At 31.7% G+C, this 127086-nt stretch overlaps 5 protein-coding genes, 2 long non-coding RNA genes and 1 pseudogene across 10 annotated transcripts; 4 read left to right on the top strand and 4 right to left on the bottom strand.

Moving 5' to 3' along the window:
* The first annotated feature begins 179 nt into the window (after nt 1-179).
* Nucleotides 180-2230, top strand: LOC133318839 (uncharacterized). Its single transcript, XR_009752581.1, has 3 exons — nt 180-301; nt 912-1217; nt 1320-2230. It is a non-coding gene; the product is annotated as an uncharacterized LOC133318839 (long non-coding RNA).
* An 872-nt stretch (nt 2231-3102) lies between these two features.
* LOC133318734 (transmembrane protein 70 homolog, mitochondrial-like) lies at nt 3103-4099 on the bottom strand. Its single transcript, XM_061521116.1, has 2 exons — nt 3563-4099; nt 3103-3414 (listed from the first exon to the last, which is right to left on the bottom strand). The coding sequence occupies exons 1-2, from the start codon at nt 4010-4012 to the stop codon at nt 3217-3219; spliced, it is 648 nt and encodes a 215-aa protein (XP_061377100.1). The 5' UTR covers nt 4013-4099; the 3' UTR covers nt 3103-3216.
* A 7686-nt stretch (nt 4100-11785) lies between these two features.
* LOC133318838 (meteorin-like) lies at nt 11786-32359 on the top strand (annotated as a pseudogene).
* A 1882-nt stretch (nt 32360-34241) lies between these two features.
* Nucleotides 34242-51238, bottom strand: LOC116773347 (testis-expressed protein 2). Of its 2 annotated transcripts, XM_061521110.1 has the most exons (21): nt 51036-51238; nt 50257-50700; nt 50079-50185; nt 49095-49239; nt 48236-48732; nt 48071-48158; nt 47349-47502; nt 45895-46095; nt 45316-45386; nt 41350-41537; nt 40894-41015; nt 40206-40344; nt 39844-39963; nt 39224-39328; nt 38572-38724; nt 38053-38242; nt 37392-37486; nt 37057-37178; nt 36746-36830; nt 35818-35957; nt 34242-35533 (listed from the first exon to the last, which is right to left on the bottom strand). In XM_061521110.1, the coding sequence occupies exons 1-21, from the start codon at nt 51052-51054 to the stop codon at nt 35344-35346; spliced, it is 3375 nt and encodes a 1124-aa protein (XP_061377094.1). In that variant the 5' UTR covers nt 51055-51238; the 3' UTR covers nt 34242-35343. The 2 variants fall into 2 exon arrangements, with proteins under 2 accessions (XP_061377094.1, XP_061377095.1); XM_061521111.1 differs by lacking the exon at nt 39224-39328 and having other exon boundaries at nt 34243-35533; nt 51036-51237.
* A 293-nt stretch (nt 51239-51531) lies between these two features.
* LOC133318712 (serine/threonine-protein kinase/endoribonuclease IRE1-like) lies at nt 51532-62551 on the top strand. Of its 2 annotated transcripts, XM_061521112.1 has the most exons (14): nt 51532-51752; nt 51831-51948; nt 54114-54365; nt 55859-56050; nt 56233-56473; nt 56552-57119; nt 57632-57798; nt 58172-58321; nt 58477-58616; nt 59088-59278; nt 60096-60229; nt 60587-60734; nt 61295-61480; nt 61661-62551. In XM_061521112.1, the coding sequence occupies exons 1-14, from the start codon at nt 51663-51665 to the stop codon at nt 62129-62131; spliced, it is 3048 nt and encodes a 1015-aa protein (XP_061377096.1). In that variant the 5' UTR covers nt 51532-51662; the 3' UTR covers nt 62132-62551. The 2 variants fall into 2 exon arrangements, with proteins under 2 accessions (XP_061377096.1, XP_061377097.1); XM_061521113.1 differs by lacking the exons at nt 51532-51752; nt 51831-51948 and having other exon boundaries at nt 54227-54365; nt 55811-56050.
* A 621-nt stretch (nt 62552-63172) lies between these two features.
* Nucleotides 63173-66288, bottom strand: LOC116774421 (ankyrin repeat domain-containing protein 27-like). The gene has a single exon (XM_032667152.2). It carries the CDS (start codon nt 66032-66034, stop codon nt 63272-63274), a length of 2763 nt encoding a protein of 920 aa, XP_032523043.2. The 5' UTR covers nt 66035-66288; the 3' UTR covers nt 63173-63271.
* A 445-nt stretch (nt 66289-66733) lies between these two features.
* On the bottom strand, nt 66734-67698 carry LOC116774260 (nucleolin-like). Its single transcript, XM_032666924.2, has 3 exons — nt 67586-67698; nt 67234-67408; nt 66734-67060 (listed from the first exon to the last, which is right to left on the bottom strand). The coding sequence occupies exons 1-3, from the start codon at nt 67595-67597 to the stop codon at nt 66819-66821; spliced, it is 429 nt and encodes a 142-aa protein (XP_032522815.2). The 5' UTR covers nt 67598-67698; the 3' UTR covers nt 66734-66818.
* Nucleotides 67699-67747: 49 nt separating this feature from the next.
* LOC133318841 (uncharacterized) lies at nt 67748-90130 on the top strand. Of its 2 annotated transcripts, none has more exons than XR_009752584.1 (3): nt 67748-67917; nt 78521-78609; nt 89947-90130. It is a non-coding gene; the product is annotated as an uncharacterized LOC133318841 (long non-coding RNA). The 2 variants fall into 2 exon arrangements; XR_009752583.1 differs by lacking the exon at nt 89947-90130 and adding an exon at nt 82861-83298.
* The last annotated feature ends 36956 nt before the right edge of the window (nt 90131-127086 follow it).

The raw sequence follows: 127086 nt of genomic DNA, 5'->3' as shown, positions 1-127086 counted from the left end.
CTGTACCGGCGACATGATGTTACTGAGCGCGGCTTTATATACACAGGTCACTATTTAATTACTACATATTTTATTATTATTATAGTCTATCAAACTGTAAGTAGTACTTCCAGACACACACATATATATATATATGTCTGTAAATCTACATTCCGGTGAATTCCTTTATATTCCAGGTGTGGAGCTGTCATTCTTCAGCGGTGTATACAGTCCGAGTATCGGGCTCACCCTCGCCATGGGTGAGACGCCAAGCAGCTGGTGGGACTGTCAGGAGTCTTCATAGGACTTGGAGAGGTTCTAGGTACGAGAGACATATTGTACGAATAGATATGCACACATATCAAAATTATATGTTCCGTATGTTCCTCTAAAACTGAAAAATCAACCAAAAAAATACATACACACACACACACACACGAACAAACGCACACATACATACATGTGTGTAAAATAAAATGGGACCACTTGATATGACTATTCGTGTATTTCTGCCCTTGTTTGTCAAGTAACTCTCGATTATATTTGAGAGGTGCTCCACAAAATGTATTGTTTGTATAGTTCTAAACATATTATCTCTATCTGATGACCTATAAAGTGTTTGACGACTTGCGTCAGGATCGCGCTAAGCGACATCAGATGTATCTTAAATGTTATTGCAATCCAATAATTTAATTGAATTCATCGACTTTCTTTCTTCTTTCTTTCTTTCACATAGTGCTTTGATTTAATACAGATGATAGTCTAAATTTTTTTTTCGTCATCAATTGCCCTAAATAAAAATCAATTAAAATAAAAAAAAACTTCAATTTATGGCCTTTGTACATGCACAAAACATTCTGCCAACGACACGTTTATAGACAAGAATATATAATATGAATAACATTTTGTAAAAACTGACATTTAAATGACAGGAGGAGCATTGTTCGGTATCCTGGGCAGTAAGACGACTCGTTGGGGTCGTGACCCCATCGTCATAATGGGCTACCTCATCCACATGACGAGCTTCTTCCTCATCTTCATCAATCTGCCGAACCTGGCGCCGTTCGGAGACACCACCGACACCTCCTACATCACTCCCTCGCCGTACCTGGCGATGCTCTGCAGTTTCCTCCTAGGATTCGGCGACGCCTGTTACAAACACTCAGATATACTCCATCCTGGGCGGGAAGTACGCTGATAACAGTACCTCCGCCTTCGCTCTCTTCAAATTCACACAGGTCGGTATTATCTTTGTAATTTTCTTTATTACAAATTTAAGTATTCAAAATAATTAAACGATATCTATAATCATATATAAAATAATTTTAATCATTCAACAGTCCCTGGCCGCTGCCGCGTGCTTCTTCTATTCATCCCGAGCGCCGCTGTCAGTTCAACTCGGAGTCCTGGCGGTGTTGGGTACAGCTGGTACAGCAGCCTTCTGCCGCGTGGAGTGGGCAGCACGCTCCGTGGCACGCGCGGCCGCTCGAGCCGCCCTCGCGCCATTGGCGCCCGGAGAGAAGCCCGCATCCAGGGACGTCGAGGATGCGCTACACTATGACTAAGTAGTGGGGGGGTGTGACGTCATCGCTTTAAGTCACCAAACGAAATGTTTAGATCAACCTAGTAGTATAATGGCACATGATGACGTCACAAACTTCAGTCTTTTCGACCCCACTTGCCTTGGGTTAAGTAGTTTCTAGTAAGGATCTATCGTGACAAATCCGATACCTTGAAAGCACAGTTTATTTTATATTTAAGCTCAACACTCTGTTAATTTTCCATTCCAGAGCATTCCATATAGACATGTTCAATGAATAAATCCTTCGCTTTTAAACTTGATGTCTGAGATGGCATTTAGCATATACATAATGCCAGTAAGTTGATATTGTATTGCATATAAAAATATCCTATAACTTGAATCAATTGTATGTGAGTGACGGTTTCTTTGTTATTCATCATTAAAATAACATAATGCTGACGTCACAGAAGGTTTTAATTGTTTACTACAAAGATAAATACACTAATTCCAACATATCATTCCATATAACTATGAACAAAATTATGTAAATTAGTAAGAAATATATATATTTTTATAATAATGTAAAGAAAATTGTAAGAATGTGATGGGATGAGGTTCGAATTTACTAGTATTATTGAAGCGAGGAGTCCTTAACTGTAAAAAATTAATTTTACATAACAACTAGGGGCCGTTCATAAAATACGTTCGCATATAAGGGGGGGGGGTCTGGCTGAGTGTGAGGGGGGCGGAGGAGGGGGGGTTTACGGCAACCTGACGTTCGCCGCTCCTTATATTTATATGTTCGTTATGAAAGATATTTATTAATTTATTTAAATTTCACTATAATAACTATATATATATTTTTAATTTTCAGAATTTGTGTACTATCATTTACAATTTATGATACTCAGAAGGGAAGGGGTTTGTTTTTTTTTGTGACGAAATATTTCTAGGGGGTGTCACAGAAAGTGTGTCAATAGGGGGTAAAAAAAAACTGATTTTAGTCTGACGTATGTTATGAACGGCCTTATATTAGAATAGTCGGATAGTTTTCAAATTATCACTGTAGATATTTGTTTTGCAACATCTTGTAAAGATTATAAATTATATCCAAATAACAAACGAATTTGTAAAGAGATTTATTTATTTTTTTTACTGTACATTCATGCTAAGATCGCAAATCAATTTCTTTAATAAAATTTTATATCTTGTTTTGTAATTAATGTAAAAAAAAATCATCGTTAGCTATTATTAATGTTTAAGAGTAACACTATTATTTATTACTGTAGCTTGACTCGGATGTCGTTGCCACTTGTACTGTATATGATAGACGATGTCTATTTAAATTAGTATTGTTTGCTTTATACGACTTAAATGTGTATCAATTCCTAACATTCCTTGTACTAATAAGAATATATTTCAAAATGTATGTATATCTTAAAAGCCTGTACATGTTGTTATATGAGAAGAACATTACTTCATACATTTTAAGCTTTGAGAAATTTTAATTTTGCAATATTATCTAGTCAGTTTATTCTTTTACATGTTATCAGTTTGGTAACCTGATGGAGGGCTGTTTGAATGATATAAAATACATCACATACGGCTGAAATTATATATTTTATGAATAAAATTTGTTTAATGTATTTGAAACTTAATAAAGAATTATATAAATCTAACTTCTAATACTTAAGGAAATCGAAATAAATCGACATTTAACTAGTTTTGTTTTCATTGTCTTGCGGTTCCCCAAGTTTGAAGTCTAATGGTTTGTCGTATCCCATGATCTTAGCGTAATACAGCGGGTCGGAAAAATGTCTGGCTTCAATGAATAAGGGTTTCCCTTTAGCTATCATGGTGGTGAACATGCCAGGGATATCAGGCACTACAACATCATCGGCCTTGAAATGATGCTGCAATTAGAAAAATTACACTTACATAATGCCTGTAGAAGCATTACTGTATAGAATTATGGAGTAAGATAATTCTATTGTATTACATACAGTTTGAGCTTACAGAATTTAGTTTTAATAAGTTATATATTATACAAGAAACACTTACATGAACTGGTGCAATGAAGAAATTTAATGTTGTAGCCCTGTATGTTTCTGTTTCAGGGTTATAGTGCATTTCTGTTACATACTTTTTAGTTATAATATGTAATAATATTGGCGTCACAAACGTAAAGAAACCAACAACGGAACATAGCGCTACTATTAATGAAGTGCTTCCAATGGATGAGGCTTCCCTAATAATTATTGGTTGTGCAGCTAAGCCGGCTGCGCTGGATGATACGGAAAATATCTTAACAGCTCGTATCTGTGGTGTCAGAGGACCATAGTATATTCGTTCCAATTTTTCTTCTTCTTTTTGTTTGCTAGCAAAATGCCTAACCAAGTTACGATGGCTTAAATTTATCTTAGCATTTGAGAAAACATCATGAACAAAAGCCTTATTTATCAGGCATTTTCCATGTGAAAATAGGAAATTTCTTTGGTTCAAGCGAATCATTTTACAATAAAGCTTTTAGATCGTGTTTATTAATTTTTAAGATCTGAGGTTACATGTCACTTTGTGACAATTCGTGACAGTGACAATTTGATACTGTAACGAATGACATTTATGAATATGGCTATAAGACATAGTTGTAATTAGGTACGTAACATAATAGTTACTTATGAATAAGTTTTGTTTTTATTTCTTTAATGTTTCGTAAAAAATAAGCAAATATATATTATTTAATGCACTTTAAAAAAATCTCCAATAGTTGTTTTAAAAAACTTCTAACACTAGGAGTTTTATCTTATCTACTTTGATGCAGAAAGTGGGGTACAATTATCATATGAACGTTATTAAAAGCAAAAAATCTACTTTCCTCTATAGATACAATTTTTATTGCCTACTTTGCCGGTTGCCTAGCTTACTTGTCCTATTTGAAAAAGAAGGAATACCTGATATAAAACTGAAATATAAAGTAAATATAAAGCTTTGTTTGATGAAATGACAATTTTGATTCAAAATAACATATAAATATTTGCAATAAAATTTACTTCTATAAATAAGTGGGTTTGCTTATAACGTTAACAAGATAAGTATGTAACTAATGCTACAGTATAAATCTTAAATTATAAAGGAGGTCAGATTGTGAAAGCAACTAAGTGTAAGTGTTTATTTTATGAATGGAATTATTGTCACATCTTTTTGATTGTTTGTTGAAGGTATTTAAATTACGGAGGTCATAAAGAAAGAGTATTTTAAAGGTCTATAGTAACAACTGTTAAATATTAGTTAATATTTTCTGACTTTCCAAGGTTTACATTAAGTTGGTTATTTTTTTTGTTATTTACGCGATTTGAATTTTCGTGTTTAGGTTTCAGATAAGTAGTTGTTTTATGTAATATATATAGTTTTGCCAAAGGAATAAACCACATATATAAAACCCAATATTGTCAAAAATAAAAAAAATATTCAAATTCTTTTACATTTCATGTTTCATTGGACAATTGTCGACTTCGTAACAGAAGCCAGTCTCAGTGTCCATGACTGTCGTTCCAGGACAGTCACACCTAGAAAAGCCACAAACTGTTCCTACAAGAGTTATCTCGGGGTCTTTGCAAGTTCTTTGCGCTAGCCAATAGGATTGGTTGCAATTGCTTTCTGTTATTACTAAATTATCTGGGCATTTATCAACACCTGGAATAAAAAATGGAGTACAATCAAGTTTTGCCTACGGATGAAACAAAACTGAACAGTTATTTTAAATACCATGAAATTGAAATTAAAGGACTGATATAAAATATAATTTTTATTAGTTTTTTGAGTAGGTAGTTTCGTCCAAAAGGCTGCTAATGAAATATCTAATGCAACGAGACTAGGTTTAACTTATTATACAAGTACTTTTACTCTTTAGATCTTAAAATGTTTTAAATTAATTAGAAATAACACAAGTTTCAGTTTAAGTACTACCGAGTTAATGTAGCATTGTGTTATTTTTTAATTATGCTATCAGCTATGGTTTCATTCATACACATTTACTTGTATTCTTTGTATTTACCCCTCCCCAAAAACCCACTGACATTTCGTTTGTACAAATCAATGGACAAATTTTACTATACGTATGTGTTTATGTTGATAACAAAATCTCTACTAAACTATATGTAAACAATATATTAATATTTAAAAATCAAGGCCGAGCCCTTATGAAAGACGAAACAAAACGTATATGATGTTATGTACGAGAGCTTTGATTTACTTGTCATCTTTCGTCGTTGACAAAGAAAAAGGAAGTCTTAATAAGAATTCCTAGGTTTATATTTGGTTTATTCAAGAAATAAAAACGATATAAGAGGAGACTTACATGAATCTATATGCCATAGACATGAAGATGTCGTCGATTCTGTATACGGCAATGGACACACAATATACAGCGGTAACATGACCAATGCGAACACAAACATCCTCTGTATTTTAGTGATCGGATTAAATCTAACTGAGTAAGAGACATCTTATATAGTGAACCCAATTGCTACCAATAGTGATGTCTACTAGATATTATGATTTAAATCCAATACACAATGCTATTGTCTAATTTTTAAACTAAATATACAAGCGTTCTATCTTTATGCGTCACAAACGTCATGATTTCATATTCAATGTCTGTGGAGATGTTTATAAAAGACGAGAATCATTCCTACATGGAATGATCATTGACTATAAATATTGTTCCTGATTCCTGATAGTTCAAATAAAATCATTTTTTTTTTAATTTCAACGTAGATATGTTTAGGTAAGAAATATTTTTTATTGTTATGTTTGACATCCATCTATATTTTCAATTATCCAGGTAACACTGACAAAGGTTACTAAAATAAAAAACGGCTTAATGTAGAAAGTTGCAAATACTTTTATTGTTTTTCAAAGTAACCTCCGTTTTCATCTACACTTCGTCGCATTCGACGGAAACACTGAGAAAATCAATGGACCCAATCTTCCTCAGGGGTCTCTTCTATGGCATTTTCGCACGCTTTCTCCGCATCTTCAAGGCTCGTAAGCCGAATACCTAAAATCTTCAGTTCTACGGAATAAATAAAAGTCTCAGGGCTTGACACCAGCCACAGTCAAATATTTAACAGTCCGTTTTGCGGAGTGTGCTGAGGCATTGTTGTGGCGAAGGAGGAACCTGCTTCGAGGGCGCTGCTGTCGATTTTTTTTAAAACAAAAGGCAAACAGCGATTGACATACCAGTCTGCAGCAACTGTCCATCCATCTTCTAGCACAACTGTCGCGAAATGACCTTTCCGACCAAAGAATGGGGTGATCATCTTTTTTCCTTGACTTCTTCGTTTATTTACCTTCGTTGGCCGATTCTCGAAAGGAAATAACCATTGAGATCATTGTATTTTGGTTTCGGGTTCGTAGCAATATAACCTTTCATCACCTGTGACGATGTCAAATACAACATTTCAGTTAACGCCGTTGAACGTTTCTGGTCAACGGTCAAAGTATGGGGAATTCATGTTACAAAGCTTTCTGACGCCTAAATGTTCGTATAATATGTTTTCAACTTGATTCATACCAATGTCTAGTATTGCCCATATTTGCTGATAGGTCAGTCTCTTATCTTCCTCTATCATGCGTCGCTTTCAGTAGTCGTTGTTAAAGTACGTCCAAGCTTAAACTCGTTAAACCAATCGTAAATAGTGACACGAGATGGGGCTTCATTAAGAAATGCTAATCGCAGCCTATCATAGTTTTGGGGTTCAGTAAGCCCATAACGAAGGACATAATAAAACATTGACCGAAAATTTTCTTGCGTTAGGTTCATTTTGAATTGTAACAATAATTTTAGCTTTGCTGCCAATTCACAAAAACAAATGGCAAATGTAACCATGTAAAAAGGTAACCAAAGAATTCGAAAATGAAATTAAAGAAAGTTTTACTAGCAATGTTTCTGACTGGCCAGTTCTAAACATTTTCAGTGTCACCCACATATTCAATAATTTCATATTTTTCTTCTGATTTATAGTGGGGTAAATTAAATCTTCTAAATAAAATGTCTAATAAAAAGTAAGACAAATCGATTAAAACGAATCCTATGATATCAAATGAGAACGTTGAATACTTTTGTGCAAAAACTGAAACTAATAGGCTTTTAAAAGATATTGGCTTTCCCAAAATACCTTCAAATCCCGCGGAAGTCATCATAACAGTTATTATAAGTATGCTGGACGAAGTCACTTGATACAAACGACAGATGTCGCTACCACTTGGTTAACAAAACTATTTAAGCAAACATTATTAATTTCTCTCTGAACCCAATTCCGAAATCAACAAGCACGAAGTCGCAAAAAATGCTAGGCTAGGTACAGATATTAGAAGTGTTATTTGGCCAGTTTCCTTATAAGTGTAGCTTATTTTAAAAAAGTTTCTATTTTGCAACACAGAACACTGTAGTCACTCTATTAATCACATATACAAAAGAAACTACGATACATTTTTATGTTCTTCCGTCTGATATTTATATATGAGGCTGTTGGACAAAAGCTGAAAAAGATATTATAAGAAATTAGCGAAAAAATATTTGATATTTCATTCGTATATTTGAACATTTTTAATTGAACTTTTACATTAACAATTTTGTTTCACACACATTATACTCGCACGCTTGAAGCACTTAATCAAGTAGTCATAACTCAAAGATGCCTGACATCGATTTGGAAAAGAGCTAAATAATAATATTGTATTGGTTTAAAAACATGTTATATTTATTTTTCGACATGCTCATTATGTACAAAAATTATAGAATACAGACTATGTACAAAATTTGTTACGTTAGTGGAAAGTGGCTTCTGTGCTCTGTACGTTAGTCAAAATGTTGTACCAGGCCAATGCCATACATTTGAATGTCCTTATAATAAACATATCACCCATACATAGTTAAGAACCAGCGCGAAGAAACATAACTACAAATGAAAAAAACCGCATCAAAATCGGTCTATTTCTTGGAGAGCTACGATGCTACATAGTGCCCACAACGCAAATACTAATATACACACTCATCACTCAGACACTTAAATCAAATCAAAGTTAAACACTGATCTTTTTTCATCCGGCATTAAAATTATAATTTGCCATACAATACACTAGAAGTAAATATATTAATTTGGGCAAATGACAACCGCTACTGGTTATAAAAGGTATAAAAATGGAATTTTACTTAATACTGCAAAAGAAATTACACTTTTCATCAATATATTCTTTTCCTAATCAATCGTTTATACTCATTATCAATAAAGGCCATATTTCTTTAAACAAATTTTTATGAAAACTTAGGTACACTTTACACCAATATGACCAGATAAATAAAAACCGAATTCAAACAGATATTTTTTATAAATGAGTAGTATAAAGTTTTTTTCACACTATTTTAATTGGTTCGTTGTTAATCCTTAATGTGTTCAGTATGTTTATCACAAGTTCGGTTGCTGACACTAAAACCAGCGTACCGCTCTCAATAACCTACGCTAATATTATAATGAGCGAAGTTTTGTATATAAGAAAACAGGCATCGGGCATATTAAATACGTTTAAAAGGATGCTCATTGATAAGTATTGGATATAGAAATACTATTAAGAAGATTCTCATGTAACGAACAGCCGAATTTCTTTGCTATTTGCTGAAGTTTGATTACATGCATAGTTTATCAGTCATAATTAACTTAAATACGTTTTTATGATATTTTATTTATGACGAGACGGATTGTTATTTTGACGAACTATTCATATTAATTTTCTTATCTCTCTTTTAAATATGATTCTAAGTCCTATTCTAAGTCCTAGTTGTCTTCTTTTGACTTTCAAAACGAATCTAGATCAGAATAACAAAATACATATTACCATTTAACAATTACGACATAATAAAAGCGAAATTATGTAAGACCCTCTGAATCGGTGTACGAATATTTTGTTGCTTATTTTTTAAATTTCGGAACCGATTTAATAAAACCTTCTTGTAATGTAGTTTAGATAACAGAATATTATATACACTATATATTTCACGGCATAACGACTGTATTTTGTATGAAGTTACGTGACACTTGTCGTACATAGCGGTGCTAGTATGTAGCCATGCCTATTATTATTTGTTACAATATGTGAAGTGACACTTCTAATGCGATTTCAACAAGGTTGCGTTAAACGTTCAACGCTCCTAGGGAGGGGGAAAGGAATGAGACGGAGCGAGAGTGAACGGGTGGCTCAATTGTGAGTTGTAATCAACGTTTATAAAGTTTGTCTTAAAAAAAACAATATGAGTTCACTAAAAAGTGATTTCCACCCCTTCCTATTCTCATTTCTACATTACCAAGTTCTCTTCTTCCGCGCGGAGGGACTCCGCGCACTATTTTTTTTATGACTATTTCTTACTGAATTCCATTCAATATCCACACGGAAGAGGGGGAGGGGGGGTAAAGGAGGTAATATTTTTATAAATTTTAATTAAAATAACTAAAAATTAATAAATTAAAAATAACAAAGAGATTAATCTCAAAATTTAAATGTACAAAACATGAAACAACTCAAAATATGTACTATTTTAAATAAAATAAGGTATTCTGTCAAAAATAAATTTAATCAGACTGTCTTTAAGAACTTAATATCTAAAAAATACTCTGTTGTCATTAAGTATAAAATATAGACAGTCTCAGTATAGAAAAAATAGACGTAACTAGGTAGGTATGAAATAAAATATATATTTTTTAATGGTTTATTCTTTAGCAGTTAAACAGTTGGTTGATTTATTTATTTTTCTTTAAATACTCTTTAAAGACGCTGATTGTATCTAAATAATGTTGATATGTACATAATATTCACTGATAAGTCATGAAACAGCATATATTATATGTGTAAAACATTTTATAAGTTTTTAAATATAAGGTTTTATAGTACAGAGTAAACTATCAATGGGGTCGGGACGATTTTCTAAATATTTACATCACTAACTTATATATGTATAAACATTCACACGGTGGTTTTACGTAAGAAATAAGGGGTTTATAGTGAAACAGTTCATGTGGCTTTGTTTCACTCACAAAAAATACTGTTAGCAGTGTACTAATAAAATATTAAAAACTGTAAAATCTAGTTGTTGTGATCTAGATTAGTTTTGAAAGTCAATATTAAAGACAAATAGAAGTTAGAAATCATATTTAAAAGAGAGATAAGAAAATGAATCACATTCAACCAGCACGAGTTAGTGACAAAGCGGCTATCAAGCACAAACATCGACTATTGATTCTAGTTTATCTAATACAAACATAACATAAAGCAAAAGTTCCAATAGTACTGTATTATTATTACTCATTTCGAATATCGTATGAGGACATACTGAAAAAATAAATCGAAAATAATACCGTGCTATTTAAGCCATTAGTTGGCAGCAAAAACTACATTTTTCAACCCATAATTACCTTCTAATATTAGTGAGCATCATCTTTGGCCTGTCTGTCAAATTAAAAAAAAAAAACAACAATGTGCTAAGTCATTTAAAAAAAAAGAAGGGATGGTGCCGGTATACGCCTCGAATTTTTGCTAATATGTGCCTAAATACTAACGTGATAAAGGTTATTATTAGCTGTGCATGCAAAATATAAACTCATCAATCATGACATATAATACAGTGCACAATTTTGCAATATAAATAAATCATTTGTAATTATATACAATTTTATAATTATTTGTAACTCTCTTAAAGGCAATAACATATTATAACTACATTTTATTTTAATTACAAAGTACAAAAATAGAATTATTTGGATGTAAATTAAACTAGAATGTTATATTTAGTAATTATTCCCCACTCTTTTCTTAAGAACACTGCTTCTTTAGTCTTTATTTTATTGCATACAATAATATTAACAAATATCATATATAAATAATAAACAATGTTTTATTAAAGTTGTGAAAAAATTACTGGGTTATTGAGTTACTTTCAGCAAACTTTAGTTATAATAACGGTCAAAGTTTTATGAAAACGTCTAAAAACAAGCGTTTCCCGCCAATGTTCCAGCCTTGACAAGTCGAGTGCAATCTCTGTTTTATTTTCAACCCTCTCGACAATAAAATACACTGTGTATTTCCTTGCTAAGCATGACAAGGAAAGCAATATCGTGTCATCTTCTCAGTATTATTGTTATATCTATCTCATTCTTTCCTCGATAATATAAAAGAGATGGTGAACAGGCTACTTGAAACCGTCTCTATCAACTTGAAAGTCTACTATTGCGTTAGTAAAGTTGTGAACGTGACGGGGGATTGTTGTCAATTTCGATACAATCACATCTGATTTGTTTGAAAACATTTTACGGCATCAGACTTAAATTATGATGGACGTTACATTATGAACCGTTAGTGATGTGTGTAGATTGAGTGTTAAAGACTTGTAAATACATATATCACAATGGGTTACGAGTCGGTGTTTTTAAGTATTGTTTTGGGTCTGATATGCCTTGCGGAGGCGGGAATGATTGGTGACCAGTGCGACTGGACCGGCAGGTATGTATTTACTATTTATTATTGTTTAAAATTAGAATACACAACTGAAATAAAAGTTAAAGCTTCGAAACGTCAATGTAAAACTTAATTCTTTTTGTATATGTTTTGCGTAGACTCAATTGAGATGTTTATAAAAAGTAATATTATAAAATTAAAGGATGGCAATAAATTTGCATTAAGCTTTTAGCTACTGTGTTTTTTAATTGGAAAAATAGACCTTATACGATCCAAAGCTTGTTGATCTGGTTTTTATGGCTCAAGTTTATTGAGTTTATTTTTTATATCGAGATGCGTAAATTATCAGATTTAAGAAGACTGTTGCCGGTCCGACATACAAACGACATGCATACTGGAATTTATTCTACAAGATATATGTTTAAAACATTGATATACCATTAAAACATCGCCTCAGGCATCTGAAACAGAATTTTTAATACAACATATTTAAAGTATTTGAATTTTAAAATAGGAACAGAAAAGTCACGGAATCACAGTAAAATGCTTGTAGCTGTTAAATTTGAATAATTCTGATGTATGTAATAATCAGTTCGATTTGAGTAAACGATCAAACCACAGCGAGAACAAGATAAAAAATGTTGAAAATTTCAAAACACACGATATCTGTTGTTTATGCAAATCGATTTTGGATTTATGAGAGTTATTTTCGGCGAAATGTATTGTGTTTAAATGATTTATAAATTTCGTGAATTCCATTATAAAATTCCTGTTAGATATAACAATCTCGTTTCTCGCTCGAGGCGAGTCCGTTTTGCAAGCGGTTTGTTAATATCGGTCTTCTCCACTGGCCTGAATCATTAATTTCAAATTGCTTTTGATTTATAACATTTTTTGCCGTTGAAATTCATTGCATATAGAATACAATTTTTTTTAAATAATAACTTCGTTAGCTCTAACGTCAGATTTAATTTGATTATTTATATAGATGTTATAAATGTAATGTTATTCTAATTATTGGAATATTTAAAATTAATTTTATTGACACTTAATAAAAATAATTGTGTATATAATATAAAATAAAAGTAATATTTTTCGGATTAGAGTACGCGGATTTTTTATTATTTTAATGACATAATCCGGACGTTTCGGTTACTTTTCAGCAAACGTGATCACGGACAGACGAGATCACGGGATTATTTAGTTTTAGTTGACATAATAAAAAATTCGCGTACTAATTTCGAAAAAAATAGTTTTATTAAAATGAATACTCGCGAAAGTCTTAGATCTCACTAAGTGTGTAAATAATTGATATTTTAATGCGATCCGGAAATGATAGGGTGATTACGGAACAAACCATTCGAGTAGGGTTTCCCCATTGATTCTCATTGGTTTTGGGGTGGCGTGGGAAGTCCATGTGAAAATAGTTCCCGCCAACCCCTTGTTTGAGGACACGTGACCCTATCGTTTGACTGGTCTTAATTACAATTGATAATAATATATGTATGACAAATCCGTAATGACCTTCACAAGTGAATGCCGAAATACATAATATTAAATAAACCTAACACTACATTGCTTAAACAACCTCGACCAGCATTCAGCCACGTGCAAACAGACAATTAACAAAAAGCTCTAATCACAATATTTCTAAAAGATAAAGCTAAGAGCATATCGATGAAAAGCGAATCTGGTGAGAATGTACCAGCATGATGTTGGCTCAAGTTCATGCGGAGTCCATACATTAATATTTATTAGGACGGAGGGGAGAGTGTTATTATAATATCCTCTATTAAGACCGCTTCGCACGATACACCACTGATTGATAAGTGACTTCCAATAGTTTTACTGCGTTTTTATTGTTCAATATAACACATCCTTTACGAACGTTGCTATAAAACTGGCTATACACGACCAACGATAATTAACATTCGTATAATAAAAATAGTAATGAAATCTCTAACGAAGCTTATTTTAGACATATATTTACATATACGTTGTTATATGTAATATGTAATTCTATTAAAGAGGAATTTCCATTGAAATATGTCTTATTAAATTGCCGATGCACTCATATTGTATCCCAGGATACAGCGGATGTGCGTAATGTCATTGCTTGTGTCATGCGAACAAAAAAAAAAAAAATCATTAAAGAGCTAATCAATTTAATGGACAAAACATTTCTTCGTCAGAATTTCACTGACAAAAGCGGCTTAATTTATAGACGTCCACAGAGCGTCGGTCGTGACAAATAAGATTTTTTTGTTGTCAGCCTAAATGTTACAGCCACGTACCATTCCGGCTTAAAATTAAGTGACTCAAAGATTTTTATCTAAACGATCGTACGCTTTTGTTAATGGAACAATAAGAATAGTTTGCTATTTCATTAAAAATATATTAACCGTACAGTCATCAACACGGATATGTTAATAGAAAACGCGTAAGTAACGTGTTCCTAACATGTGGGAACGCAATCTATGCTGACTTCACTCGCTTCTGGAATCATGTACAGTTAAAAAAAATATATTGATAAATCTGGTGATGTGAACATATTTTTGCGGTTCCACTTCCCGGTGACCCACATTGAACATGACCGCTGGACGGATATTGCTATCTGCTTACTTTAAACATCACATGCTACAAGATTCCATATGGCCTTTGGAAGGCTGCACCTCGATTCACTTCATCTGCTAATCAACCAGGAAATTTCCTAAATCAATGCGAGTAACTTTCAACTTTGGAGTCCTGATGTATTCGTCATGGGATCGTTCCTACAGGACTCTTCACATAATATAAGCATGGGAACTAACTGAGCGCTCCACTAACAGTACATCCATCACGTGTTGTATGAAATCACTGTTATTTTTAAGCGACGATTGTTTTTATTCGCTCGCCAATTGGGGGCAATCAAAGACACGTGTTCCGTCCGACGATTCCCTTAAGGCCTCTATTCAGCTCAATGAAATCCAACTGATATCGAATTCTATCGAACTAAATGTATTGTAAACTATAATTACGTCAGTATTTATATGATATTAAGCTTTGTTACGATTTAAATCTTAGTCTTAATAACCGTCCGATAAAAGACAGTAAGTATTTAATGTTGGCTTGTAAGTAATAGCGTAAGTTCCCAAGGCACTTGATATACGCGGCCATAACGTTCTGTCTATCACATATATATTTTTATGATGTACTTGAAGTCCAATACCGGAGATAACACGTTTCGGTAAAACGTAATATAATCCAACGGGCCATATGTCCTCACACTTCAGACAGATTTACCATGTGTAGGAACTCATGATGTACGGACATTATAAACGATAAAAAAATGTTTTATATAAAGCAATAATCAATCAAGTCATTTGTAATTTATAACAATATCGGAACGTGCATTAGAAAGCTAGTTCTTCTTGATCAATAATAACCATCATGACCCAGTTTAAATTAAACAAATTACAACACACACGTCTCGTTTATATGAATTAATGGCTCGCTAGGTTTCATTCTTAAAGAAATACACGAAAATAATTACAAATATATTTTTTATTGTATATGTAAATCTATATACATTTAAGTCATGACCGAAGGTTACGCAAGTAATGTCAAATCATTTAAAATTAATTGTTGGCAGCCCGTGAACGGTTGTTTTGTGTTGTGAATCTGAATATCAGACTGGCCATTGTCTACCAAACAGACTCAACCGCTTCAATATCTCGATATAGCTCGATCTCATATATTAAACAAATTTTGGTTGAACTAAGAATTCTATGAATGAGACTAAATCAATTAACGCCCTGCTATTGTCGGACGTAGGTCAAATGAAGGCGTCCCTTGTACACTTGTTTGTACATTCATAAAGCGTACTCTGCTAATTGCACGGAGCAGCTAGCAACACATCTTGGAATCGAAATCACAGATAATTTTGAAATTACTAATATTACGCACTGTATATCATACATCATATCGTATTTTTCATGATAATGATACGCTGACAATAATTTTATGACGTCATATTATATGGCGTGTTGTGAATAATTCATGAGATATCTGATCGCTTATTAGAGGATGTGGGGTCGTGAGCACGAGCTGCATTTTTAATGTCTCAAATCATCTCCGAGCATTTTTTTTTAAATTTATTATTCTATATATAGCCTTATCCCTTTTGACATAGAACTTATGTATGTTAAAAAAAAATATGAAAAAATGAATCTATTTTTTTAAATATAAAAATTGCGAGTAGTTACGGTGGACTGTAATATGAAATACGTACGTGATAAGTTTGAACAACATAAAAAAATATATCGACTTTTTTCTCAGTATAGAAACATAGCTTGGACTGTTGTCCGATAGTTTAATAAATTTTTTCTTGTTATTATTTTTATTATCCCAGCTTGTCGAATTACTTTTTTGACATTAATGTAATGTTGGACTCATATTGAAATTAAAATTTAATTCAGATAAAAAGCAACTAGAAGGTTGCAGGTTCGAGTTTGCCCATATTTAGCGTTTTTTGATTATATTTGTCTAATTTCAATAAAAAAATTGCCATTTTTTTTAATAACACGCCGAAGTTAATTATTATGCTCATTAAAGATATTATTTCAAACTTCCTTGACAGCGGAAGATGTCTATGGGAGCTATTGTTTCTGATCACGTATCACGATATCCTGAGAGCGGTTTAAGTTAAAATCTATTGTCAGGACGCCATTAAATAATACATATAAATTATTCGTTACGCATCTCGGTGGTTGCTTCATTGGTTACTGAGAACCCGTCCTGGTGCACATACTATTTTTACAAGCTGTAACCTGACACCAAGCTATCCTCTACCTCTGGTGATCCATCATAAATCTTACACTCACTTGGCAGATAACGTGAGCCTGTTAAATGATTACAAACATACCCACAAAGTGATTTTGAACGTAATGCAACTTGTATAATAGGTATTTTATGTCCATAGCCTTTTACAATCTGAATAGTCTAAAAAGAGGATCTCGGCGACGGTTGGTAATTTAAAAAAGAGGTCCGCGGTCATTCCATAACCGATTGCAAATGGCAGTCGCCCCGGGCTCCGCACCGCCGTTTATGGCCCTTTGAAATCTCGAACGTAAAAAATAAGTATGCAATGATTTCTTTAGCGATCGATTCCCTAGCTATAGTAATAAAAGTAAGCAAAGCAGACGCGACTCTTATAGATGCTTAAATTAGTATCACAAAAAAATTACAAACGCTGGCTCCATAGGAATGTCAGAGTATAACGTGGGATAGCTTTTTGTGTCATCGGTGAAAGTTTGATTCCTATATAAGTCATCCCTATTGATTTAATACTTTAGATACTACCGTTTCTTGTTTCCGATGGCTTTGTATTTGAATATAAGTAGTTAAGTGTTCTTGACTATAAAAATCTCGTATTCAGGTAAAATATTAGTACTGTCAGTATTTTACCTCTGGTTTTGTTTTTAATGAAGTCTTGACGTCTTGTATCCTCAATGATCTTAACAGTTCGAGATGAAACGGAACGAGTAACGACGAGGTAATAATACTAATATTACCTGGCTTTGTTTACGTTCAACGAAAATGACCATAGACAATAATAAACAATGGCGTTAGGTTTATCGGCGGGTTCGCTAGATTTGTTAAGATAAAAGCGACTCGCATTGTCTCTGGTTTGTTCTGATCTCGCTGACAATGGCGAAGGGCTTAACAGTACTCAAGTGGCACTTTTAGATAATATGCGGGTTATTTTATGAAATTGCTTCAATTTAGGCGAAAGAATATTCGAAAGAATTTAAGAGTCTTAAAGGTCGTACGACAAATATTTTTTCGTTTTAAAACAATATAAGTCAAATATTTATTATTTTCGATAGTACCTAATTAAATTCATTATCGTTTAAGTATTCGTGTTCCCTTTTTCCTTCACAGATGAATAATCTTCGCTTCCTTTCATCACGGAACATGTAATTGGTTTTCATGTTAAAACACTTAGTTCCAGTCGACCAGACGTTATACGATAGGACACGCCAGGCGACATTTGATACTGGGGAGCAATCAGTTTGGATGCTTTATCCATTTTAATATGGCATGCTAAGCATTTTTATTACACATTAAAAATAAAAATATCCGGCCTCGTATATTGTTACGGGAACTCGAACCTCTCGTTGCGATTAACAAACGGTTAATTAAATAACAATGTTATATGTAAACCATTCGCTAAATTAAAGTTTCCTGTTCAATTGATACATTTTCTATAGTGATTTAGATAATTTATGTGGACTATAAGTAGGAAGTAGGTTCGATAAAATAACTTATTGGGATTTAATTGCTACGGTTAACTTAAATTTCAGTTTTGGATGTTAGATTGGAAACGTCTGGATGATGGTCAGTTTTAAAGCAAATGGTGTTGATATTATTATTTTAATTGCCTCGGAGATAAAACTTGTTTTCAAGATAATTGCGATGTTCTAATGGACGGAGAAAAAAAAACAAAGATATTTCTGAATAAATATGATTTACACTTAAGCTTCAGACAGACTCATAGATCACGTAACGAACTGGTAGCGGTCACTGGATTTATTGGAGCGGTCGCTTTTAAAATAAGAAAGCCACGATCATGCTTTTCACACCTCCGTATTTGATGTGCGTTTTAGCGATCACGCCCAGTGTGTACCCACCCTTAAAGTTCGCACCTCAAAACATATCGCCTCAGCGCTATGTAACTATTGGTGATGTTTGTAAAGGTGCTGTGCCGTGAACAAACATAAAGTATAGAAAGCTTTTTATTTACAGGCAGCTTAATATTGGAATATACAGACATACACATATATATCTTATACGTAATACAAGGTCCATTGTAATTGTCTTCAGGCCCGATCTGTTAGTCGTGATTCAACTCGGCATTGTTCGAGTGAAAGTGTGTGAGTTACAAGCGCGTTACGAAAAACCTATCGGTTATTGAGGACAGTTTTTTCGCCATACATGTAATAAAACGTCTCGTTATTTATCGATCGCAAATCATCGCACTATACAACAGTTTAAAATTATATATCTATATCATTTTAATGGACGCAAGTATAATATTAACAAAAAATATAGGTATATGTCGTTGATAATTTTTATTTTTCTTGTACAATAAATTTTACGTAAAACTTATATAAAGGTACATCGTCTATAGAATCAGTCACTTATGTTTCGGTATCCGAAGTTCACAATTATCAGATAAGCGTGTAAGCACGTAACAATGTCGTTGTAATGCAATCCACGTCATAAAATAATGTCTCCATTACGTCGACGGTGGAGCGAATCAAAATTGCATTACAAATGACTTTCGGTCACGGGTACAGGGATGCGAGGAAAAAAGATCACAATACCGAAGTACATACTCCGTGATTGATGACGCTTGGACTTCTCGGTTCTTACACGTCATTCATCAAATAAGATATATACGTACATCTTCATACGGAGTTCGGTAGAGTAAGTCGGTTTATTGCTGTTAGAATCCGCTAGAGTTAGTTGAACAGTTCGATGTCTGCTAGAGTACGTAAAATTAAGTTAGTTTATCGATGTGTTAAAGTGGGAGAGTAAGTGGGTTATGTAGTAGTCTGTTAGAGTAAGAAAGAGTGAGGCCGTTTTTCTTTGTATGTCTGTATGTAATGAGTAATGGCCAATGGTTTGCGTGCGGTGTAGGCGGGCTCCGACGGTCAGCTAACGAGATCTGTAAACAGTCTTCAGTACTGACACCAGATCTGTGTAAGCTGCGAACTTTATATACACAGTGAATTCCCAGTACGTTTCATTATCGGCTCCGTTGAGGCGTCATGTTTATATTCTGTAAGGTCTGACTTCTTCATATAACTGATACGGCTAACATAAAGTACTATCGTTTTTGATATATATATAAATTTGTTTGAGTGTATCATCTACAAGGTACGTATATAAAAATAAGCGATACGTTTTTTGTTTCTTGAAATTTACAATTAAATGAAGACGATCATAAAATTATTTTATTAGTGTTGTACAAAACATTATTTCTGATTTATCGATAAAGTTGATAATCATGTTAACTATTCCCTCTAATTTACGCGGAGTCAATCACGCCTCACCATAAGCAGGTCTTACATAAACACGCCATAAGTTAGTTTATATGGATACACAAAAACTATTTCTGTGTTGAATAATATCTGACTATAAGAAAAATAAACATGACTGTTTGAATAGGATCGTCGTTGTGGGCGCGAATTTTTATTATTTTATTTTGATCTCACAACAATAGCCTGTTGCGGTGCCCATTGTTGCGGCTTGGCGGTCTCTAAACAAGTCCACGTACGAACGCCTCGATAAAACATAGGTTCAGATTTTATACGATATAAATATTTATACATCTACAAGATTCGTAACGGTCCCTCTCAATGATAATAAGAAATATATAATAATTTATTCTCTTTTAATTTGTATAGCTGAATTGTATAAAATATAAGCGAAGAAAGATTCTTATGTTGCAGTCTTCATTAAACATTTCTTCACAAAACTAGAAATTCAACATTTGCCTGTTAATGTTTTGAACTGCAACGTGTAATAGGATATTGTTTGGAGAGCACTCCGTCCGCGGCGTCCAGAAACGCTTCCAGTTATTTCAACTTAACATTTATAATAGATAATATTTTTATTCGTCGGCGCCATAGCATATTCACGTGTGATTTGTTAATTTCTTTAATAGTTTGATGATTCGAAAGCATTGATGTGATGGACGTCGCATAAATTAAACCCGTTATGATAATAGCTTCACGGATTTTATATATATATATTTTTTTAATTTGTTTAACAAAATGAACGGAGATTTAAACGTTTTAAGTTATTTTTATAATCTGTTCTGATCAACAACTAGAATATGTATCGATCTTAATTGTTTTTGTTGATTGAACGTTCCAATTTCCTAATTGGAGGCTAATCAAAGTATATATGGGCATGTCTTATATGTTATCCTAATTACTGGCACACTAATTATACTTAATTATTACGCTATTATTGATTTTAAACGGATAAAATGCCGCTCTAACGTATTATTGTTCCGTCGCGTCGGACAAAAACCAGGTTAGTCTCGGACATTTTCTTGTCCCTGGATGTTCGTCTCGTCTGTTTTAAGGACATCGGTATTCGTAACACCCTAATTGGACCTTCGGTTTCGTTTGAATATATTCAAATGGTACAATCATTAAAATTCTAATCATAAGTCCAAAAAAAAAATGTTGTTCTTATACGAAAATAAACAATGCTTGCTTATTAGATTGTATTTAAACCGATGCAATCTACAAAACACGTGCAAGACTTACATAAACCAAGTATAAAAGCTATAAATAATCAATATCTCTTGATAAACTCAGGGGATATATCAGTTCAAAGCGCTTTAATCCTTTCGAATTGCAACAAGGTCCCCATTCTAAATACAGTGAAATATACAGACTCATTTATATGAAAGTAACTGTACAGACTCGGTATATATTACTACGATTGTTATTTAAAGCAGGCGTTCAGCGAGAGAATTAGATGTAATGATTCCGCTAAGCCGAATGCTGCAGTGCGGTTGGCGCGTGCCACAAGGTCGGTCAACCAGCTACGTCGGCTGTACTCGCTCGAGACTCGCTCTATAAGGAACTAAGCTTACATAGTTATAAATCTATAACGCGGTCCGTCTCGTCATCATTACTCGATAATCGATAGCTCGCCGTATTTCAATCAATCTGAACATTCCTATAATATCATTGAAATTGCAGCTACAAAAACTAACTTCATCTTATACGGTTTGTAATTTAAATGTATTTGATTACGACAGAATGAATGCAACTCAAAACAGTCACATTCAAATATGGATTAAACTAATGGTGTACGTTCAAATTATTTATTCGCCTCCTTTCCATATTAGTTTTTCTTAGTATCGAGATGTTTTGCGTCGAGGTATTCGGGGTATTGGCGAGAGCCCGGGGCGGCGTCTGTCTCAGAGGTCCGCTAAATAATAACAAGCATGTATCTACATGTGGTCCCAGAGAGCATAAATCGTCCGCAGCCGCCGGGCACGAGGCACGCAATCTCAATACGGAAAATGTATAGTTATAAGACTAGACCCGCTCTACTTATAAGAATATGCCCGCTATTGTTACTATACAGCTTACCAAGACCTGTACATTATATGCATTAATACGCTTTTGATATCTCCTAACACACACATACTGACTAATGAATTAAATTTATTTAACTTACTCAAAGTTCTTCATTATTGTAATAGTAACTGACTGGTTTTATTTTAATTCCAATATAAGACTGAAGCGGAAACACTTTTTTAATGTATCGTGTAATAAGGTTAATAATATGCGAGTTTGAAGATGAGCTATATAATGTCTTATAACAACTAACTGATGATGCTAAAGACATTACTTTGATATACTAAAATATAAGTAGAAACAAAAAAAATAGGTAATACATTGTTTTATACGAAATGTAATTTGGTCACGACTGTACCATTATTGGAGACAGTTTTTCTAAATAATAGGCGGGCGTTGCATCACGAGCTATCTCCTCTCGGTTTATTTAATTGGAAAAGAAACGTTTGTAACGCAACACAAGATAATATCAATGAGACTTGATTTATTATATTAAATGATTATAGTTCAATGTTTTATTTAAATACGACGATAATAGTTAGCTAGTGTTCCGCACATTATGTTCTCACACGATCTACTCATGTGAACAATTGATGCGGGTTATAGTCCTTTGTTGTATGTACAAACGAGTATATAGCTGATTTATATGATAATATTTTATAAGAATTAACGTCTCAAATTATAAAAAATTATTATAATCATTTCCATTATGAATGAGTACGATCAATACTCTATGAGTTATGAGTTCTCGATAAAAATTTCAATTAATTAGAGGAAAAATAGTATGTCAATTGTTTTACGATAGAATACTAATGAATTTGTAATACGTAAGCACTAATAGTTTCTCGTGACACGAGTTATAATGACAGTGAACTATCTATATATGTACGAATTTTTCTCAGCGACTGTTTACTTTCTATAGATATGTTTTGGGAATGTAAATATTTATAGATACGTCCATCTAAACTGATATAACCATCTTGATAGCATACAATTCATCGGATTATTTACAGAATGTCATTTATCTGTCATTATATAGAACGTGTGATAGATTGATATACGTTTAGTACAGATTGGGAAAACCACTCCAAGGTACATGTGTACCTTCCCTTATAAAATGTCCAGTGTTTGAAATTTGAGTATATTATTGATATATAAGGAAATATTAATTTTCTAATAATTGATTCATTAATATAAGTAACTCGCTCCAGAATTTTTATTGAAATAAAGCGTAGATAATGAATATGATATCAAATTTTTATGGGTTCGTAGTGTGTAGGTAATTTGTTATACCCTCTAGCGACACGTGAGAGATTTCTATATTTTCGCGAATATCTAAAACGTCTTATCTATTTTTTTCCCATGACACTTGAACAGGATTGAGTTTAAATATTTGTTCGTGTAATAAACTTACCTGCTGATATTATAAATGAGAAAGTTTATGAAAATGCTCTCACGTTTTTAGCTCATTCACGCTAAAACTGCCGCCCGTATTTTAATTACAGTCCACAATAATGTATCTTATATATCAGCTATTATTTATCCTGGAATTCTGCGTAGTTCAACCGGGATTAAGGCACAAATTGTATTGTATTGTCATGTGGCACAGAGTATACACGTAACTGACAGTTAGTTATCATATCTATTATTTTAAAACACTTTATAAACGCCTCTTAAAGCCCGATGTCCCCGCGGACGGAGTCGCGCGCAAAAACTAGTGTCCATAGAATTGTATACATTTAATGCGGTAAATAGCTTCATAATAACATACATAACAGCCACTGAAATTATATCTAAGTGTCTTCCGCGAACCGCTTAACGACGCTCGATGCTTATTTTGTTAAAGCTCATGAATTCCGACATAATAAAAGTGACGTTTATATGAAAGAGTATTTTTTAATCTGTCCGCAATCAACGCGGAACGTACTAATTGAACTGTTTTTGTTCATAACTCCTTAGATCCGTGAGGTTAGTGCTGCATACTTGGCTTTAACGTTATTAAATGAAAGCAACGTTAATTTCAGCGGCAGCCAGTGCGGTGTCTCCGGCTAATGGCGTATATTTTTTTATTCCCTCACCTCGCCTCATTGGCGGGCTTATTTTGTTAAATATTATTTATTTATTTCTGTCAACACGCTACATGTGTGGGTGGCGCCGCTCAATTCTCCGCATATGTTCAAAGAATTATATATAAAAAAAATATATTCCTCGACATCACCGAATACAAAAAGTAATTTATTGTATGTCGAATTAAATTATTTTAGAATGGGACGTTTTAAGTGGGCTGTGTGTGTGTGTGTGGTATGTGTGTGTGTGTGTGTGGATTCTTTTCATATATTATAAGTGTCAGTAAAAGAATTATTCCGAAGTACGGGAATACTGAAATTGGGCGCGAAAATATATTTCTACTAATATAAATACATACATGGTTTCATAACTCATAACTGGGATGCATCTAGTATGACTGGTGAGTAATTTTATAACGAATTTAACTGATTGTTGATTAATAAGGAGTTAGTAATTCACTGCTTTATAAGACGCTGAGTGTTGCAGGTGTTTAAAACGATTGATAATTTCGTCACCAGTAAAAATGCGATGGGAATAAGTAAACAATGACGTGGGATATAGTAAGTAAGTATACAGAGCCTTGTTATTATAGAGAAATTTTTTTTTATTGCGAGATATTCCGCATATAAAATGTATTTGTACTGTGAGGTGTTATATTGTGATGTAGTATTCGCTGGCCGCTGACAGAGGGTCGCCCACGAGAGCACGGGCCGCTTCCATTATGCAATCAGGACGAATCATCACTTACAATTACAGACCACACAAGTACACACTACACACCCATACACAACATATAATATATATAAACTAAACGTTGTCATTATATATGCATGAATTTTTTTTTTGTTTAAATATGAAAAATAACCAGTTTTATAAACATACAAAAGATACATCACGGTTTATACCTACGTGTATATTAATACATTGAATATATTTTTATACAGAAGTAAATTATAGAACATTGAAATGTTTTATAGTACCTAGCATCTGATTAAGGTATTGTGGCGGACAAGCGACGCACGTGCGCCGATAGGACTTGCCACCAAGATACCAAGGTCCACCTCCACAAGGCTAGAACTACAAACATTGTCTCTCAATAAACTGGCCGTTCTCATGTTGATCGCTCTAAATGTGCCCTAAATGAGTCACTGACCTAACTTATACATTTTATAATCGCTATATATTTCTTATAAATTAGAATATAGTTACGACTCACAAATCTTTACTTAAAATTAAATGAGTGTAAACTAATCGTCTCTATGAAAAAGCAAACTTCCCTCAAAAAATCCTCTGAATTATTACGTCATTAAACTATAACAAAAAAAAAACTCATTATATTAAACAAGAGTAACAAATATATAGCGTGGTTATGTATAATAAACAGTCCGAGCTTTTTGTGTGGTGGGGACTCAAGTATCGATAAATCACTGGGCGAGGTTCTGTAAGGGACACGATACTTGAAAGTGTAACACTCACAATACACTGCTGAACAAAACGTAGGTACATACACGATACGACTTGTACCGCTCTTAAAGTTTGCAATAGATTTATCGAACCAGCGCGGTTTGCTCTCGTTTAGACCGTTGCGTTCATATATTATCATTTGGATTATTCAAACAGGTTCTAGCTTAGGAAGCTGAGTCGGAGCAGAAAGTTCTATGTGTAGGTACAAACGTTCTGTTCTAGGAAGTAATTTAGTGAATTACACAAGATTCGAAGTTTAAATTAGGTTTCCGCTAGCACCGATGTCTTATATGATTTTGAGAAGTCAGTTAACTATATAGGTGTTTTAAAATTGATATTTTCAATAGCATAAGGACATTAAGAGCAGTGAAATGTAACAAAGCGGGTATAGATGATATCGGCTGTAAAATGGCTACTGCGTGGCGCGTGGGCATAGCGGGCGTGGTTCACGTGCTATACTCAGGGCTGACAACTGACGTGCATACATACACGACATTGACTTACGTTACCAATATTATATGTATAATAAAAAAAAAATAAATTTATGACAAGAATATTTTTTGTAAACATTTTTTAGTAATATCACAGTTTATTGCAAAATTTAATTGATTTCTTCGATAACTTTTTTTTTTCGATCTGCAAGTCCTCTCGATTATTCCGTTTTTATTTTAAACGTTTTTAGTAAAATAATATATGTGCCTGTAAAATTTCGTAAACGTTGAAGGGATAAGTACATGAAAATCATAACATAAACAGTAAAGGTATTCTATTTAAATATAAATATATAAGTAAGTAAGTTATGTTTAATTTATAACATTGAGTTAATTATTCAGAGGGACATCCTGTTTTAGATCTCGGTTGAATGTACGACTTATTGTTATCTCACTTCAGTTTTGACAAGAATCGTGTTCCTAGAAGACGTCGAGTTCCTAGAAGTCGTACGATGATAAAATTATGACACCCCAAGAACATCACTGTCTCACAATTAACCGATCGCTCGTTTAAATATATATATCGATATTATAACCGATGTAGCTTCTAGTTATCGAATTAACATAGCCGTATCGATTATAATGAATTGAACGAATAAATTTCAAATAACAAAAGAATGGTCGCAAATACTTAAAAATATTATTAATTAATTTAAAAATGGAATTTTTTTTTGATCGCTCTTTGTTACGTTAACGGCTGTTTTTTTTCCTTTTTATATTCTATACTCTATGACAATACATTTAGAGTTCATTTTATTAATGATATTCTCGTTCCTTTTCGAAATAACAAAAGTATTGTAAAAACCCAGACGTTGTAAAACTGTAGTTTATATATATGATTGTGTTTCAATTTTTAGTTTTTTTTTATTATTATGTTCGAACAAGATTTTAATGTACATTTTTTTTCAAATCAACGTCCCGGAGGCAGCAACGTATTCAGACTTAGTGTGCTATCAAGCCATTTTTGTGTAACAGCAGCGCGGTATTGTCTTTCGTTTTACGGCGACGTCAAGGCGACATACATTATAAGAAACATTATTGTACCGTGTATAAATTTTTTTTAGTTCTTTAGTTTATAGAAGTTCGATGTTTCGTTTTTCTATGTTCTTTCTTTGTTTCTATCTTATGAATATGTTTATGCTGTTTGTTGTCGCAGATATTTATTGTTCCACGAGCTCGTCCCAGCCTCGATGTTGGCTGTTTTCAGATGCTTTAGTCATTTAGCATCACGCTGCACGTTCAGTATTCAGCGCTCGTTGTGTTGGTTACAACAAAAAATTAAAATATTTCTAACACGGAGCGACGTGGCATCGACACCCTCATATTTCGTTTGACAAAAAATGTCCTGTGTTTTATATTTTTTTTGTGTGTGTTAGTTTTTCTCTTATTTGTTTAGCACGTAGATAGCGCTCTCGACTGTGCCAGGGTTAGACATTCATTCATTCAAATTAACTTCTATTGTTATAACCAAGTATTAATGTTAAGAGTTTTGATACAATAAAATCATAATATAAATAACTTTATGTGGGTATGTGACAAATTCGAAGCTGATTTAGGAATCTTCGGGCCTCATTAACGGACGCGACATCAGAATTCATAAAACCTTTTTTGTATATTTGAATATGTAATGAGCGCTACATCAATGCCGTTCCGAGAACAATCAATATCAAACCGTCGACCGTACATTATTATTAAAATAATCGCTCGCTAAAACTAGATAAAATGTACATAAAAACTACTTCATTACTGTATAAGGCGGTATGCATCTGAGTACGTATTACACAACCATCGAGGATGCTGGAGAGGTTGACAACCCGAGGCAACCCTTGTTCACGTGTGCTTCACAAACCATAGAAAGATAAAAACCAAAAATATTATATTACCAGAATATTTTGCTCATGTACAATTTATATAATTATGAATTGGAACTATAGCATAGTGAGTGAATTGAAACAAACTGTATAATTCATAATGATAAATTTATTAAAAAAAATCTCAATATTCCGGTAATAAAACCGTCATTAGCTTGATCGTTGAAAAAAAGCACGAAGAGCTTTATCCTACGGCGACCAGTTTTTGTTGGGGACCATAGCATTATAAGTGTGCGTATATCACGAGATTCAGTCCATTAGGGTGGATTAAGGAAGCCCTCGATGACGTACAAGTTGTGAGGATGTGACGCTCGCATTATAAAAATACTCGGAGACGGCATGATTATTATTTATGATAATAAACGATCTTTAATGTGTTTTATTTGTTACTTCTCAACTCCTTTATTCGACGCTTTAAAGTCAAAGATGTAAAATTAAAAAGGGACGAGATGCGTTTTTATTTTGAAGCCACGAAAAAAACTGTTAATTAATTATGTTTGGTCTCAAAGAAGGTAATATTAAATATATGCAAACAGCCGGTGCACTGAACGACTCACAATCGCGTCCCTTAGTGAATCTGGACAACATCCTGCTCTGCCTTTCTTTGTAAATTGAATATTCTCCATACTTATACATTTACAATGCCATATAAATCGAAGCGACCGAGCCTGTACATGACCAATAAAGAGGCGTGAGGTCCCAACAATGCACTTTACATAAAAGCTTGGTTTTTTTTATTTCCGTCGCGTCAATGCATGTCGAAGTGTGCGCGTTATCTGTTATGGTCGCTGCAAGTCGTATATCAGCTTTGTTTCTAAGACCGTGGGCAGGTCTGGGCGCTACTCCAAATGTTAGCCCACGTGGCCAGATATTAGATAGTTCGAAATTGGCTCGGAACTGGTTTAAGGAGCAGACAGAGATTGCAACAACGCCGTGTCGCGTGCCGTTATTTGAGCTCGCGGCGAACTTTCCTCCTTATCTTAAATCTCGTCATGATTTACTCTGCGATGAGTTTGTGTTTCTATATTTGTAAACAGGTTCTACGTTAGTGTCGCCCGGCGACCGCTCTTGTGGCGTATATTTTTCTCGCTTCACAGCTTTTTTTTTATTTTTCGTCTCTAAAGGATCTTGATTATTCTGGAAATTCTATGTTTTAATAACAACAGATTCGTGTTATATGACCATAAATTTAATTTTTTAAAAAGCAATCGTTTATAAAAGTCACGTATTGTCTGTAGCGGGTTTTCATCGAGCGACGAGCGGGGCGTCACGCCGGTATACCTGAGGTGTCGGGAGGGGTCTGTGTCGTGGCTGTACCCGCGTGGAGCTCTCAGACTGCTCTTCAAGCCGCCGCTACCTACTGGAGAGAAAGACTTCAAAGTCTGCGTCCGAGTGATCCGCAGACCAGACCATCTGTATCTGTTAATCGCTTAATCACAATAATACAGGTATGAACTTTTATGTTTTATTTTATGTTTAATTTATGTTATAATATATTACGTTTACTTCATAGAAGTCGCTGAACGTTTCCCGGCACGTATCTTCGTGGAAGGTGTCCGCCGTCTAGTTCCTCTCTACGCGCGCCTGATGACGGTGATGTACGGGAACTGAGATGTTTCCGCAGCAGACACGGCAGGCTATTATACTGGAAGCTGAACCCGAGGAAGGACCAAGAAGAAGGGTTGCCACATTCAGATACGAGGCCAGATCGTTGGAAAGGCGGCACTACGACCCCGCCGCCGCGGACTGCCGGCCCTGTTCAGAAGCTGAGCTAGAACTGGCCTTCTGCACCAGCGATCTCGGTGAGTACACATCACAAGCAAATGTCTGTTTACTTAGTACGAGTAAAAACCATCAATGATGAGCCGCTAATGACATGAGAGTTAATGTGGACCCCAACTTGTTTCTTCGCTCCATAACTTCTTGTGTTCGTCAGGTTGTAATGATTGTAACGGTTACAAGAGCTGGCTCCAGTTCGTAATCACGATGGACGTCTATCCATCATTTTAGCAACAATTGTCGAGAGAACAAACAAAATTGTAACTAACAACGTGCATGTGAAATTCAACCAACTATGACCGGTTATTATTGTGACGGAATTGTAAATGATATAGAATTTAAACATTAACGCTGAGTTCGTAACGTCTTAGGTTTAAGGAAGTTGTTGCGCGTGTACGATAGATTGATAGGAATCGATTTAGCCATACCGAGGAGGCCGTATGAGGAGTTGGCACCGTATAGAGCACGCGACTCCGCGGGATATGGCATACATGTTTTTATCATCGACGCATTATCCACAGCGGTGGTCGCGTTTATTGAAATTCAAAAGATTTAAATTGCAATTCAAAATGTATGTCTGTTCGTAATTTTTTATATTTTGTTAAATTTATTCTAATACAAAGTTAACTCTTTATGTTACTGTATTAGGGTTCACAAACGTTTATTCTTATTGGACAGTATTTTTATTATTCCAGCTAGACCAAATTAAATGTTTTAAAATTATATTTAATATCATATTAAAAATTTACAAACGTTTCGCAATACCTCGAAATACGTTTTTAGAGAGACTTGAATAAGGTATTATAAATTTTTCTCGTTATTCAGAGTGAAGTGAAGCCAAGCCCGTGTAATTACCTCTCGGGGCGGGGTCGACGACCTTATTCACTTATCTATTAACAAAAATGTTGTAAAAGGTGTAGGTGTCTCAGCGGCAGAGAGCTCTTGTAAGAGAGATAACACAAGATAAAAATATTCCGCGTAAACGACGCTCGATATCTCGCGATCAATTAATACGGTCATCGTGGAGATCGCGCCCAATACCAATTAATCGCTTCATCGCTTGCAAATGAAATTTTTAATATATTTTTTTGTATTTTAATTATTTTATCGGCCGCGATGACGTCTGCGCTTTATGGATGTGTAATTTCAGAATTGCGTTTTTAGTGTTCATATAAAAACTAAATTTTTTATTATTTCTAACGATGTTGTTGTGGCCGCCGTTTATTAGTAGTTTTGTATCATGTTTCTCATTGCGTTAACTTTTTCTTTGTACTTTTAAATTACATACTATAGTATAAATTATGTTATATAATTATTCATATTTACTGTGTTTTTTCATACAACTGTATATTGTTGTAGTATCTCGCGCTGTGATGGTTGGCAGTGAGCGTGTCTCGTTTCTGGATTCAACACAACTCACTTGGCGTCTCACGAAGCTGGTGCGGGCGACCGCCCCCGACATACGAACGGACGCACAAACAGATGACCTCAATGACTACTATAGGTGAGAGGCTTTAGCTATGTGAGGCTATTAATAAAAATACGTTATAGATCAATACTGGATACTTTATATTTATTCGTTTCCCGCATCTGACACTTGTCATTATGAACAGTGATGACGTTGATGTAATTTGATGATCAGAAATGCAGATTGCTGAACCTGCGTCAATAAAATATATTTATTATATATTATGATTTCACCGTCCCCAGTGTTTAATAACTTTATCTGTTTTTATTCTACTTTAAAATATACAAAATTAGTTAATAAATTATAAGTGAATATAAAATTTTACAACTTGATTTCTTTGTCCATAGATATGATATAGACAATGTCGAAAACAGTATTGAACAACACGAACACGCACCCGTCGGCGAGCACGCACTCGCGGACGCGTCCGCACGAGCGCGCACACACACACGCACGCACACACGCAGGTGCCGGACGCGTGTGGTGCGGCCACGGGGAGGGGGAGTTCGTCGTGATGGCGAGGAGGCGACTCGGGCGACTCACGCTCGTGTGCGCGCCGAGACTGGAACAGTGGATGAAACTCGTACGCGACAGGAGAAAGGACGGAACCTCGCACTGCTCCTTGAAATATTGACGGACGCTACAAATGACACGGCTGTTCGGGTTCTAGACGTGTTAATATACACTGGTGCAGAACTAACCCTGTAAAGATCACCTCTTCATATTGCAACTTCGACTCATATGAAGCTGATATTTATTAGTATTTTTAATATATGGCTTAAATCATTCTATCTGAGGAAAATACTGTCAATGTCAACTATTAGGATTTCTATTGTGTCAATGTCAACGCTTCTTTGATTGTTTTAGTTGTCAATGTACATTTGACATTTGACATACGTCATCAATGTCAAATTTGCTATTGTTTTTTTTTAATTCTATGTCTTCATTCGCACTGGGATAGTTGAATATTTTGCCAATGTCAATGGATTAAGAAAATTATTTTTGATTATTGTGTACAGCTGACGTCACTTCTACAATTCCCTGACAGCCTGATGAAGTGTAATAAAGTAAGAACCATAGTTTCTCTTGTATATTGTAAGCTTGCCATATAGTGTGTAAAGATAATGTAATATAAAGGTTTATATATTTATATAAATACAATATTAATAGGTAAATGTTAGTGTATAGAAAAATGTGGTCCGGAGTGCCAAAATCTTTAAGATCTTTTATATTAGGTCGTAAGGTTGATCTCAACTGTGTACATACATAATGTTTAATGCCATATATAACTGTCTCATAGCTACGTCGAGTTCAGAAGCGTTCCAGTATTCGCGTCTTCCTTAGATTGTAAATATAAAAAAAAAATTATACGTAAAAAAAATAAAAGAATATATCTTTATTATATCCGAATGCTTGATCTTCCGTAAATAATATGTTATATGTAAAAAGCCCTATATACAGATGAAAATTACAAGTAATATATTATATGATTGTTTAATATTTAGTGAATAATTTTATATGTAATATATATAAGATCTTTATTGTCGATATGTGATATAGATTAACAACGAGAGTAGCCACGATGTATATACGAATGTTAAATGAATTTTAGTTTAGAGTGGAGATAACAGAACTGTGGAAAGAAATAAAACAACTACAAAACATTGAAGGTATTTTATATGAAGACCCGTTTTTGATTAAGTTGCATAAGATGAGTACGAGAGGTGAAATGAAAAACTCCCGATTGAATGTAGTAACATTTTTTTATTGACAAAAATCACAACTGATACCACATAGAAAAACTACTCGGCACGGTTTAATCCTTAACTATATAATAATATCACATAGACACTTTATAATTTGATAATCTATATACAGACAACGATTTAGTAATCATTTGGTACGATAAGATACGGGAGACGCAATCACAGCGGACATTAACGGGAATAGTTAAAACATAACTAAATACGTAACGTGCTGAGCGAGCGACGCCATGTTTAAAAAATAATAGAAACACTTATAGTAAATAATTCCACTAATATTCATTATATTTTAGGCGAAAAAAAAAAATTAATACACGGAAAATATCAAATACCCGTAACTAACAGCTGCGGCGGCTCCGAGTGAGATGTACTGACATTCTCGTTTGAAGATCGGAGCCGACATTCATAACAGTTCAGAAAACATTCTCACCGACTTACATTACTATGAAATTTTAATAGTTTCTTTAATTTATTTTTATAAATTTATTTTTATTATATCTTTTAAAAAAATCAATATACCTTAAGGTTACTTCAGTAACGTATTTGACCTAATTTAATTAGATTTCTATAGACGTTCAGATTCTCAACCAAGTATATATAACTCCTCTGTACATAAGCCGACGTATTGTAAGCAGTCTTAGTGTTTGACTTCGATATTTTATACAATTTATTTAATCTCCTGTCTGCCGCCTGACATCGCGCAGGAGCTCCTCGCTACATAACAAACACACCATTTAAACAATCGCGCCAAAAAGTCGTATTATAAAATTTATCTCTTCATAACATTTGAAAGCCCATCAACGCTCCATCAATAGTAACGAATTATTATAAAAGCAAACATAAAAAAAATATACAAATATTCAACTAAAATTAAATTCATATATTTTCTAATAATAAAACAACTGAACGCTGTAGCCCAAGACAAGAGACAACGAAAAACAAATTAGTATGGTCTCGATATGTAGATATACGCTAGGTTACGATCCAAACGAGCAAAGCGTCTGCGACGACACCACGATACACTATTGAAATATGCAATTTGTTAAATACATAAAGATTGTATAAGAATTTCATAAAAAGATCGTATAAGAATATTACAGAAGAGAATTTTTTCAAAAAAAAAAATATAGAAATTTCATTAAGAAAAATATATTCCAAACGGGGGAGCATGTGAGGACACGTGCCGCGTATCGTGAGCAAGGATTCAGCCTTATACCGACAGGAGCACGCACACAGACCTCCCCACGCCGTGTAGAGGCGTGCTTGTGCGATCATTTAGATTGAACAATATTTATATATTTTTAATGTGAAAAATAGTTCGCTTACCTCGCCGCTAGCTTACAAATTATTTAATATTTATATAGCGCCTGAAAATTATTTATAGACAAGTTTAAAAAAAAAATGTTCTGCTTCTGGCAGTGTCAGCTACAGGGAGTTCACTTTGTCTGTGTACAGTCATTAAATATATGAATATTACTATGAGGACTGTTCCGTGCTTAAAGGTTTCAAGAATAAGAATTATTGTCATATCAGTGTACAAGGAAGCTCACAGACTGCACGCAGCGCCCGACCGAGCTGGGACACTCACAACACCCTACCGAACAACAATACAAACCGCTACACGTTCATATACCACTCTCTGTATACTGTAACATGTGCGGAACAGTTTTATATATATATAAATCTTTTATAATTTCAATATTTACAATAATCTTCTCTATATCTACCGACGCTCAGCGCTGTCTGTCCGTTACTTATTATAAAACACTCTATATAACGTGTCACGTGTGACACGCTCGGTGACAGCTCGTCTCCGTGACGAGCTCATATTGTTTGTGTTATAGAACAGTTTCCTATAGTTTAATCAGCTCTTACCACAAGTTTAAACCGTCACACTACAAACGGAGAGTATAATTCTTCATTTTTGAAGTGGATCTCCTTATGCCAGTTGCAACGAGGTTGCGTTAAACGTTCAACGCTCCGGGGAGGGGGATAGAGAGAGACGGAGCGAGAGTGAGCGGGTGGCTCAATTGTGAGTTGTAAGCAACGTTCATAAAGTTTGTCTTATAGGAACAATATGAGTTCACCAAAAGTGATTTCCACCCCTTCCTACTTTCATTTATACATCACGAAGCTTCGCTTCTTCAACGCGCAGGGACTCCACGCAATATTTTTTTATTCTGCGGATATACATGTAAGATGAACAGGAAATGCTAAATCAGTGCGAGTCCACGTCAAGCCCCGATGTACAGATGTAAATCCGGTATTGGTACGCTGATGTCCTACTCGAACTCTATGGGCGTGGGTGACATGACGTCTATGATGAAGTCCTCCATGTTGGGCAGCACGAGGACCTTCTCGAACTCCTTGGTGAGCTTCTGCTCTATCCAGTTGGAGATGTGAGCGAACCGAAGCGCCCGCGCGCCGACCGCCGGCCGCGCCTTCAGCACCAGCTGCGGGTTGGTGGAGAACCTGAAAATGTCACATGGAGTTAAGTAACAAGTCGATGTGTCCAAATGTCCGAGACAGCTGGGGCGTGCTGCGGCTGTTATAGTATGGGAATGTTCATTAAAGTTAAAATATATAACCCGACACACATACATTCATAATAAGTCATTCTCTATAGTCACGGTGTGCACTACTCGTGTACACCAGTCAGCGCTGATCAGGAATATTTAAGGTACAAATTAATATTCACTTTGATTTCATATGTGTATTATTTATCGTGCGTGTGTGTGCGTGTGTATATTCCTCACCCTATCCACAGTCGGTCGTGCGGCGGCGGCGGCAGGTTGATGGCGAGCCTCCCCTCCAGGCCGTTCACCTCCAGCTGCAGCTTGATGTCCGTGTTGCTGAGACCTTCCATGGCACGCTTCACGTACTTGTAGTCGGTTACCTGATCATGTTTTCTTTATAAATGTGTCTTAGCGAATGTAGTGCAATATCCTCGACATTGAGGCGGCAGTGCCATCTCGTGACGAAAGGACGGAATATTAGCTATACTTCTAGAACATTCCTTTTGTTAATGTTTGTAAACAAGTAGAAATATAAACGAGAATGTTTTGGAATGTTCTAGTAATCGGATTGTATACAAAAGCGACGCCAAGTCAGTTTCGAGTCAGTCTCTTATAAAGAGATACAAGCGATATCCCCTGCGGTTATAATAGAGTAAATATTAGTGTTTTCTGTTAAATCCCATGTTCATCGCTAACCAAAACCTAACAGGACAAATATATTAATATACAACGAGCTACGAAGTACAGTTTTATTTTGCTAGTTACTTGTTCATTTTGTTTAGTTTATATTATTGAAGATTAACTGAAACCTTCATTAGTTTTGTTCACCTGCTTAATGTTTTTAACACGAGTGTATAGTTCGTAAGCTTTGACAGGACTTCCAATGGCTGTCTAGCTTTTTAAAAGTGTTATCTTCAGTCTAAATCATTTCTTCCTACATATAAAGTTGTTTAAGAAAAACGTCGTTTGCTTTAAATTTAGTTTAGTTCCTGGTAACGTTGTTTCTATATTTGCTATTGTATTATATTAAGAATATTGATTTAAAACACGTGAAAGATATCTTTTGTATCCGGTCTAAGATTTTTCTAGAATAAAAATTATACAATTATAATAACAAGGTCAGGAACTCTCACGCGACAATGTTTCCTAACACACGAGGTGTTGTTACCTGCTGGAAGTACTTGTTGGTGGCTATCTTGTCTACCATACGGAGGAACTTCTTCTTGGACGAGCCGCCTTCGTTTGTTGACGATCTACAACAGAACATTTTTTCTTCAGAGTCAACAGATTTCATCGTCAACTTTATATATTTAATTCATCTCTATGGAATGTGCTGACACGGAAATGCTTTAATATCTCAGATATCTAAATTGTTGTGTGGTGTGTACAAGTTGTATGAATTCTGTTTGTTTGTGTGTGTATGTACAAACGTCTTTCTCTTTTCTGTGCGCGCGCGTGTGTGCGTGCGTGTGTACTCACACAGAGTCCGCGGCCAATACATTCTCTGTGCTGTCGACGGGCTGCACGGGCGGGCTCTCGTCGTCGCTGCTGGACTCCGCCGAATCCTCCACCTCCGAGTCGTAGATCGCCGGTTTGCGTTTCTGTAGTCCCCGTCAACCGATATAAGAGCAGGTTAAACTTATTGTCAGTCAATATCAATTCCCGTACACATTTTTTTTTCAGGTACTATTAAAACATTTTATGCCATGTGTACATATATTTTTTAGGTGCCGAAGTGTTTTTTTAGGTGCGAGACCAACTGTGTAAGCACGTCCACAGCGTATAGCCTCGTTAGTATATTGTTTATCCCTCACCTTGTCTGTGAGCAGCGTGCTCGGTATAGAGCAGCTAGCATCGCTCTCGACTGTATTTTCGGCTGCCGCTAGTAGTTGATCTTCTAAGGTGAGATCTGAAACAAATATCTCATAAAATATAAGGCATCCATCCTTATAGACGGTCTATCGATTTGTTATTAATGTCATTTATCCTTACAGAGTTGTTTGTATTTGTATGCAGTGAAGCTCTTAGGTATGTATAAATTTGAATATTTAATTTAAATTTTATGTCATTATGAAATCGAAATTACAGAGAAGTAAATAGTTATCGGTATTGTTGAATTTTGTTGTAAGCACAATATTTTTATTTTTTTTAGTATTTAAATATTATACAAGATATTAAATACAATAAGGACAACAACATAATGTCCAGTCGACGAACCTTTTGGTCCCTACAATGTATAAATTGATTTCTATTAAAAACATATTTAGTTTGCATACCTTTCCTGAACTCATCTGGCGGCCGAAGCAGTGACAATAATAATATTAAAATGAAGAATTGTGCAAAATCTTTCTTTCGAGTTATTTGAGTAGTAAAAGAACTTATTAGAGGAAAATGTTAATATAAACAATGTCCTAAAGAGTTAAGGGGAAGGTAATACTTTCGTTTATTATATAAAGAGTATAATAGATGACTGACTCTTCTCCTTAAGCTTGAGCAGGTTGATCTGTGTGAGGATGGTGATGGTGGCGCCGCCGTCGTAGCGCAGCAGGGCGTGCAGCCACAGGCCGCGCGCGTCCAGCGAGGGCGAGCCCACCCCGCACACGGCTGGGCACGAGCCCGCCAGCACCAGCTCCGTCACCACCAGCGGAGACATGAACGACGGCAGCTGACGGACACACGAGCATTCATCGTTACTTGTTAGCTTTTACTGTCAGGGTCCGTGTGTAAGTCACAGATAATCTATATTTTTATCATTATTTCAACAGATTATTTCTGTGAATTCCTAAGAACAAAAATATAGACAGATAGCACAGTGATGTAAAGGTCGATAGCCACCCATATTTTTCTATTATAACATAAAACCCCACTATTGGTGACTCGGGGTCGAGTTTCTTAACATTCCATATTCTTTGTATGAGATGGCTGTCCAAATAACTACTATAATAGGAACACTCGCACATACTATTCATATACAGGCTGCTCCGTATACGTTACCTTGAGCGTGTTAAGCTTCCTCTGTATCCTGTTCTGGACGCGGGCCACCATGGCGGGGTCCCTCATGACGTCATACATGAGCCTCGCCAGCACGGTGTTCACCCACGACACCTCCGCCGGCAACACGCGACACGTGCACTCCGCGCCCTGGGACTGGAGTCGCGGGTGATATCTTATTAATAGACTATTTGTAGACCAATACCAATGCTGTCTCTATATGTAATATCTACTACAACTTCTTCGTAACTAGAAATCGAACCAGTAGGCCACATCTATTGTGACCACTGATTAATAAGGATGGCAGTGTACTATTATTTTTATTCTTTATATAAATCAACTAACATAAGTAAAATAATCCCTTTAAATAAACACGGAGTCGGCTATATACAGGATGTTAGTAGTTTTGTTATCAAGATTATAATTACAGTTAAATTTTATTTAGGTATATATTAAAAAAAGTATCAAATAAACGCTAATTTGTAAATAATTACATATATATATATATATATATATATTGTCGAAAGAGATTTTGTCATAACAACACACTGTCCCTACAATCTACATTAATACTACTATTTGCCACTCTACTTCACGGCGCTTCACCGCATCAGTGACTGCCAGTGATCATAGTATATCTATGAGACATAGTTACAGCTGTCTTTTTCTTCTTTTTACTCTTACTCCTGTCGGGCGGCGTGGGCTCTATCTGACACATGACGCCCGCGTCCGTCGTCTGTTTAGAGGACGTCTCGTGGTTCTATGCGGTGACGGTGTTAGTAACTTTATATTGTGATTATCGAGGAAAACTTAACATAGGCACTTGTGTGAGATTAAAACTAAGCTTTAAGATGATTGTGAATCGCTTTAAACATTTATATGATCTATTAATAGAGGCATGCGCGTGCGTTGATTGTTGGTGCTAAGTCGAACAAGGCCTCAATCTATGAAAAATATTGCGAAACTGTAAATCAATTCACTATTTCTTATTTTCTATTTAGTTATATGTTATTTATGTTTTTTTTTTAAATATAGTAACATTGAAATACTTCTGTACACGAATACTTTTAACTACTTGCTACCTATATCATGATATAGGACCTAGGACTTTCACTTGATGTTCTAAACGCTAACGGTGTGATGTGTTTTATGCAGTTTTTAAATAAATCAACTTCGTCAAGAACAAAGTCGCGGGCATAGACTAGTATAGAATATATGTTATATAGAAAAAATTGTAAAATATTTGTTAGTGATATCGAATATATGATCATATACCTGTATAATCTTCAGTAGGTAGGGCCAAAACGACTTCTCGTATAGGTCAAAGTTAGACGGCAGCGGCTGCGCCGTACTGCTGATAGTCACCCCCTCAGACACCTGCTCGTTGGACTTGGACTGGAAATTGAACAATAAAATATTATTTACAGGAACACATATAATTAATTATAACTCTAATGCCACATTGGCAAGAACATATGACGTAAAGAAATTTATTTTAATTTCTATATAGACTATATCAATATAAAACGTGTATGCATTACTAAATCCTTGTTAATAGTGACTGTGAACCAAGTTTAGTTTAGTTAAGTCGGCCTGTGTTTGGTGAGTGGTCCTTAGTGTGTAATAAGCCTTATAACCTTAGCGAAGGCGACAGTATCCTTCTCAGTGAGCTTGTATACAGCGAGCTCGATGGGGTCCTTGTCGTCCGTGTGTCGTTCGTCCTCAACGGGAGAGTCGGAACGGGCCTCTGACACGGCTACCAGGAGGCGGCGGTACCTGGAATAAGAAGGAATACGAAGATCATTACATTTGATATGATTAATTGGTTTTATCTGGATATGAATAACCGGTTTGGACTGGTTTCGGCTGGATGTAATTGAGTGGTTTGAACTGGATTTGGCTGGATTTGATTAACTAGTTTAAGCTGGATTGGACTAATGATTATACATTCGTTAGCCTACTTACTTTATTTTATTTATGAACTAGGATATCTTTGTAATAATAATGGGGATAACAAAAATTATTACTTATTGATTGTTGCTAAAGACGCCCCTTTGTGAGTGTGCTATACCTTATGCAATATAATTGGGGGCGTCATGGGCGAATGAATATTTCATTGTTAGTGATAATTTTTAGTCACAATGTCCCTTTATAAGTCCCCGACATTTTCAAAGCTATTAGCGACATGGTAACATTACTAAGGTATTCAAGGAAAAATATTCGTTTTGAATATGAGAACATGGACATGGAACTAAATTAACCAGAAAATTATATATATATGTGTGTGTATGTGAGTGAGTGTGTGTGTGTGTGTTTGTGTTATACCATTCGAGTTTATCTCTTCCGGTCCTTGCGAAGAGATACAATCTAGAATGCTTATCTCTTGAGTGTTTGACGTGGACGCTCCACTCCCCCTCGGCCGCACCATCCGATCCCGTCTCCAACTCCTACATCATTAGATAAAAAATGATGACTATAATATATTTTGCCTATATATTTTCCTAATTTAATATGTTTATTGGACTATGATTATTTCATCATAAAATTTAGTAACAATAAAAGGAGTGTCTTTGATTAATCGACGGATCGATATTAACTAAGTTGCGTAGTTTAATTAATGCCAAGTCAGTAGTAGATAGTCTAGATTTAATTCTAATCCTTCGCGTTAGCGGAAAGACGAGATGAAAGCGTCTGTATGATGAGGATTACGATAGAAATATACGTATATTATATGTATTGTCTGACTGCGTTTTATTTCTTTTCCTAGTAGATCTTACTCACAGTTTCCTCTAGACACTCTTTGATCTTGGTTAGCTCGCTCTCATCGAGCTCCACGTCCTCATCTTTGCTATTGGCCGTCTTGGTCAGTTCTATTTCCGTTTCCGCCGCTTCATATTCAAGTTGTGTGTTCTTATCTGAATGACTCGTCTCGGGTTCGGTGCACTGTGAGGTGTTGTCGATCTTTTTGTCTGAGGAATAAAGTTATATGAGATTAGTGACAGTTATGAAAAAGGAATATAGCATGATTTTTTTATTTATTTACAAACAAAAGATAAAATATAATTAAATCTATATTGAGGTCACAACAGATGGACTTCTCTTGAAGAGATTTTTTCCAGGTCACTATTAAAATAAAAAATAAATAAAATAAAATTTCGTTATATAAAGTTCCTATGAAGTGGGTAACCTACTTATTAAGTGGGTACCTATTAAGTGGGTAACCGATATCTTATTCGTATCTTTTATTATGACTATTTAATTTATAATTTAATTTTATAAATAAATAAAAATCGTCATTAATATTATCATGATATTGTTATACTATTGAGTCGCGTTTTGTTGTCCGTGTGTCCGTGTGTGTGTGGTAGTACAGACTATCCCGAGTACACCCAATCTATATATCCAAACTGTGATTACTCTGTTTTATTATTCTATGTATTAGTGGTCGTGCATAAAATACTTCCGCGTACAGGGGCTAGGAAGGAAGGGGTTTAGCTGAGTGTGACATGACATGTAGGCCGGGGGTCTATTGAAACGTAATATTCGCCGTTCGTTAATATTTCTCTCGACTTTTTCTGTTTCGATTTTCAATATGATAGATGTCATAATAAATAAATCAACTTTCAAACTACATAGTCTTATAAATTGTTACTTTATGTATTCTGGAACTCGGTTAAGTGGGGCCTGGATAAATGAGAAACCACCATAACTTGAACCCATGCTCCCGTCCCAACACTTTAGCACTGAATTATCTCTGTTAGTGGGATAAAGGAAATCTCTACGCCTGGGTTTGTTCTTCCTAATTTATTATCGTAGTTACCTCTATAACCGAGATAGCGAGTGACTTTAACATATTCTGATTGTTTACTAACTTTTATTATTCTATCGTAAATTCCTTGTTAACTACGTGATGGGCTTTGAGTCTCAAATATCTTCAGTTTTAGTTTTGCTACACTAAAGGCATTACGGAAGGTATATGAAAAATGAAGAAATGAAGCCTCAAATTGTTATCCGAAACTGAAAAAATGAAGTTTATATCCGTTTGTAAAGTAGGGACACATGCGTTTTAGCTTGTGTCGAATTTAATCTGCCAAAATCTACTCTTTGTAGAATAATTCAGAATAAACATAAGATTCAATCACAATGTTCTAATGTTCACAGAAAACTAAACTTTTTACGTTTAACTGAATATCCCGAATTTAAACATTGACTGCTATCACCGGTCTTGAAGTTTCGTAATAAAAAATGTTCCGCTTATTGGAACGATGATCAAAGAAAAGACTCTAGGTTTTGCGCGAATGTTTGGTATTTATAATTTTTGTAGCAGCAATGGTTGGTTGAAATGGTTAGCGGTGAAGGGTTGACGCTGATAACGGTAACAAATATAGCCAAATTCTTTTACGCCATTATTCCGCTGATGATATTTTTATCGCAAATGAACCGGCACTATTTTATAAGTGTCTACCCGATATAACTTTCATGATAAAAGGTAGGTCCTATCGTGCCGGAACACTTAGTAAACATCGCCTTACAATGCTTCTGCGCGCTAACATGTTAGGAACTGAAAAGCCGTCTATTCTGATCATCGGAAAAACTAAAACTCTATAATATTTCAAAGGCGTTAAAACTTTGTTTGTGAATAACCAAAATAATAAAAAAGCGTGAATGACACCTACTGCTTTTTCCGATTATGCCAGCCTGCCAGCCTGCGAATACCAGTAAATTACTACCAACGGATCAAGGCGTCATCATTATGGGAAAGAAGTTGTTCAACATGTTATTAAATGTATAGAAGAAAATTAGCGTTCATGAATCAAAGTTCTTCAGGCAAGGATTTTGTTAGGAAAGCTTAGTTTTGTGTGACCAAAACTGTTATAGCAAACAAGCTTTGGAAATTTAGATTCGAATATAAACTAACTGTAACGAAAGCTTACTAGAGAACGAAAACTTAGAAATTGACCCTATGATTAGTACCTAGGAATCAGCAATGACGATAACAAAGAGGCCGCAGTCTAAGATGTTATAAACGTCGACAGTTACTTAAAAGATACTCTTCGGATAACTTACTGAAAGCGACATTGTTTACGCCTTTACATAACTACGGCATATAAAATAGGCTCTGAAGTAAGTTTAGTTTTACGTAAGAACTTTTTATTTAGTTTCGTTGACTGTCTGCACTGGATATATATACATATTACTATTAAAACAAAATTACGTATATTAATCGCATCTCTGACAATGAAAACCTGTTCTCTGACATCTATTAACGGAAACTTCTGTAAATGAGACATATGTTTATACCAGATATACTGAGACACTGGGAAAGTGGAATACCTGCCTCTACAAGTGAAACAAATTCACTCACTTAACCAGATTTCACTGTATTAGGTAACAATTTTTATTTACTTTTTCATGAGCGCTAGCTCTGACGAGGTTCTCGCTTTTTGACATTTATTGAGGCGTTCTTTTTCCAATACTTGAGAGAGCAGCATTTCCAAGTAGGTAGGTACTCTATGCTCTCAGCGCGGTAACAAATAAAATTATGTCCCCGATGTATTTAATAATTATTTTATTCCTTCATTCGTTATTTACCATTGAACTTATACAGATGATTTTACATATTACTATTTAATATTTTAAATTTAATTACTTTGTATACATTGAAATTTTTACTATATTATTGTGGGGGGGGGGGGTTAACTTAGTGTTTTGACAATATACTTCTAGGGGGAGTCACCAAAGCAACAATAGGGGAAAGGGGTCAAAAATGACAATTCTAGCGTGACGTATTTTATATACTTAAATTATGTATGAAATGTAAAACATATACAGTGAATTTTATAGCTTGGAATAAACAGTCATCTAAGCACGCGTATATTTTAATCCATTCACCATAAAGTTCATTAACCTGCACGCCTTATAATATCAAGGAGATCAAATAAAAAAAATGAAATATTCCCATTGTTATGTAAAAAGGAGAAATAGTTACCAACTCCTCATGAGTAATGAGAGTGTGACAATGAAGGTTTTAATACAAGTCGAATTTAAAGAATCAACGAATATCAATATGGGTTGCAAGAAAAAAAAAACATTTATATCTCCTTAAAGTAAAATTATTCGCAATGTTTAATTCTAAAAATAGATATAAACATGTTTTAGTCAAATAGACTATAGAGACGAACTAGTCCCTCGTTAGTTTAATTATGTAAAATAGATACTTTGAGGATATGTTAATTTCGTAGTTTTAATAAATAATTGAAAAGTCAAATCTGAAATTTATATATATATAATTAAACATTTTTCTGTACATCATTTTATTAAATAAATTCAATTGAAATGTGAGATAGTTTCAATTTTATTATTCTTTGAGACGAATACTTTTAAAAAGCGCTTAGAACCGGGATTTATCACCTCGCTGAATTTTAAAATTGTTATAAAGATGTCAATTAATTTATGTCATTTGTCACGAATATCTATATATTAACGTTGCAATTAGTTTTAAGAGGTGTCTCATAAAAAAAATCGTGACATGAATTATAACAAAATGAGGACTGATAGAATAAAGAGGTAATGTTTTACTAATTTGCTATATATTAAATAATCAACACACACACACACACACACATACACACACACAAACACACACACACAAACACACACACACACACACACACAGACACACACACACGCATACACTATGTATACATGTGTTATTTCAAAATAGATAACTATTGTTTACAAACTCACCTCTGTGCATTTTCCTCACGAGTCTGTGACGAAGGCCTTCTTTACCGGGTTCAATTTCCGTATGTGTAATACTAGAATATACATTATATGTGTTAACTATTACAATAATAATATTGACGGTATCACGCGTTTAATATTTAATATCATTACTAACATAATATTTAATATAAATATTAAATACATCGTCGCATTAAATATTTCTATTTGCATTTCAATTTTATTCACTAACCAGTCGGTCGAGTTATACTTACTATGTAAAGTTGTTTAAATTAGCCTGTGTCATGCAATTATTATGCTCGCTATATCAGTTGCACAGTCCCAGGACATAAACATAATCTACATTTACATGCGTACCTACGTAAAGGACATGTACCTAAGCATTATCACAAGTTTGCGTTCAAACTAAACTGAACACGATGAGTTTCACGTTTTCACTGCTAAATCTTCACAAGCTAGTGTCAACTTAATAAATATAAAATTCTGCCATTACTTTACCTATGTAATGGCAGAATACAATAATAGTATGGGTATTGTATTTACTAAAATATTTACGCTAAATAATATATCTCTTCAAATTACCTCTTCTCTTTTTTTCTCCACACGAACTTCCTCTTCTTTTCGGGCGTCGTGTTTGTTTCAGCGCTTTCAACTTCCGCTGGTACATCTTTATTTTTCTTCTCCTGTGTATCAGATTTCTTATCCGTGTTTTCTTTCTCTAACACCTGTATCTTCTCCTTTTCGTTCAATATTATGCAAATTGGATATTTCTTGCTCCATTGCCTTTATACAAAATAAGAATATAGGTCATCAAGTCTAGACTTAAGTTTTGTAACTATCAAAATAAATTTAGGCGTCATTAAGTCAAATTAGTGTCTCAGATAATGACAGTGTAACAATGTGATTAGGATTTAATGAAATTATGGACGCCTAGGACTAAAATTAAGGTCTTAATATATTTATGTTGTTATTTAATAATATCAATTTGGAATACAGGGGATAATTCAAAGCGTCTTTGTGTTTTACCTAACAAGAACATTATAGGACATTCCTTTCAGTTTTATAATTATTCAGGCGGATAGATCTCCTAATAGACAATATGAATAACATTTTCAACATTTAAAACGTAATTAGCGTTAGAATACTAAAGCGTTAGGAATAATTCGGGTGATGATAAATTAAAACGTTTCAAACATTAAATGAGGTACGTAAGTATGAACAATTACAAATAAAACGACAACTTCCTATTGGTCAACGCATTTCAATTTTAAAAGTTACACTCTCAAGGTCATAGTGTGTTTTGCGTTGTGAGAAATTCAAATTTGGAACATAAAAACACGAAACAAAAATCTATATAGTAAGGATGTTTATGACCAGTATTTTTTTATATTTTTATTTTTTATTCAAATTCAATCTTTTTCATATCGTTGCTCTAATTTAAATATTCGAAATACTTCGTATATTTTTCGGTGCGACGATCAATATCGCGTGCTTTTAATACAACAGTCGTTTGGACATGTTAAAAATTTTACGTTTTTTTGTTTTGTGCTTAATATATATTACGTCGATATGAGTTATTACGTAGTTAATTGACACAAATTAACTTATAACTATAACGAACACATATTACTTATATGGTAATTTTGTTTGTATTATTTTTTTCAATTTTTGTGCACAGACACATGTTTATGCAGCTTAAGACGCACGTAATCCTTCTTTATCAATACTAAAGTTATTTCTTATATATTATTAAATAAATTATATAAATCCGATTATGTATAACAAATTATGTTTTAAAGTTAATTTTAGAAGTTTTATATTTTAGATTTCTAGTAAAGTGCTCCTACTCTTTAGAGATGTTTGTGTCAAAACACAAATTATTTGTTAGTCTGTAAATTATAATTAAAGTACCCATAGTGCACATAATATTAAAACACGCAGTAAACAGTCACGCACACAAATATTTTAATTAATAGCATAAATTAGTTAATGAATTTTTTCTCATACATAATATAAAATTTAAACTCAATACCAACCTCCTTTTAACTAAACCTTTCGGCAGCAATATGACTCTCGCACCAGTGAGGTTGTATAGCCGGTGCTGGTAGAAAGTTACATTTTCAATCTTTTCGTCCCAAAGAGCGCGCTTAGCAACCTTTGTCCTTGTGTACGATATGCGTAGGTTGCAACCTGGTTAACAGGGTGACGGGAATTGAATTAAATAGTTGTTTGTCGATATAAAGTAATAAAAAAAACTGCAAAAAGGTTTCATAGTATGTAACACTCTCAAACTAAATGATTTACCTATCTTAGGATCTTTGTAAGTCAATGACAATAGTTATATTGCAAGAAAGATAAACTTTATCATGTCCGTCAAAACACATTTAAAATGCATTAAGCTATTAAATAAATTAAATATTCCGATAGCTTTATAATTCCCGTTTTTAATATATTTCCAAAGCAGAGGAATATATTAATTCAGCTTCAAATAAACAATAGCGGACGCGATATTAACGGACATTTTCAAGGTCATATTAGTTTTGACGCGTTTGAACACATTTTTATTATTAAACATAACACATTATCTGTTGCATAATAATTACGATGAATCAACATCATATGACGATATTCAACCGTTACAGTGACATTTAAATAAAGATATTTTTTTTTTATAGAAATTATTATATTTAAATAGCGTGAAATCATTTTAATCAATTGTTTAATATATATATATATATATATAAATGTATACATATACCTTCAAGTTTGACGAAAGCCGTTGTTGTCTTATTGATGTGATACGTGAAGGGATCGTAGTCTGGAAACCTATAATGATTTAACCAACCCTGAAAAACACAGATAATGAAATATCTTAATACGATCTATATTATAAATTATTTTGAATAATAATAATGTAACAAACCTCAAACTTTTTCAACGGCTTGTGCTCCTTTATAGTTGGTATCGTGTATATAAATGGTAGTGTTGTGCTCTGTTTCAATTGGAAGAAACCACCCTTCCTCGGTTCCCAATCCCTGAAGTAGTTATCCATCAGCCAATCACGGACGTTGGTTGCGAAACAGAAAAACCAAATGCCCAATAGGAAACCGTTCCATATATTCGAATTAGGGAATAGCACGTAGTTAACGAATAGAAATATCGTTAGGAAATACATTGAGAATTTAAAGAAATAATTCTTCTTTGGTTCGTCTTTGTGTATGTTGTTCTTGTTGGGCGGCTGTCCGAAGTTTGAAGTGTTCGCATTGTTTGTGGGTGTTTCTGTTGTTCTTTTATTGTCTTCCATTTCTATCTGATTGGCGTCGCCGAAAGCGTCGATCGTGTCCTCGAGGGCTTCAACACCGGACTCGATCTCTATACTGTCTTGTAAGAATTCCCTCGCTAAGTCCGATTCTTGATATGCTACAATATTTGATATTTATGTGAAAGACTACAGTGGTTCACGCAAAGTAAAGTTTGAGATGAAAATATTTATGCATTGGATTCAATACTATATACTATATATATATATATATTAACTATGGGCCAGTTAGTGCTTGGCTAACATGTCATCTGACGGTAAACGCATTGTCTCAGTAAACACCTATCCACCCCCGTCATGGAGACATTGAAAATGCGAGTAACAAAAAAAACTCAGACGCGAAGAAAATGGTATGATAAAAAAATACACAAAATTATTAAAATCAGAAATAATTTCATGGACAAAAATTACATTTATTCTTAAAACAATACAGAAATAGGTACAACACAAAATATCAACTCACGTAAATTCTTATGCGTGTCATCACTGGATTCCGAGTGACTTTTGTTTAAATTCGTTTCCTTTATCAGCTCAAACTCCATAGGCTTGGCCGTTAATGGCTGAGTCATGTCAGATAAGTTCTGCATACTGCTGTCCAATGAAGACACCTTTAGATTATACAGATATAAATTATCATTGTTATTATGAGATAAAGACATCCGACAACAAACATTAATTTAGAACATTAGTTTCTTGCTTGTAAAGTCATACATAAAAACTTATTTTTCATTATACAGATAATTTTAACTAATTCGTATATTAATGTGATGTGGTAATTTATTTATGGACTAGATAGTTCCTGCGGCTTTGCCCACGTACTAAACCCCCTTGAGATACGAGCTATAATCATTATGAAGTGCCATTAAATTTCTCGAATATTCGTTAATCGGATTCCGACTTGATGATAATGTTTATATGTACTTCAGGTCAATGACCTTTCCATGAAACAAATAATTTTGAATATCGGCCTTTAATTTACGGAGTAATAGCTTAACAAGCATTTAGTCGAATTGAGAACTTCCCCCATTTTGAAGTCGGTTAAAAGTGGTCTAAATTACTTCTAAAGAGATCACCTACCTGCGAGTGAAATTCCAGTCAAAATCGGTACAACCATTCCAGAGATTAGCCGGAAGTCGGAACATACAGACATAGATAAATATTTTAAATCTCTATTTTTTACAGAGGTATTGTATATATATATATATATATATATATATACATATATGTTCAGTGAAAGCTGTTAATTTGAAATTCCAAACAGATACTTAAATTTTATTTATGTAAATATTGATAGGAAAATTTTGACATTGAATTTTGACCATTATAATAAGTATAAAATCTGAACATAATAATTACACAATTTTAAGGTGTGTAAAGTATGATTTTGTCAAAACTTAGATACAAACAACTGCCTAGTCAAACACAAATTTATTCATAATGTACTCACTTGATTGTCCGTATCACCCATACTCTGCTGATCCGAGTCCTTAACAGCTGAATTCTCTTCAGAATCTGATGTCGAGTTTTCTCTCGGTAGACTTTTGTCCTTAGTGTCTATCATGAGATTATAAAAATTATTATTCACATGTCCAATATAGTTTTTGCTACACTGTGGTTAAATTTACCTTCAACAGAACGCGTTTTCATATCTTCGACAGCTTGAGCTATTTTGAACTTAAAATCATGAAATATTTTCCAAGTTTCATTAGCCTCCTTTCCCTCCGGAGCGACCTCTGGGGTGTTTCTTTTTCCAAGCCGGTTTAGATACTCTTTCATAGGGGATGAAGTGATTTCTTTGGGAGGTATTATAGAACGAGTTTCTTCCGGTTTAATCTCTGGTTTGATATCCTCTGTCTTTTCATTTGTTTTCTCTGTACGCATAGATTTGAAATATTTATCTATGATGGATATATTCTTCTCGGCTCTTTTAGGACTGGCACTTTCACTCCTAACCGGAGCTGGCTCAGCTTGTGGTGTTGGGGGGTCGTCCTCACAGGCCTGAAGAAGTTCCTCCAGTTCCTCATTATTAGCATTGTATCTAAATGATAGTGACGTATTTGGGGATTTCCCTAAAAAACACCATTGTTTACAGCATGAAGCAAATTAAATGACACTTCAAAAAATTATAAGTGTCATAAATTCCAATAAGTATTCTAAATAATTCAATATCTTATAGGAAATAGACAAAGAATTGAAGATTTTTAAGAACCGTATGTTACGAAGTGATTGTATCTATTTTTCTTTGTTACCAAAGAAACAAAAATATACACAAAAGTTATCTTTCAATTAGATACAACTAGTAATGGTTACATCCGTTATTAATAAAAAATTAAGACCGTATTCTTTATAAAAAAAATTATTAATGTCGTATCAAAATCATAAACAATAAAAAATTGTTTCGTACCTGCGCCTGAAACTTCCATATTTCGGTTCTATTAACGCACTAAATATCCATGTCACAACTGTATTCGGATTCAATAATTAGGCAATTACTTGCAATCAATGAGCCAAGTATACTAAATATTTACGGAACTAAACATTCGATAGGTCCTCACTCTTTAGTTAGAATATTTAACACAGAATAACGACTTTGACGTCTTGTTAATGAGTGGTGTCATTGACTTATATTGTCAATGTCAGCTCAATAAACAAAACAATCTAAGATGGCCGTTGTAATTTATATATAAGGATAAAACGCAGTTCATTAAACAAAATATAAAGTTATGAAAATAATTGAACTAAAGCACAATTAGATTTAAGAAGAATTGTAAAAATTCAATTATTATTAAATATTGATCAATGTGACATATTGTTTATATTGTCGCCATTCCCTTTTATAGTATCTATTTGGATTTACATTATGACATTGACATTTGACGTAAGGCGATTCAAGAAGCAATTGTCTGCCTACTCACTACTCAGTAGTCAGTGTTATTTCCCGATTATTCTTTGTATTACAATGTCGTATACAATGTCGTGAATTTGATCATAAAAATAATATAAAATGTTTCTTTTTTTACTGAAGGAATAAATGCTTAGAGCAAAGATGAAGTTTTTTTTCATAATATTATTAGTGTTGGAGTGCTATGGGTTAGAATCGAATGTGGACAATGATAGAAAGGTGAAGTGTTTTGTTATGCCGCGTAAAATATTAAAGGTGCAAGGTGATACGAATGTGAGTTGAACATGTGTTTTGCAGGTGAATACAGAAGTGTCTAGAGCTTTAGATGACCGGCCTTTGTTGTTTGCTACGCTCGGAGGCGGCATGGTGGCCGTGGATCCCTCAACAGGGAACGTTATATGGAAACTAAAAGATGGTAAATAAATTACACTTAATACTGTTATAAAGTTTTAAATATCTATCTCATGTCCTGATAGTAGGCAAAATGGCAAAAATACTTTTCTTCATGCATTTCATTTCTCTCTCTCTCTCTCTCTCTCTCTCTATATATATATAAACTAAAAATTATGTTATATTTTTTCACATTAATAAAAAGTAAGTAGGTTATATCATAAGTCAGTGTTCCACTTCTGGTTGATTCTAAAAAAGATAGTAAAAAATATTGTAAAGATAAAAATGTTTCATATCATTTCATCAATATATCTAGGATTAGCTAATTACTGAGCACTTAAAATACAATTATAATTTATTTTTTTCACCGAAATTAATCATATGATGGTCTATTTAAAATAATTAATCTGTAATATTGCAATATATTGAATCATTTTTCCAAGTACAAAGTGCTATAGAAAGTATGAGCCAAGTAAAAGATAAATCAGTCAGTTATCTGTCAGAATTCAAAGATTACATACAATTTTATTTAATTTCCTCTGTAATATAAATATACCGCCTAAAAAAATTGTTTACTGTTTTCATATGTAAAAATTTAATTGTTATTTTTGTATTTGCACATCAGCATCAAATATCAATTTTACTGTATAAGATTTAAAGTCTAATTTCCCATTAGAGATTATTTTTATAGTTTGTACTGGCTAAGTAAACCTGGAAACCAATACTATTGATAATTGATAATATGTTTATATAAACAAATATTTTAGTGATGGGAAGACCTGAAAAGATAATTCTGGTTGTATAATTTTATCAAATCATTTATCAAATAAAAACATTCATATTATCATGTAAATATTTAATCTGTGTTAATATTAATGTCGGTTTTAATGACTTATTTATAACACATGTGCTCTGAATATTATGTTACACGCACTGAACTCCCACAGATCTGTCTGTGAGTAATCCTATACATTAGTAAAGAGTATTTACATGTTTAATTGCTTTTGACAATAATATATTCTCATATTAATTGTTGTTATATATATAAATCATTGTTTATGACTAACCTATTTATTTTTTTATTTATTTATATACTAAAAGTAGAAATAATTACACTATTATGTAAGAAATTTGATGCACAAAGGATAACCTATCTCGTAGAAGGGATCTCTACGGGACACCCTTTTGATAGAGATAACTAGAAAAGAAAGTGTGGTGTAAGTATAAAAAAAGAAAAAAAAAAAGACATACTTATTTCTGTATGCCAAGTAAAATCGTAATAATAGACAATTTTGATTTTATATATACATAAATATGCACATAAAATAAATAATCCTTTAAAAATTTTAATATTTATAATCTGAACCAATTTATTATTAAGGATTTTTATTTGTCTTTTACACCCACTAAATCTTTGTAGAAATTAAAAGACTTTTATGTATTCATAATTAAAAAAAAATATCAATCCATTTCATTTTTTTTTTAATTTTATATAGCCAGTCACGTCACTGGGACGAATACGCTCAACTACATACAAATCGTATTTTTGCTCAGCTCAGATCAAAATATGTAGTCATGTTTTTATATGTATGTATGTTTTTATTCATATGCGTCTATTTAAGTGTTCTCTTTTAACTGGAAAACTCTCTCATCGAATGTAATATTTTTGGTCGTTCCATACGTTTTCGTCTGTAAGTGTCACTGGCCACATTAATATTATAAGTAATCATAATAATTTATCGTGTGTGTGTGAAAATAAATAGTTGCTCTAAGTATCTCCTACTAACTTAAGTAGTATCTTACAGTGTATATTTTTATTTTTGAAACCCGTTTTGCATAATATGTAGTTAAAAAATCGATAAAATCATTTTATTTTTGTTCTGTTAACTTTCAGATATTCAATTACTGAGTTAATTTTATGAATGTCCTTGAATAAGTCATTTGTTTGTTTGCCCTTTTTATCGTTTTCTTCGCGTTCGATTTTAATTTTAAGACGAGTTTAAGAAAAATAATCGCTTTTACCAATTTACTACGTTTTACGTCAGCCATATTTAAGCGTGTCGTAAATATGGCTGGATGCTATTGATGTTTTTGAACTGAATACTGTTTGTTTCTGGTATTATTACTCTTTATATATTTCATAAGTCGTTTATATTTAAATATTCAGAATATAGTATTTTTTCTTTCTAGAACCCGTAGTCAAAGTGCCGAATCAGCATGGGAATCTCATGTCCCAATTCCTACCAGATCCTCGTCATGGCTTCCTATACATGTACGGTCCGAGAGGGGATAGTAAAATGCTGAAGAAGCTGCCCTTTACCATACCAGAGCTGGTTGCGAACGCACCTTGCAGGTCTACAGAGGGTATATTATATACTGGGAAGAAGAGCGACACGTGGTTCATACTGGACCCATTAACTGGTACCAGAGAACATGTATCTGGTGAGCATACTAGCATTACTATTATAATATAAATTTCGTGTTAAATGTTTCTAGAATTATCCAAATTAAATGCCACATTAATATAATCTTAAAATAGCCAGTAATAAAAATGCATTTTATTAAAAAGATATGCTTTATCCAATTATTATCTTCGAATACAATTACATTTCAATATTTGTTATCTGTGTGTGTTACGACCTGCGGAGGCAAAACATTGTATCTGATATGTAGATACATTTATATTTATTGTCTATTATTTCGTTATTGGAGTAATAGCGCACAGTAATATATCCTGTATTTACGTATATTATTAAAGCATTTATTTTGTATGTAATCACAATAATGTAAAAAAATTTCGTTTGCGATAATTTTTTTTTATTTAAAAGCCATACATTTGTTGACGTAATTATCATTTGCTATTTTTTAATCTATGTTATGGAGGACCGGTATTGTAAATTTTTAATAAGCGAGCGAAACCGCGTCTTTATCATAGTGAATTATAAATTAAAGTGTAATTAATGCTATAATCAGTCATGATATTTTGCTACTCTGTTGTAAATAAACTATTTCTCTAGCAATAAAAAAGTGTTTCCGTTTTTTTTTTATGCAAATTCAAATGGAATGTTTTAGTACGAGCATTTTTCCTTTTTTTAAATCGAAGGCTTTTAAATATATGTGCTAAATAATAATGGTCGGTTACGAGGAAATATTTATAGACGTAAAATACGATTATGTATCTTATCAGTTAAATGCCAGTCGGCTTGCAACTAAACTCGTACAAACTATTTGTGGAAAACATTTAAATCGTACAAAAATGACTTAATAACAGTTGATATCTTGTATATTATGAGTCATTGTTTACGCGATTATTTTAAAATTCTCTTTTCAAAATCTTAATTTATTACAACGATAATTATGCAAAGAGCAATGATATTTCGTCTAGTCAGACTTACGAAGTCATGAAATTCTTTCATGTCATTTTAGTTTTTTCGATTACATCATCATAATCATAATCAGCCTATCGGAGCCCATTTCAGAGCAAAGGCCTCTTCTCACATGGAGAAGGCTAGAGCATTAATCACCACGCTTGCTCAAGACGAGTTGGCGATTTCAATCTTATAATTTGAAATTCTAAAGACCAGGTTTCCTCACGACGTTTTCCTTCAACGTCCGTCAGTGGTGTCTAAATACTCTTAGAAAGTACATATGACTCGGAAAAGATCACGTTGGTACTTGCCAGGTTTCGGACCCGCGCCCTCACGTATGAAAGGCGGGCCTTTAACCTGCAGGCCAACACGACTTTTTACATTATTCCGAAAATCAAAGATTTAGTTTCATAACTAGAATGAGCATGCGTCGTCACACTTAAGCTATTGTCTCGAAGTATATGTATCATAAACGTTGAAAGTAAAGTGTTTAGTCAGACGATGTCAGTTCGCTCTAAGGTTCGAAAGCGGGAATGTATTTCCTGTACAACAACGTGTAATCTTCAGGATTCGACAGTTCAAAGATATTCAAAAGCGAGGGAGGTACCTGTCCGCCGAACAGAAAACGCGGCGTCTACATCGCCCGCACCGAGTACAATATACTGATGCACGATTCAAACAACGAGAATCAGAAGTGGAATGTAACATTCTTCGATTACACCTCGCATGCCATGGCGAAGGAAATGGTCAACGATTACGGTGAGATATTGTTTTGTTATGAATACTTCTGCGTCTCCGTTTAATGCAAACCTTCGAGCGTTTGAGATTCTATCCATTACATTCCTATGACACCAGAAACATCACTCCAATCACTATTTACGTAACAACATCCAATCCTATTTTTGTATAAATCTTGTTTGTTGATCGTTAATGTGTTTTAGGTATAATACATTTCACGTCCACATCGAATGGTAGGATAATGTCCTTCAATAGGAAGACCGGAGATCTTCTTTGGTCTCACAACTTCGAGACTCCGGTTGTTGCTACATATTTGTTAGACAGGGAGGGCCTTATATCCGTCCCTTTCAATTCCATTGGTGACGATACTCTGGACCACATTATGGAAGACGCGACCACTTTGAGGAATGGTCAAGGAATCAAGAATTCCAATATAGAGTTGTAGTATGTATCAACTGCATACTTTCCAAGTAAAGAATGTTCTAGATAAATTGTTACAAATTATTTGCCTTTTAATTTCAGTCCCACTCTATACATCGGCGAGCATAACCATGGTCTATACGCATTATCGTCTCTCGTAGACAAGAACACAGTCACAATATCAACTGGACACACAAAACCCCTGCTTCTCGAAGGTCCAGTGACGGAAAACCAAGCGAACTCCGAGAAGGTTACCTACGAGCCCTTCAAGAACATCCACTACCAGCTGAACGATCTAAATCTCCACGTGACACCGCCATACCTGTTACTAGGGCATTACAAAGTACCAGAACTGACAACTAATTGGATGCCGCATCTACCGAATATAAACACTATATCGCACTCACAGAACTCAGTGAAGCTGATTAACGGGGAGGTCCGGGTCACTGACCTTGACGGGGAAAATGAAACTAATTTGAAGTCCAATACCAATTCAGTGTCTGTGTCTGTTCAAACTGACGAGTTTTTCCAGGAGTTCAGTTTTAGACCTGATCTGTGGTATAAGAAGGCCTATATATGGTTGCACCAGCAAGAAAATAAAGCTCTCAAAGTACTGCTGATAATTCTGATGGGTTTGGTTGTAACCTTATTCTGGTATTTAAGGTATCAGGTATGTCATCATTATTTATTATATAATTATCGTAAAAAGTTCATATACTATGTTATATTTTTAATCTGTGACATTTGGTGGTATTGAAGATGAGTAACGTTATTTTGTTATATTATCTATGATTATAAATACAGTAAGGACATTTGAAATCCGAATTTATTCATAGTTATTCAGCCCATTAAACCGCATTGACACTAATAATATTATAGTGTTCATTTTATATATAATCTGTTATATATATATATATATATATATATATATATATATATATATATATATATATATATATATATATATATATATATATATAATAAGTAAATAGTAAATATGTTGCCATGAGAACAACTATAAAAACTAAATACCTACTTTGTAAATCAGAATAAAAATAGTTCTTTTCATTATGCATAGCTGGAATTAATATTATTGAATAAATTATAATACAGGCTTGAACCTGACAAAACCTTTGGATTTTGATGTTTTATTTTGAAAATAACCACCAAATGTATTTGCAGGCCCGTGAATTTCAACAGCTCTCTCAGTCTGGCTCTAGGGGTTCCTCCACACAGGAAGTGACTGCTCAGCTGGAGGAGTTAGGGGAGGGGGAGGTGAGAGTGGGGAAGATCAGTTTCTTCACGGACCAAGTTCTGGGGAAAGGCTGTGAAGGGACATTCGTTTATAGGTATGTATATTCCTGTATATAGTATATATGTAGTAGGTTTATGTATGAATAGATTCCTCTAAGTCGGACTCACGAGTTTAGCCCGATCTTAAGTAATGTGAATATTCTACCAACGATAATATTTTTCTGTAAAATAATTACCGATTTAAAGTGCATCATTTCATTCAGTACAATGTTTTTTTTTCAATCATCAACCGATAATTAATATTCGAATCTGTCATATTATAATATTATAGATTTAATATATATATTATATATATATAAAGCTATATCAATATGTCTGTTTGATTTAACACTTAAATTTATATTAGTTAATTAGATGATTTTATGTTAGAATACGTCTTTATTGATATTTTTCTTTACATTTGTTCAGGGGTACGTTCGACAAGCGAGCTGTGGCTGTTAAGCGACTTCTACCAGAGTGTTTCACCTTCGCCGACCGCGAGGTGGCGCTGTTAAGAGAGTCCGATGCGCACGCGCATGTAGTACGATACTATTGTACTGAGAGGGACAAACAGTTTAGGTACCATAATAAAAATGAATTATTATAATTTTAATTGTTTATGACGTCATTAGTAATAAATACGTCAGTTAGTAATTAGTAATTTTTAATTGTTTATGACGTCATTAGTATGCGAATTAAATATATATAAACTTTTTGTTATTTTCGTTCATCAGATACATAGCTCTGGAGCTCTGCTCGGCGACTTTGCAGGACTACGTGGAAAAGAAATTAAACTTTGTATGCAAGATAGAATCCTTGGAGGTTCTACGTCAGGCCACTTTAGGGTTGTCGCATCTGCATTCCATGGATATAGGTAACACGATTTTTAGTTAATACATATTTTTAAGGACATGACAACTCTGATACAGACTTCTAGGGTGTATCCGTTGGTTTGTCTGTCACTTTTTGTGGATCTCAAATTCGTAACAAGGCTGTTATTGAATTAACGTATATATACAGGTGTTATTTTATTTAACCTTTTTTATTTTAATTAATAAGAATACATCACTAACAGTAAATTATAGACATAATGAGATCTAAGACTTGCGAGTTTTGTACATTTAAATGAAATTATAGACATTTTCTAGTCAATTTCTCATGCATTTAAAATAGAAAAATGTAATATTGTAACCACCTGTATAATAATTCTGATAATTTCAACTATCCACTAGAAGAAGTTCCAATAGTTTCAACAAGTTTCATAGATAATCCGTAACAGACAGACAGCATGTTACTTAACATAACAAACATATAAATTGTAATAATATATATGTATATGTATCAGTCCACAGAGATATAAAGCCCCATAATGTGTTGCTGTCGATGCCGAACGGTACCGGCGAGGTGCGGGCTATGATATCAGACTTCGGGCTGTCGAAGAAACTGAATATAGGGAAGGTCAGCTTCTCGAGACGATCAGGAGTCACAGGAACTGACGGATGGATAGCACCCGAGATGATCAACGGAGAGAGGACGGTTAGTGGGCTATGTATAGATATATGCCGATAATAAGCCATAATTCACGGTCTTTTTGGCAGAAAACTCGGTTCAGACAAAACTCTCTATATTATTCTTAAAGGTCAAAGTTTCCTGACGTTTCTTATGTTACTTAGGATAATCGGTTTTCGTGACAAAACTAATTTTAGTTGTTATATTGATATCTCAACTTTCTTTTTCCATGCAGTTATAAGTAAACTTCAGTTAGGTGATTTTTTCCAATCTATTCGCACCGGCCGCGGCTGTACGTAAGAACTCCAATGAGTATAATACTATTTCTTTATTATCTGTGGACAGTTGCTGGCAGGTTTTTTTTTTATATACTGTGTAAAAATTACCAACCATTCATAAAAAAATCACAGGAAAAACATTATTAAAACAGTTTATTCGAATCTTTTAACAATTAAATTATTTTTATAATAAACATCACTATAAATTTCCATTTTTTATCTGTTGTGGCGTCTCGAGGTCGATTCAATTGATTTCATTTTTCATACATATTATTTTTTTTTATAATCTGAGACCTTGATTATATAGATTGTTATTTGAATTAAGAATTAAATAGAAAAATCTAGAACGAAAAATACGTCGTCACGAGCGGATCCATTTTTAGCATGCAATAATTTTATTTGATAAAACCTGATAATTTTTAAATTCTTACCATTAAAATCAATGAATTACTTTTCGATATTCAAATAATGAGTTATGATGGAATTTAAATCATCATATATATATATATGATGATTTAAATTAAATTATATATAAATATGTATATATATATCATTATTCATCACAGACGACCTCAGTGGACATGTTTTCTCTGGGATGTGTGTTCTACTTCGTGTTGTCCAGAGGCCTGCATCCGTTTGGAGACGTCTTGCGAAGACAAGCGAACATACTGACAGGGGACTATAACCTGGATCACCTGGAGTTAGTGTTATTACTAAAATATATTAACACCCACCAATCTATATAAAACGAGCTTTGCGGGTTATACATAGAAATCATAGATTTGCATGCATTTGATAATATAATTTTAGTGAATATCTCAAATTACTCGCGTTGGTAATTTTATTATTATTTTATCAGGCTGTTCAATAGTGTAAAAAGAAAAATATTTTATAAATTTTCGCATAGAAAGTTTTGGTTATAAAAAATAAAAATGGTGCTTTTGATTCAAATTAATTAAAAAAATGTATATTTAGGAGGTATAAATTTATAAATTGATTGTATATTCCTAGACTAAGTTTTCTCGTAAAAAATATTTACTTGAGAATCTCTTCGCAGTAAGGTTCTGCCTTCAGAGCAGGTGTTACTGTCCAAGATGCTGATCCGCTGCATGATATCCGTCCGCCCCAGCCGCCGCCCGCCCTGCGACTCAGTACTCAAATTCCCGCTCTTCTGGAATCGACAGGGAGTTCTTAATTATCTACAGGTAACCCTAACCATAGATAATTAAATTTATAGACCACAACAGACAATATTCACATACGTTCCAGCCTGGCTAGGAATATTGTCTTCTATATTGTCTAAATGATTTTTATGTGAAGCTTAACCTGGACGTTGTTTTGAATGTCGAATTGTGTAATAATGAGTATATATTTACACGGAAGCAGAGTATAAATGACATTCGGTCTTATCAAAACAAAAATGACAACCTTTTATTTCAATAAAAGCTTTTCATTGTTAGCTGATTGGTTTTTTGTACCTTCTTCCGTTTTCTTTCTATTTCCTTACTAACAAGCGCTGTATCATGTATGCGATTTCGTTTTTCCTCACTAATCCGTCTTTTATCTTGCTTTCCTATAACGCAGCTCTTAAATCCGATCAAGGTTTTTTTGATATTGGTACTTGCTAACGAAAAATTTTTTTTACTTTGACATTTCTCCTAATTGACTGGAATTTTGTTGTAAAGAAAAATAAGCAAGGCTCCAACAACTTATATGTTAGTTTATTTACTCGTAGCAATCAACTTTCATATGTTTTTATAACCAGGACGTTAGCGACCATATAGAGAGCGTCTCCCAGACAAGCGATCATCCGCTGGAGTTCGGAGGTCGTAAGGTCATCAGAGGTGACTGGAGGCTACACGTGTGTAGCCGCGTAGCGGGGGATCTACGAGCGAGGAGGACCTACAGGGGGGATCGCGTAGCACATCTATTAAGAGCCGTTAGGAATAAGGTACCATATATACATCTAAATAATCAAAAAAATACCAGCCGTGGTTGAGAATGACAGTTGTCTATTAGTAATTAGTATGTTATTCTTAATTATGTATTTTTTTTTTCTCTTATGTATTTTCATACTGTATGCTTAGTAAATCTTTGCAATCAATCTTACCGAGTATATATTTTGTTACAGAAACATCACTATAGAGAATTAGAACCAGAAATACGCGAAAGTCTGGGCCGTTTGCCGGACGGCTTCGTCACGTATTGGCTGAAGAGATTCCCCCTCCTGCTCCCGCACGTGTGGCTTCAGATGCAGCAGTACAGGAACGAGGATATACTGCAAGCATACTATCCGTACTCCTTCACATTTTATAGAGAAGAAGTCCCAGAGCTAGCGGACGATGACAATGAAACACCGCCAGAATCAGAGGATCCGCACAAAAACGAACTGTTCGCGAAAAGCAGGGTGTACTACGATGAGAGCAAAGAGAAAAAGTTGTATAGGAAAGATTGGTCGCCAAAGAAGCAAGTGGATTGGCGGAGTCAGGGGCAGGAATTTCAGTTGAAACAGGATGACGTCAGATTAAGAGATAGACATCACTATAAGAAGAGAGAGAAGAAGAGAGAGGAGATGCCTGTATGGAGCTTACCTCCGCAGTGACAAGTGATTTTGTTTATAATATTTATAGTTCAATATACAGAAGACAATTAGTTGAGTTGAGAATGTGTGAGATTATATCAAAATGGCCGATGGGATGATAATAAGATATTACCAGTTTACTAAGTGAAAGAGAAAGGTGTTTTAAAGTATTTAAGATGAGATTTAGAATATATTTGTTAAGTATAATGGGACCAACTGTCATAAACGTGTAAATAGTTCAACATTCCTGTTTGTATTGTATACATCTAATTTATTACTAATTTAGATAAACGAGACCAGTGCGGCACTAACATTGTTTTACACTTTTGTGCTATTACGCTTCTCTATTGTAAATATAAAAGCTGTTTTAATTTATAACCGTACTTATTTATATATAAATTGATTTTTTATGGGATAATTAATATATGTTTTTGTTTTAAATGATTTATTATTGTAATATATTACACAGTACTATTGTTGCTCATCACAATTGTATATGGCTATGTTGAAAATTAGATATTTTGTTTTTCATTTTAGTTTAAGATGTATTGTGATAAAAACTAACTAATTCTAAGTTATTTTCGAGTACATTTTACTATTTATATGTAGGAAATTAATTTTTATATATATATATTTTAATTGTATAGAAAAATTAAGCAATGACAAGTTATAAGGAATTTAAGACAATTTTTTTTTTTAATAATCGGTGAAGATCTAATTTATAAAACTAATAATTTCAGTCTCATTTCTATGGTATTGACAATAAACTTATAATATGGCACTTAAATATTTGTACAGAAACAAAGACAAAAAAAAACTGTATTATAATAAAAAAATAATAATAACAATATCACAAACTGAATGACGTATAAAATTATTATATTTGTACAAAATTTATAAAAAAAAATAATAATATAATATTGTCGCTTCTACATTTTTTAAATGCTTTATATTATGTCATATTAATTTAGGATCTCGTTTCGAGATTTTTTTACAAATTGCACAACATACATACAGTAAAGAAGTTAAGCACAAACGTTTTCTGTGGAAAAAAAAAACCACTTATAATGATACTTGTACTATTAATATACACTAATGTAATAGACATCAAAAACAAATTAATTCTGTAATATATGAACTGTTCACATGAAATAAATTTTTTTACTTATTTGAATGTTTTTCTATTAAATCTATAACTGTCAAGTGAAGTTTGTCCTTAGCGACGTCTATTGCTGTTTTATCAGATGTATTCGACATTGTTATGTCCGGGTTGTAATTTAGTAGGGCCTTTGTTGCACCTATATTTCCCATCTCGCTTGCATCATGTAGAGCGGTGTTGCCAAATAGGTCTATAGCATTTATATTTGCTCCCTGGTCCAATAGAAATTTTATCACAGTAGTTTTATTATGTATAGTTGCCATATGTAAGGGTGTTTGCCCCTTTTTATTGCAAAAATTAATATCAGCCTTGTTCAAAACAAGAATATTGCACAACTCATCCAAACCGTACATAGCAGCGTAATGTAATGCAGTGAAACCATTTGAATCGGCAAAATTTACGTCATAATCGGTAATAGTGTAATGTTTCTTTTTACAATTGTAACACTCGCAAAGAGGATGACAGTTCACTTTGGCGGTAAAATTTTTCATATTAACATAATTATCGTAATTAATGTTCATATAGAAACAGGCAAGTTTGACATCCCCATATGATATAGCTTGCAAGATCCTCTCGATTCTCTTGAGATTCTCGACCATTTTGGAGGCATTACTCGTTTCATAGTTCTTTATCTTGAGATTTTGTAGCTTCAATGTTACAGGATTTTCAGGCTTGCAGTTCAGTGTTTTGATGTCAGAGTTCGATATATGTATGTATTCGTATAAATTAGGCGTACAAGACTTCAGAACTTGGAGTATTTTCAAATTATGGGCATAATCGAAAGCAGTTTTGTTATGGTCATTCTGGATCGATGGCTCAGCGCCATTTTCTATCAATAATTTCGCTATACCTTCGTATCCCCATTTAGAGGCAAGGTGGAGAGGAGTGTTGCCTAATTCATTTTTGGGATTAACGTTCAGTTTCTTCCTACCGTGTTCCGCAAAGTAAATAAGAGCCTTTACACAATTCAAATGTCCGTTGTTGACTGCCATGTGCAATGGTGTGTTTTTATCAACACTAGTTTTATTTATATTCGATCCTGAATGCAGCAGTAGAAGTAAAGCGTTTTGATGGCCTCTAGAAGCGGCATAGTGTAAAGGCGTGCATTCATTGAGATCAGTTGCATTTATCTCGGCTCCCATGTCTATAAGAATTTCAACTATAGTTGCTTTTCCATGTATAGCTGCAACATGAAGCGGAGTCAAACCATGTCCATCCCTAGAATATACTGTTGGTGAAGTTTTCAAAAGATTCTTGGATATTTTCGAACAACACTTCTTGCAGGTACACAAAGGATGGCATAACTTTTGATACAGTTCTGTTTCACTGTCGGTGTCATCATCATCATCTTTACTTTCTTGTAAGGCTATGTTCAAAGCATTATCTTGAGTTTGCTGTATACTTGCTAAATGCTTTTGATTCCTATCAAGCAATACCTGTACTTGTTCAGTGTTGTTAGCTTTTATGAGATCAAAAATATGATCGAGTGTTTCTTCTCTCCCACTTGTGTCACATGTAGTTGTTGTAGTAGTTGATTCTGTTAAACTACCTTTTCTTTGATAACCATTGCTTATATTTTCCTCGGTGAGATTACTTTCATAGTAATATGCTTCTGGGTTCGGTGGGCCGGCTAAAGCGTCTGATTGTATGTGTTCAATCACTGCTTCTAATGTAGTTATTAAGAATGCACTCTCATCGCCGTTCCCTTTCCCGATACCACTGAAACGAAATTCCTTCATATATGTTAGTTGGCTGTACCAGTTTGGTAATCCGGCCTTGATTAACAAGAACACGAATACAGGTAAAATATCGTCCGCGGCTAGAAGGATGACAATATTGTTACTGTCAATTTTATTAAGCTCATTTAATGCTTGTTTTAAACACATAACTTTTTCTAACACAGTATTATATGTGTCAATCTTAGATAAAATCTGTTTTGCTTTAGGAACCGCATGATACAAGTCATTTTTTATTTCAAGATCTCTGAGTTGTATGTCACTTAGATTTCTTATTTTTTTATTCAGATGTGAATCTTCGTAGGCACATATGGTACATATTGTTTTGAATATTGAGTCAAATAATAAATGTTGCATATAACATTCAACAGCCAATTTAATGTTTTCAAGTAGATGTTTGGATAGTTTGCATTTCTCCCTTATCCTGCGGTTTTGTAATGAGCTTTGTAAGCATTGTGTGTATAGCTCGCTTACTGCATCCCTCAATGGGGCTACAGCAGTAGGAAGATTTGACTGCTTCTTTATAAATAATTGAACATTAATTTCTATTTGGTCCAAAACTTGACGGCCAGCAGCCTGCGTCCAAAGTAAATCGATACAGTCATTTATAGTCGAGAGACATTCTTTAGTCATTGAATTATCACTCACATTAACATTTGGTTCTAGAGGAGTTTCTATACACCATACTCTATATTTAATAAAGTCCTCCGTATAAAAAGTTTCCTCGAATAGAATATGGCTTTGGAGCGGTAAACTTTTTGTTACTTCTAACGTAATAACTTTGTTTGCAACTGTCACTTGTTTTTCTGTTAGAGTGCTATAATGAGTTTCCGGTAATTCATCACTCGGTATTAAAATGTGAGCACCAAAGTCTTCAATTGAAAATACACGAGAATTTAAGCTTCCGATTCGAGGCACACATATAATCCATGATTCCGATATGCAATGTTGAAATAATGTGGAATATTCATTTTTCAATTGAATGAAAAATGGATTGTCTGAGATAATTTCATCATAAGCCCCTTCCATGGTGACAAAATGTAATAATTTTATAATAATGGCAGATGTAATTAACTACTCCATAAATGCTAATGTGATTCCTTGAACTTAGACATTTTTCAAGATATAAGTAATATAATATTCCTTTTCCATTTACTTAACTTATATCTTATTCCAAATATACTAATGTTTGTAAATACTTAAATTTCATTTATAGTTTGATGCTAATTTAATAAAAATATTACTTCGCTCCCTTAAATATTTAAACTTCTGTACTTACAAGGTAGGTACTTTAAAACCATTAGAAATGACAGTGACATTGGAGTAACGTAATGAAACTTGTATTCATAGAGTATAAAAAAGAGATATTTGGACGTAGAGTAATTTATTGTTTTAAGTCTATTTTTCAGATGTTAACAAATATATCACTATCGTTAAGAACTTATTTTTTTACAATTTTTATTTCGTATCCATTAAACAAAAATCTTTAAACTAAACAATAACTATAATTATTAATTAAATATACTCAAATAAAAAGCGACGGTCTTGAAAAACATTTTAATTGCAAGATAGGTCTTTAATTATTTGAAAATAAAATTATAAAATAGAATGGCATCACAGCCTAAATATAGTAGTATATTTTAGTTTCAGAGGATTAATTAGAATAACAATTAAAATGTTAAATGAAAAAATATTCTTTTTAATTGGATTTTAAATAATACACCAATATTGCTTAAAAGTTAAAAATATAATTACCATATATAAAAACAAAATTTAACAATAAATATTGATGACATACATTAAAAACTTAACATCACCCTCGTCCTCCGCGACTTCCAAACCCTCCGATGCCACGGCCTCCTATCCCTCCGCCAATACCTCGTCCTCCGAAACCCCTTCCTCCAAAGCCCCTTCCACCGAATCCTCTTCCTCCGAAACCTCTACCTCCAGGTCCCCAACTTCCAAAGCCACCAAATCCTCCTCTTCCAAATCTACCAATTCCTATGCCTCCACCACCTATAATAATTGGTATAGGCCGTTGTCGCCCGTATGGATCTAAAAAAAAGAGTTCTGTAATTTCTTTAAGATGACTTTTTTAATTTTTGAAAAATGGCTGAACATGAATGACAACAAAGTACGCCTACTTTGTAAGCTTTATTAAAATGACTATTTCGTAAATTCTGACACAATGATATCTGTACGATTTTATTGTCTGTTTATATACAAACCATAAGGATAGCTGAATTGTCTTTTAACTCTTGTAGTTGCAAGCTTATTGGCTTCAATGTTTCCGTCATTTCGTGTATATTCCAAAGTACCGATTTCATTTTCTCTTAACAGAACTTTTCCTTTGGCGAAGTTGATATTGCCCAATAAAAGTATTACAAGCGCAGTTTGGATAATCTGTAATCAAACATATCTACCGGTTCAGGTCTTTCTTGGAACGGGTAGATTTTCTTTGAACGGATAGAAATTAATATAATTTATTTTGTATTTTAATTAACTATTGAAAGATTATATTTATAAGACAAACTGTTCTTATTTACAAAAAAAGGTGATTGAAAATTTTATCCAACTTACAGTGACTTCCATTTCTGATTTTGTTTACAACTGAGCGACTTGAAAAATGTATCTGAATATATGGGTGTTTAATGTTTAAATGTGGCGCATCTACTAATATAACTTGCTAATTGATGTGTCATTGTGAATTCCCACGAACGGACAACATTGATATAGTTCGTGGATTTCAATAAAAGTAACCATAATATGATTTTCTATCATTTAATTAGAGTTATTTGGTAGTTTTTTCGTCAATAACAGAACATCGATGAAGAAATATATTTGTTTACAAAAGTAGATGTTTGTAAAAATTACTACAAATTATTTGTCGAACCTGGAAAAGCTGGAATAGTGTAAGTATAATATTTAATTGTTGAACAATAAATCATGACCTCTTTTCGTCATCATCATTTTTCTACGTTATAATACATAATAACGTAAGATCGTCTAATTAAATTTGTGTTTACCGGTTATAGAATTAAGATGTGTTTCAAAAATTCTTTAAGTTATATTTATGCTAAATAATTAAGACCAAAATATTATGTTTAACTGGGGTATTATGACTCTGAAAGATACCTTTCTTCTGTCACGTCTCTAAGAGGAAAAATACGTAATATTCATAAATGAGAGTATATACATGCTTATATAAAGAGGTAAAAATTATCACTTCTTTTTCAAGTATTACCACATTGGAGTAAAAATTTGTCTCCAAACGGAATTTCTAATAAAGATTAATTATTATTTAATAATCGACTGTGTAACGGATTAACTTTAAATTTAATGAATAAGGGAACTAAAAGGAAATAGCACACACGAGCTGTGTACAGTACTATATACAATAAAGGGTCCCATTACTTTTTCACTTAACCCAGGTACTAAACATTCCATATTTATAAACATGTAATTTTTACTTGTATTTCATACTTTAACTTTCTTCTTATAAGTTTTTTATTTCATCGTAAGTATTGCATGTTTGCTTTGAAAAATTTACATCTACTCCGCATTTAAGAGGAATTTGAGCTCTTAATAGAATGGTAGTACTTACAAACTTTTATGAGCTCCGCTTATAAGTTAGAATCGAGTTTTTAATATTGAGAAACTTTTTCTTTTAATATATTATGTTTTTTGTAAATCATAACATGCCTGTTTACATTCATATCCTTGATACTATTGTTAAAGATATGGGTTGGGTACTACAGTTGTAATTTTTAAACGATTTTTTTGTTGCTGAAAAGAACGTATTCTTTTGAAAAATATAATGGCGTATTAAAGTTTTGAGTGAATTATAATGTAACATGCGATAGATGTAAAAAATAATGAAACAACATTAAAATAGAAAAATATCGTACATACAGCTTTAATTCCGTATTTCGACTTAGATTTTGACATAATGGTTTCGGTTTTATTATAGAAAAGTCAGGACGATTTAATCTCAACACAGAAAAGCCTGTAAAACTTTGAAGAACGCAATTTATGTAAGTAAGCGGTTGAAGTTTTTGATTTTCATGAAGTTTGCCTCTAAATACTTAACAAATTTATGTCAACATTCGTTTTTGTTTAGTTACTATTCACTCATAATTATTTATATTTCTTGGCATTAATGTATCACTTAGGATATTGGCATAAAAAATTACACACAAAAATGGCGAGAGAACGGCTGCTATGACAAAACAGTAAATAACAAAATCACGATGACTGCCTCGTCCAATGACCAGCGCTTGGAATTTTTTTGTTTATTTTAACTCACTTCCTCTCAGAGTTCTAGTGGACGGTTTTGTACTATGAATGTGACTTGATTGCGGTTATTATTTAACATCAATATATTCTATGTAATTCAATTATGCTGCATTCTGAAAAACGTTGGAGTGCTCTTGACTTTTTTTTAGTACTCCCCTGACATTATTCGGGGTCGTTGCTTTTTGACAATTTGTTAAAGGTTAATGTTTCACAAAAGCTATTGTAGTTTTACGGAGAGTTTTTGTATTTTATTTTAAATGAACATTTTTATTCATTTAGTCTGTGTTAGCTCTACTATTACTATTACTATTTTTACTGAGTATATATTTTATACATGATTGTATTCGGCATACGATCTAAATCGTGAATGTTCAGTTACTTCTTGCGATTTAAATGTTACTTATGTATTGTCTTAAATTGTTTTATTCATAAATTGATTCGAATATTTAGAGACATTATTGTGATCTCAATAATATGAAATTTCCACTTTTTTAATATTAAAATTTGCAAATATATTATTCCTTTTCATTTTATATACTATTAATATTCGCGTGCGTGTCATAATTAAAACAGGTTTCTGTACAGAAGTGCGACGGGCTTGACGTACCCTATTTATGGTAACAAATATCTAATATCTCGGGATATCTTCAACACCGTTCAAGTGTTCACGACATTAGTCGCCATTGTTTGGGAGATTTGCCCGTCGTGTCATCACGCCCTTGCAACAATGTGCCATTTCCCCAAGTGTACCGAGTGACACTCAACTTTGAATGGGACCCATTAGGTTCTGCGGTGCTCGGTTTTTGTCATTATACTAAAACTGAACTTCAATATATAAAGGTTTTTATATTCAATGTTAGGGCTCATTATGAAAATACATTTTAAAAATATTTTAGTGAGTTTAGAATATTTATTACGATGTAATATTTAATTCATAGCTTGGTAGCTCTTAGAGCAAACTACTTCAAAGATCAAAGGAAACCTAACAATATCTTTTGATAGTTCATGGCTCATTTCTTTGCTGGATGGTATAAATTCCTTTTGTTATATCAAAAGCATTTCTATGTTTAGTTTACAACTAGTTTAAAAATGGTTTCTTGGCTCACGGTTTCTTGTAATTTAAAGTCCATCCGGTGTTATAAAGAATTTGCTTTAGTATTAATTCTTTGTGTTTTAAGAAACATTCGTAAACTTTGTTTTTTTCATACTTAAAAATAAATTAAAAAATCCTGTCATTCCATAAAATAAGAAGAAAACATTTTTTTTTTCAATAGGACCAGTTATTGACATTAGTTTAAGCTGGGTTACACTGGGATCTTTTTAATACATCCACACATGAACAATCACGTCTCTGGCTTAAACAACAAATGTTTAGTACAGATTTTCTTTCTGGTTAAATAAGCTCTCTGTTCCTAACACGTTTATTTCGCTGAAGTGTACAATCGGCCACGCGGGGCTCGTAAAATGCATTTGCGAACTTTGGTATTGTTTAAGCTTTAAAGTAAATAGTTAGTTCCGCATCTTTATTTCGTTTACGCTAGTGGCATACAAACCAGTGCGTGCTTGACTCCTTAAAAGCATATTCGTGTCTTTGGAAAGTTTTTCGCGGGGTCCATTGTGTTGTGGTTTAGTCGCTTGGGGGACTTTTACTGCACGATTCGTCTGCCATTTTGAACTTTGTTCCTAATGGAAATGTAGCTTTACTGTGCACTACAGAGATCGCTTTTAAGTTTTGCTTTGTTCGACTTTCTTGTGTGATAAAATATCTAATGCATTTACGACATAATCGACACACATACATGCTATTTTTACATAGGATAGGTACACGATCAAATAGATATAATACAGTTTTATTTTTATTGCATGAAGCATAATATTCTTGTTTATTGAAACTTTATTTACTAAGTTCTTTATTTTGATAAACCGTATAATTATACAGATTATGTAACAATTGAGGAAAAGGAGAATAATCTTGTATAATTTTATTATTCCACACATGCTAGATCCTGGAGTTCGTTCATGCTACCGTGATCATAGAACCGTCGTACTAAACGAAATTTAATTAAGTCTCCAAAACTAATTAGATTTATGCTACAAAGAATTTTAATATTTCTTGGTCTATACTTTGACAAATATGTCATAAAATGTATCATTTTTAAAATGATTTATAAAATTGCAATGATATTAGTCTATTTTGACATTATTTATGTGGTACATCTAATCTTATGACGTCATTAATCTACAAATATTTTAAACGGGAACGTTTGTGAGTATGTATGTAGACATTTTATGGACGTTTGCCACTCTTTCACGCGAACACTAGTTAAAGGGTTTTGATAAACTTTACAGCAATGTACTTCAAACATTAGATTAACACATAGACTATAAATTATCTTGAAATTCTATGTAGTTACCAAGTTCTATGTATTTGTATGTATATGTAGTTGTATTTTGTACGAAGCCACGTGGCGCAATCCATAGATGTCGCTGCCGGTTGCTTGCGATTTCCATAGTTTTAACATACTTTATTCTCTCAAAGCCTAATTCCAAGTCCACGCGGACAATGTCGCAAACAGAAACTAGACAATAATAAGTATTATTCATAAGTAGTCATTCTTTATAATTATATGAACGAAAATTTCTCTATACAACTGATTGATGCTAGTAAAATGTATACAAAATTACTTACATACTCTGTATTTATACTCTCATATGTTATATCTGTGCACGATACTGTTATTAGCGATAAGGCAGCCGGAAACATGAATCTTGTTCCGGCATGCATCCGACCAAATTTTGGTATTTCGTAAATTTATCAACTTCGTATATAACCTTATATATTCAAAGTTAATACATTTGTAACAAATTAACGATAAATCGTCGTTGAACCGATTTTTTAAAGCTTTACTTCTAATTTCAAATGTTTCAATTGACATGGATCAAAATGGACAGATAATTAATCAAAATTTATTTTATTTTATTTTCTTTCAATTTGTGTTAAAAACCATAGGTATAGCACACAAAATACTGTATTTTTTTTAAATTTCAGAGGTTTTTGAATTTTGATTTATAAAATATAAAAGTAGTAAGTCAGGTATTTAGAAATTGTTTTAAATTATAACTTCGTCGATGACCATGTTTAAGAACGTGGATTGTTAAAAATTAAATTGTTCTGTTTTTAATGCTATGTTATTTAAAATAATGTATCAATAAAAAAAAAAACAAAAAACAAAAATACTAAATAAATCAATGAAAGAAACGTGCAATCAGGCTGACATTATTTCTCTTTCTCGCCACTTTCAGCCTCTAGAATTATTCTATGCGTTATTAACTAACGTCACAATTACTTTCGATTAACAAAAACCTTTATTCAAAGAATATTCTCGTTGATATCTTTGCTTCATTTACTTTTATTTTATGACTCTGTGAGCGATAGTTGACTACAAGTGTTTATAAGAGCAAGCTATAATTCATGCAAAGAATTTTATTTGCAATCATTTAATTTTGCATCAGCTAGTAAGAGAAAATATAAGCTTTGAACACGGATTTGATTATTATTCTCATTTATAACTCAATTGTCGCAGTTTAAAAGGAATAAGTATAGCATTTTAACAAGCGCATAATTAAAGTCTATGAAGGCATGAAATTAAACCAACCCGACGGAAAATTTAAAATGGCGTCTAGTTTTAATGAAAAAACCGAAACGGTACTATATTATTCATTATTATGTTGGAAAGAGATAGAAAAACGGAATAGGATATATTAAATATATAAAATATTTACCAATAATTGTTTTCATGAATGATTTTATTATCTAAAATTAATATAATAAAAAATATAGCAGAGATATATAAATAGGACTCTTAAGTCTCACTACTTCTTTTATGCTATGGTTTCATTCGCACTTAGTCTCATTGCTTAAAATTTTTCATCCAACATCAAAAGACTTATGCTTCTTTTATTTGAACTGACAATACTTACATAAAAATCGTTCAAAATATGTATTTGAAATAAGAGGGAGTTATAATTCTTCATTTCTTTATCAAACAGAAAACGTCCCCGGCTAGAAGTGTATTGTATCGATATTGTATCGAACTTTCACAAATTAAATACCTTCGTAGTTCTGAAATACAAGTATTTTGTTTATTGACGCTGATTTGTCATTGTAATAGTATGTCCAATATTCCCTTTGCATATTAGCTTAGAAGACAGGAAGAATTTTTAATCATGATAACAGTTATTCATAATTACACAATGTATAAATATCAATAATAAACTAAGTTTATTACCATACTTAAAAATATACAGTTAAAAAATTCAGAAAATTATGTCCAAAGAGTGTTCTGTCACCGAGAGCGTTAAACGAAGTCCTATCCGTTTTATTATTTGGACCAACCGGTGTGAATTCCCGGCGCTTTTTCCTTTATACTGCAGGTGTTCAAAACTGACTGTTACATCAGAATGTTACATGCAATATTTTAAGCTGGATTTGTGAATGTAGCGATCAATAAAACCTCTTATATACCGCTTTCACCAAACAGGATAGTAAAGAAATGAGAAAAATGTGTGATTGTCATTACATATTAAAAGTAATAATTTAAAATTGACATTAATGGCTGTATGTCGTAATACTGGCCGGAGATAAATAAATAAAATAAAGATGACGTTTAATAATTCTATTTTCAAAATCCTACTGCAAATTACAAGTAGCGACAAATTGGAGCTAAGTTTCTAGAGGCTATTAGAGTAGAGCCCTTGCGGTTGAGCGGCTGGAGGGTGCTTTGTCCTGTCCTGTCACGCTGCGTGTTACTGTATACAAGCCAACTATCTCAAATATTGATACGTCACGTTTGTTTACATGTTCAAACGAACAAAGGGTGACGAACAAATGAAATTTAATTTTTGTTTATACTGTGAATTTTTTGAATTTACTTTAAATAAAACATTATAAATGTGAGTTTTTTAATATTAATATTGTATTTAAAGCACTCTCATAATACGAGAGTACGTTTTGAAACGCTAATGGATGCGAGGAACGAGGTCAGGTCTGATATTTTATATTTGTATTTTTGCATGCCTGTTTCATTTAAACATAATTTGGCCACTGCCGCGGATTCTTGGCGTTTAAGTAATGTACATAAATTACTTTGCCAGCACTTTAACACTGAGATATGACTGCGAATTATGTATATGCATGGTCGCATGTGCGAGAGCTATTAGGAAAAGTGGAAATTGTAATAAGGGCCTTTAAAGCGCTCGTACAACTTCATTCACGCATGCCGTTAAGATACGCTCATATAAATATGTATGAAATTCGGAGTATCCTCTTAACAATCTACGTATAATCTCTTTACAGTTATCATATTAATATTAAAACGAAACACGAGTTAGTCTCTTGACTTGTATGAAATGTTGAGGCGGGAATACATGTTCATTAAATATTCTAATTTTTATATATATATATATATATATATATATATATATATATATATATATATATATATATATATATAGCAAGCATGCAATTATTAATAAAGGTATATTTACAAAATACTATCTCGTTATTTCATTCAGAAATAAATATAATATATAGAAATTTGTACATATAAAAAGTTTACAGCCCAATTATTATTTATGTATTAAATGATGGTAGATGGTAATTCAACGGGTTATTTAAAACGTTCGCGAAGCAACGTTATTAATTAGTATCGATAAAAATACGGACCGGGTGAGAGTTTTCGATGTAGATACGGCAGGCTGAACATTAAAAGGTCTAGTGCGGTGCAACTACTGAAAAAAAAAATGCAGTTGCCAACATTTTATTTGCTCTGAACTGACGAGTGGCCATATTTTATAAGCGCGGTCGAAATGTAATTTAAGTAAGTGATGTTGAAAAATACAAGCAAATGAATGTAACTGGAAAAAAAAAAGGTTAATATTTGCGGTTGATGTCCGTATGATGAATAAAAATTAAAAATATCGTGGACAATGCAAATATTAAAGGTAAAAAAATATATAGGTACGAATAATTATTTCTGAATGGGTGTTGGCTTTTAGGTGAACGTTTTTTATAAATAATGAATTTAAACACAGCGTCTCTGTATAATCAAACATTCATTACGTACTCGAAAACTTTTTAAAATTCTGCACCTTCCAAAGTGTGGCAAAATAAACGTTATAAATATGCTCTCATTTTGCTTTCCTCGAGAAGTTATAAGATAAAAAAATATATTTACTATAAGTATATTATTCCCTTCGGAGTTGGCTTTCTAGTATAGTATTTACTACGCCTCTACAACGCTCCTGGGATAGTTCTCGGATTCAATCTTCGTCCGGGTAAATAGTGTGATGACTTATATTACTCGGGTTTGTACGGTGATGAAAAATACTATAAACAAACGAACATACGTCATTGGGTAACGTCATTCACCATATGAAGTAATAAAGGCAGTTACATTGCTTTTATATTGGTACTCATATGATTAAAATATACAGGCAATATCATTTAAATTATCTGAATAATCATTCTAATAGAAAAAAAATAATAATTTATATCTTAAGTCAAAGAAGTAAATATTTCGAATTTAGAATTCAATTTTAACATGTCATAAAGATACACATTCATTTAGAAATATAAGAAATAGTCGATGGTTTTGAACTTTCATCCATTTATATAGGTATTATTCTCCCTACAAACTATTATTCGTTTTGGTAAAAGCTCCATTGATTTTGTTTCAATCTTCTATACTGCAGGTCCTTCAATTGTACGCCATTGTTTTTTATTTGCATTCAATTTTTGTTGTCGATTGTAGCAATTAACTCTTTGTTCTTATTATTGTTAACTAGCTGTTTACTTTTTTTTTTAATAATGAATGCAATATGCGTGTAGTAGCAGAGGAAAAAAAACGTTCTTCCAATCATTTTTGGTTTTGGTTTTGAATTGAATTAAACTATCAATTAATATAGTAGCAGTGTCATTAAAATATGATATCGCTTTTTTTAGTATATTGGAACAATTTAAGATGTTTTAGGCTCAGTTTCACCAATTAATATTAAATAAATAACGGCTCGTTAAGGCGTTTGATGGACTGTTAGATGTGTCGAGCATCCCATCACGCACTAATGTCCGTTTAAATGTCTTAACAAGACATTAATACTAATTCCTGCTATCAAGGTCCGTCAAAAGGGTAACGGACTGTTCATCTATTGTATTGTCAAAACTGGAATATCCAATCCCACCTCTAATTTTTTGTAGCCATAGTAACAGCATCTGTTTTGTCAGTTTCGGATATTTAATTGTATTTATTATTATTAATAAGGTGAATAGAAATTTCCTTTTCATATGATGAATAATTTTGCCCCAGCTTCCCTATGTCATTGCAAAATAGGTACTTTTTTCATCACTTTTAACATGAACAAAATTTATGCCAAAAATTGACAACACGATTTTGACAGGTTACACTTAGGAAACTTAAAAGAAAGCCTTTTGTGTGTCAAATCTATGCAATCAACGATATATATAATTTGGTCGCTTTAGCTAGCAAGTGACGTATCGAGGAATATATACGATCAATGGATAAAGTGCTGCATCGTAGAAAACATGTCGTTTTAAACGCTGTACTTCAAATTGTTCATATTATAACAAGAACGAATAATTTGGTAGCCGGTCATTTAACGTGTCATTTAATAATGCCTTGGTAATTTTTCATCGTGGGACGTAAATATTATGACAGACAATTATATTTTTGAAGGTTCGTTAGTAAATGCCTCGTTTAGATTTAATAAACAGAGCTTGGTGAAACTGGGTATAAGCAATTAAATAACTGTTAAGGGTTTGTGGTTAAAGTTTTATAATTTCAAATTTCATGTACCCAAATTAAATTTGCATAGAATAAATTTGACAAGGATTTCTTCTGAAACCGATTTTTTCTTCAAAATATACACACACTTTAAATTGTAAGCGAACTGTTTTTTTTAAATACTAGTTTAATCGAAACATACAGACATTGATATTTAAAACACCAAATTAAAATGATTTTGCTGTCCAAAAATTTTGTTTCTAATATGAAATAAATAGAATTTTAAACCATTTATTTTTTTAACAATCTGTAAGTTTTCCGATCAGTGTAATCTGAAACCAACTTGACTTTATTCCATTCATGATTTTATATGTTTTTCAATTCTTCATAGAGCGTTCTCACGGTAAAAAAATAATTTTTAAATATTTTGCTAATTTAATTTTATTATATATTTATTGTATGTGCGGTTTAAATAACTGTCATTTGTACAGACGCTGTCACTGTCAATATGACTTACAAAGAATGCAAATATACTTCCAATATAGCGTTTTGCGTTAAGTATTTGTATGGGTCATTCATTTTTATTCATTAAGAACGAATCATGAGACTAACCTAGCTAGCCGGAGCGACGTCTTTGACATCTTCTAGTATGTTATAGTATCTTTTATATTATAATTGTGATAGAATGTCGTGTAGGTTATAAAACCTCTACCTTTTTAGTTATAACTACACGGTCATAAAATGGTCATTAAAAGTTTTTCTGTTCCATTATAACGGTCCGTTTGTTCTCCTATCATACGCGAAACTTTGTTTTATATATTTATTGTCCGTGATATTTCTCATTAAACCTCGTCTGCTATTTGAATTCCATTCATTTGGTTCGATGTTTGAAACAGTTTTAATAGTGAGCCTACCAAATATTAGTATTACTTTTGACAAATGCTGAATTATATTTAAAGTTACGCATGTATTCGTTATTATACGTAAATATGATAATATAATATTGATACAACTGTGACTGTGTAATCATAGACATACATATTATATTTCTCTATTTTAAGATATTTTTAATATAATTATAAAAATAAACTATAAAATAAACTACTATCTCTAATTTAACAAAAAAAAAAAAAAAATTTACGACATCAATTTTCACAATACGCTCGTAATTTTAGAACAGTTTATTGTCCTTTTTTAGTTTATTATCTGTTTTATTTAGTTAAATACTCGTACTAAATGGCATATTGAACTGCAGATAAATGAAATTTTATTGTCTGTTATCAATGTCAATTGTCTAAAAGTAGGTTGCACCTATAATTACAATGTCATATTTTGATATGTATTATTCTGTTGTTGACTGATGTGTATTAAATCCTTACCATTTGTTACTAATGTCACCTATCTTAATTCATATTCGCAGGTCGTTCATCATTAACATAAAGGTCTCTTCAGAGACGCTTCTATGAGGAATGCAGCCATGACACTTTGTTGAGATCCTACTGGCTTATGGTAATTATATTTAAAGGACGATTCCGCTTTACTCCTTTTGTGTGAATTAATATATTTTTAGCAAATAATGTTGAAATAAATTTCCCTTTAATTATATAAATACGAAATTTTACATGTTTACCTTTTAGCCGAACATGCAAAATTATATTTGAATTTTTAGTGCGATATATATGTATATTGTACAATTATTTTTTCGATTGGTAACCCATTAATAATACTTGTAAAAATGATATAAATATTTAAGTTTGGACTGATTGATAAGTTTTGAGACAAATCTTATAATTAAGAGTTAGAATAATACAAACTGCAATTAAAATGGGATTGCTTAAAATTAGTGATATACTGAATTTAAAACTCTTAAGCAAAACAGCGGGTCAGAGCTAGTTATTTTATAAATTGACTAATTTGCAGTTATTTCATAAAAAAGAAGATTTTTTATTTCTTTGTTCATGAAGTAAATAACATAAAATACTTAAGCTCCCACTTCAACCAGTGCGAGCGGTGAAGTGTTAAATTAGTCCATTCACAAACTTCCCTTTTCTATAGAGAAGTGTGTGTAAAATTACGTATTGCTTAGACACAAAGGCAGTGGAGCGGGGGGTTCTTATAATGTCCAAAGTGTGTCGAGCTTTGAAGGTTTCTAAATATGTCACGAGGATCATTTTGGGGTTTTCATGATGGGATCTCTGAAGTATCGTACTTAAAAATAGGGGAAAAAATGCCTCGATATAAGACTGAAAATAATGTTAACCGAAAAGCTTATTTATTCAAAAAAAATCAAATTAAAACATTCATAGATTTGGAATTGTATAGAATTAAATATACTAAGATATTTAGAGACTTAGTGTTGTATTTAATAATGTAATATAAGATGTCCTGTTTGCGAGAAGCCGTAAATAGATTAGGTGATCGTGCTAGGAATCCAGACTCCAAAATTATCTCGTAATTGCTATTATTATGCTGGTAACACGTCGAGTCGACTGCCGCCTCTAAAGTGCTAGATTTGTTCCAACTAACTTAACTGAGAGTTCAAAAAGTCTACATCTAAATCACCCCACTGATATTCAATGTTCATTTGTTTTCTTAAAGGTTTCCTGGATTTTATTGATTTCTAAATTAAAAAAATATATACTTTAAAATGAAAACAGTAATGATTTTAATAGACAAGGCATCGAACCATAGATTTAATTTTATATCTGGTCTCTAGAGAACAGAATAAATTATAAATACTTGCATTCAGATCATAGACATAGGTAAAAAACTGATGAATCTCAGGAAGGACTTGCAAGGATGATTGCAATTAATGATGTTACCGGATCCGCTGAAGCGGGCCCTTGGATCCCAGACTGCTCATGACTGCTGTGCCAGCCATGCCAACCTTTCACTTTACGCTATGTTGTCAACTGTAACGTAATGAAAATTTTCTTTTTGAAAATAGAAATTCTACATCATAAAATACACACACACAGACACGCACGCACGCGCACACACGCACGTACACGCACACGCACATATATATGCCATGATCTAAAAATATTTAATAGGGTGCGGTTCACAACCAGACAGAGGTTCCAGGAAAACTACGTAATGAATATCATAATGAAAATTACATAACAAAACTGACAATGTATACCTAAGATGACTGCCGCGATAGGATAACAATGCCATGGTACATATGATATCAGGAGAGCCATGTCATGACATTGCTTGTACGGTAACAGGAATTTTCTGGTTCATACATGCAGGTGTACGTCCTGCGGAGTCAGTACCGTCATTTTTTTTACGACACCTTATACACACAACTGGGTTGTCACGGCGATGTCTGTCAAATTTCAATATATTTTTCATTTAACAAATATTTTGCGGATTTAATTAATATCTAACATGTAGGAGTTAGTATAATGGTCGTAATTTTTCAAGAGTATGACGTCCGCGTCAGAATAACTGACATCACCAATGCCTCTGTTCTTGGTTGTCGTAAGGGTCTCTGGCTTGTGAACTTAACCTTGTAGACGGTTTGACGAATTCTTTCTTTCGGAGAGGTCCGATAGTTGCAACGACTCGATCTAGATTGTTTTAAATTTGTACCCTCGCCTCTGTTTATATCAACTGACCCTGATTGTTCTGACTAAACTTGCACCGGTGGCTACGCAGGCGGTTATGCAGGTGACACCTGATAATTTCAACTATGCTTATTTATTTATTATTTAAATACAAGGGATTCCGCCGATATACATATTTTTGTCCACAGGTATTATTATTTTATATTCATGTAATAGAGAAAGTTCTAGCAATAAGAAGAAAATCAAAGTCTCTAACACGTATTAATAGTATTACAAAAAAATTAATCTATTATCAAAAAATATAAAATTCATACTTTTCATTAGGGTTTGTAATATATAAGAACATTTTTTTAAATTTATTACAGCAAAGCAATCGAAACGTCGGGCGAAAAATTAAAAATAAATGCGAACCAAAGTTACGGGAGTTGAATCTCAAAATATGGTTTTTATTTTAAACCATTCGTCTGAATAATTACTAATCTGTGCAATCAAAGCAAAACATTCATGCCACAACACGATAAACGTTTAAATTTAGAACGGATATATAATAAAAAAAGATTTATTTTTATGATAAAATACATTGTGAAGGATATTATGTTGTGGACCTTTGTGAATGTGTTTGAAAGTTCAACAACAAGTCTAACAATCCTTTGCCGCTAAAGGAACGTCCGTAAACTATGTCGTTTGACATTGGTTTTTGATGCGACTTATGTAGAAAATTCCTTTACTAGCAAAATTTTTACTTAATTCATAATGTATCGTAAATAGCAATACAAACATTTAAAAATTTGTTTTTAATGTATAAACTGAACGCAATTCGGAGATACGAAGGAATAAAACTAGTTAAAGATATTTAACTTTAAAAAAATATTTTATATCAATAGTATTTCTATATTTTTTTGAAGAATAACAACAATATTTTCCTTTTAATAATTCTATCGGATGTTTTCAGCGCATTAATAATGGTCAAACAAATTTCATGTACAATTTAACATTTTGTGAGGCTTTACGTTTGTCTTGTTTTAAAATAGCTTTTAATTAGTCTTGTTAATATAATATTAAAGCATGTCCGTTATCTGGAATACCTAGAATAGTTATATAAGATCTACATATTACAGTACGGATCAGTGATCTGCTTGTTTAAATGGTGTCCATTAATTGCTGACCTATTTCGCTCTATTCAATGGAATTTCAGAGTGATTTTAATTGGTACATGTGAAGAGTGTATTTAATACAGATAATGACAATTCTGTTCATTTTATACAGCCGATAATAAATCATATATTGTATATAAATACATGCAATATGTCAGTCAGTGTTGAAACTTTAATAATCATAAATTTTACAAAGCTGAAAAATTTAATAAAATTTCATGAAATCAATTTTCCCGTATCCTTACACTAAAAGTTGAAATTGGAACGCTCAGTTTAATTATCAAACACATTCCATTTTTGAAAATACCAGTTGAATTCCACCGAATTCAGGATAAAATGAAATATTCAAGCTCCGAATCCTATTAGAGTTCTATAACTTTGATATCGGCAAATGTTTTGATTTTGTTTTTACAAGTCTTTTAACATACCATTTAAATTGAATTAGATATTTATTTAAAATATTAAATTAAATTATTTATTAATATTTACTTCAACTTTAATTACATAATATAGATTATACACTTTTTCACCAGTTTAATAGTTATTGATAAAAATTTATTATAATAAATGATTTATTAATAAAATATTTATCCATATAATAGAACTGTAATTTTCAGTTTCAATAAGAAGCTAGCAGTTGAACCTAAACTATAAAAAAATTTGGAAAAAGAAAAGTCAATCAAGTCTACATTTTATAATGTGGACCAAGTTTATCTTTTTGTCTTTAACCCCACGCAATTGATAACAAAATGTATAATTTGGATCCTGAATGTGAAGTGTAAACATGATTAATATAAATGTAAGAGTTATTTGTTTAAAATGCTTAAGAACACAGGAATATTATAGTATTATATTATAATAAAAATATTCGTAAACTAATCTTGGTCATCGCTTCGAGAATCGCCAAATCATTGCAGTCGCTTAGACTGACCACGAGAGTTAAATTCAAAATATTCCGGTTCAACGTCAAAACCGTGCTGTAATACGGATCTGAGACGTGGAAGGTTACTAAGGACATCTCGCATCGGCTTCAGGTCTTCGTCAATTGGTGTCTTCGCCGTATTCTCGGTATTTACTGACCCGAGAAAATCTCCAACGTTAATCTGTGGAAACGCTGCGGTCAGATACTGATTGATCTGCAAATCAAACGTCGCAAGTGGAAGTGCATCGGCCACATGCTTCGAAGGGATCCGGAACACATATCGAGACAAGCCCTAGACTGGACCCCTGAAGGAGAGCGAAAATGTAGCCGCCCTAAGCAGACCTGGCGGCGAACAATCATTCCAGAGGCCAAAAACATCGGTAAGACTTGGAGCGACATGAAAGGCGAAGCTCAAGACCAAACTAGATGACGGCATACTATGGATGCCCTCTGCCCCATCTAGGAACATAGGACAAAGAAGAGAAGATAAACTAATCTATGGAAATTGGATCAACCAACCTGATCTGTTAACCAAACAGACCAATCAACTAATCAAGCGACCGGTCTGTCGACTGATCGACCGAACAACCAACCGATCAATCAAGCGACCGGTCTACCGACGGATCGACCGACCAATCAATCAACTGATCGGCTGATCAAACAATCGATGGAACGATCATTAATTGATAAAAAAAATATCCGCTTTATTTACTGGAGTAGTAATAATATAAGTCATATAATATACAAATGTTACGGTTCCTAGATAATTGTATATGCATATTGTTTAATTAAATTCCTTTATCATGTCTATAGATGAATAGTGTCAATACAAAAATTAAATAAAGTTAGTTCACACTTATCATATTATATGACGAAATAAATTAAATTAATAAGAACGCAAGAGACATTTGAGTGGTAAATGTGCCTCAATATTTTTTATGTATAAAGTTGTTAAAACCTTAACAACCATGTCAAATTACTTGGTGAGATTGAAGTACTTAAGATTTGGCTGTTGAGTTACTCTGTAATTTACATAATAATACCAATTAGGCCTTAGATGTATTTAAGTCTGGTTATGACAAAATTTCGTCTAATGAAATTTAATTTATGTTTCCCATATACATTTTTTATAATTGAAAATGTTTTTATCACATTACTATAGTATGAAACAGAAGATATATTAATAACGATACGATACGATACGATATTAAAAGAAATAAACAAGAGCAAATGAGCTGTTATTAGAAATTGTCATATTCAAATTGATACAAAACAGGTTTTTGGGATTTGACATGTAATTTCATAAAATAATCATGCAATTCAATGAAAAAAAAAAACTTTTGTATGTACAGTGATCTTAATTATTCAGCCAAATATTAACCCGTTTGAATTTAGATTGAGACAACATTCAATAATCATACAAATCGTTGATTAAAATTATAATCATGGCTATTTCAGGATTATATGACAAATAATAAAATAGAAGAGCCGTGTCTGAAGTCAAAATTAATGATATAAAATATATTACTATCGGTATATCGTAATCGAATTTTTATAAATATCATTAAAACGCTTCACACATACAGCTTTATAAAGAATATATCATAACACAAATTGTAAATAAGTTTTTAAACTTTTACGTTGTATCAGATCATACTTCATTACATTAAATACAAGTTTGCTTTGTTACACTACACGCGAAGGGTTTCAAGTATTTTTTAATGTTCCCACATTATAATTTTAACTTAGGCTATTGTATAAACGCCAAACGCTTAGTATGAAGTGTAATGATACAAACTTTTGGTAAGCATACGGCAATATAAGCACAATATGTGCGTTGTTATAAAATAAATATGAACGATAATTTGATTGGCTTTTAAAAGAGTGATTGATTTTGCTCTCAAAGCAATTTAGAACATTTTTTCATGTATTTATCATGTATATTTTTTATCTATTTTTTTTTGTCGAAATAAAATAATCCTGAGCTCCGAGAAACTCAATAGTTAAAAAAATTCTGCTTCAGCATGAGACGTTCCATACCTACATACATTCCGATTAAAATTATCACCATCTCCTTCTTGTACATTCAATTAACATAATAATATGAAATATATAACTTATATGTTGGTTGCTACCTAACCTACCTATATGTATGTATAAATATTCTGTGATGAAAGTAATATTGTATCGTTTTAAATAAATAGCTTTAGTATTTTGAAAAAAATTGCTAAAATCCAAAAAAGGCAGGGGCAGAAATCGGATTACGGTAAAAATTTCAGGTTATATCTTTTTCTTTTATATTATATATCTTTTCACGTTCAAGACATCCGTGAATAACTTTGATGAAACGACAAATTTAAGTTAATTTCTCAAAAAATCATAACTAGAATTATTGTCCTCGTTACAATTAACATTTAGTGCTGTTGTTTTTTTAACGGAAATGTAGCTGTATTATTACTTATTTTAAAATTGTAATAAATAAATCAAAATTATAAATATATATATATATAAATAAATATACATATATATAATTTATATTATTTGAGTAGTCAGACCGTCACGAATACAGGTAAATAAAATAAAATTGATATTTTTTTTAATTTGATATGACAGTAGCTATAATATTACTATTACATTTCTCATATTAACTTATATAAATTTTACTTACAACGTTTTCATAATCCGTTCTAAATCATATCTATTAATAATTCCCGGAGAACCTTTAATAGTAATCCGATCGTTTATTTTTTCATATTTCTAAGACTTATTAAATTCGTAATATTTATTAATGTTTACGAATATATATATATATATTGTAGGAATATGAGAGGGTAGGAGAGACTCAAACGACATACAAGTGGTTGTCAGAGGACATCAGGTCTCTTTTTCGTTCGTAACGCGCGTTGGTGTGATAGATTAGTCGTTAGTAGATTTTCGAAGTGTGTTTAAATCTTTCGTTTGTGTTATATTCAGATTTCATATAACGATTAGTTAAAATCAAAATAGTAGAAAGTTATTCATTTAAAATTATTTTTATTTTTGTGTAAATTTAATAAAATTAATAGTGAAATTTTATCGAATATTATTTTTTTTTAAAGTCAATTCTTATCTTGTTTCTAAGAATATATAATATAATGACCCGATGGGGGTTTGTTTTTATAACAATCTTTGCCTTAAATTGAAATGTACAAAGATACATAGATGCCTGTTTGTTCGGATGGAATCTTGTAGATCCGATTAAACTAAAGGCTTGCATTCACGACTATTTACTTTGTTATTACTTTGAGTCATATTAAGTTTAGTACAGTTATTAAGGTAAATTGAATTTGAAAACAATAATCCTTATATTAATGTAAGAATAATTAAAATGGATTTGTTTTAAACCTTTATAGTATAATGTTACGAATCAGATGATAAACATGACATCAAATGATATTTGAATTTTGAAATCTCCTCTTGTTATGTGAACAAACTATAAGGATTTAAGTTATTATATTTTTCCACCTCACAGAATGTACTACAAGAAGCCATTCTCACAACAACAAGCCTCTCAGAACAGTAAGTTAAAACTCGGTATAACTAAGCTTTCAATGGAAAGAACTCTTATTAAATTGCCATTGTATGGATATGAGACTCAATTTTACTCACACTTTGCTATTGAAAAGGAACCTGTATGAATGGTCTATTTTTACACCTTCCCGCCCACACTGGTCGGTAAGAGAGCGGAATTTTTTTATTCCATTGGAATTTTTCTATGTCTGAAAATATTTTATTTACTTCATTTTATTGTTTCTTTTTCATTCATGATTACTTTTTTTAATATTTAATAGAAGTTATTACGTTTATGATATTGTAGATACAATTAAATAGTTTTTTATTACTACCTTAACTATGGAGATGCTGTTTTTATACAAATTATTATTTTATTTAGTGAAGAAACAATTTATTCCCAACATAAGAAAACACAAACTCTGAGAAATTTACATTGATAATATTGAAGAAAATATATTTTTTCAAAATTAACCGCGTGGATTTTTTGCCATTACATAACAATACAAGTACGTATACTATGTACTACTTACGTTTATATATATACACGTACGTGGAGATTTTCCAGTTTAATTATTTTATTAACAATTGTCGTTACATTAATATCACTTAACTTTTATAAATTTAAATTTGTCTTTAATTTCTCACTTCACTTAAATTTCTCGGTCGGAAGATTAATAATATAGGGCGTACTCCATCTTTAGAAGGTATAGTAAATAGCTTTTTAAACGATCTCAACAAGGTAGATAGCCAACAGATCAACAGTAACGTTAAAAAAAGATTGGATCTACTATGATTACCTAACTTCACGTTTAAATTGGCCTTTCCTCGTCTATGATTTTGTCAAAGTTAGATGCAGGCGTCATAAAGATGCTGAAGTAGTGGCTCGGGCTCGCGCTAACGGCTGATTCATCGAATTTATTTAGAGATCGTAACAATTTTGGGATGAGTCTAAAAAGGCCATAGAAGCTCTATAAACACCTGAGAATTTCCAAGAGAAATATCATGGGGAAATCCTATGATGATGTCGTTACATCGCTCCCAAAAGACAAAGATGCCCCAGAGCTAGAGTCAAGGTTTCAATTCCACAAGCAGTTTAAGATAGGACAAAGTGACAGAGAAGGGTTAGGATCAAGGAAGAAGGTCCAAGTGACGGATATATTGAAGTCTTTTATGTGGCAAGACGAGAATGATAAATGTAAGATCCATGCAATGAGTTTAGAAATGCAGAACGAATGCTAAGACATAGGAGATTTTTACATCCCATTAGTGCTAAAATTGCGCACCTTAATTTATGATTGGTCGCCAGCGTTGCTAAAATTCTCAATGCGTTCCAAATGACTATCCCAGATCAGAGTAATTTAGTAAGATGGGGTAAAGGTATCGAAAAGACTTATTATATCTGTGGTAAGGCAGTTGGAACTGCTATGCATTTGTTAGTGAGATGTAAGGTACTCCTGGTCAATACTCGCTTCGTGACGATAGGGTTCTGAAAATCATACATGAAGCGGTTAGTCTTCCGATAGCCAGAGCGCAAAGGGAAATAACCACAAACGAGCGATTAGTAGGTTTTGTGAGAGAGAGCACTTGGGCTATAAAATCAAACGTCAAGCCTTATTCCATCCTTAAAGTGGCTTCGGGTTGGACTATAATGATGGATACATATGAAAAACAATACAAAATTTCCGAGGATATTTGTGCCTCGGTCTCCAGACCAGACATATTTATGTATTCGGGAATTTTAAAGCGCGTTGTAATGATAGAGCTTACGGTTCCTTGGGAAACCAAAATCCCCAAAGACCATACCATCAAGGTCAACAAATATTACGAGCTCACTAACGAACTCACTCTTAATATGTTCGTCGTGGATTTATACGCGGTAGAAGTGGGAGCGAGGAGAATAACGGCTAAATCTCTCTACAACCAACTAAAAGACTTGGGCCTATCCAGAACTCACATCAATATATCCTTGGAACGTTCTTCGAAGGCAGCCCCAGTAGGTTCTTTTCAAATTTGGTTAGGTAGGGAGTGGAGCTTCAACAGTGGAGGTGAGCGTTAAACGCGCGTTAGATAGGGGCCCCTTAAACCTACACCTGGTCGCAAGTCCCAGGCACTGTTGAGGCTCCTCTCCCTGCATCGCGATGGACCCGGCACCCGCACGGTGAATCCATTGAATGCTAAGAGGTTTCGTATTTATACTTATTCAAGTACTATCTAAAAACGTTTAAGGAAAATAAACGGTTTACTCCTTCCACGGAAGGCTTTCATAAACCAATGCATAAAGTCATTGGGTATAAAAAGCAGTCACTTTCAAAACCTACTTCCTTCAGAATAGTGAATTTTCTTTGACATAGTGTAAGACTCAACTATATTAAATTTTTAACAATTATGAATAATGGTTTCTAAGTCACTTTCATATAAAAACCTTGTTACTGTTGAATTAATGCTTAAAATTAATAATAAAAAGGTTTTTAATAAAATTTACCACTAACTGTAATGGAAGAAATAAGAATGAAATTAAACTATACCAAACCTTTCAGTTTTATTAGTATAATAAAAATATTCATATTTTTAGAATATTTTTGGATTTAGTCACAACAAAAGAAAGTATGCGGTATGGCGACATTGATACCAACTACATATAATTTTCCTGTTGATGGATCTGAAATACATTCTTCCTCTTCTTCTACTTTTCAGAACCTTCTACTTTTTGCCACCTAATTCTGTGTCTAGGCCTTTTGTAGTGTACATTTTTTTTTGATATTGAGTCTTGAGCATTCAGTCCCTCTACCATTACGCCATCATCGGCCCACTTCAATTCTGCGCGCTCTTTTTCGATTTATAGTCATACCTCTTTTGAGCACGTCAGGTAACTTGCCGAAAGCATCCCATTTAAATATTTGGTCATACATTATTTGTAGGTCTAAAATATTGGAAGTTGGTCTGAAGTTTCTGTGGTATGTTTTATTTCTTATTGAATTTTTAAAATAATGTACTGATAATGTCGTAATAGGCATCCACAAACTGCCTATATTCATTCAATAGGTTATCATGTTCTTGTGAACGTCGGTTGTGGTCCGATCTAACTTTAGGTTTAAATTCCCTTCGTATAGGTTCAGTTGATCATTCAAGGCAATTTACCTGGTCCCTTCTGCTGTTAGTTCTTCAGTACGTCTTCTTTTGGTAATATTAACTATGAATTAGTATGTATCTCGTGCTCGAATTCTGTTCACTAACTGCCTTCCTTTAAATTTAAAGTTGAATACCAAATGAGACCTCAGTACGCACTCATCACTTCCAGCGAAAAACACGTTGATAGTTCTTCTTCTTCTCAGTTAAGTCGTTTTGTACTGAGAATGTAACCAATTTGATCGTTCGTACTATCATCAGGGTTTCTTCAAGTCCACAATATTTGATCCTTTTTGCGGTAAAATTTTGGCACCCCGAGATAAATATAAAGAATTGAGAGTACCTATACCCTACGAACGCAAGTCATGATCATCTGCAGAGCGACGACCATCTAAACATATTTAATAGATCTTAATAGTGTCCCTAAATTCGTGCATTCAAAAAGAAATTTTGTAAACTTTTCTTCCAATTTCTATTATTATCTTCCATATAAAATGGTAGAATTTTTACTTGTTTCTAGTAAAGGATGAATGCTGAACATCCGCCAGTGCAATCGGAATTTTAGGAGACAAAGCAACAATGGGGAAGTGTTGAAGACTTACAATGGCCGTATTGTATCAGACAATGAACACATACTACAAATAATATACTTTAATTTCTCGTCACTGCGTTGAAACTTTTATGGAATCTTACTTTCTTTTCAATGCTTTGTGTATTCATATTGTTTAGAATGCATTTATATTTCAAACGGATTACTCATATTTATGGTTGCTTAAACGAAAATGTAACATTACTTTATTTATGCTCTGACTTATTCGTTTTGATATTTAAATAAATAGCCGACTTATTCTATCAATAAATTCGTACTCGTTTTTCTAGAATTAAATATCATTTCTAACAAAAATGTAATGTTTTGTTTCAAAAACAAATGAAATTTCCCTAAATAATATTCCATGTTAGTTATAATATCTTCTTAACCTAAACGTTGCAACGAACATCATAGAGTTTGACATTTTTTCTCATACTTTTAGTATTGAGCTAAAAAAGTAATTTAAGCTCGCACTTTTATTCACAAAGGGGCTTTTATCGCTGATGCGGACGCTAGAAAGTGCCACGGAGCAAAATCTGTCACTGCATGAATACAGACGGTTTGAGGGTTGCTTTTATTTAAAGTTTCATTTAAATTGTAAATTTGAAACGGCATTTACACTTCATTTCTGTATATATTACAAGCTGATAATATCAAATATATAAGAGTATCCTTATGTTTTGTATGTTACTGTATTACGCGGTGAGCTTATTATTACGTCATTGAATTCGAGAGCGTTTCATGAAGGAATGTCTTGGCTTGGATTTTATAAATTTGGTATTATTTAACAGTATGACTATAATTTCTTACAAAGACAAAGACCTGTTTTGCTGTTATAATACATGTTTTCGTTGAAAATTTATAAACTAATGGATATTTCAATAGCATTAACATGTTTTTATAAAATGATTATCGTCAATGAATCTGAGCATGAATTAAATTATTTCTGTTACATAATAAACTATTTGTTAACGTGTTGTTTAAATAATATTACATAATTTTTAGGAATAAGGATAAAAATTCATTGTTTCTATAAAACGCTGTTAGTATTTTCAGTATTTTTTTTTGGTTGTTGTTTCAAATCGGATAATGGTATAGATTTTTGTTAAAACAAAAAAATAATATAAAAAACCTTTTTGACTTTTGCATTTTAATGAGACTTATATGGAATGTTGCTTGAGACGTTAGAATATACGTTTTTATAAGTTGTTCATTTTGATAAAATGACTAAATTGTGAGCAACACTAAGCCATTGACGGGAGCTTGGAAACTATTATCGGAATTTAGTGTAAGCGGAAGCAGAGGCGACAGAAAAATAAACGCTTTTATTGCTTCTTTAGTTCCTTTACTTAAATTCCTTTCATGTAATGACGACGATTTCAATAATTTATTATAAGAATTATTTAAAATGCATATCACTTCGATAAAGTCATTATATGTATGTGTATTTTAATTACGCAAACCAATATTATAATATAGAACGTGTCCATTTAAAAGTTGAACAGGTGCGCTTTACCACAATCGCATTTAATTTTCTCTATTTTATGTCTCATTTCACATTCTTCATATCATCAAAATTTGTCTACTATTAAGGCACTATTTAGCAAAATTTCTTATTGATCTCATTAATCGAACTTAATTTAGTATCAATAAATCAACACTAATATTAACCTTCGTAACAGCAAACTAACATTCACATACATAGTGATTTATTATAAAATTTGTATAAAGTTTATTTGAATTATTATGTCAATTATAAAACATACACATATATTTTAATATATAAAAAATATTACAGTGAATAAAGTAACGTTTTAGCGCGGAGATTAATTCCTTAGACAACATCATTCCTTGCTATCTTATTTTATTGTCTTTAATTCTATCTTTATCTAACAAATGTTTAATCAATTTAGTAGGTGTATCATAATCTTGGTTTGCTTAAGGATACATCAAGGGTTTCATTCCTCCAAATATATATATAGTAAAACAATAATAATTTATGCTAGAGAACAAAAGACAACGAATTCTGAATATGTTAAATATGCACTTAAAATTTCATAAATCCAGCCTTAACGTCATATCGCCAGATATACGAATGTAAATTGCACAATACGTATCGTTCCGAGCCATTGCGCGAATCAAACCGATGAGTGGACACTGAAGCGATTTCCCTCCCGTTGAATAACGGTCGACGTATAAAGTGTTCGATCATAAATAAAATTTTATCGATGTTCCATTTAAGATTTAAGGTTGAAAAATTAAAAATGATTTATGCTCTTAAATGCCAGCAATATTCGTATTACTGTTGAATTGTTTTGTCTCTATTTAATCTGTTCCTTTTTGATTTATAAGATATATAATATAAATCAAAAAAGTTTTAGTGAATAATGAGGTTTCTATGTATGTCTGTTAATATAAAAACTACGGTATAGATGTACCTAATTTTTTATTTCCAATTATAATTAAATATATGCAGTTTTGTATAAAGACAAATTTTGTAATACCCAGTATTTTAATGATTTAATAACTATACATTTTCAAATAAAAACCCAGTACACATATTATATGAGGATAGACTGTGACAGTGTTTGTGTGGATTAAAGTAAAAACAACTCTATTATCTTCAAGTGTACAGGGAATTGCTTCTCCAATAAATTCGGCAACTTATTAAAGTGTGTGCTTTTTTGTCCCCTAAGATTAATCGTTATGAAATAAAAAAGTTATTTGGATTTTCTTCGTAATATTATTATGGTACATTGTACCGAAGTTCTGACTTCCCACTTATCATCACAATCAGAATCACAGACAGGTGATATGAAATTGCCTATCAGTTAGTTAAGTTTCTAGTCGTCAACCTTGAATCTTAATTTCCTCGCGTTTTATTCAGGATGCTCACAGAATGCGATTACTTTATCTTGAGGTCTGGCAGTGCGGTCACGTTCATGAGACATTATATTTTTGATGCGATGGCATATAGAGTATTGAGGTTTTAAGGAGAATACCAGATGGTTGATAATTGCCAGCTACCTTTTTTCTGGTAATGAGGCAGTTTTTTAATTTCAATTGCCTCGTAGATTAATCATGCTATATGTCTACCTTCAGAACCGGGAACCCTGATTTGTCAAAACATGTTCTTTAACCCTTCTACCAACGTTCTTCTTTATTTCTTCAATATGTGACAAGCCACAGTCACAATTCAGTTTATTCACCTTATATGCTCCGACTTGGCCTCTCGATTTCAGCTTAACAAAGATTTTTTTAGTATTTAAAAGTCTTAATATTATCAGCATTAAAGTGATTAAAAAGGTAAATTTTTAATTTCTAGATAATAGCGTGAAGGTGCAATATTCATACGGGTACCGTTTATATAACAAGATTTTGGTCGAAGCCGAATTATAGCAGAGCAGGCCTATAACTAGAAGTCCTTCATGTATGTGTCAGTGACGAAGGGAAATCCCGTTGCACCTCCATCAACTTGAATGTAGAATTCATCTTCCCACATAGACAAGTTAGTAAGAAGTCAGATGTCAGGCAATGGTTAAAAACTATACTAATCTATACATGTTCTTATTATTTAACTTTTAACTATATAAATTTAGTCAAAGAGAGGTAAACTAATACTATACTTATCTGTCTTTGTTTGCCAATTTAGAGTTTAAATATCATTAACAACATGGTAGGAATTTTTGACATATAATTTTGTACATATCCGAAGTAAAATAGTACATTGAAGTATATTGATCAGTTTATACGCAGCTGAACTAATTTGTATCACGACAGGGCATAAAGGAATATCTTGTTTGTTTTAGGTAACCCGTACAAGTTGGGCGGTTTGGCAATAGAAAGGTTAGGTTAAATAAAGCAGAATGTTATGAGGTAATAAAACTACAAAACATAGTTTTATTAAAATTTTAAATCGGATAACCTATCATCATCATTATTTTTAAATGCTTATACAAAATTCGACTTCTGGGTCATACTCGTATAGTTTATACTTTAAGTAGAGTGACAAATAACATAAAATAATTGAACTATATGAATATTGATAGTTAGGTTTAAATGGAAATTTAATATATTGGAATAAAAAAGGTCAACGAGATATCTATGAAAAATATATAACATTTTATTTAAAAAAAAAATTGTTATGAACGGAGCTCTGAGGCTTTATTTTTTTTTAGTCAATTAATGTCCTCGCAATATTTCTTTCATAAAAAGGTTTGTTCTCCGTAAGGTATTTGGTTATTTAAATAATTTTTCAGGAATGGTTACATAAATAATTATGATGGTTTTTATAGAAAAACGTCCATAACTTCTGAGAAGGAATTTTAGTTTAATTTCGACGCACTAAAATTAATTATCTTCGCTATATTAATTTGTTATTGAGAAGTTAATAAATATTTTTTTAACAACTGGATCTATAATCATATATATATTTTTTTGGTATTTATCAAAATTAAAGAAATAGTGATTTAATTATTTTATTTAATTAAACATTTCAGGAAGTTCAATGCTCGGTTTTTATAGATTTCTTTTGCTTTATTTGAACACTGGATAAAACAGAATAATGCTGTGGTAGAAGCTATCTTCATTACTATTTATAAAAACTATCGGGAAATTTTTTGTGGTTAAGGCAAATTGCACCTTTGTATATAGATTGCAGGTTCTTATTAGTAATTTTTGGTACCTTTCCTTAATTATTTACCTGAATGTTAAAAAGATAATTTTAAAACATGTTTTTGCTTTTCATATTTGGATGAGATATGAAATTCAGCAATTTTTATATTTTTTTTTTTTACGATATAACTTTTATAATATTTATGTTTTATATTTTCATTTAGTTTATGCTTTTCTTGGATATTTTATATTTACAAAATATACGACTAAAATTAACAGAAAAAAACCTCTCAGTTTGATTAAAATTATATAAACGATAATAAAATTGCACAATAAGTAAACAGAGCGCTGTTAAAAATTTTAATTACTTAAGCACTTTCTAAAATTGGTCATTTTTCTTTTTGTTATTTGTGATTGACAAATTAATTTATGTAAAATTTATTTTCTTCACGTTTGTATTTGCTTACAAATTTATTGTGCATGAAAAATTAAAAAAAAAATTAATACTTATTGTGTTAGTTACTTTTTTGGGACCAGGTTAGAATTTGTTTGATTTAAAACATGCATTTAAATATTGCATTTATGATTTCAGTAATAAATCTGTTTTTTAATGTTAATTAATGTTATTAAAGTAAAACTTCACCCTTCATATTTTTATTTTGAACTTTAAAGCTCATACTTTTCCCGAAACACTTTATATAATTAGGTTTTTTTTTAATACGAAAAACCGAATTCAAATTTAGAAGATTTTAATTTGTTGCGTGAATTTATATAAAGTCATATTTATGTTAAGACTTGAATTACTGTATATAGTCAACAATAGATCACTCCAAAATATACTCCACAGAACTCGAAAGCTTAAATTTTGTGTCATTTTTATTTTGTATAATTTTTACTTTATTTAAATGAAAAACAGCAGGCAGCGGTCGCGTCGTCATTTTATAAAGAAAAATATAATCTCAATTTCTGAGAACTCATTCATTAGTAATTCGTTTATTTTTGTTAGATCTCGCTTAACCACTTCACTCGAATTAAAGCCTTTTATATTCGTAAGTGCCTTGCTTCTTTCTTTGCTGAAAAATAAAATAAGTATATTTAATTCATTATAAATAGTAAAATAAAGAAATTTTAGTATAAAAATTTTAATATTTGATATAAAAATATAATGGATACTGCACATTGTTGATGATTTTACCAATACTGAAAAATGAGTACGGTGTTAGAGGAAATCTCTTTTTACTCTTATGGCAACTGAATTCATGTGTATAGTTATTTAATGACTATATTCAGGGCCGGTGATGACAATGTAATGGTAAATATTATCATAATAGCTTATATACATAGAGTATATAAGATATATAGATCTCCTGGCAAACTCGTTAACTGAAATAAGGGACGAAATATAAGAGTAGAACAAGAAGTAGAAGAAGAAGAACAAGTGTTTCTTTTCAATAGTGAGATAATGATATGATACAAAGATAACGATGATCTTAAATTAAATTAATTATATTAAATTTTATCATACATTGTCCTAATATGTATTCAAATGTTTAAGATACTAGACAGCAGTTACAGATAACCGACAATATCAAATCTATTCGCTCGATACTTCAAAGTTTTCTTGTAAATAGATTACGACATAGTCTCATCACGAAGACAGACTTCAAATGAATGCTTTTAGAGCGTAATTGGTATTACTATGCAAATTATACGGTAAGTCGAGTCCCGAATTTTAAGTGCTTAATTCCAGTGTTTGATTTGTCAGTTGGGATTTTCTCGACTCAATAAAAAAGTTGTTAGTGTTATTGCCGACTCGTTGACATTTTTTCAACTTCACTCTGTATATTGTATTAATTTTTTTTATATTATTAATAACAATCGTTCTGTATTAAGATGGAATTATAAATTGAGATTCAATAGAATTACTGAGAAGATTAAGCGTGCTGTGTCCATTTAATTGCAGCTTACGGATGAACTGGTCTAAAAATTAATTAATATTAATAAATATTTTATTGGATGTATTATATTTTATCCAGAGTGTGACTTCAAAACTTCATCTCTTTTCATTGATCCCTAAGTATTAGAGTAGTTGGGCATCTATATATATATATATATATTTAAAAATAAAAATTTTCATATGAACACAATAACTTTTTGTAATATGAAATTGTCTTTCTAATTTTTACCGAGAAAAATAGCCTGTGTCCCTTTTTATCTTTGTAGCCGCTTTAAGCCAAATGGGTCATGTTTCGACCCAATAGGTTGACATCACTATTGTACTTTAACTTAGATTTTTTCAAGCTCTTTCTAAATAAAGATACTTGGTAATATCCTAAAGCTTTAAATGATTATTAGAATTTCACATAATTCTGTCGGAACTTTATTACTTTTGTATAAATAACAATTATTGTCAATGGTCCTTAATGAAAGTGATTTGTGTTTAATGAATAAAATGTTCCAAGTAATGTTATGAAACACTTAGATAATAACGAAACACTTGACTACTCTAAAGTAATTATGTTCAACCCATTTTTTTTGCCTTCGAAAGTTTTTTGCATTCAACTTTTGGTTAAATGGAATAAGTTAAACTATTGAATATACGTAGGATTAAAATATAAAGCACGCGCAAGATCCATAGAATCGAAATTTTGAGTACACTAGTTAAGAACATATACGTGATGTAAATTTAAACTAAATTGAGAAGTAATCCGTACATCAGGTAACATGTAGATTAATAAAATACTCGCAGTTAATGAGATCTAAGATTTTCGCGAGTATTCATTTAAATGAAACTAGTATTATTCGGATTTACTACGCCTCGTCTGCCCGTGATCACGGTTGCTGCAAAGTAACCGAAACGTCGGGATTATGTAGTTTTTAAATAATAAAATCCGCGTAGTAAATCCGAATAATACTAGTTTCATTTACTCGCAGTTAGTCCGAAAAACATTGTATATTACACACACTTAGATACCTTTTAAATAACGGCAAGGAACAATATTAGCTCCGCCATATTTTTCTTACCTTCGTCATTAGGCGTACTGATTTTCACGCTGCCTTTTTATACTATATTTATTCAATTCATGACGTCATTGGTAATGTAGAATATGTATGTGTGTATTTCAGTTGGTCTCTCGAGAGAAGCTAAATTGCTCTGCTATTCGGGCATTCCCTATCAATTAATAGCCTGAAATACTAGAGCTCTCGATTTAAATCCCAGTGCAAGATTCGAAACCAACTAAAAGATACAATATCCGAAACATTCAGTGCTTATTTTTATTAACTAAATAATATCGAAATCATCACTTAGAATTACACATTCCTGTATTTTATTACTCATACAAAGTTATGTATCATAAATTATAATCTGAAACTTACAAATAGTTAATATTTTTTTGTAATATTACAAGAGATAACTTATGAATTCTTTAAATTGTTAAAAAATATTCATAGTTTGCATTTTTAGTTCTTAGAAACGAAATGTTTAAAATATCATTGATGTTCATCGAAAAAAATTATATTATATATTTGTGTGATATTGGACAAGGAATAGCTCTCACATGTATCTTAGTTGTGACGTAATACTCGACACGTTTATATAATCAAAGTCCTATTTCAGTGTTTATTTGATTTATGCAATGTCATATCATAATAGTCCTTTATCATAATAACCTAATGAATGATTTTTAATGTAAAAACCTTCGTCCCATGATTGTTAAGGAATATTGTTGTTCTGTTTCGAGGTACATACTAGCAATTATAAGCATATACTGTTAACTATAAAGGAAATGTCAACCTTTAAGACCTCATTCCTGTAAAGAAATATATTAAATATAAATGGTAATATAGTGAAAATTGTCTGGATCTTTTGAATAATACCTTTACATAAAAACCTCATTGGCTGTTTTAAATCTTTAATGGCTAACACTTACACGGTCGAGGCGTACCTAATTCGTAACTAAACTAAATCTTTATACGTATCTTGTAATATAATAAATATATAAATCTAGACACAATTTACGATCTAACTTTTTGCCTATTTTGTCAAATGCTTACGAAACTTTGATCACAATCTCAATATCAAATACGAATATAATCTAAGATTTCTGCATGTGCTTAAATGAAATAAACTATGATATAATCTAAAACGCGTTAATGAAAATTGAAATTTCACAACAGCAAACCGGCTCTACGCTTAGTTGAAGGATGATTCACCATGTCAGGTGCTATCAGAATGAATACAAATGTGTGCAAGAAAGTTATGAGTGTGGTTGCTGGTGAATAGAAGTAGGAGAAAGGGCAAAGGGCAAAGAAAATATGATTGGAATAAAATAGAGAGTGTATAAGTGAGTGATCCGATTAAGAGTGACGGTAATGAATGGATATTGAAGGCATGTTGCTCCGACTCCAAGTTTCTTCGGACAAAGGCAGGTGAAATTGCTAGCACCTCTGAAAAACTCTCATAAGATATATGGAACAAACCAATCTTTCGTTGCAATACACATATATAACAGTAACAGTTGCTATTAATATGACAGGTATTCTTAATGTACATTTTATATTCTATTTCATTTTATATTTTTATACTGACATGGAAATAATGTTACCTCTACAACCACATTAATTTTAAAATAGTGATTTATAAATTAAATTAGGCACACATTCACAAACTGGTCTGTGTTGTGTTATAACGGAAATTAATCTGACCGACCGAGCTATTTGAACATTGTTTAACACTAAAAGAACATAATTACATACAAAAAACATTGAATTTTATTTAAAGTAAGTGTTAAGCAAGAGTTTCTAGAATATAATAACTATAAATATAACTTGTACTAACTATAACTGTACTTTCAATCATTTGAATAAGATTATGCGAAAAAAATCAATTATGATTCATATTTTTTGACTCTCAGCACGGTTGTGTCAAACGTCAAAAAATACGAAAGTGTTAGACTTAGAATTTTTAAATTTTAAAGATTTCTTAATTTTTTCTCGTACTGCTCTATATGTACTTAGAATGTGTTTATTGTGTCTTGAAATCTGATAGTGTGGCCACAGAGATGAGAATTTATATTGTTGATGAGGGGATTTCAGGTGGTAGATAATATTTTTTATTGAAATAAGCATGTTTTTTATTTCATTATCAATTTAATCACTTTATAGCCTGCATAAGCAACGATCTGTTTTTTGTCAAATGCCATGATGTGGTCTGTTTAGACACTGCTGATTTAGAAGCAGTACTACTTTATTTGTTAAACCGATGCTCCTATTCGTTTATATAATATATGATAACAAGTTACAATCAAGAATATACACAGTCGTATATTTTAAAGAAATGGTAAGCACTTTTAATTGGTCTCGACAAATGGCTGACTACGTCACATATTTGCGACCTGAACAAAATGCGGCTCTATGTGTTGATAATAATTGAACCGATGGAATAGATTTAGTATGAATCGTTTTGGGTTACTGTAGATAATCGGATTGCCATCGCTGCTGTCGGCCGTCGATACAATTGCTATGCGAAATGGCTCGCTGACTTTCATTGATCTCACTGAATATTGAAGGTGAAAAGTTCTCTTTTCATTTAATCAGTTTCAGAACTGCGTGGTTATGCTTATCTATTTTTTAAGACAAACAAATACTTGAAATAAAAACTTATGCATTTTATACGTGTGATTTGGATTTATAGCTTAAATTTCATTTAATTTTTTTGTGACATACAACTTAAAAGTCTTTGATTAATTGTTATTTATTACCACAAAACCTAGGTTTTTCAAAGACATCAAGAATTTTCCTAGTGAAAAGTTTACAGTTGAAAGTTGAGGTATTTGGCGTATACTGTTTGATCAGAAAATCATCAATTATAATACATTTTCTTATAAGTCGTTCCTTCGAATTAAGTCCGAAATTGAACTGAAAAAAAATCATTCAACTAGTCCATGAAATTGTTTGTATTTTTTCTTTCCTTTCAAACCCTTTTCTCATTTTCCAATTCATTGTAAAATATAATTAATCAACTCAGCTCAAAAGCCCCAAGCTCTATTAATGCTGTTTCATTTTAACTGTTTTGAAATCAAAATTCACTCTAGTCTGTAGGTAGTGGTCGAGTCATCATTAAATAAGGATATATCTAAAACTCTAAGAGCTGATACATTGAGAACTCTTTTAGACCTGTTAGATCTCTTTTTACAAGTTCACTCAAATTGAAGCCTATTATTATAATATTTATGCGTAGCTTCTTATTCTACTAAAAAATACAATAAGTACTTCTTATTAATTACCAAAAAGTAAAGCAAGGGAATTAGGTCAAAATTTTAATATTTGAAATGTTCCTGTTTTTAGACAATACAATTGTTATGAATGAAATTTCCGATACTAATATTTTATATTTAATAAGATGCTTGAACATCAATTAAACTTTGTTGAAGAACCTTTTATTTTAACTTATAAAACATTGTTCTTCAATACAAAGTTTCAAACCACACGAGTGACGTATAAAATTAGGTCATTCAGTAATATTAGATTTCAACAGTGAAGAGTGTAGAATGGTACAGCGTGAAAAAGGCTATTTAAAATATTTTTTTTCAACAATATCTTTAATTTGATGAGTGAGTGATTAAAACCAGATCATACTGTATTTAGAACCTCGGATTTAAATAACTTATATCAAACGTTTGTTTCGTCTGTTTGGATTACCTTAAATATATAAACAGCAACATCTGTTTAGAAAGATCAACATTTCTGACTGGGTAGTCCACAAGTATTTAATCGTAATTCTAGTTATTATTGTACGGTGTTTAAAAACTTATAAAGTATAAAAAATTACCGTTATTAAAATACACTTGAATATTGAGATTCATTGTAATCAATGAGATAAATAACCGTGTTAACCTGCGGTCATTCAGTTGTATCTGACGCATGGACACGTAGGGATGATTGCGCGTTTATTTTTAATATTGAAAGATTTAATCCTTTTATTTCATTGGAGAAAAATATATATACATTTTATCCAGACTGATATTCCACAGCGTTATTGATACTTTTTATTGAACATTTTATTCATTTTGAACTTTGTAGCTTTTTTAAGCTATTAATATTTTGAAGTAACAATAGGAAGATGATTAGTTTTTCGAGCGTTTTCCTGAACAAATAGCCAATATTTTGTTATGGTTTTAATGACTAATTTGAACTGTTATACACAGTTAAGTTAAGGTAGAAGTAACGATTGCTGTAATTTTGTTTAATGTGTGTGAATTTTTTTTTATCACATGTTAATGTGTACCAAATGAATTAATAAAACATTAAGATGGGGACTGGAAGGTAATCTCTTTAAATATTCCCCTCTATCTGTTAATTTTTTTTTAATATTGTCTTCAGAAGTAATGATAAATTATTAATTAAGTTCATAACTAGTCGTCTGAATGGAATAAACTGTTTGTATTTATATACTTATTGGCATTTACATGTTCATGTTCTGAAGAACTGAAATCACAAATGCTGTTTTTAATTTATTGCACGGTATTGAATGTTCCGATATAATATAACAAGATATTCATAATTAATAATAAATATGACAGGAAAAAATTGAAGAGAAAATAAACTATGACCTTAACATGATTCATGTTTTAATATAAAAAGCAAATAATATTGCGTCACAATACAGTCAATGACGTAGTTTTAAGGGAATTCATTCGTTTTTCCTTTGACTTAAATTGAATGACTTTGAAGTGTTATAAAGAATACATTTATAAACTTATGTTGAATTTACACTTTATGGAGCCATACATCGAAGTTGTATTTAAATCTAACGCTCTGTCATTTCAGATTATAAATTCAGAGGGAATGTCTGAATAGCAGTGCAATTAAGCTTCCCTCAGGAGAATCATTGAAATATGTGCATACTTACAATTGACTAAGATAACATGAATTAAAGACGTAGAAATGATGTTAAGAGCTAGCATGAATATGAAAATGGTTATTAGACAAAGGAAAATCATTATTTGTAGGTATTAAAAATATTATTAAAATGTGTCCTAAATATTGCAAACATATAACGTAGATATCACTTTGTACAAAGCACCAACATCTCATTAGCTAGAAAGGTGAGTTGGTTAGAATCACTAAATCTATTCTGCTATTCTGACTTTCCCAGCTCCAATAAAAGTAAATGACTAACTTTTAAAACTATCATCCTCTTATTTCCATAAGAAAACTAAGAATAATTTTAATAATCCATGGACGTAATAGAACTTTCTTATAATCTGCTTATTATTTTTCAACGTCACTTTGAGGTCTATTGATACTGTTTAAATTGACGGACAAAAATTGTTAAAAAATATTATTTTGGTGTATGTACCGTATACACATTCATATGCATGTAGTAAGCAACGGTTACTTCAATTTTATTTATTTGTATAGAAAATGTTATATTAAATAATCTCAGCGAGTTTTTCATATAAGAAGTATTGATTAAGAGATGAAAAGATTTTCATTGCATCAAACTGATAAATCATAATGTTTTTTCATTATCATGTAAATAATATAGTTTCAGCTCATCTTTACCATCTAGTAAAGATATCAGGTCACTGACACAGTACCTTATACCAGCAATCGCCAACTAATTTCATAAGAATAAGAACAACAGAGATAGCACTTGTAGGTAGTTGGTCTGAATTACTTTATAAAAAGAAAAGCAATTTATTTTTTAATGAAATATGTAACATGATCAGTAGTCTTATTAATATTTTAATTTAAAATCACTTTAAAAAGTCCTTTAACGTCCACAGAACTTAACCATTTATTGAAGTGAGATCTAAAAATTATCACTTTTCTATAAGCATACCGTAATTGATTTTTTTAAATCTTGTGCTATAAGATTATTTATATTTGTTTTTCGTTTTGATGTGACGAAGGTTTAGGGAATATCAAATAGTAATGCAGGTCACAAATGTAACAAATTAAATTCGCTCTAAAATAGCGTTTCAATACTATGAAAGTATCTCTTGTAGTGTGTTACGTATCTCCTCAAATAAAAGACACATTTGAGAGCTGTTGTTGTAAACAAGTATGGTATAAACTCTGTTCGTGACCGGATTCTTAAAAGGAATATTTGATTTTAATGTATTTTATAGATTTCAGTTTTCTTATTCAGGTTTTAAAGAACGGGGAGTTGAACGATGGGAGTGAATTTAAATACCGGGGAGATTACTTCCTTTGTCTTAATTGATTTAGAAATTAATAATACTACAATTCATGTTATTTTTTTTGCGAATACTGTAAAGTATGGTTAAAATGTTATTCTTTAAAGTGTATTCCGCGTGTTATAAGTTTCATCAACGAATCTCTTATCTTAATTTAATATTTAAATTTAGTGCTAGACTATGTTAGACTATTAATTATGAGGAAATGTCTTAATAGCAAAGCAACACAAATCAGCTTCCCTCATAAGACTTACCGAAATACATTCATGCGATTGGCAAAGAGACCATGAAAATAAAATGTAGACTTAACTTGAATATCGAAATGCTATTAAAAAAGTTGAAACATCTACGGTTACATAGAATGTACATGTATATTTAATGTATACATCTAGATTTTGAAAAAAGAGAAATAAAGAAGATTGTTAGTCGCTATTATTAACAGAACTATTAAGATGAGTTCTTAATAATCTAAGAAAATAACCTGGATATGATGTTGTCTAAAACATCAATAATGTATTCATACAAATTTGATCTTACCGTCTAACTTTTTGTTCTGTCGTAAATATCAAATTGGTATGTCAACAATAATACAATATAAAATTATCGTGCTTATGAATGTAACGTGAACGGATTGAAGCCTCTATCTGTTGATAATAATTGAACTGATGGAATAGATTTAGTATGAATCGTTTTGGGTTACTGACGATAATCGGATTCCCATCACCGCTGTCGGGCGTCGATACAATTGCTATGCGAAATGGCTCGCTGACTTTCATTGATCTCCTTGAATATTGAAGGTTCTCTTTGTATGTATCAATTTTTAGTTTAAAATGATTTCTGTAAATTAATTTGTGTATAAACAGATTTTGAAACGATATTAAATATTTATACTTTATAAATTAAAACGCCAAATATTGACGAAGATGATTAAAAAAATTTCTAGAAAGAAAATAGATTATTTTTCTGAATATAACATAACCACGTTCAAGTCGAGTATATAAAAGGTAGTTAAACATATGTAAGTATAATTTTCTTCATGTTCCGAAACCGGGCTGTGAATCCGCAAATAATAATATAAGGGACATCGGGCTGTCCTCGAGATGTACGAAGAGTAACTGTTTAAGTTGTATTATTATGGGAAATAACTATATTTCACCGTAAGGAATATCGAAAATGCTAATACCTACAAAAATAAACTATCAGTCTTCTTAAATTTTCGAGTAATTTATTGCCTGCTGTCAAATAACTCAGGCTGATACAACAGAAGTAATGATTACAGTGAGTAAAAAACGTATATTAAAGTAATTCACTAAAAGTCATATACACTGCTGTTTCTTTATTTATTTCATATACAAATGCATATGCATTTATCGAAACAACAAATCATTTATAATTTCCACGTGAAACAATGTGAATTTTTTTTAAATGGTAATTTAAAAGGCATTGTTTTTAATTTTCACAAATCCAGATTTGATTTGCTAATTGCTAACTAACGTTTGCACTGACAATTTTAAGAGGAAAAATGTGAATAGAAGGTATTATACCGTACAATAAAAAAACTCTGTTTTACTACGACTGAGTTATCAGAAGGTAATTATAAATCAAAAATTCATAAAGATGTGAGAAACTGTTTCTATGTTTATATTTATTTTTGTTTAAAACCTTTGATATTAATATTATGATAATATTCTTCATTTCTATGAAGCATTTAGTTATATGTTCGTATATGCGGTCTACACGTTGAGAATGTTTAATAAAATCCTATCAAAAATATTCATATATTATTAGTAAGTATATTAAAAGTGTATCAAGCGTCATGTTTCACAATCACATCAATATGCGAGTGTCGTCTCGTGGTACTCATTACCTTATCTTTGTTACCTGAACGTCTCTTATCAAAGCACTCACAGTCGTCGAGGTGAGATAGTCGGTACTGAAACAGTACGTGGTCATTTTACATAATATTTTCATAGTAATAACACAGAACTGGAAGGAGATTAACCGTAATGATCTAGTTATCTCTTTTAAATTAGAACAGAACAATACAGAGATCACCTTTTATTGCATTATAATACGGTTAAAATAAATAAACCTGATTGTTTGTAAGCAAATATAAAAAAGTATAAAAAAATAATAACTCAGATATTTTTTTATAATAAACTTAAATAAAAGTGTAATTTTATAAATCTACTTAAATATTAACCATATTATTTAATAATATAACCTTTTTCAATTGTATATAAATGTTTTTTTTTTAAATTCATATAAAGTTGAAGTTGGTCAAGAGAAATTAAAGGTTTTAAACTTAAGAGCTGATTCTGATATTAGTTAAATCCTGAAATATTAGAACCTTAGCCAAAGTATGAGACTGATTGGGACGGAAATTCTCATATCATCTGCCCGTGATCACCGTTGCTGCAAGGCAACCGGAAACAAAGCGTAGTCATCCGAAAATATTAGTTTCATTTAACTGATTACTGTTTTTAGTCACCTTAAGTGAGAAGATTTGATTTCATGTCTTTTTATAAATAAACATTTAACATAATTAGTCACGCTATTGCAAGGCTTAAGCCTAGATTAGGAATTATATTTTTGATAGGATTTTATTAAACATTCTCAACGTGTAGACCGCATATACGAACATATAACTAAATGCTTCATAGAAATGAAGAATATTATCATAATATTAATATCAAAGGTTTTAAACAAAAATAAATATAAACATAGAAACAGTTTCTCACATCTTTATGAATTTTTGATTTATAATTACCTTCTGATAACTCAGTCGTAGTAAAACAGAGTTTTTTTATTGTACGGTATAATACCTTCTATTCACATTTTTCCTCTTAAAATTGTCAGTGCAAACGTTAGTTAGCAATTAGCAAATCAAATCTGGATTTGTGAAAATTAAAAACAATGCCTTTTAAATTACCATTTAAAAAAAATTCACATTGTTTCACGTGGAAATTATAAATGATTTGTTGTTTCGATAAATGCATATGCATTTGTATATGAAATAAATAAAGAAACAGCAGTGTATATGACTTTTAGTGAATTACTTTAATATACGTTTTTTACTCACTGTAATCATTACTTCTGTTGTATCAGCCTGAGTTATTTGACAGCAGGCAATAAATTACTCGAAAATTTAAGAAGACTGATAGTTTATTTTTGTAGGTATTAGCATTTTCGATATTCCTTACGGTGAAATATAGTTATTTCCCATAATAATACAACTTAAACAGTTACTCTTCGTACATCTCGAGGACAGCCCGATGTCCCTTATATTATTATTTGCGGATTCACAGCCCGGTTTCGGAACATGAAGAAAATTATACTTACATATGTTTAACTACCTTTTATATACTCGACTTGAACGTGGTTATGTTATATTCAGAAAAATAATCTATTTTCTTTCTAGAATTTTTTTTAATCATCTTCGTCAATATTTGGCGTTTTAATTTATAAAGTATAAATATTTAATATCGTTTCAAAATCTGTTTATACACAAATTAATTTACAGAAATCATTTTAAACTAAAAATTGATACATACAAAGAGAACCTTCAATATTCAAGGAGATCAATGAAAGTCAGCGAGCCATTTCGCATAGCAATTGTATCGACGCCCGACAGCGGTGATGGGAATCCGATTATCGTCAGTAACCCAAAACGATTCATACTAAATCTATTCCATCGGTTCAATTATTATCAACAGATAGAGGCTTCAATCCGTTCACGTTACATTCATACACACGATAATTTATATTGTATTATTGTTGACATACCAATTTGATATTTACGACAGAACAAAAAGTTAGACGGTAAGATCAAATTTGTATGAATACATTATTGATGTTTTAGACAACATCATATCCAGGTTATTTTCTTAGATTATTAAGAACTCATCTTAATAGTTCTGTTAATAATAGCGACTAACAATCTTCTTTATTTCTCTTTTTTCAAAATCTAGATGTATACATTAAATATACATGTACATTCTATGTAACCGTAGATGTTTCAACTTTTTTAATAGCATTTCGATATTCAAGTTAAGTCTACATTTTATTTTCATGGTCTCTTTGCCAATCGCATGAATGTATTTCGGTAAGTCTTATGAGGGAAGCTGATTTGTGTTGCTTTGCTATTAAGACATTTCCTCATAATTAATAGTCTAACATAGTCTAGCACTAAATTTAAATATTAAATTAAGATAAGAGATTCGTTGATGAAACTTATAACACGCGGAATACACTTTAAAGAATAACATTTTAACCATACTTTACAGTATTCGCAAAAAAAATAACATGAATTGTAGTATTATTAATTTCTAAATCAATTAAGACAAAGGAAGTAATCTCCCCGGTATTTAAATTCACTCCCATCGTTCAACTCCCCGTTCTTTAAAACCTGAATAAGAAAACTGAAATCTATAAAATACATTAAAATCAAATATTCCTTTTAAGAATCCGGTCACGAACAGAGTTTATACCATACTTGTTTACAACAACAGCTCTCAAATGTGTCTTTTATTTGAGGAGATACGTAACACACTACAAGAGATACTTTCATAGTATTGAAACGCTATTTTAGAGCGAATTTAATTTGTTACATTTGTTACCTGCATTACTATTTGATATTCCCTAAACCTTCGTCACATCAAAACGAAAAACAAATATAAATAATCTTATAGCACAAGATTTAAAAAAATCAATTACGGTATGCTTATAGAAAAGTGATAATTTTTAGATCTCACTTCAATAAATGGTTAAGTTCTGTGGACGTTAAAGGACTTTTTAAAGTGATTTTAAATTAAAATATTAATAAGACTACTGATCATGTTACATATTTCATTAAAAATAAATTGCTTTTCTTTTTATAAAGTAATTCAGACCAACTACCTACAAGTGCTATCTCTGTTGTTCTTATTCTTATGAAATTAGTTGGCGATTGCTGGTATAAGGTACTGTGTCAGTGACCTGATATCTTTACTAGATGGTAAAGATGAGCTGAAACTATATTATTTACATGATAATGAAAAAACATTATGATTTATCAGTTTGATGCAATGAAAATCTTTTCATCTCTTAATCAATACTTCTTATATGAAAAACTCGCTGAGATTATTTAATATAACATTTTCTATACAAATAAATAAAATTGAAGTAACCGTTGCTTACTACATGCATATGAATGTGTATACGGTACATACACCAAAATAATATTTTTTAACAATTTTTGTCCGTCAATTTAAACAGTATCAATAGACCTCAAAGTGACGTTGAAAAATAATAAGCAGATTATAAGAAAGTTCTATTACGTCCATGGATTAATAAAATTATTCTTAGTTTTCTTATGGAAATAAGAGGATGATAGTTTTAAAAGTTAGTCATTTACTTTTATTGGAGCTGGGAAAGTCAGAATAGCAGAATAGATTTAGTGATTCTAACCAACTCACCTTTCTAGCTAATGAGATGTTGGTGCTTTGTACAAAGTGATATCTACGTTATATGTTTGCAATATTTAGGACACATTTTAATAATATTTTTAATACATACAAATAATGATTTTCCTTTGTCTAATAACCATTTTCATATTCATGCTAGCTCTTAACATCATTTCTACGTCTTTAATTCATGTTATCTTAGTCAATTGTAAGTATGTATATCAATGATTCTCCTGAGGGAAGCCTAATTGCACTGCTATTCAGACATTCCCTCTGAATTTATAATCTGAAATGACAGAGCCTTAGATTTAAATACTACTTCGATGTATGGCTCCATAAAGTGTAAATTCAACATAAGTTTACAAATGTATTCTTTATAACACTTCAAAGTCATTCAATTTAAGTCAAAGGAAAAACGAATTAATTCCCTTAAAACTACGTCATTGACTGTATTGTGACGCAATAATATTTGCTTTGTATATTAAAACATGAATCATGTCAAGGTCATAGTTTATTTTCTCTTCAATTTTTTCCTGTCATATTTATTATTAATTATGAATATCTTGTTATATTATATCGGAACATTCAACACCGTGCATTAAATTAAAAACAGCATTTGTGATTTCAGTTCTTCAGAACATGAACATGTAAATGCCAATAAGTATATAAATACAAACAGTTTATTCCATTCAGACGACTAGTTATGAACTTAATTAATAATTTATCATTACTTCTGAAGACAATATTAAAAAAAAATTAACAGATAGAGGGGAATATTTAAAGAGATTACCTTCCAAAGCCCATTTAATGCTTCATTACTTCATTTTGTGCACATTAACATGACATGATACAAAAAAAATAATAATTCACACACATTAAACAAAATTACAGCAATCGTTACTTCTACCTTAACTTAACTGTGTATAACAGTTCAAATTAGTCATTAAAACCATAACAAAATATTGGCTATTTGTTCAGGAAAACGCTCGAAAAACTAATCATCTTCCTATTGTTACTTCAAAATATTAATAGCTTAAAAAAGCTACAAAGTTCAAAACGAATAAAATGTTCAATAAAAAGTATCAATAACGCTTTGGAATATCAGTCTGGATAAAATGTATATATATTTTTCTCCAATGAAATAAAAGGATTAAATCTTTCAATATTAAAAATAAACGCGCAATCATCCCTACGTGTCCATGCGTCAGATACAACTGAATGACCGCAGGTTAACACGGTTATTTATCTCATTGATTACAATGAATCTCAATATTCAAGTGTATTTTAATAACGGTAATTTTTTATACTTTATAAGTTTTTAAACACCGTACAATAATAACTAGAATTACGATTAAATACTTGTGGACTACCAAGTCAGAAATGTTGATCTTTCTAAACAGATGTTGCTGTTTATATATTTAAGATAATCCAAACAGGCAAAACAAACGTTTGATATAAGTAATTTAAATCCGAGGTTCTAAATACAGTATGATCTGGTTTTAATCACTCACTCATCAAATTAAAGATATTGTTGAAAAAAAATATTTTAAATAGCCTTTTTCACGCTGTACCATTCTACACTCTTCACTGTTGAAGTCTAATATTACTGAATGACCTAATTTTATACGTCACTCGTGTGGTTTGAAACTTTGTATTGAAGAACAATGTTTTATAAGTTAAAATAAAAGGTTCTTCAACACAGTTTAATTGATGTTCAAGCATCTTATTAAATATAAAATATTAGTATCGGAAATTTCATTCATAACAATTGTATTGTCTAAAAACAGGAACATTTCAAATATTAAAATTCTGACCTAATTCCCTTGCTTTACCTTTTGGTAATTAATAAGAAGTACTTATTGTATTTTTTAGTAGAATAAGAAGCTACGCATAAATATTATAATAATAGACTTCAGTTTGAGTGAACTTGTAAAAAGAGATCTAACAGGTCTAAAAGAGTTCTCAATTTATCAGCTCTTAGAGTTTTAGATTATCTACATATATCCTTATTTAATGATGACTCGACCACTACCTAGAGATTAGAGTGAATTTTGATTTCAAAACAGTTAAAATGAAATAGCATTAATAGAGCTTGGGGCTTTTGAGCTGAGTTGATTAATTATATTTTACAATGAATTGGAAAATGAGAAAGGGTTTGAAAGGAAAGAAAAAATACAAACAATTTCATGGACTAGTTGAATGATCTTTTTTCAGTTCAGTTTCGGACTTAATTCGAAGGAACGACTTATCAGAAAATGTATTAATGATGGCTTATAGTAAGCGATACAAGACAGGTGATATAGCGTTCAGATAACTTATAAGCACTTACACTACACATTAACAAGTTATTTAATCAAATTACTAGATATTTATAAATTATAAGGAATTGCCCGCGACTACGTCCGTATAAACTTCAGATCTGTCCTCAGCATCTACAGACACTGAACCCGAAATACACTTCATGGTTCCACTCGTGTATTTTTGGTATCGGGATTTGGATTTGGGATCAGGATCAAAGGTTTACCATATCCTTTTGCAGGGTTCCAACTATCCCTATACCAAAATTCAACAAATTCCGTTCAGCCGCAGCGGCCTAGACATGAAAATGTAACAGACAGACAGAGTTACTTTTACATTTATAATATTATAGTTGGGATATATATTATACGATAAACGAAAAAATATCTTCAGAATTCATTTTTAAAAATCTTTTAAAGTTGTTTTTAATTCCTTTTTTTTATCAGAACAGTTTATTTGGTGTCAAATTTTGAATGTTACATGAGGTTGTATTTTAGTATATTTTCATGTTATAACGACTTTGTTCTGTATTGTTTAATTAAATAGAAGAAATGTCTTATCTTAAAGTTAAATAAGACATTCCTAATGCAAGACTATTAATTAAGAGGAAATGTCTGAAGAGCGAAGCAACACAATTTAGCTTCCCTCAAAAGCCTCACTGAAATACATGCATGCAATTGGCAAAGAGACCGTGATTTTAAACAATGGAATAGACTTAGCTTTAATATCAAATGCTTGTTAATAACGTTGAGGTATCTACGATGATATATATATAAAATAGATTATGAAGAATATAAATAAAGAAGTATTAAGATGTGCCCTGTTTAATCTCAGAATATAACCTTGATATTATGTCTAAAACATCAATAATGTATTCAAACAAATCTGATCTTACCGTCTAACTTTTTGTTCTGTCGTAAATATCAAATTGGTATGTCAACAATAATACAATATAAAATTATCGTGCTTATGAATGTAACGTGAACGGATTGAAGCCTCTATCTGTTGATAATAATTGAACTGATGGAATAGATTTAGTATGAATCATTTTGGGTTACTGACGATAATCGGATTCCCATCACCGCTGTCGGGCGTCGATACAATTGCTATGCGAAATGGCTCGCTGACTTTCATTGATCTCCTTGAATATCGAAGGTTCTCTTTGTATGTATCAATTTTTAGTTTAAAATGATTTCGGTAAATTAATTTGTGTATGAACAGATTTTGAAACGATATTAAATATTTATACTTTATAAATAAAAACGCCAAATATTGACGAAAACGATTAAAAAGTATTCAAGAAAGAAAATAGATTATTTTTCTGAATATAACATAACCACGTTCAAGTCGAGTATATAAAAGGTAGTTAAACATAAGTATAATTTTCTTCATGTTCCGAAACCCGGCTGTGAATCCGCAAATAAGGGACAGCGGGCTGTCCTCGAGATGTACGAAGAGTAACTGTTTAAGTTGTATTATAATGGAAAATAAAGATATTTCGCTGTGAGGAATATCGAACAGGAACTGCTAATACCTATAAAAATAAACTATCAGTTTTCTTAAATTTTCGAGTAATTTATTGCCTGCTGTCAAATAACTCAGGCTGATACTACAGAAGTAATGATTAGAGTGAGTAATAAACATATGTTAAAGTAATTCACTAAAAGTCATATACACTGCAGTTTCCTTATTTATTTCATATACATATACATTTATCGAAACAACAAATCATTTATAATTTCCACGTGAAACAATGTGAAAAAAATTTAAATGGTAATTTAAAAGGCATTGTTTTTAATTTTCACAAATCCAGATTTGATTTGCTAATTGTTAACTAACGTTTGCACTGACAATTTTAAGAGGAAAAATGTGAATAAAAGGTATAATACCGTACAATAAAAAAGCTCTATGCTTTACTACGACTGAGTTATCAGAAGGTAATTATAAATCAAAAATTCATAAAGATGTGAAAAACTGTTTCTTTTTTTATCTTAATTTTTGTTTAAAACCTTTGATATTAATATTATGATAATATTCTTCATTTCTACGAAGCATTTAGTTATATGTTCGTATATGCGGTCTACACGTTGAGAATGTTTAATAAAATCCTATCAAAAATATTCATATATTATTAGTAAGTATATTAAAAGTGTATCAAGCGTCATGTTTCACAATCACATCAATATGCGAGTGTCGTCTCGTGGTACTCATTACCTTATCTTTGTTACCTGAACGTCTCTTATCAAAGCACTCACAGTCGTCGAGGTGAGATAGTCGGTACTGAAACAGTACGTGGTCATTTTACATAATATTTTCATAGTAATAACACAGAACTGGAAGGAGATTAACCGTAATGATCTAGTTATCTCTTTTAAATTAAAACAGAACAATACAGAGATCACCTTTTATTGCATTATAATACGGTTAAAATAAATAAACCTGATTGTTTATAAGCAAGTATAAAAAAGTATAAAAAATCAATAACTCAGCTATTTTTTTATAATAAACTTAAATAAAAGTGTAATTTTATAAATCTACTTAAATATTACCCATATTATTAAATAATGTAACCTTTTTCAATTGTATTTAAATGTCTTTTTTTTTATTTTTTATTCATATAAAGTTGAAGTTGGTCATGAGAAATTAAAGGTTTTACACTTAAGAGATGATTCTGATATTAGTTAAATCCTGAAATATTAGAATCTTATCCAACGTATGAGACTGATTGGGACGGAAATTCTCATATCATCTGCCCGTGATCACCGTTGCTGCAAGGCAACCGGAAACAAAGCGTAGTCATCCGAAAATATTAGTTTCATTTGACTGATTACTGTTTTTAGTCACCTTAAGTGAGAAGATTTGATTTTATGTCTTTTTATAAATAAATGTTTAACAGAATGAATAACGCTATTGCTCGGTATAAGCCTAGATTAGGAATAGGCTTAATGATGGCTTATAGTAAACGATACAAAACAGGTGATATAGCGTTCAGATAACTTATGAGCACTTACACTACACATTAACAAGTTATTTAATCAAATTACTAGATATTTATAAATTATAAGGAATTGCCCGCGACTTCGTCCGTATAAACTTCAGATCTGTCCTCAGCATCTACAGACACTGAACCTATTTACTTGGTTCCATACGTGTATTTATGGTATCGGGATTTGGATTTGGGATCAGGATCAAAGGTTTACCATATCCTTTTGCAGGGTTCCAACTATCCCTATGCCAAAATTCAACAAATTCCGTTCAGCCGCAGCGGTCTAGACATGAAAATGTAACAGACGGACAGACAGAGTTACTTTTACATTTATAATATTATAGTAAGGATGTTCTATTATACGATAAAAGTAAAAATATCTACCGAATTCATTTTAAAAAATCTTTTCAAGTTGTTTTTAATTTTTTTAATTCCTTTTTTTATCAGAACAGTTTATTTGGTGTCAAATTTTGAATGTCATTCATATGACGTTGTATTTTAGTGTATGTTCATGTTATAACGACTTTGTTCTGTATTGTTTAATTAAATAGAAGAAATGTCTTATCTTTAAGTTAAATAAGACATTTCTAATGCAAGACTATTAATTAAGAGGAAATGTCTGTACAGCGAAGCAACACAATTTAGCTTCCCTCAAAAGCCTCACTGAAATACATGCATGCAATTGGCAAAGAGACCGTGATTTTAAACAATGGAATAGACTTAGCTTTAATATCAAAATGCTTATTAATAACGTTGAGGTATCTACGATGATATATATATAAAATAGATTAGGAAGAATAAAAATAAAGAAGTATTAAGATGTGCCCTGTTTAATCTCAGAATATAACCTTGATATTATGTCTAAAACATCAATAATGTATTCAAACAAATCTGATCTTACCGTCTAACTTTTTGTACTGTCGTAAATATCAAATTGGTATGTCAACAATAATACAATATAAAATTGTCGTGTGTATGAATGTAACGTGAACGGATGGAAGCTTCTATGTGTTGATAATAATTGAACTGATGGAATAGATTTAGTATGAATCGTTTTGGGTTACTGACGATAATCGGATTCCCATCACCGCTGTCGGGCGTCGATACAATTGCTATGCGAAATGGCTCGCCGACTTTCATTGATCTCACTGAATATTGAAGGTGAAAAGTTCTCTTTTCATTTAATCAGTTTCAGAACTGCGTGGTTATGCTTATCTGTTTTTTAAGACAAAAAAATACTCGAAATAAAAACTTATACATATTATACGTGTGGTTTGGATTTATAGCTTAAATTTCACTTAATTTTTTTGTGACATAAACTTAAATGTATTTGACTATTTATTACTAGAAAACCTAGGTTTTACAAAGACATAAATAAATTTGCCAATGAAAAGTTAACAGTTAAAAGTTGACATGTTTGGCGTTTACTGTTTGATGAGAAAATTATCAATTATAATACATTTTCTGATAAGTCGTTGCTTCGAATTAAGTCCGAAATTAAACTGAAAAAGATCATTCTCTTATAAAACAAACAAAATTTTATGTTACAAAAATAAAGAGAAACATTTACAATACTTAAATTGTATACCAATGTACTCCGTAAAATCCATTTGAATAGCTAGTCCGAAATAAGAACACTTAATATATAAAATACTCAACAGTAAGTTTGTATTACTTAGCAGTACTTACAACAGAATTAGAAAATTTTATGTATCATTTAACCCAATGTACAATTCTGTTCAAATTAATACGTTGAACGTATGTGTCACAAGTATTGCTAATATAGGTAGCACATTATTATTCTTGAGCCTTTCAAATAGTTTTCGTAATTAACATCAATTTGACATACGTTATATCAATCAATGATTTGGAATAAAATTTGTAAAATAATTATCTTAACTAACAAAATAAAAAAAATAATAATATTTTTAATATCGAAACCGTGTCTTTAAGCAATTATTTATGGTAGCAAACCAGAAGAATATGATATAAGAAGCGTTTTATTGTTATAAAATAGATTTCATTCAGTTGAAATTTTAATTATAATATGCATAAATACTTGATTATTAAAAGCGACTACGGTTTGACTTTCAATGGAAACATCTTTTAAAGTTAAAACGAAAGTTTTGTGAAAAAATAAAGACTAAAATCTTGGCGGGTGTCATAAACAGTGTCTTATTTTAATCTTCTAGACACCTAACGTTTGTAACAACAGCACTACAAACTGAGTCAGGAGTGAAAATATGTTATTGATTGTTAAAATATTCATACGACTGAAAGGTCTATTTTAGTATGCAATAATAGAATTAATCACATAGTAATGATTTCCTTTGAGTTTGTTTTATTAATATAAAAAAAGATGAGATAGTTTTCATTTAGTAAGAGACGAAACCTCTCAGCATTCCATGGATTCACCGTGCGGGTGCCGGGTCCATCGCGTTGCAGGGAGAGGAGCTTCAACATTGCCTGGGACTTGCGACCTAGGTGTAGGTTTAAGGGGCCCCAATCTAACGCGCGTTAAACGCTCACCTCCACTGTCCAAGTTCCATTAGTTTATTAATTAATTCGAAAATTTATAAATATGAAAGTTTTTGAATTTTTTAAAACCATTCTTTGTAATAATTTAGAAATACATTTTTTATTAGTTAAACAGTTAAAATAAGTGGTCATTTGTTAATTGGTTAGGATAATTTTATTTAGATTAATCTTTATAGTATATGTTTTTACTTTAAAATTATATCTTAATTTCAGGAATATAAAGTGATATTTCAATTTAGTTTCGCGTTATTTTCTTCAATCTTATTTCTCAGAGGAAGGGAAGTTAAATTAATATAATTTCCAAGAAGATCTCGGTATATTTAAAAAGTTTTTCGTTAAGTAACGTATTAATTTGATTACTTTTGGTAACACAAATATACACATAGTATTACATCAAATTAGAGCTGTAACGGGAAAATTTTCTAACCATTACGATATTAAAATTCTTTCAGTTGTTGAATCTTATTCGAAAATTTCAGACTATTTCAACTTAAATCTCTCTCAGAAGATATAATTAATATAATTTCTTAGTAGCCGTCTTTTGATTCGTAGTGTTCCACCTTTTAATCACCATACCTTAAGATTATAAGTTGGTGATAATTAAAGATTTTTTTGTTGTTATGGTCCTGAGTTTTAGGTTTTTAAATGTTCAACTTACCGAAGGTTTGCAATACATATGATCTCTTAATAAACTTTTATATGATTGTAAAATTACGTCCGCAGAAATAATTTAATGTCGTAAAATATTTTTTTAAGTAAAAATAACCCAGCATAGGAAACCAGGAACTAAAAAGCACAAAATAATTTTACTCTTAAATATTAAAAAAAGTGGACCAAAATAAAATTAGTATCTAAATTAGGTGATAGGTAGATTTTAGAATTTAATAATAGATAGGTTAAGTTAGGAAATAGTATGAAGGTATGAAATAAGTCTTTGCTTTTTAGTTACGTTGTTTTTTGAACTCCATTTTTTTACTTAAATATTTTTTTATTTCTTGCATTTTAGTGTAACTATCAAATAGTTACGTAGGATAGAGTAGCTGTTTCAAGATGGGGAGATCTTCCTTAAGTGCATCTCGTATGAGAAAGAGTCGAGCACAGGAGTCTGATATTGACAAAAGTGAAAGTTTTAATCACAAAAGAAAAAGAAATACAGCACCATGTCTCCAAGAGTCATCCGAAAAACGTGAGGAACGACTTTCTCAAATGGACATTTATATAAAAAGAAATGATATGCGTCCTTTTTTTTATTACCATTAATTATTATAAGAATCAGACTAAATGGCTATAAGACCATCTGGGGATGCAACCTTTCAGATTAGGAAAGAACTTCTTAAATCGGTCCCGGAATATTCGAGAAATCAGCCAACATACATGAACAAAAAAAACTATTTTGGCGAATTGAGAATCTTCTTTTCTTTTGAAGTCGGTTAATAACAAGATTACGAAATCTGTCGTCCAACAATGAAGGTTATACAAAATACACTTTAAGCAACACCATTACTTAAGGCGTATGATGTATTCTACATATTTTAAGGATATTCCTCAATTTAATCAAGATCTTAAACTCAGATCTCGTTGTAATCGTATTGGGAACATCTGTGAAGTCTAGCCTTATAAATTAATAAATCGATATCGGTTGGTCTTGAAATTACTCTGTCATATGTCGCACACATATTTAAAGCAAATTTTACACTTATATGGTTTTCTCATAGCTGCCATAGTAAGAACTAGACCAAACTTATGGGACAAAACGGGAAACACCAGCTTTCAAATAAAAAGAAAAAATCGTGAAAATCGCTGCACCCAGTCGAAAGTTAGAAGGTAACAAATTTTTAAAAATACAGACGAATTGAGAGCCCCCTCATTTTTTGACCTCCGTTGAAAAGCAGAAAAACTTTATATGGACTAAATATATATATATAATAGATACATATAAATTGAAAGAAGGAAGTTTACTTGGGCCCTGCAAAATATTGGTATGTCGTGATACTTTAATCTTTATTATTAAGTTATTCTGCTTGAAATAGTATTTTATCTCTCTGGCATAGAAACGTGTTTGTATGATTGAATATAATCTTATAAGGATTGATATCTAAACTTTTCGCGTGTATTCATTTAAATAGAACTAAGTTTTTATGATATCCTCTCGTCTTTTATTATTCTAAAACTACATGCTCCCGACGTTTCGGTTCCTTTTCAGTAATTTTATAAGGATTGTTAAAATATACCTACCGTTACCTTTTTTTTTAATTTATTTAACTAGAAGGTTTTTGATTAGTGACGACTTCCGTCATTTTGTTAACGCTGATTTGAGTCTTGAGTCACAACACATGGTCATGGCAAACATTCTTTAAGCTGTTCTTAAGCTTTTACAAGTCATTTATATATATTACAAGTCATTTAAATAACCTTATTACAAGTCATTTATATATATTACAAGTCATTTAAATATTACAAGTCATTTAAATAACCTTATTTCCACACAAATTGAAATTGCAAGCTAAAATTAAATGTATTTGTTAAAAGAAATAGCAAACGAAAATATTGGTCAAGTTTAAATGCTAAGCATGGACCTGGTTTCTGTCGTCACTTGTGACTGTAACCAACACGGTTTTAACGATTTCGGCTACAACTCATATATTTCATTTTAAATTGAAATGTAATATATTGTAAACGTAAACAGCAAAAAGAGTATGTAAACTATGACTTGCTGTTCCATGATATAATGTATGCATAAAAAAACGCTAAAAGGGATGCTTGCCTACAAATCTTAATGAGATTTATATTAATTTGTTACTACCAGTCTGTTCTGTAAATATATACTGAAAACTGTATATACAGAAGATTAAGTAAAGAAATTTAAATTTGGAATTAAAATTCACTTTTTTTATAAAATGTTAATGGCAACTTTATTCCTTGAAATAGTTGTCAAGTCTTCAGATTGAATAAATCTCAACGAACAGTCGTAAGTCGTAATTGGTGTTATTATGTAAATTATGTTGTAAATCTACTGCAGAATTTTAAGTGGTTAGCTCGTAACAAGTAATCCAGTAAAGTTGTTACGTTAATAAAGTTAAAATAAAAGTGATCGGGATTTTAACACAATACTAAAATGTAAAGTTAAATTACATAATGCATTTTTATTTTCTTTTCATTTTATATTCAAGTTACTTAGACGATATGATTTATAGAAAAATATACTTAAATTGCTAATATTTTTATAACAGAGGTCTGTTATACTTTTGACAAGTAATAATTTGTCCAACAAAAATATTGTAGTTCTGAAACAGTTAGATTTTCCTCCTGCTCTTAATATAAATGGCCAAGGTGATTCATAATATAATCATTTAAAAATATCCAAAAATATATACATTTTTTAACTCTCTAGTTTTCATTATATATATAACTCTATCTATCTATCTCTATCTATATCTATCTATGTAGTACTTAAATACATAGCGTCTGTCTGTTTAGTATAATTTTCCCATAAATCTCACTTTTTATCTTTAGTGATAAATAATTTCGCTATTAGATAAAGTCTGGCAATAGTCCAAAATTACTCCGTTACGCTTTACCAGTCAAGCATATATATAAAGTTTAATTTAAGAATACAAAACATTAACCTTTAGTACATAAGGTATACAATTTTCTTTTAGTAGAATATAAAAAAAAATTATCTTTATATTTTCATTTTGGGTTGTGTTTAATTAAAACAATTTTCTTTATCCCCAAATTTATATTATATTTAAAATAATAATTTAAATTTTAATTCATCATAATAATTTATTGAGATATTGTTATTATATATTTAATTTTTTTTTCAATGAACGCAACAATGAAATCCTTTTTCCATTTAGCATCACGTCACTTATTAAATTTGCACTGTTATTTTAACTAAATGTCCGCACAAAATATTTCTTTATTCTTATGAAGACAACTATTTTTAATTTCAATATCAAGATTCATTTTAACAAATATACAAAGATCTCAATATCTTTCGTGTATAAAACTTACGTATTTACACTTAGCGTGTTTCTACAAATGATAAATAGATAATCTAAATTAATTCTACTGATATAGAATTATAATGTTCTTAATAAAGAATATATAAAAAGTTTAGGATTTGATATTAGCTTTATTTGTGTTGGTAAGTAAAACATATTTTCGACATTTTATGAAATATTCGTGTGGGTTAAAATATATCTCTTAGGTCCGTGACCTTTGAAAGGTATTTCTGTACAATAAAATATTATTATATCTACTATGTCTTTGTTAAAGATCTACAGGGATTTATTACATTAAGGTTCCCTTTTGAAGCAAGTTGTATTATAGTTATCAGAAGTCAACATTATTGTATTTTTTTTCTAAAATATATTGTTTTGAGAATGTTTATAATGAAAAAAAATAAAATAGAAATAACTGAAAATTTCCCAAATACACAACTAAGGTAATTATTTATAGGTTTATATTCGTAACCGACGTCAAAAAGGAAGTGGGAAAAATTAATTGAAACCTCGAAAACCTTTGATAGAAGAACAAAATATTGGAATCTTAATGGAAAAGTGCTTAGCTTAAAAGCATTTTGAAAGCTTTTCTACTGACGTAATGATAATAATATGTATCATAAAAAGGTCGAAGGAAGATCGGAAAATCAGTTTTTCAATTAGTAATGGGTATAGGTTTATCATATTACAAATAAATAAAATGAAACTATGGTTTTTAAATGTTTTATTATCGGGCAGCTTATGAAAGTGCTGGCACTAACTCGTATATGATGCTGCGGTATTGATGAAATACGATTCAAAAAAAAAGGAAAGTAAGAGGTAATACTATAACTGTAGTGATGTTATATAAATAGTATTAATATATAATTTTTGAATTATTAAATACTTTTACTTCTTGTATTGATAATTAATCGCTTACTTGATATGAATAATGAAGACTTATATTTTATTTTCTCAGACGTCATTAGATATATTTAAAAAATGATGTGTAATTTTTATTGTTTAAATTTACATTAACGCACAGTTGTTACAAGTAGTTTCTTTAAATTAATTCCTTTTGTTAAAATAAACTATAAGTCGAACTGAAAAAATTCTAAAATATTTTGTAGATCTAGTAGTAGTTTTTCCAGCGGTTATTTGGCTCTTAATTTTGTTTCATCTTCGTTGGGTATTTATTTTTGATAAAAACTATTTAACTTACACAAATTAGGACACAAACTGGACAGGCACTAGCAAAGAGTATCTATATTTATAAGAGTAGTAAAATTGTATAGATTTTTTCCTAGGAGTACGTTTTACTAGACCAATACAGTATAATATGTATAGGCTAATTTTGTTCAAGCTCCAAAAACACTATTATGTGTTATTCTATAGTATTATTTACTTGGAAATAATAGTAAAAATACAGGTTTAAATTTTGTTAGCGTCATAAAGAAGTAATATGAGCAAATAACATGTTGACACTAATTAGTTTCTAATTAGAAAAGTTCCAGAAAGGTTTATTTTAATAAACAGGTGTTTTTCCTTAGCTTAGAATAGTTTTGGGTTAACTTGAAACAAAATGTAATCAAATAAGACTGTAATCTTGTTGATTTCAGCTAAAGAGAATAAGAAAGAAGAATATATTTCCGGGCACATTAAAGTCCTATACTATAATTTATGTGGAACAATATAGAACTGGAGCTCTCTAATAGGCGCGGTACTAAGCTGCGAACTTCCTGAGTACCAGAATCGGAAATGACGCCTCCCTCTAGACAACCTTCATTTCCTTTGCAGTACTTTTGCTTGTGGGCTCCATATCGAATTATGTTCGGACTGCGCCAGGAGCTTTTTCTCTAATCTAGTTTTGTTGATGAACAATTAAAATTGAACTTTATTTAAAATCAAAATCTTTGTTTACACCGTCACATCCGCATGGTTTGTTTTGGAAAGGGAATGATAGGGATATCCGCAATGATTGCATGGTAGTTATAATGAAAAAAAAAATTCAAAGTATTTGTATTGATACTGGCATCGTAATTTATTGAGAATTTTTAAGATTAACTGTTCAAAAAGAATAGTATTATAAAATCACTATGTTGATTGATTTTCATTTCATATATACTATTTTATAAACTAGTTCGTAATCAAATTCCTTAGCTGCCGTTAAAAATCCCTTTAATTTACAGCACGGAGGAAATAACGTAAATCCTCACTGTCAAGGACGCGGTTTCCCATTTTGCTTTTCTACTTATTTACGATCTAACACTGAAAGAGTTATTTGAAACTCAGCGACGGAGGCTCACAAAGGGGCTTTTATAACCGGAGAATTGCGGAAGCGTCGCGGTACAATGTCCGCAACATACATGAATATTTATTATTATTTAGAAATAATAGTATAAGCCCACTACAGCTCATGGAATGGAACATTACAATTTAAGTAGTTTTGTAGTGAAAAATCGCTTGTAATAAAATGAGAAATGATTTTAATTTATGCAAACATTTTTTCGAATATTTTATTTGACAGATGCAGAGACCATCGAGGCATTTCAATTAGTGTTTGTAAAGAAAATGTTGGTATGGTTGATAACTAAGAAAATTTATAACATGATTTTCCCACTCAGTGACTATCACGAAATTTACAGTAGGTGAATTAGAACGCGGAAAAACTTAGAATTAATTTAATAAAGAAATAGCTAAAATTAAACGAGTGAAAATTTTAAGTGAAATGCGTTTCATAACTCATTTTTATTTTTATTATTAAGAGGGACGGGTTTTATTCTATTGTATATAATTATTCTCTTTACATATAATTACCGGCACAAAGCTGGGACATTTAGTTTTTATATATACACGTATGACACCATTCAGTCGTAAAAGTAATGTGCATTATATCACTTTGAGTTAGCGCGTACATTGCGGCAAATTTTATTTTAATTTTATTCGCATCTTTAGAGTTAGCGACGAAAGCTCTCAAGGGAAGAATATCAGGGTTTTAAATTATTTTCATAGATCGACAATGTGAATAATATACATTATAAAAATAATATTTTAAAAAGAAGCTTCTGATTTTGAGACAAAGCCAGAATAGTTAAATTACATTTGTAAATTTTTATTGAATGAATTAAATAAAGAATTCCAAATCTACTAATCAAACGTTATTTACTTATATCAAAATGTCTCATAAAACTTTTTTAACTACTATGTGATATTTTATATTAATTTTTAGAACATAACAATAAAGATTTTGTCAATAGAACCAGCGACGTCGGCAAACACGCTGTCACACGCTCTAAACATCTCGAAATAGAGAACAATCCCTGTCAAAGATAGCGTTTAGATTGTATTTTAACATTCATTGACTTCGTGTATTGTGTGATTTTGAATGTACGTGATAAATGGAATATAGGAAATGTATTTATCGATTAATAATGGTGCAGAAAAGTCGCCTTATAAGATATTATTTATGTAAGTCCGTTATTAATTCCCTCTTCAAACTTCAGCGATTCAAACTTTAAGTGCGTGTAAGCAAGTTAAGAGGATGAATCGGAATAGAGTAGAAAATATACCTCCGCATACACATGCTCTACTCTTCTTCCATATGTTAATTTTATTTCAACACCGTACCTTAATTTATTATTATTTTAGCAGTCCCTACTATTATAATAATGTACAAAAAAAATTAATAAAATACAGATAAGTAATATTTTTCATCATTAAAAATGTTTAATGACTCGTTTAGAATATAAAGTACACTATGTTATCGGAGATAACCAATTAAAATAGCTCCTCTTTGTTCAAGTCCGCCCTAACGACTAGGATATATTAGCTGTTATTCTCAAGAGAATGTTTGGATATTTAACATTTTACATTAGATATGGACAACTCTTTAACGGACATTCGTATCTTATTACTATTAATAAATTAATATCTTTAAAAAAATCTACAATAATAAATATAGGGACTGCATAGATAAGTGAGCGTATTTTAATTTGATTCCAGGTAAAGAAGAAAAGGTAAAAACCTTAACACAAAGTTAGGGGGACTGTAAATTTTTATAACAAGAAGATAAGCTTGGTGTTATAAATGGATATATGAAAAAAATATATGTAAAAAGATATGACGTAAAACGTAAAATGGAGAGGAATGTTCATTTTGTTGATATCAAAATATGAGACGCCACGTCGCAACTTAAAATTCATAATTAGTTCTACAGAAGCCGTAAATACTTTGGGAAAATAGTGGCAACAAGGTTCACCTTTCACTGTTATGACTCTACAGGGACATGACATCGTTATTAAAAGTTTCGTATGTTGTTATAATGACGCCTCGTTTGTCCTCTTTTCATGTAAGCATAGTCTGTCTGCATCATCTTTTTGTTTAATATTTTGGTCTACAGTGTGTAATATTCATTGCTTTCCTGGTTCTTGTTTACGTTTGCTCACGATTTCACAAGTTGTTATCAATGTTGGCATGCCATGATCAAGTTAATTAAATTATAGCAACATTTTGATACGACGACTCATTAAGAAAACTAGTCTATTAGAAAATATATTATTATATCTTTAACTTTCTCTTAACATTGTATTTTTTTTGCTCGAAAATGCTACATTCAGAGAATTGAATTAAAAAATAATCGGCAAATAAAAATAAGAGTATTATTTTAGATAGTGAGCAGACGGTTTAAGTTTTGATAAATTAATTTGAAAGTGACAGTCAAAATTTTTTGTTGTTTTAAAGAAAATTGGAATTTAAAAAAAAAAATTGAAATTAAATTTTTTCTTACTTACTTACTTGGATAACAGATAATGTTGACGTAAAATTTAAGGACTTATATTAATACTCTCAATTATTAAAACTAGAGAACAATCCTGATAGTTATTTTGCTAAAACCAGTTTCAATGTCAATAACGAAACTGAGGCAACCATATCACATAATATATAATGTACGACTGATTTATCAAATTTATTAGTACTTCAATTAAAATTCAAGTAGATAATATCGACTGAAAATCTCGTCGACACGAACTGGATTCGATTCCGCTACCTTCGGATAACCGCGTTCAGTTGCTTCACCAATGAATGTTATGGTTAATTCCATTTTAATTTTAATTAATATACTATATTAGTATCGGTTTTCTGTTCAGAACACACGGACCTATTAATTTTATTAAGTTATAATTGTTCTCTGATTATATTTATTTGTTGGATAAAAGTATTATTTAAAGAGCTATCTATATCTAAATGAAATTAATGAAGTCACGACACAATTAATTTGATGGTGACGTATACAAAGATCGCCTCCATTATAAGATAATTTGTTTAATCATGCAATTAGTTAAGTTTTAAGCGATTGCGTAATTAATTCGTGGTCCTAATTCGTACAACATTATCTTTAAATATCCGTCTTGAGCCCGAGATTTTCTGAAGAACTTGCAGTCGTAAGATAATTATCCTTTAATTTATCCTCCTTTCATTGTTTTATGGATAATTCGTGCTTAGATTTTCTGGTAAAATTATTCTTTGTTAGTAATTTTTTTTTTCTTTTGAAAAGTTTTTTCTTTTCATTATTTGTAAACAATAAGGGGTTTTGATTAAATAAAAACGAATTTGTGAAGTAGCTACATATTCAAAGGCTATTCTCGGCCAGTTCGGGCGGCAAAGTGTTAAATTAGCCCATTCAGAAAAGTTCCTTTTCAATGGAAAAATGTGTGTGCGAAATTGTAGCTGTACCGTGGATACAAAGGCAGTCCTCGAGAGTCCTTACAATGTCCTAGGTGCCTCGGGCATTTTAAGGTTTTTACTGAAGAAAACGTTTTACGCGTGAGTTTTTGTGGGTTGGATTTCTTTTTAATGTATGATATTGCTGAAATCTTTCCATGATGCTGTTTATACTTGTTTATGCTAATTCAAGTTTCTTTTAAATTCATCTCAACATTTTGTTATTTATGTGTCTGTAATTTCATATTCTTTTAGTCACACAATTATATTTAATTCTA

Source organism: Danaus plexippus, chromosome 8, assembly GCF_018135715.1.
Source record: "Danaus plexippus chromosome 8, MEX_DaPlex, whole genome shotgun sequence".
Classification (NCBI taxonomy): domain Eukaryota; kingdom Metazoa; phylum Arthropoda; class Insecta; order Lepidoptera; family Nymphalidae; genus Danaus; species Danaus plexippus.
The sequence above is the reverse complement of the archived record's forward strand: the minus strand, read 5'-3'. Positions and strand labels throughout refer to the sequence as shown.

What these genes read in the sequence shown, in the direction of transcription:
- LOC133318712 (XM_061521112.1), top strand. Translation starts at nt 51,663, where the DNA reads ATGCTTAGAGCAAAGATGAAGTTTTTTTTCATAATATTATTAGTGTTG. An exon ending in TGATCAACGGAGAGAGGACG is followed by an intron (nt 59,279 to 60,095) that starts GTTAGTGGGCTA and finishes TATTCATCACAG; the next exon opens with ACGACCTCAGTGGACATGTT. An exon ending in TATAACCTGGATCACCTGGA is followed by an intron (nt 60,230 to 60,586) that starts GTTAGTGTTATT and finishes ATCTCTTCGCAG; the next exon opens with TAAGGTTCTGCCTTCAGAGC.
- LOC116774260 (XM_032666924.2), bottom strand. An exon ending in ACAATTCAGCTATCCTTATG is followed by an intron (nt 67,061 to 67,233) that starts GTTTGTATATAA and finishes TCTTTTTTTTAG; the next exon opens with ATCCATACGGGCGACAACGG.
- LOC116773347 (XM_061521110.1), bottom strand. An exon ending in TGGGTGATACGGACAATCAA is followed by an intron (nt 49,240 to 50,078) that starts GTGAGTACATTA and finishes TATAATCTAAAG; the next exon opens with GTGTCTTCATTGGACAGCAG. An exon ending in GGCTTTCGTCAAACTTGAAG is followed by an intron (nt 47,503 to 48,070) that starts GTATATGTATAC and finishes CCTGTTAACCAG; the next exon opens with GTTGCAACCTACGCATATCG.
- LOC133318734 (XM_061521116.1), bottom strand. Translation starts at nt 4,012, where the DNA reads ATGATTCGCTTGAACCAAAGAAATTTCCTATTTTCACATGGAAAATGC. An exon ending in TCTTCATTGCACCAGTTCAT is followed by an intron (nt 3,415 to 3,562) that starts GTAAGTGTTTCT and finishes TTCTAATTGCAG; the next exon opens with CATCATTTCAAGGCCGATGA.
- LOC116774421 (XM_032667152.2), bottom strand. Translation starts at nt 66,034, where the DNA reads ATGGAAGGGGCTTATGATGAAATTATCTCAGACAATCCATTTTTCATT.